This window comes from Mustela nivalis (genome assembly GCF_964662115.1).
Source record: "Mustela nivalis genome assembly, chromosome: 11".
NCBI classification, from domain to species: Eukaryota; Metazoa; Chordata; class Mammalia; order Carnivora; family Mustelidae; genus Mustela; species Mustela nivalis.
This window is the reverse complement of record NC_139030.1, coordinates 44523299-44646407: the sequence shown is the minus strand read 5'-3', so window position 1 is coordinate 44646407 and position 123109 is coordinate 44523299. Positions and strand designations below refer to the sequence as shown.

General features: G+C 36.9%; 2 protein-coding genes, 2 long non-coding RNA genes and 1 pseudogene across 10 annotated transcripts; 2 read left to right on the top strand and 3 right to left on the bottom strand.

Moving 5' to 3' along the window:
- Positions 1-2241: 2241 nt before the first annotated feature.
- On the bottom strand, positions 2242-3051 carry LOC309843792 (small ribosomal subunit protein eS6 pseudogene; annotated as a pseudogene). The gene has a single exon. The product of its transcript is annotated as a small ribosomal subunit protein eS6 pseudogene (transcript).
- Positions 3052-7760: 4709 nt separating this feature from the next.
- Positions 7761-92690, bottom strand: ATF2 (activating transcription factor 2). 6 transcript variants are annotated; one of them, XM_082689530.1, is made up of 15 exons: positions 92508-92690; positions 77341-77483; positions 76293-76391; positions 61636-61710; positions 59475-59544; positions 52795-52891; positions 49702-49820; positions 49434-49562; positions 46130-46308; positions 45078-45192; positions 43007-43093; positions 28805-28954; positions 24606-24812; positions 15123-15228; positions 7761-10312 (listed from the first exon to the last, which is right to left on the bottom strand). In XM_082689530.1, the coding sequence occupies exons 4-15, from the start codon at positions 61665-61667 to the stop codon at positions 10086-10088; spliced, it is 1518 nt and encodes a 505-aa protein (XP_082545656.1). In that variant the 5' UTR covers positions 61668-61710; positions 76293-76391; positions 77341-77483; positions 92508-92690; the 3' UTR covers positions 7761-10085. The 6 variants fall into 6 exon arrangements, with proteins under 6 accessions (XP_082545656.1, XP_082545657.1, XP_082545659.1 ...); XM_082689531.1 differs by having other exon boundaries at positions 77366-77483; positions 92508-92684; XM_082689533.1 differs by lacking the exon at positions 52795-52891 and having other exon boundaries at positions 92508-92684.
- A 230-nt stretch (positions 92691-92920) lies between these two features.
- Positions 92921-103600, top strand: LOC309843798. The gene is made up of 3 exons (XR_014300342.1): positions 92921-93146; positions 98360-98498; positions 102648-103600. It is a non-coding gene; the product is annotated as an uncharacterized lncRNA (long non-coding RNA).
- Positions 103339-106997, bottom strand: ATP5MC3 (ATP synthase membrane subunit c locus 3). The gene is made up of 5 exons (XM_082689565.1): positions 106860-106997; positions 106562-106673; positions 104920-104997; positions 104266-104459; positions 103339-103598 (listed from the first exon to the last, which is right to left on the bottom strand). Exons 2-5 carry the CDS (start codon positions 106598-106600, stop codon positions 103484-103486), a joined length of 426 nt encoding a protein of 141 aa, XP_082545691.1. The 5' UTR covers positions 106601-106673; positions 106860-106997; the 3' UTR covers positions 103339-103483.
- Positions 106998-107122: 125 nt separating this feature from the next.
- Positions 107123-114793, top strand: LOC309843795. Its single transcript, XR_014300339.1, has 3 exons — positions 107123-107546; positions 111914-111963; positions 113806-114793. It is a non-coding gene; the product is annotated as an uncharacterized lncRNA (long non-coding RNA).
- Positions 114794-123109: the final 8316 nt, after the last annotated feature.

Genomic DNA, 123109 nt, shown 5'->3' with positions numbered 1-123109 from the left:
TTAAAAAAAATTTTTTTTTTAATAAAAAAATTTAAAAAATGAGGTAATGCTATCTTCACAATTCAGAGGTTCTAATAAATTAGTATCTATAAAAGTACTAAATATATTGTAGAGCACCACAGAAATGAATTATACTATCTTAGTTCTCTTCTGACCACTCTGCCTTTTCTCTCCCATTATATGGTAATATTCAAGACTTGATCTTCTGCTTGTCTTCCATTACATCTTGTCTTTCAAATAATTCAAGGTAATTAATTCAGTCTCAGGATTTTACTTATTAACTTCTAAATCTGTTGTCAATTCTTTTTTCTTACTAAAACAACAGTACCATCATAGGGTTTTGATGATGCCTGAATGAGATAAATGGAGGTACCCTATTAAACAATATGCTCAATAGCGACTGTTATTACATTTTTTTTTTTAAGATTTATTTATTTATTTATTTGACAGAGAGAAATCACAAGTAGATGGAGAGGCAGGCAGAGAGAGAGAGAGAGAGAGGGAAGCAGGCTCCCTGCTGAGCAGAGAGCCCGATGCGGGCCTCGATCCCAGGACCCTGAGATCATGACCTGAGCCGAAGGCAGCGGCTTAACCCACTGAGCCACCCAGGCGCCCTGTTATTACATTTTTATGTGCTTACTGGATATTTACATTTTTAAAAATTCCAGCATAATATTAGTTTTAGTTGTGCAATATAGTTGTTCAACAATTCTATACTTTCAACCACTGCCCCTCACCTCTTCTCTGGTAACCACCAGTTCTCTATATTTGAGTGTTTTGTTTGTTTGTTTGGTTGGTTCTATTTTCCTTGTTCATTTGTTTTCTCAAATTCCACGAGTGAAATCATATGGTATTTTTTTTTTATTTCAGTTAGCATTATGCCCTCTAGATCCATCCAAGTTGTTGCAAATGGCAAGATTTCATTTTTTTTTTTATGGTAGGGTAATATTCCACGGGGGACCCCCCCCCCCCATATACCACTTCTTTATCGATTCACCTATCAATGGACTTGGTTTGCTTCCATGATTTGGCTATTGTAAATAATGCTGCAATAAACATCTGGGTGCACGTATCTTCTTGAATTCGTGTTTTTGTATTCTTTGGGTAAGTACCCAGCAGTGGAATTACTGGATCATATGGTATTTCTATTTTTAACTTTTTGAGGAAACTCCATACTCTTTTCCACAGTAGCTGCACCAGTTTGCATTCCCACCAAGTACAAAAGGGTTCCTTTTCTTCCACATCCTTGCCAACACTTGTTTTGATTCTTGTGGTTTTGATTTGCATTTCCCTGATGATGAGTGATGCTGAGAGTCTTCTTATATGTCTGTTGGCCATCTGTATGTCTTCTCTGGAGAAATGTCTGTTCATGTCTTCTGCCCATTTTTTTTTTTTAAGATTTTATTTATTTTTTGACAGATTGAGGAGCTCACAAGTAGGCAGAGAAGCAGGCAGAGGGGGAAACAGGCTCCTCGCCAAGCAGCAAGTTCGATGTGGGGCTTGATCCCAGGACTCTGAGATCATGACCTGAGCTGAAGGCAGACGCTCAACCCACTGAGCCACCCAGGGGCCCCATCTTCTGCCCATTTTTAAACTGGATTATTTGCTTTTGGGTATTGTGTAAATTCTTATATATTTTTTATATTGTTCCCTTATCAGATATATCATTTGCAAATACCTTCTCCCATTCTGTAGGTTTTTTATTTTGTTGATAGTTTGCTGTGCAGAAGCTTTCTTATTTTGATGTAGTCCCAATAGCTTACTTTTGCTTTTGATTCCCTTGCCTTAGAAGACGAATCTAGAAAAATGTCGCTATGGCTCATGTCAGAGAAATACTGCCTATGCTCTCTTCCAGGATTTTTATGGTTTAAGGTCACTCATTTAGAGCTTTAATTCATTTTGAGTTTATTTTTGTGTATAAGAAAGTGATCCAGTTTCCTTTTTTTGCATGCTGAGAGTCTTCTTATATGTCTCTCCAATTTTCCAAATATCATTTGAAGAGACTGTCTTCTGCCCCATTGTATATTCTTGCCTTTTTTTGTTATTGATTAGCCATGTAATTGTGGGCTTATTCCTGGGCTCTCTATTCTGTCCTTTTGAGCTATGTCTATTTTTGTACCATTCCATATTGTTTTGATTACTATAGCCTTGTAGTATTTCTTGAAATCTTGGGATTGTGATACTTCCAGTTTTGTTTTTTCAAGATTGTTTTGGCTATTTTGGGTCTTTTTGGGGGGAGGAGGGGGGATTTAATGTGTGATCTTATTTGTCACTCTTAGAAAATCTTATTTTTGAATGGACTCAGACTTAGAGGTAGAAGCTCTCAGAGAGGACAGCCTCTGTCTCTTGGCAATCTGTTCCTGGCGTTTTTCTTTGGCCCCCCTTCATTCTCTTGGCCAAAAGTTTAGCATATCCTGCAGCCTCTTCCTTGTTTTTCTTAGTGTGCTGTTTCTTCAAAGCAATACGCCGATGTTTCTGTTGGAGGACACATGGAGTAACAAGATGCTGTATCTTGGGTGCTTTGGTTCTCGGTTTCTTACCTTCTTTGTTTAAGGGCTTTCTCACAACATACTGGTGGACATCATCTTCTTTAGAGAGATTGAAGAGTTTGTGGATTCTGCTGGCTCTTTTGGGGCCCAGGCGTCAAGGCACAGTAGTATCAGTGAGTCCAGGAATACCCTTCTCCCCTTTCTTTACAATGACCAAGTTGATAACACTGAGATTGGCATCCACGAAGCAACCCCGAACAGATTTGCGCTTTCTCTCTCCCGTCCTCCTTGGTCTGAAGCAGGAATGCCCCTTACTCAGCATCAGGCGGACACGGCCATAGGTCAAGACACCCTGCTTCATGGGAAAGCCTTGTCATTGCCACCACCGATTTGAACCACATAACCCTGCCATTCTTCACCGAGGGTGTCAGCAGCAACGTCTGTGGCCATACCCTTCTCATAAAAGGTACGAAGTTTGCGTTCATCGTCCACTTCAATGAGTTTCTGGCAGCCAGTAGCTGGGAAAGAGATGTTCAGCTTCATCCTGAAGCAGCCTACTGCCTCCGAGGCACCACGAAAGAAAGTTATTTCGGGTCTTTTGTGTTCCATACAAATTTTCGTATTTGTTCTAGTTCCATGAACAATGTTGATGGTATTTTGATAGGGATTGCATTAGATCTATAGATTGTTTTGGGTAGTAGGTTAACAATATTTGTTCTCCCAATCCATAAGCATGGAATATCTTTCCAATTGTTTGTGTCATCTTCAGTTACTCTCACTGATGTTTTATAGTTTCCAGAGTACAGATCTTCCACCTCCTCGGTTAAGTTTATTCCTAGGTACTTTACTCTTTTTGATGCAGTAAGAAATGAAATTGTTTTTTTAATTTCTTTCAGCTACTTCGTTAGTGTATAGAAATGCAACAGATTTCTGTATGTTGATTTTGTATCCTGTGACTTTACTGAATTCACTCATAGCTTCTAGCAGTTTTTTGGTGTAGTCTGGACATTTAATCTCCAAAATACTAAACACCCATTAGCTCCCTTTCCCAACTTACTTATTCTTGTAAGTGACGCCACTAGTCTTTTCAAGCCTGAGAAATGGAGTCTTCTTCCTTTGCTTTTCATCATCTCCCTTTTAGTTGATTAATTCCGTAGGTACTTCTGGCAAAATATTTCCTACACTTATTCCTTTTGCTACTTATTGGCCCTTCTTCCCTTCTTCCCTCATGCCTGAATTACTGCAACTTGGTAGCCGGTTTCCATGTGGGCCAACCTTCCTACTATTGTCTGTTCCTTAAAACACTTTCCTAATGTCCCTTTTCTGAAAGTCAATGGTTTGCTAGGTTTAGTAGCCCCAGTCAACCTTAAGGGCCTTCTATAATCTAGACTACTAGTCATAGCAGGCATACAGATGTCTTTTATGCAAGTTCTCATAGAACAATGTCATTTCAACAATAGCACACTACTTTTGAAGTACTCATAAAGGATCTACAAATAAAACACATTAATGAGGGGCGCCTGGGTGGCTCAGTGGTTTAAGCCTCTGCCTTCGGCTCAGGTTATGATCTCAGGTCCTGGGATCGAGCCCCGCATCGGGCTCTCTGCTCAGCAGGGAGTCTGCTTCCCCCCTCTCAGCCTACTTGTGATCTGTCAAATAAATAAATAAAATCTTAAAAAAAAAACACATTAATGAAAGTGATACTGGAAACTTATCTTCAAAATTGTTATCTAATGTTACTTTGTCACAGATACACTCTAGTCCATAAAAAAGAATTACAGCCAGTTTTAGTTACCTTTACTATCACGGGAAGAACTTTAGAGCTTTGTTTGCAATATAACTTCAGCTATTGACAAGGATGTTTATGCTTTAGCAGACTGACTCATGGTGATGGAAGTCACCTCAGAAACCATTAGTTGAGCTGAATAAATTGAGATGTAAAAGAAGTACTTTCCTAAAAATTTGGCAGTTGGGGAAAGTCAATAATTACCTGATTGATTTCTTAAATGTCCAAATTAATTAATGCTAGGATAGTTATATTACCTTTTATTTTTCACTGATGTTATTTAATTAGACCCTCTGACAATTTTAACAAGCACAATTCCCAAAATGGACAGAAGAACATTAGTTACATATTTAAACTACATGTTTAAATTAAAAAAAAAAATTGGTAGAAAAAAATCAAACAGTAATAATGGATAATGCAAAAGGGTTTACTTTTGAAGGCAAATGTATTGGCAAATTTTACTTCTTCATAAACAATGCATTTTTTCCCAATTCTGAGAAACTTACAATAGACTATTATCTTAAATTCTGCTAGGTAAACCCCATTAAATAATTATTGCTTAATTTTTCTGTCAGGCTATAGAAAACCACATCTCCTCATAATGTGCATGCTTTTAAACAATTAGCAAAAAATAATTTTAAAATGTCCTCTTTTGGGAGAATATTCTTTTTTTGGTGGTGGGGGGGTCTACTTTCACAGAAAATGAAATCTAATATAAGTAAACTAACCTTCATTTGTAAACTTCATAGTAAACTAACCTCATTTTAACTTACAGTTAAAAATGAGATTCAGACTCAAATACTTTCCCAAATAATTGAGGTAATGCATGATAGAGCCACGGCAACTATTTTGTTAAACAAATTCTAGCTTAAGGAATGGTCAAGGAATTCTAGCTCAAGGAATGTAAAACTTAATGCAAAATAAAGAAGCAAGGGAAGGCATTGTGACCATGACCAGGTTGTATCAATGTTTTCCTCTTCTCTGAAAGCCATTGGAAAAATTTTCATGTATACTTGAGGAACAAAGATGGAACTCACTGGCCCACTGTTGAATAACAAAACCCTTTTAGAGTGCCATGACAGATTTGGTAATTTTATAATTAACATCTGATTTGGTGTTTTGGACTGCTACAATAGAATAAAACTATGTATCTTTTTTCTTTTATTGTAGGTTCCAATTCTACAAGGCCTTTGTTATTTCAGAACTAATCCTTTAGTTTTGAAACATTTTCATGATTGTGCTTTTCCTATGGGAGCTCACCATTAATTTAAATGGTAGGAAGCTGGGGCGCCTGGGTGGCTCAGTGGGTTAAAGCCTCTGCCTTCACCTTGGGTCATGGTCCCAGGATCCTGGGACTTAGCCCGGAATCGAGCTCTCTGCTCAGCAGGGAGCCTGCTTCCTCCTCTCTCTCTCTGCCTGCCTCTCTGCCTACCTGTGATCTCAGTCAAATGGATTAATAAAATCTTAAAAAAAAAATGGTAGGAAGCTTTTTCCAGAAAGGTCTTTGTTCTAAATTTTATGTGCATTTTTCTCCGCACATTAGGATATTAACTTTTAAGGATCTATTAAGATCCTAAATTGCCTCAATGAATGACCATGTCTCAGTCTACTGTCTGGAAAAGATCTTTATTTGTTTAAACCATGTGAGAATTAGAGAATAAATCCGTATTTACTAATAGTTTAAAGAAATTATTTTTCATAACTACATCAGACATAAAATGGTGTAACTTTCCTTCGAAAGTAACCATTATCCTATGATCAAGATACTCTAGAAATGGGGCACCTGGGTGGCTCAGTGGGTTAAGCCTCTGCCTTCAGCTCAGGTCATGATCTCAGGGTCATGGGATCGAGTCCCCCTTGGGCTCTCTGCTCAGCAGGGAGCCTGCTTCCTTCTCTCTCTCTGCCTGCCTCTCTGCCTATTTGTGATTTCTGTCAAATAAATAAATAATCTTAAAAAAAAAAAGATACTCTAGAAATGTCAGATTTAAAATGTTTTTCTTCTAGGAATTTTTTTTTCTGTTTGTGCCTGTGTATAAATGAAGGCCTAGAAGTAAATAGGATTCCCTCATAGTTCCACTCTCACAAGTAAATTCTTAAGTGTCAAGCATTAATTGCTAATCAGTCTGAGATGTAGATTTAATAAACTATATTTAACATTAAATACATGCCAGAGACAAGATTATTTTCCTGTCCTCTGAGACAAATCAATGCCAACGTGAATTTGACCTTTTAGTATTTCATCAGATTTTGTTAGAGAACATCACCTTGTCTTCATGAAATCTTTCATCTAAAATCATGTAATTCAGATTAAGTACATTTGTTAGAATGTGTACCTTAATGTAAAAATTGGCCATGTGATTTTCTGTATCTCTTCAGACTGGCTCGAACTGAAAGAGAAGACTGAAATACCACTTTACATGCTCTCCACTTAGCCCTGGCCACTTCTAATACAATATACAATGTATTTAGTATGTTAACCCTTTTTCCCCAACACCTTCCTGCCCACCCTCCTCTTTAGAATGTAGCTCCACAAAGTCAGGGATTTTTGTTTGGGCTACTGGTGGATTCCAAGTGCCCAGAACAATGACCGACACACCTAGTTAAGCAGTCATTCACCAAATAAAACGAAGTTGTACATGTGTTCAGTGATGTAACAACATGGGGGTGGGGGAGAAAATCATCTTGCAGGGCACTTTAAGGACTCTAGCTCTGAGTGCAGTGAGGAGTGGGCGCCAGAATTTGGAGTAGGGAAATGCTAGAAGCGGATTCACATGTGGAAAGGATGACTCCAGCTGTTATACTGAGGATGGGCTACAGGAGGCAGTTACAAGGCAAATGCAGTAACCTGGGTGAGAAAAAATGAGGGCACGGATCAGGACGATAGCAATGAACAGGGTGAGAAGTGGCTGAATTCTCGATTGTTCTGAAGGAAAAGCCAACAGCGTTTCCTAATAGTTTGGAGGTGGGCTGTGAGAAAAGAGGAATCAAAGGTAACAACAGAGTTGTCCTGGCTTAAGCAACTGGAAGGATGGAGGTGTCATCAGTGCCTTATGAAAGACTGCTGGAGAAGCACACTTGCAGGGAAGGTGGGAGATGATGAAGAGCCAGTGCTGGACATGTCACACTGAACTACAGTTGAGACGCAATGTTGGACACGTCATGTTCAAGATGTTTTGTTAGGCAGTCGCCAAGAAATGCCAAAGGCTGGTAGATCTGTGTGTGGCTGTGGTTGGGGGAATGTTCCGGGTTGGGGAAGATTAAAGGTTCACTGTATACAAATGGGGTTTAATGAATGCAGAGAACAAGGCCTGAGCACCCTGCAGTTGAAAAGTCTTTCAGAAGGAATAAATTTTTATCATATAAATAGAAAGACTACCTGGTTCTTTTCAGATAATAAATGTCCTGCAGGAAAAACAAAACAAAACAAAAACCCATATCATTATCAGGTGATCTTACTTTATGAAAGATAGATAAGGACAAGCAAATTATGAACATAATTTAAAGATAGAATTTATTCTCTGATGGTTTACTCATGCAAACTGCACATAAAAGAAAGTAGTACAGTTTGTGTAACATTGCAAATATAAGGACTCAAAATGCTAGGTACAGAAGTAGTGTGACATCCTGAAAGTCAAAATGGAATTTGTGTTTATACAACTAATAATGGTTTTTTATTTGCTGAGTACAGACTGATTTACAATGAAAGTTTTGCTAACCTTGGTAAGTTCATTAACCGTTTACATGACTTCTTACATCTATGTAGTTTTATTTTACAGTTGCAAGAATTCCTGTTACCAAAAAACTTTAACTTGCATAAATAATAAAAGAAAAATATACTGAAGGACTTAGGAGAGTGAAAAAATTGAGGCTTTTCCTAACCCATCCAAACTACAATAAAAAATAGCGTTCTTGCAGAATTCATATTTTGTGCCTTTGAGATCAACTCCTTAGCATAACTATGGCAAAGTCACGATTAGAAATTCATTACTTTAAAATTATAAAATCAGTTAAAAATAAAAAAAAATTTAGAAGTAGGATTATCAACTAAAAATGCTCACTTTTAATAAGCCAAACAATAAAAATCTTATTATCTTCATACCTAAAAGTCCTGAAATGTCATTTGTATGATTTGAATGTTTCCCAGTTTGGAACTTAGGCAGGTGGGATATTTCCTTGAATTATCAAGGATATTTGATATAGGTTTTTTAAATGTCAGTCTCATTAGGAGATGGCACTGAGACGTTTGTAAATAGTGTAGTATAGATGCAGAACAAACTACACAACTTATTATAAATGCATTACAGATATTTACATAATGGAATCCTGCTTGAATGCCAGAAGTTGCTACTGGGTAGGACTCATAACTATTTTACAAAGTTGTCTTACACACATCTACTACTTTATTTTTAACAATTTAGTCTATTTTAAAATATTGTACTGTATTTTGAACATAACTGCAGAATAAAAATAGATAATGGCACATTAGAAAACTCAGTATCCCACAGATGACTGGATAATGAGAAAAGTGTACCTACAATCATCTCATCAGAAACAAACTACATCATGGAATGTTAGTTATCCAAGCCTGCACAGTAATGACATTTTAAATTGCAATCATCTATTGGCCAGCATCACACTGAAGGCATCGTTAAACATTCAAGCAAAGACTGCTGGCATAAACTATTGAAAGAAACATACACACATACATACACATACACACACTCTCTCTCATCCACTCTTGCTTCCCACATTATAATTACATTGTTCTAAAGATAGATACTGATTTTTTTCCCCACGAGAAACGTTATCAAAATTTGCTACTAAAAGATGACAGTGCTTTCACAAGAATAAGTACAACTTAGCTTGCAAGTACAAGACAATGGGGGTAAACAGTCTTAAATTTTCTAAGTAATTTTTAGACTTTTTCTGGCAACCATACCATACTTGATTATGCATAAACTTCTTAGTTTGTAACCTGAAATCTGCAAAAAACCAAAACCAAAACCTAATTTCAAAAAGTTAAGATATTGGATAACCCTGTATCATAGATTATATAATTTCATATTTTTAACAGCCTCAAAACATAGGGTTTAAAATACTGAATTTAAGACTCAAAAAATAGTCATTTTGAAATGATAAAGGATTCCAAAATTCATGTCTACTTAAAATCTTAAAGAAAACACACGATTAATGATCTTGATTTAGTTTCAGAGTGTGCATAAAAGCATCGTATGTCTCTTACCATGTTTCACTCACTTAAAAAGTGTTCTCTAATGTTTTTCCTTTTGCATAATGTGCAAAATAAAAGGCAAAAAGATTAAAAGCAAATCTCTATCTCTCTCTTGCTAGTGCTTTATGACCTTGTTAATATTACAAAGTCAACAGGGACTATGCAGAACTTTGGTATAAATGATAAACAATACTACCATCACAGTTGAGGATTAAGAGGTGGTCAAAAGAAATGGAAGTGGGAAGAGATTCAGTAACACCCCCATTTATTAAAACACCACCAAATTAAAAATGAAATAAACCACAATGAATTATAATACAATTTACACATTGAGCACAGAAAATTAATAAATCTAACAATATTTATAAAAAAAGCAAAATCAGTCTTTTTCCAGAGACTAAAATCTGTTGTTCAGTCTGATCATCAACTGCTGCTACACCAACTTTAGAGCCAAATTTAATTTCAAGTAAAAAAAAAAATTTACAACCACAGATTTCGCATAAATGGAAACTGGTCTTTCCTTGATTTCCCTTTGAAGTCACTAATGAGTATCTAAAACTGCTGCACTGCAGGTTTTTAATCAACTTCCTGAGGGCTGTGACTGGGAGGCAGGAGCCATAACAATCTGCGAAAGCGCAGGCTCTGTACTCTGGTCCGCCATCTGCGTGAGGACTGAGGTGGCCACTGCTTCGGCCTTGGAGGTTGAACTGACTCCATTGGATGTGCTGACAGAACTATGCTGTATAGCTTCCGTATGTGGACTACTTGGCACTGACAGGTCTTCTGAACTATCATCTTTATCAGCGGCTGGGTGGAAAAAACAAAAGTTACTGTTTCTTAAAGACATCTGGAAGAATGTATCAGTCATTTGTCAATATACAGAGTGAAAAGTCAGGCTTTTATAAAGTTGGTTACTGAGCTAAGTTGGTATGACTGGGCCTGAATAAATGAAATACGGCTCTAAGCTCGAAGCAGGCCATTTTACCACAGCAGGTCAGATGAAGGTACAATCAGGCATGGGGAAGCCTCTGTGTGCCTCACAGAAGAGAGTTAAGGTATTTGCTAAACAGTGTTAAGCAATCAGGCAGGAATTTGGGAGAGAGCCTTGTACTTAGAGATATAACCAAACACGAAGTAACACATTTAACAAAACCAGTCTGTTTGCCTACCCACCATTCTTATTAAAAAAAAAAAAAAAAAAAGAAAGAAAGAAAAATTATAACCACACGAATAAACAAAATGAATTCTTACATACAAATTACATTTTCAAATTATTCCCTCTGCACGCTCCAGAACTATATTTATTCTGGCTGACTTTCCATCTACTGCAGCGATGGGTGATTACAACACCTGATTCTAATGATGCATCCACCTGAGAATAAGCAGTATTTAGACTCTAAATGCCACCAGCTGTTATAGCTGCATGAATTAATTGGGGTTCAAATAAAACATTATATAAAACTCTAGACACTGCAATGGAAAAGATATTCAGAAAGGGGCTTTCTAAGTTTTTATGAAAAGCTACCAACTTTTAGGCCTGAACAATGAATCTCCTACACCTTTCTCATTTTAAGAGGATAGATTCTAATAATTTCAGTTAGTGAAAAATTTGATATGCACAACACACAAGCAATTATAGTGTATTTAACTTAGGAGATACAATGATAACGTGAACCAGGAACTGTGATCCTCATCCCAAACTTAAGAGAACACTGCCAGTAACAGTGATGCTTCCTGGAGACTCCTCATTAAAGGTAATCACCATTCTGATGGTTCTTTAACCATTCCCTTGTTTTTTGTTTGAAGCTTTACCAAATAGGTATCTATCTACAATATTACTTAGCTTTGTTTATATTTGAACATCCTGAAAACAGTATCATACTGGATGTATTCTTTTGTACTTTTCACTTGGCATTAAAATAATTTTTTATTTAGTGCTTAAAAATAACAAGAAGGCTTTCCATCAAATCTGACAATGCAAACTGGCCTGCTTGATAATGGCCAGGTGCCTATTCTGAAAGTAAGTTATTAAAAGCCTCTGTCTGGACCCTTAAAACAGGACTTATCCCATCATTTGTGATACAGAAGACAGAAGAGAAGGAACCTGGCCAGCTAGACTTCAGTTCAAATAAAATTCATCATTTTGAGAATCTTCTAAATACAGTACTTTCAGAATTTTGACAAGTTTATCTCAAATCCACGCAATTTTATAAAGCAGATTTTAAAATGCATTAATTAGACAGAATGCCATCTTCTCTATAAATCTGCTAGAAATGCAAAATCACACCTCAAGATAAAAATTTGACCTCCAGATACAATTAAAAAAAAAATCCATAATCCTTTTAAAATTACATAAAGCAGAAAGGACACTTTTCTGGTGAAGCAATAACAAATGTTATAAAATATTTATAATTCAGTTAAAGAGCCAATACAACAGTTATATATGTGTTCAGAAAAACCCAAACTCTGACAATGACACTTTAACTGAAAAGAACACTAAAAAGTTCTCTTTATGTCACCTCTCTTCTTCAACAGGAAAACAAACTGACCTTTCTCTCAAGGTTAAATTCTAGGGATATGCCTTCTTTCAAACCTAAAGAGGCTGATCTGTGATGAACAGTATAAGGAAATATAAATATGCAGTGAAAGGACTCAAAATTAACTAGTAAACTGTAAGGACAAGTGCCTATCTCCAGACTTTCAGAACTAGGTAAAGCAAATCCTTAGGCTGCACAAAGCATCAGGTACTCCCTTTATAAAGGACATAATTATAAATTTTACATATATAAAATATCTTTATAATGTAAAAACCTGTCCAATTCTAGAAGGTGAGAGAAAAATCATTAGTATAATCACAAGCACTAGAAAGAATGAAATCTTACTGCACTCCAAGAGCCATTTTCAGCTCGAAAGCTACAAAACCCCCAGCTGTTTGACAATTCACACTATGAAGTTTTCCACCTATGTTCATATATATTTTCATCAATGAAAATATAAGCTCTCAATTATACTTAGGGCCCAAGAAGCTTTCTTTCCCACTTAGGATTATGGAAACAAGTAAAATACCATTTTAATTATGCCTAGAGATCTAGAAAATATGAATTAATGGTAGTAAGATCCACTCATGTTTTATGCTTCATAGAATCCAAACATTAAAAATGTACTCATATATTCATTCATGTTTTATACCATTTGATTGTTAATGTGACCCCAATTGTCAGGGCTTTCCCATGACTGAGGGATTTCATCCCACAAGGTGGGGACTTAGAACTGAGTCCTTAGAACTTAGAACTCAGTCCTGAGAACTGAGTGGGGAGTCTTAGAACTGAGAAACTCTATGGTGTGCGCATTTATACTGTGTGACCTTTACCTGAAAGATTTTGTAATATTCTTTAGTTTCTGTTAAACTTTAATTTCACAAATGTTTTGAAAGTGTTAACTATTACAATTCACCACCATTAGCAAGAGCTGTGTACTACAACATGAACAGTGTTAGGTATCTAAATTTCCCCACATTTTCTCTGAGATTTAAGTAGTCAATCTAAATACCTTGACTACTAAACAACAGAGAAATCATTTTTTCCCCTAAGACTTCAAGTTTGAAAAGAGAAATTACTTTAAAATTTCTACAAAACTCAGTTACCTCCCAAGAGCTGAAGGGAACTAATTCTATGCTAAAACTAAAGTTTTACTTTGGTCTGATTATCTAGATGACTAGACAGAAAAAAAGGTAGGAATAACTCCAAACATCAAAAATGTCTTATTCATTTCTTACAGTCTATACAACCTAGCATAATGCATATTCCCTAAAAAGTTATTAATCTACGGGTGCCTGGGTGTCAGTGGGTTAAGCCTCTGCCTTTGGCTCAGATCATGGTGTCAGGGTCCTGGAATTGAGCCCCACATTGGGCTCTCTGCTCAGCGGGGAGCCTGCTTCCCCTCTCCCTCCGCCTGCCTCTCTGCCTACTTGTGATCTCTGTCAAATAAATAAATAAATCTTAAAAACAAACAAACAAACAAACCCAAAACTTAACATAGACTTTCAGTTTATTTAAGGGTATGTGTGGCATATAAACTCGTACATCTATAATCTTTATAAAAAACATCTTTATAAGTTATTGCTTAAAATGAAAAACGGCTTGCCTTTACTCAGCATATGATGCCTTGATTATAGAGATAAAACTGTTGAGATTATCTAAGATTAAAAAATAGCAGATGAGATAAATTTTTAATTGGCTGTAACTGAAAAATTCATTTTCCTTCTAATTTTGTAGAATAATTTTTATACTTCTTTTTGAACTATCAAAATTCAAGAGAGCTCTCTTGTTAAGAAAATCATATATGCATAATGCTGAACTCAGTAGCTTCTATAGGAAATTATGTTGTTAAGTCATATGGGAGCCATAATGGTCTCATCCCTGCAGCAATCATTGTTAATACAAACCCCAAACATATTTCTATATGGGTCCAATTTACTCCACAATGTGTTTCACCATTCTGTGAAAATGACTAGATATCAAAGGGCTGAGATTTATTTGCTCAAAACTGACAAAAATCAATGTTCTAAATATATATGGCAGTAGAGAGTTGCTAAATCTACTGAATCTTTTAAATTAAAAAATATTGCCTATTCTGATGAAACTGCTTACAATGACTACAAGTAAAGATGGTGGCCATTAAGTTTTATCGTGAGCACCTGAGGAACTGTTTGCATCCAATACAAAATGTTTCTTTCTTTTGAATTACTGACACTGGCAAATTAAAATGAAGTGGATACATATGGTTGAAACAATCTTCACATTTACAAATATCCTGAAATATCACTAAATCATGAAAGGGAAAGCTGTGGGTTATATATTATGAAGTTGCCTAATGCATCCCCAGCTCTGTTATTTGTTACAAATTTGTGTACGATGGACAAAATTGGCCATTTATTCAAGAGTAACAGCTGGCTCCAATATTGTGCATCTTATCAAAAAAGAAGGACATTACAAGAAGGAAAAAGCACAATTAACCTTTAAAATGCTGAAAAAAGAAGAATCTCATTTTGAGGAAAACATGTAAGAGAAAACTTAAAAGCAGATAATTTAAATAGTGTTCTGTTTTAGCATTTTTATGACTAAAAGACTCAATATAAAGATCTGAAACAATATAAAAATTGCACAGTGCTGATATTTAATAAAGAACAAAAGGACCCAATACTGTAAACAGGTACTCTATATTGTTAAGTGAAGACAGTTAATTTAAAAAAAAATTACTGAATGGAGGGCTGGAAAAGAAGTAGTATTTCTCTGTCATTCTAAGACAAAATGCTAATCTGGGAAGCCAAAATATCATCAATACTTACAGTGTATTTTAAATTATTAACTTGTTTTGTTGGTGTATAATAATCCCTAGGAAAAAAGCTAGAAATAGGAAAATTCAAAAATTCTCAATTCTATAAAGTATATTCCCCATTCCATAATAACCTTGCAGAAGTTCTGATATTTAATATTAAATATTAGAACTGCAGTCTCTTGTTTTTTTTGTTTTCTTTTTTTTTTAATGGCAGCTCGGTTCGCTCTTGCAGTATTTCACTGATGTTGCCTAAGGCTATAGGTAATGGAACATTACTCACTATGATAGCCAGATTTCTTCTGCATGGCGGTTACAGGGCAATCTTTATGAGCCAGAAGAAGCTGTTTCAGCTGTGCCACTTCATTTCTCAGCAGGGTGACTTCACTCTGGAGAAGAAACAACTTATGTACCTTAACAGCATCAGACTAAACATTTCTTACTATTTATAACAAGTGAAAATCAAGAATATCGGTTATCTTTAACAGAGTATCAAGGAATATACAAAATATACTGCTTAAATAGGTTTAATCAGTACACATCAGTTTGCATATTTTAGCATTTGTACAAAGACTGCAACTTGTATAAAAATTTAAACAAGATAATGACATGACTGGAGAACATATTTCGAAGTTTTTATATTATCATTTGCCTTGGGACTGCTTATGTACTACAGGTTACTCATAGAAGGTTATTTTTTACTTATGTTGCATATTCTTTTGATTATTTGAAAAATTAGAAACCCAAGGGAGTCAGAATGAATTTCACTGATTCTGCACTTGAAAATGAAAAATTTATCCTGGAAACTCAATTAGGCAAGTTTCTAGTTTTCCAGAAACTATGAAGAGCTCCACAGAGGAAACCACAATAACCAAAGAATCATGGATACTTAAAATGGAGCAAGGAACTGTGCTGGACATGGAAACAATGAAAACAGATAAAATTATCTAAACAGATTAGCTTCCCCTCAATCTAGATAATTTGTATACATCTAAATTTAAATCTGGCAAATTAATGGTGGATTGTCCTAGTCCTTATTTCTTTTTAATCGATTTTATTTATTCATTTATTTTAGAGAGAAGGAGGGCACAAGTGAGGGTAGGAGCAGAGGAAGGAGAGGGAAGGAATCCCAAGCAGACTCTAAGCTGAGCCTGATGTGGGGCTTGATCCATGATGCCCAAGATCATGACCTGAGATTTGGATGTCTAACTGACTGAGCCACCCAAGCACCCCTGGTGTAGTCCTCATTAAAAAATGAGCACTTCAATGAAATGTGTAAGCCTGATGATTCACAGACCTATACCCCTGGGCCATATAATACATTATGTTAATTAAAATAAATGAGCACTTCAGCCGTTGTTTTGGATGCATTAATCTGGTAAATTCTATATAAAACTTCCAAATTAAGAGGTTCCATTTAATTCCTTTTGGTCACCCTCAGATATTAAAGATGCATAAATTAGTGATAATTACCAATAATCAGGAGTTAGAATAATGTGGATTTAATAAAATGGTAAGGAATTCTTAATTTAGAAACACCGCTAAACTACTTATTTGAACTTATATTAACCTTAAGTATTCAGATTTCATCTATGAACCCCAAATTAAAAAAATAAAAGAAGCATGTGTACTTTCCTAAAAGCTCAGGCACTTGTTTTCCATCCCTTGGTCTCCTAACCAGAAAGAGGAATGTAAAATAATTTAGCAGATTAGACTCATTAGCTTTCCTCAAGTGATCAATGACAGAAACATAAAAATTCAAAGAATAAAAGTTAAGCAAGTCTGTTGGTTAGTTTCTCACACCCCTATAACAACAAACTGCAACAATACATTAAAGTACAGAACAAAAACTGATGCTTACAGTAAAGCTAAACATTAAATAAAGGTTAAATCGTGTTTACAAAATTGCATCTGAGATAAGAATGGGTGTGCAATGATCAAAAATACAAAAGGGGAACTTTTAGAGTTTAGAATTTTGCTTTTAAAAAAATGTTTAAAAAACTCATTTCTATGGAATACTGCAGTCAATGTCAATATACTAATTTTACGGCTCTTTATTAATGACACCAAAAATGAGAAACCAGGTTACGAATAATCTAATACATAATACCCCAAATCTTTCCCTCTCTGCTGTGTCAGCTTGAACTTGAGACTCCTAACAGGTTTCTCCTTTTAACTTCTGTAATATGAAAGAGGGCTGATGTGTATTTTTATTATTTTATTTATTTATTTATTTTTAAGATTTTATTTATTTGGCCGAGACAGAGAGAAAGAGAGAGCACAAGCAGGGGGAGTGGCAGACGGAGAGAGAAGCAGGATCCCTGCTGAGCAAGGAGCCCGATGTGGGACTCCCCCTGCTCCAGGGATCGTGACCTGAGCTAAAGGCAGATGCTTAACGGACTGAGCCACCTAGGTATCCCTGGATATGTATTTTTAGTTCACAACATATAATCTCTTATAATCTGGTGCCTGTGACCCCCCCCCTTTCATATTAGTTTGACCCTATGGGGGAAAAAAAATATTTAACCGTTTTGACCTATACAAATAGAAATTTTGAAAATACACAATGTTGTCTCTACCTACAAAAGCTTTCCTCTCCTTTTTCTTGCCTTGCTAATTTTTTCATTCATCTTTAAGAGTGAAATAAGTACAGTATAAGTTCAGATAGGAAAAGAAGTCCATTTCTATGCTCGCAGACACGTATGCACATACATGTGTACATTTACATAGTATTTACTACGCAGGATTGTTATTTTTGGTTTACTTGTTTGCCACCTCTGTTGGATTGGGAATTTCTCAAGGGTAGGGATTATCTTTGCTTTTTGTATCCCCAGAGTACAGCACACAGCTTACTAAAGACTAAGTACATAGTTACATTTTAGAACTATGAGTAATTCTATGTTCAGGGGGAGGAAAAAAATTTCCAAAGAAAGGTGATATGAAGTTGCTTAAATAATACAAAAATGGTCAGAGGTCCTAATTTCATTATTTATACCAACAACTTCACCAATGTATCCGCACTGTTAATTTTCTCAGACATAAAATGATAATTGGCATATTTTACAGTGTCATCTCAATTACAGAATTTTTTAAAAATCACAAATGCCCTCTCTTCTAAATATCCTACAGAGACATTCAGCATAAACCATATTATGATTTTTTTGGTCAAGGTAAACATTTTTGGTAAGATAAAGCAGATGTGGGAAAAATTGTTATTCTGATCTAAAATAAAATGTAAATTACTTTGGCATTTTCTGTACCACTGCTCCATTGCACCTATAGCTACTCAAAGGTTAATTATATACTATGAACAAAAAAAAATTTTTTTAACAGTTTATATGAATGAAGCAGATTAGACTGATGAAATCATGACAGACCAAATCAGCCAACTGATTAATCTATCACAGCTTTTCATTGATACCTGGCCATAGACTGAGGACCTAGTATTCCATTAATTTATGATCTTTGACTTTCTAGTTCAGCCACTATCCCCAAAATTAAAGAAATAATATTAGACAGTTTCTTCTTTGGAGAGTTTCTCATTGCTAAAGATACGATTTTCTTCATGTTTAGTCTTCACAAAACTCAAAGATTAAGTATCAAGATTCCCATCACACAGTTCCAAGGACCGTCATGGATGTAAAACCTTACAATGGAGAACATAGGTCTGTAACAACAGAAAAAAAAAAATGACAGGTTTCTTAATACTTTGGAAATACCTTGCAAAATGAATGGGAATGACCCTTCTCTTATTTTCCTTCAGAGTTTTCTCATACTTTGTTTTGTGCCTGTCTCCTCTGCTAAACCACAAATTCTGTAAGCATAAGGACAATGTCTTTTTCACTGTTTTATCTCCTACGTCTAATAACATGCCCTGCACACAATAGATGTTTAATGACAGAATGAATAATCAATAACTAGCATTTGCATACTATACACCCTGAACACCCTGTAACAGATTTCACTATACCCTCTCTCTCATTTGATCTTCATAACAGTACTTATTCTTTGAGTATGACAGATAGGGAAGTAAAGGCTCAAGGATTTTTAGTAAGGCCTAGTAAAAAGAAGTACTAGGTCTCAGGCTCAAAATAAAATGCATGAAGTAGTAGTGGCATCACTGTTACCTTCTCCCTCTCTAGAACCTGGTTAAAACTCAGGGGAAAAGAAGAAAGACAGTGATAACAGAGAACACTATTTTTTTTTTTCAGGAATTAAAACAGGTTTAGCATCTTCCAATTGTCACCATTCCTTTATATTTCAAGCGATAAATAAAATACTATTTGGGTGGGTATCAGCAATAAAAGAGTTATTCTTTTTTTTTTTTTTTTTTTTTGGATCCCTTTTAAGTCAATAGAGCAATAACAAAACCTCTTCTGTTATCATTAACTTATCAGTGAAAACTCCTCACATATCCGGCTATGGAAGAATGCTTTTTTTTTTCCCCCAATTTATTGAGCTTCTACTCCACACACATTGTGCAATAACTGTTTTAAAAGCAAAATCCACAATGAAAACTCCCAAGTTTTATACAAAGAGTAACTGTTAAGGAGCTACTATTAATAAAGAATCTGCCTTTGTTCACAAAGGAAACATGCTGAATTTGTAAGCTGAAAACACAATTCAAAAATCAGTGTAACTGAAAAAACCACAAAAAGGTGAAAACTCTTTCAAGATAATAAAATCATATATTAGTTTTTTAAAAGATTTTAAAAATTTATTTATTTTATTTATTTATTTGACAGAGATCACAAGTAGGCAGAGAGGCAGGCGGAGGGAGAGGGGAAGCAGGCTCCCTGCGGAGCAGAGAGCCCGATGTGGGGCTTGATCCCAGGATCATGACCTGAGCTGAAGGCAGAGGCTTTAACCCACTGAGCCACCCAGGCGCCCCAGTCATATTTGTCTTTAAAAACCTAATGATTGATAATCAACAGTATCCAAGTTTTGGTCTAGATTGCCATGTCTCTAATACAATTTGATGAAATTGTCTTTTTAGCAACAATTTTAGAAAGCTAAAATATAGGGACGCCTGGGTGGCTCAGTGGGTTAGGCTGCTGCCTTTGGCTCAGGTCACGATACCAGGGTCCTAGGATCGAGTCCCGCATCGGGCTCCTTGCTCAGCAGAGAGCCTGCCTTCCTCTCCGCCTCTGCCTGCCTCTCTGACTACTTGTGTGCTCTCTCTCTCTTTATGACAAATACATAAATAAATAAAATCTTAAAAAAAAAAAAAAGAAAGCTAAAGTATTATTAAATTCAGTGAGGGGGGGCAAGAGAGTTGAATAATTAATGTTCTTTAAAACCTAATATGTATTTGGTAAAAATATGTACAGTCACACCTCAACACTCATTAAAATGTATTTGTAATATATAAGTAACCATGGGTCATTATTGCCCACTATACTGATCAGCTAAGCCTGTATGTCACGTGAAGAATTATTAAGGAAATGTAGAACTGATGAATGTTTTCACATAAAGTAGAGTTTAATTATTTCTCTCACATTCAATTTTCTTTACGAGTCATTCTGTTCTTCACAGTTAACGGTTTTGTTGTTGGTAGACTGAAATTTTTTCTGCCTGAATCTGTCATAAGCATGTTATTAACTCTTAATATTCTGAAAACCAGAATCTGTCACTTTTTAAAATTGTTTTTGTTTGATAACTAAAAAGCAACAAAAATTAAAAATCACTTATCCACTTGAAACAACAGAGAAAGTCATAATTGAAGGACCTTTCTTACCAAATCATTCATGTTCTCAATAGCCTCTTCACAACTTATTACTGGTACATGTCATTCCTAAAATTCTACTTATAATTTAGGGATTCATTCCTATACCAATTTCCTTATCTACACATTTGTCCATCTAACTATAAACCTTTTATTAATGAAACAGAGTTGTGCTATTTTAGTGTACACTATTTTTTTGAATACTGAGCTGACATTCCCATGAGCTAGAATTAACCATTTTATTTTTTTTAAAGATTTTTTATTTATTTGTCAGAGAGAGAGCAAGCACAAGCAGGGGTAGCGTCAGGCAGAGAAAGAAGCAGATTTGCCACTGAGTAAGGAGCCCGATGCGGAATTCGATCCCTAGACCCTGAGACCATGACCCAAGCATGACCCAAGCCGAAGCAGACACCCAACCAAATAAGCCACTCAGGCGCCCCTAAAATTAACTATTTTAAACTGAACAATTTAGTGGTATTCAGTACGTTTACAGTGTTGTGCAGCCACCTCCCTCAAAATGATTATAAAACACTTCTGTCAGTCCAGATTAAAACTTCTTACCCATTAACCAGTTTCTATTTTCTACCACCCTTCCTCCTGCCCCCATTCCTGGCAACCATCAATCTGCATTTATCTCTACGAATTTCTCTCTTGATATTTTCCTTTTTTTTTTTTCACACAGAAAGAGAGAGAATCTCAAGCAGACACGAAACCCACATGGAAAATGATGTGGGGCTCGATCTCACTCCCCTCAGATCATGATCTGAGCCCAAATCAAGAGTCTGCACTTAACTGAGCCACCCAGGCACCCCCTTCTAGGTATTTTATATAAACAGAGTCATGGGTGGCTTTGTTTCTGGCTTCTTTCACTTAAGGAAAAATGTTCTGAGTTCATCCACATTCTAGCATGTTCATCCACATTCACTCCTTTTTATGGCTAAATAATATTCTATTGTATATACATACCATAATTTATCTATTCATCTACTGATGGACATTTGGGTTGTTTTCAACAACTTTCTTTTTATCCCTAACAATATATTCTAATTTTCCAGGTTAACACATACATATGAATTTCATTTTCTTCTTTCACAAAAGTATTTTAAAGAGCATATCTTAGGGGATGCTGCGTGGGTTCAGTTAAGCATCCGACTCTTGATTTCTGCTCAGGTCATGATCTCAGAGTCCTGGGATTGAGCTCTCCATCAGGATCTGTGCTCACTGTGGAGTCTCCTTGTCTCTTTCCCTCTGCACTACCTCCATGCTCTCTCTCTCAAATAAATAAATAAAATCTTAAAAAAAAAAAAAGATAACATCATTTCATATACTAAAGTTCTGATATGCATTTCTAAAATTAAGAACACTTTATCTTACCATGATTCCATCATCACTTAGTTTTCAATGATTAAAGATACAGATTTTACTTTTCTGTTTGTAATTTGAGGTATTAACTAATGTTATATTCAACTACAGAGCTTAATTTAGGAATTTCTTGAATTTGACTTCTATTTAAAAGTTTCATGTTGGAAATGGTGTGTTGGTAACTTTTACCTAGATGATAAATCCTGCCTTTATTCCTCCAATCAAGAAATGTCTACCAAGATTAAATACAAAAATATATTTTACAATAGTAACATTTAATCGTAGTTTGTATGGTGGAAAAAACAGGAGATGAATGAAACAAAGGTTATATTTATCCTGAATACTGAATTTTTCAAGGTTTTCTGAAATAACAAAGCACTGCTGCTATTAGTAATGATGACCAGGGTTGTAATACAATTACGGAAATAGCAGTTATCTCATGAAAGCTGTTAATATTGCCATGACTTGGGTCAAAGCAGAAAACTGGCCCACCTAAAATTGAAGAATATCCTGTAAATGATACTATGTATTTCTATACCCCTGTACAGTACAGTTTTCAAATATTTTTACTTCTTAAAAAGGACAATAAGCCAAATTACAAAGGAAAATATTGATAAATTTAAGATTCAAAATTTATGTATTTAAAAATACTTGCATTCATTTTAACTCAACTGAATTATGCAAAAAATCCTCAGGGAAATAGAATCAACAGGTACTTATCTCTATTCTATGGGTAAAGCAATTGAGGCTAAGAATGACAACTAAAAAATAGCCAAATCATTCAGAAGAGTAATTGTGTTAAGAACACAAAAGAAAAAAAAAATAGATGCATCTAAATCATTTTGTTAATGTAACATGAGTATCTGAAAATTTATACTAGTAATTCATAATCTAAGAGATACCTGGCAAAGAATAGCCGTTTTTTGAGCATAAATAAAGTAGTACCTATAATCTGTTTCATTTTGTTTAAGAGGGAAAATATCAGAAGTTTTTTTCCTAAGAAGTTATGAAAATAGTTCTTGAATAAGAATTTATCAGATGAGGGGCGCCTGGGTGGCTCAGAGGGTTAAGCCTCTGCCTTCGGCTCAGGTCATGATCTCAGGGTCCTGGGATCGAGTCCCACATCGGGCTCTCTGCTCAGCAGGGAGCCTGCTACCTCCTCTCTCTCTCTCTGCCTGCCTCTCTGCCTGCTTGTGATCTCTGTCAAATAAACAAATAAAATCTTAAAAAAAAAAAATTTATCAGATGATGGTAAGACAATATTTTAAAAAATACCCTAGTGTGTGTGTGTGTGTGTGTGTGTGTGTATCTGTGATGTGATAAATCGTGTTTAAATTTTTTCTAAACGGTTAAAATAAAATGGCTAAAAATAAATTTTTGCAAGACAATTTACTTGTTCTAGAGCTTATGCTTCAAGATCTAAAGCACAATATAGAATTTTAAAAGATGACTGCCTCACATATAAAACAATTTTTATAAAATTTACCTTAGTAAGTGCTATGTCTGATGTTAAAAACTTTTTCCTAAGCATTTAAACAGATGTTTATATTGGTGACATCCTTAAAGATAGATTTAACAAATCAGCAAGTCTCAACATCAATTATGATTATATGGAAAGATTCATTTTTCACTGGGAATGGCTAATTCAGAAGACTGACCAGTAATGACTACAACTATTAACATCCGTTTTCTAGCTGATGCTCATCAACTGGTAGTTTACAAGATTTTCCTGGAGAATATTCACAACATTAAAACAAAACAAAAATGGGGAGCACCTGGGTGGCTCATTAAGTTAAGCCTTTCACTCTTGATTTCAGTCAGGTCATGATCTCAGAGTCCTGAGATCCAGCCCTATCTCACCGTGCTTAGTGGAGAGTCACTCAGGTTCTTGTCTCCTCCCTCTCTTGCTGCTCCTCCCCTAGTTCTCTTTCTCTCCACCCCTCCTTGCTAAAACGAATGAATGAATAAATAAATAAATCTTTAAACAAAACAAAAATAAAAGGAAGAAAGGAAGAAAGAAAAAGCAGAATGAAGGAAATAATCTTAGTGCTCTCTGACACCATTAACAGAAATCTTAGCATAAGACTGAAAAAGGAGTCTTAAAATCTTTTTATCCCATGAGGCTCCTAAGAAACCCATCTGGGGCACAATGGCAGGGAGTATGAAGTGATTTTTTTACTGCCACTGGCCATACTGTATCTGTTCTGTGGAAAATTAGAGCCCTTCAGTTTCCAAAGCTGTCAATCTGACATTTTTTCTAAGCACTACATTCACTCTAAATAAACAAAATTTATAATTCAAAGAACCAAATAACTTAAAAATATTACTGAAGCAACTTCACAGTTGTGATACAAACCAAAAAAACTAGAAAAGTGAAATACCAGTGACAGTTTAAATTTTAAGATTCTTTGAATTTTATATACCACAACTTTACAAAGTTTAAGCCAGATAACTGGCTTAAAAACTTACATTTAACATTTCCTTATTGTGTCAGTGTTGCAAGTTTTGTATTACATCATCTTATTATTCAAATAGGTTTACAGAACTATGCTTTACTGTAGATTCCACAGACACCCAATACTGTGTGTTAAAATGTCTGGATGGCTAACTGGAAAAAACAGGAAGAACTAAGTTCACAATTATTAAAAATAAGACCAAATTTACATTTATGCACCATACCTGCAGTTGACCGTTTAATGAACTCAAGTCTTCTGCTTTCTTCTCTAAAGACTGAACCCAGACTTTCCTTTTTTGTCGGCATCGTGAAGCGGCTGCTCTATTTCGCTCTAGAAATTTCCTCCTTTTTTCATCAGGATCTTCATTAGCTGCTCTTCTTCGACGACCACTCGTATTCTGGGTCTGTGGAGTTGTGTGAGCTGGAGAAGCCTGTAATAAACATAAGTGGAAGCTTTTTATGTTTGTATATAATGAGTGAGAACATGGGTAGTAAAGAGTGGCAGAAGAGGAAGATCTACTAATTTTGTTTTCTAAGTCTCACTGTATATATCAATATTTTGAGATGACATGAAATATCACCCTGTGCTAAAACAAATTCTTTGAAATAAATAAGTACTGCTAAAATATGTTTCTCATTAATTCATTATCACAGTGAATATATTTCAAGTTTGTGTAGCATTTCATTTATACAGAAATAAAATGAAGGGGCTCCTGGGTGGCTCAGTGGGTTAAGCCTCTGCCTTCGGCTCGGGTCATGATCTCAGGGTCCAGGGATCAAGCCCGGCATCGGGCGCTCTGCTCGGCGGGGAGCCTCTTACCCACCTCTCTCTGCCTGCCTCTATGCCTGCTTGTGAACTCTCTCTCTCTGGGAAATAAATAAATAAAATCTTAAAAAAAAAAAAAAAAGAGAGAAAGAAATAAAATGAAGAAGTTGAAAATGCAATACAAATGAACATGTATATATCTTATATTTTTCCAAGTGTACTTTTAACATTATGGTATAATACAGTCCTTTGAAAAATAATAAAGTACTAAAGTAAAAAAATTTAATAATTTACTTAATTCACTATGAAAAACCATTTACTTGCTATTTTTTAAATACAATTTTAAAAATAAAAAACAGTAAAATTTTCTCTTAAAAATTGGTTTCTTTAAAATTGAGTAAAAAGTTGAAGAGTAAAAGTACAGTAGTGCCCCCTTATCAGCAGGGGATATGTTCTAGGACTCCTGTGGATGCCTGAAACCATGGACAGTACTGAACCCAATGTTTTTTCCTATGCATAGATACCTATTACAAAGCTTAATTTATAAATTAAGTATAGTAAGAGATCAACAATAACTAATAATAAAAGTTATGTGAATGACCTGGTCTTTCTCACTTTTAAAATACTGTACTATACTCACACCCTTTTTCTTCTTCTTTTTTTTTTTTTTAAGATTTATTTATTTGTCAGAGAGAGCGAGCGAGAGCGAGCACAGGCAGACACAGTGGAAGGCAGAGTCAGAGGGAGAAGCAGGCTCCCTGCGGAGCAAGGAGCCTGATGTGGGACTCGATCCCAGGACGCTGGGATCATGACCTGAGCCGAAGGCAGCTGCTTAACCAACTGAGCCACCCAGGCGTCCCTCACACCCTTCTTCTTGTGATACGAGATAAAATGCCTATGTCATGATGAGTGCTGTGAAGTGTGTAAGCTTGAGGATTCACAGACTTGTACCCCTGGGGCAAATAATACATTATATGTTAATTTAAAAAAATGCCTATGTTAGGATGTGAAGTGAGGTGAATGATAAAGGCATTACGGCAGTGCTAGGCTACTAATCACCCATCTACTTCTGGACTATGGCTGACCATGAAAAACTGAAACCTTGGGAGCTAAACTGCAGGTAAGAGGGAATTACCACATGTACATATTTTGGTATACTCAGCTTTTCTTCCGTTTTTGAGATTTAGGGTCAGCTTCATGTGTTTATTGATGTTCATTCTCCTGGTTGGCAGAATTCCACAGGAGTCCAGATTTTAATTTTTATTGGTTCCCCTTGCCCCTCAACACATCAGCTTAGTTATTTCAGATCAGCCAAAGATAGTTTCCAGTCACTAGTGATACTGTCTAGCATCTGAGATTATAGAACAAACAGTATGTCCAAGCCTCTCTCAAATCCCAAAATTGTGCCACAGAACACTTGAACTTGGGAGACAGGAGATAAACCCTTGGAAATACTGCAAAGGAAATGGCCTTTGTGACCACAGGCACATGACCCAAGGAAGCCTGAAAACAATCTTTTACCTATAAGTATATTCCAAAATGGTGTGAATAAACAAAACTTCTATCTTCTCCTTATCTACATAATACACAAAAATCTTATATATAAGCTCAATGCAAGTTCTGCAGGCAAATCACCAAACTACTTCTCACTCTACAAACTCCAAAAAACATATGTTATAATTTAATTCCTTTTCCAAATAACTAGGATTAAAAATTCTCAGGGCAATTTAATTTATACTGTATTTTAATTGTAATAAAGATTAAGTATTAAATTAGATCATTTCTTTTACGTACATAATTGTAAGTTAATCTTTTAGAAAAGTATTTCTATGGCTTGCTTTAAGAATGGCAACCTTGTCGGGGCGCCTGGGTGGCTCAGTGGGTTAAGCCGCTGCCTTCGGCTCAGGTCATGATCTCGAGATCCTGGGATCGAGTCCCGCATCGGGCTCTCTGCTCAGCGGGGAGCCTGCTTCCCGCTCTCTCTCTCCCTGCCTGCCTCTCTGCTTACTGTGATCTCGCTCTGTCAAATAAATAAATAAAATCTTAAAAAAAAAAAAGAATGGCAACCTTGAAATATTCTCTTTTCTTCATCCTCTTAACTTATTGATAATAGCAGTTTTTTTTCTTTTACTCATTTGGCTGAATAGAAAAGAACAGGTTTGTTTTTTTTAATTGACAACTCAGTTATTACACAAATACTAATCACAAGTATTATAAGCGAAACTAATACAGTTATGTTTGTATATTTTTACACCTAACAAGAATTTAGAATTTAGGGCCACTTAAAAAACATGTATTCTTCCTCCTCTCCCTCTTTCCATTGATTCATTCATTCCTCATTATTAAAAAGAACACAGGGAGTACCCAGAAAGGAGTGATACAACAGTAAACAGATAAAGTCCCGCCTTCAAGAAGCTCCCATCCAATACAAGGATATAAATAAAAATTAGATCCAGGTGAACTTTAGTTACTATAAATAAATAATATATTCATTTCTTTTAAATAAATTTTAAAGATATAAAAACCACACATAGCTCACAGACCATAGGAAAAAACACCCATGGCCTGGATTTGGGCCCCGAGTCAGATTGCTAATCTCTGAATTATGACATTAAAACATACTTATTTTCCTTCTCTCTTGCTCCAAGTTGTTTAATGGATGACTACCACAACTACATTCCACTTTATTATTTATTTCTTTACATTCCACTTTATTATTTATTTCTTTAAAGATTTTATTTATTTATTTGACAGAGAGACATAGTGAGAGAGGGAACATAAGCAGGAGAGTGGGAGAGGGAGAAGCAGGCTTCCCCGCTGAGCAGGGAACCTGATGTGGGACTCCTGGGATCATGACCTGGGCCAAAGGCAGACACCTAACAACTAAGCCACCCAGGCGTGCCTACATTCCACTTTTTTCTAAGTCTTGTGAAGATAAAATACAATTATCTAAAAAGTTACAATTATGAGGCAACCTAAAACTTGCCATTTACGTGTTTCTTTAATTGCAAAGTTTTGCTTTTTAATGCCAATGCTAGTATTATGTATCTCTAAGTACCTTTTATCTTAAAAGTTCTAGAGTTCTAAAACATTTAGCAAAAATACAGTAATCATTCCATGTAGAAATGCATTACAGACATAACAGACATGGACTATAGACATCAGCTATCTAATATGCAGTCACAAACTGGAAATAAATGAAAAGGACCTCCAGCATAAACAGTTTCCATAAGGTATATATATCCGCTCCTTTGGCAATGTTTCTCGGATTTAAATCCAAGAATCATTTGATTTATGTTAGTAATGTAATAAACACACACACATGCACACATTATTTGCTGAATACAATCAACAAAAAAATGATTTAAAAAGTATCAATGGATATTAATGCCATGTCAGGCCAAGAAACACAGACACCCACAGAAGCATTTACACAGTATCTTGATCAGTAACAACTGCCTATCTTATTTATTTACTTATTTATTTTGGGGTATCAATACTTTTACACTGAACTACCTTTTCCCAAGGTTTCTGGTATATTTTGGAATTATGACCAGAAATAATTTTTTTCAAAGTATATATAATGGTCATTTAAATTATACTGTATTTGTTTCTTAAAGGATGATAAAGTACTAATGATAAAAACAACACACATACCGGAGTTTCTGTAGTGGATGTAGCTGGCTGTTGTAATGACTGTGGTCTTGATTCCTCTGACTGAGTTCTAACCAATCCGCTACCATGACCTTTGACAGTATCACCATTGGTAACTGGAGGATGTTGCTGGGTCAAAGCAGCTTTTAATCTCTGAAATGCAAACACCAATTAAAAGAAAAGTTCGCTGCTTTCCACTCAATTCCAACTCCCAATATTCTTTGGTTAACAACAACAAAATATTTGTTACGGAATGCAAGAATATATTTGGTTTTAAAATTAGTTTTATCATTACAAATAGTAAGATAAACACTTTGAGAAGCTTTCCTGAGTCTGTCTGGCACTACTAGAGGATTTTACACTTTCTTGTTCGCTAACAAATTCCGAGAAAAGAGTGAAAAATAAAAACACTGTTGACTGAAAATATTTAGCTCTGCTTAACTAAAATAAGCACACAAGTTAATTACATACACTTTCACCTATTTTCTCCTACTTCATTCTTATATCTCCATCTTCCCAGGCTCCGTCTACATCTTAAACCTAAACCTCTTCCAAATTTGCACCTAACTGATCTCTGCTTGATAGTCTGATGTCAGTGCCTGTTTGGTCAACAACCTGATGTTGCATTTTTATTAGGCCACTATATTAACTGTCAGACTGAACCTCCTCCTAGAACCTACAGTTAGGTTTGCCTCCATTATGTCTTCCCTGTCTCCAGTAAGATGATTTAGTCTACCCCCTCTACTATGTTCCATTTGCCAGTTAACTGAATTAATTGTTCCTGATCCACTGTCACAGTATGAACAACCTAGTGTTAGGAGGCCCTAAACATTTATGGGCTATCTCTTAATAAAGATGCAATTTGCATAAAGCTTATTATTCTACTAGCAAAAAGGCATTATATGTGAATAACTTATCTCCTCAACCAGACAGTAAGCTCTTTCTTTTTTGGGGTGAGGGGAGGTAAGATTTTGAGTTAGTAAGCTCTTTCAAAACAGAGATCGCCTTATCTTTCTCTGCACCATTTTTTTTTTTTTAAAGATTTTATTTATTTATTTGACAGAGAGAAATCACAAGTAGATGGAGAGGCAGGCAGAGAGAGAGGAAGGGAAGCAGGCTCCCTGCTGAGCAGAGAGCCCCATGCGGGACTCGATCCCAAGACCCTGAGATCACGACCTGAGCCGAAGGAAGTGGCTTAACCCACTGAGCCACCCAGGTGCCCCTCTCTGCACCATTTTTAAGCAACTGATAAACTGATCTGCTACATAACTGAACAACACATGTATTTGTTAACTGACAGAAATTGGATTCTTTGGCAAAAATGGCACAAGTGATATTTGGGGTAGTTTTATTGTTAAAAAATATATAAATATGTAATAATTAGCATAAGATAATCATACTGTAATATCTTAGAAATAAAAGGGACCTGAAAGACCTGGGACTATTATTGCTGATATTGTTCTTAATAAATGAGATGTAGTCCTTAAGCCCAAAATAAAGTTTCATCACAAAATTTGATACAGGTAGGAAAGAGAGAAGAGCTTCTGAAAGAGGCCCCCAGATGACATTAGTACAACTGCTTTCACTTACTTCAACTAAAAACAACTTAGAAAATTGTACAACTATCCCCAAATTTATAATTTCTTTGATTTCATTTATGTATATCTCCTTGCCATCTTTAAGTGATCCAGACCTCTGAAAAACTAAAGCATACATGAAAAGGTCACTAACATTTCCCAAGGCAGTAATTATACCTAGACAAGTATTACTGGACATTTTCTCTCTACTGCTATTCATTGTAGATTCTGGGTATCATTTTAAAAACACGTCTGTCAGTAGTTTAAAAAACAAGTTTATTGGGGTACCTGGGTGGCTCAGTCAGTTAAGTATCTGCTTTCAGCCCAGGTCATGATTCCAGGATCCTGGTACAGAGGACTTGCACTGGGCTCCCTGCTCAGCGGGGAGCCTGCCCTCCCCACCCCATGTTCCCGCTCTCTAATAATAAAATCTTAAAAAAAAAAATTTACTGAGGTGTAAGTTACATATAAGTAAGAAGTCTTTTTTGTGCATAGCTCTAGAATTTTAACAAGTGCATTGTGTTGTCTAACCACCCTACAATCAGGATACAGAACAGTACTACTATTCCCCCGAATTCCCTTACACTTCTTTCCTCTCAGCCCCGCCCCAGCCCCTAGAAACCACTAATCTGTTTTCTGATCCCCAAAGTTTTGCCTTTTCTAAAATGTCATATAAATGGAATTATACAATGTTAACAGCCTTTTGAATTTGGCTTCTTCCTTTTAGCATAATGCACTTGAAATTCATCCTTGTTATCAGTATTTTTTCAATGAGTTTCTACTAGGACAGTGCCCCTACTTTAGAGATTAAGAAACCAGAGATCTTTTGCCCAAGGTCACAGAAATAGCTAAGACGAAGAAAACTGAGACACTTATAACTGATGGGATAATATGGACATGTGTGGATTAAACTAAAGTTAGATAATGGAATAAAGGAGTAGTTGGCTGCAACCAGAACTACTACTTAGGCAAAGTGGTCAAAGAACTCAAAATAGAGTTTGAAAGTGCAGATCATTATAAACAGAACAAAGGAGGAAAATCAGGGGAGGTGGTCAGTCTGCATAATTAAATCTTTTAAAAACAGCATGTTACACATCAAAATACAGTAAACAGCATCCAGTGTATAGTGTTAGGTTACAGGGTTTTCATTTCTGGATATAAAATGTGTATAAATGTAAGTAGCAGTTGAGATGTGAAGCTTGGTAAATTATGTGTTGATAAAACATTTTTAAGTCCTTAGGTAGAAAACATAGAACTGAAGAGCATTTAAAGTTTTATAGTGAAGAGCTTAACTCTTAGAATTAATGAAATACAGTAACTGCACATAGGGGAGTCTGAAGTACATAAACATCACTCTCTTGAATAATCTTTAGTAGGGCAAGTTACTACCTTATAGAGCACTTAAAAAGCAGCATCAGTATTCATTCATTATCCTCTCTTGACTGCCCTAGTGTATACAGTACTCACCCAGTGAGGAAGCTCTAATGTTTGCTCCATGCTGTTACATTGATTACAATGGGTCTGACTTAGAAAGTGTGCCACTGGGTACAAAATTTAAGAAAAAGATTTTCAAGGGTTAATTTACCCTGTTCTGAACTGCACATATATATGTATTTTAAAAAGCAGTAAAAAAATAGACATACACTAAAAAATTTAGAATGGGTTAGGTGAAAAAAAGATGTCACTAAATATGAGGATTCGTGAAAATTTTATAATAAAAGGATATCTACAATCCACCCATATATATTTGTCAAAGACAGTTTAAAGAACAACAAATAGTGTGGTTCAAAAATATCAATGAAAACATATATAAATACCATGGATATTTTTTTCCAGCAGAATATTGGAACTAGAAGATATATTGATGATCAATTAGTCCAATCAGCAGCTTACAGACAGACATACTAAGGTCCAAAGAGTGAATGAAGTTACTTCCCAGAATCAAAGAGTAAGTTAGAAGCAGAGCAAGGATCAGATATTCTGCTAACTCCTAATTCATTGAACACATCTTTGAAGTTTTGCCAAACTAGAGTTTTTGCCTATATGAAGTATTCTAAGTAGATCAGCAGTCAATAAGATACTTCTCTCCATACAGAAATTTAATATAATAAAAAGATTGAGATCCAAAATGTCTGTATTCCCAATATGTACAATAAAGCTTAAGCATAATTTTAAACTACAGACATTATTGGAAAGAAAACTAAAATATCGTTATTACTATATTTCTAAGCAGACTAGTGTTTTAATGTTTGGAATTAACTTTTAGCAACGTAAAATTCAACTACTACATTGAAAACTTTTTTCTTAGATATAAACTATGTCAGAAAATGAATAGTTCATTGTGCTGACCAATACTACTTCCTCATTTTAAGAAGTAATCTGCTAAAAGTAATTTGCTATTCAAACTCTAGGTTATATTTCACACTCCTGAAAACAAATTTTATCACATCTGTCAGAACTTAGTAGGAACAAACTACTCCATCATAGTTCAAAGAAAAAACATAATGTTCTCTAGAAACAATTTATGAAAAAGTCAGATCCATATTTCATATGTGCCACAAAAGCTCATCAGAGTAATAACCCTCCTTCTCCTGGGTGTTATCCTACCATCTGCTGCTCTATTACTTATCTTTATTTTGCAACTAATTAACAGCATAATCTTCTAAATTCAGCAAGTTAATTATCATTATTGTGGTCTTTGCAGCATCATCAGTCCTCATGAAGCCTTGTCTCCCCACCCCCAGAGAACATATGAAAATGAAGTAGGTTGTGAGAGAGTCTGTTTCTTTGGAGTGGGCTCATTAGGTGTTTGCTGATTAGCCTGGCATGCAGAGGCAGGTCAGAAGAATTCTGCTGAACATGAGGTTCCATGCAGGGCCCAACTAAGTTAATGTAGGTTTCTGAACAGTTGCCAAGATGCCCTCTGTCAGCTCTCAGTAGAAACCCCCTGCAGAAAACCTACTGGCTACCCACTGTGTGCAAAGGTATTTCTCAGTTTGTCACACAAGACTTAAAGGAACGACTGTGCAGAATGCTACCAAAATACTTTATTAAATCTTAACAAAACTCCTAGATGGTTAATATTTTCTTATTCAGACAAGTTGCTTTTTGGTTACAAATATTACATAAGAAAGTTGTTACATTACAAGAGTAACACAGATGGAAACTATCTATTGTTTACATGCTTAATGACAAAACTCCTAAACCTAAATTTGGTGAGGTCCATGGCAATTCTTTGGAAGACAGTAAGTAGATGCTAGGAATTTTTCTGTAGTATTAACAAATACTACATAATCTTATATTCATGGATCCTCACCTACACTTCTTTTTCTTACCACATTCTCACTTTTCCAAAGACTTAAAAGTTCTAACCAAAAAAACCTGCTCTGAAGAAATTTCTTTAGCAATAAAAGGACCCATTTCAGTATCTATAGTAGACACAAACAATGCATTTTGCCTACCTATAAGTACTAGACATCTGAAAATCAGGGTCCTATAAAAGCATCCCTGGTTATCTTAGGATTCAAGTAAGTTTCTCTTCAGCTATAGTGTGCTAGTCATTCTTGTATTCTAATGCCATTTCTCCCACATGACTTATTTTTTAATGTATCTTTCACTGTATTTATTTTTAATTCCAGTGTAGTTAATAGACAGTAATATATTCATTTCAGGTATACAATACAGTGATTCAACAATTCCATTTTTGCTCCGTGTTCTTCTAGATAAGTGTACTCTCAATAGCCTTCACCTATTTCACCCTCTGCCCCTTCTCACTGGTAACCATTAGTTTGTTCTTTGTAGTTAAGAATCTGTTTTGGGGTTTGTCCTTTTTCTTTATTCATTTGTTTTGTTTCTTAAATTCCACATATGAGTGAAATCATACAGTGTTTGTCTTTCTCTGACTGTCTTATATTGCTTAGCATTATATCCTCTAGATCTTTCATACTGTTGGAAAAGGTAAGATTTCATTCTTTATATGGCCGAGTAATATTCCATTGTATATACATACCATTTCTTTATCCATTCATCTACTGATGGGTACTTAGGCTGCTTCCATAATTTGGCTCTTGTAACAATAATGCTGCAATAAACAAATGGGTGCATATATCCCTTTCAATTAGGGTTTCTGTATTTTTCGGGGTAAATGCTCAGTAGTGAGACTACTGGATCAAAGGGTAGTACTATTTTTAATTTTTTGAGGAACCTCCATACTGGTTTCTACAGTAGCTGCTCCAGTTTGCATTCCTGCCAACAATGCATGAGGTTGCCCTTTTCCCTACATTCTTGCCAACTTGTTTCTTGAATTTTGGGTTTTAGACCTTCTGACAGGTGTAAGGTGGTATCTCGTTTGGGTTTTGATTTGCATTTCCCTGATGATGAGTGACATTGAGTATCTTTTCATGTGTCTCTTGGTCAGCTGTATGTCTTCTTCAGAGAAATGTCTGTTCACATCTTCTGCCCATTTTTAAGCTGGATTATTGATTATTTGTCTTTTTTTGGTGTTGTGTAGGTTCTTGATATATTTTGGATGCCAAGCCTTTATCAGATTTGTCACTTGCAAATATTTTCTCCCAATCAGTAGGCTTTTTGTTTTGTTGGTTTTCTTTGGTGTGCAGAAGGTTTAATTTTGATGTAGTTCCAATATTTTACTTTTGCTTTTGTTTTCTCTAGCCTCAGGAAACTTTAGAAAGATGTCCTTACAGTTAATATCCTAGAAATCACTGCCTGTGCTCTCTTCTAGGATTTTTATGGCTTCAACTCTCACACTGAGGTCCTTAATCCATTTTGAGATTATTTTTATGTATGATGAAAAAAACTGGTCCAGTTTTGCCAGTATCATTTGTTGAAGAGACATCTCCCCAATACATATTCTTGCCTCCTTTGTTGAAGATTAATTGACCATATAACTGTGGGTTTATTTCTGGGCTCTCCATTCTGTTCCATTGATCTGTTTACCTATTTCTGTGCCAGACCATACCTTCTGATTACTATAGCTTCGTTATATAACTTCAAGTCTGGAATTGCACCACCTTCAGTTTTGTTCTTTTTAAAAACTGCGTTGGCAGAATGCCTGGGTGGCTCAGTTGGACTCCCTGCTCAGTGGGAAGCCTGCTTTTCCCTCTGCCTGTTGCTCCCCCTGCTTGTGTACTCTCTTTCTCTGACAAATAAATACATAGGTATTTTTTTAAATTATATATATTTTAAATTATATATAATTTTTTTAAAAAATTATATATATATAATATATATAATATATGTGTGTGTGTGTATATATATATATACACACACACACACGCACGCTTTGGGGCGCCTGGGTGGCTCAGTTGGTTTTTTGTGAACTGCCTGCAGTTCAGGTCATGATCCTGGAGTCCTGGGATTGAGTCCCATATCAGGCTCGCTGCTCAGCATGGAGTCTGTTTCTCCCCCTGACCCTCTCCCCTCTCATGCTCTCTCTCTCAAGTAAATAAATACAATCTTTAAAGCAAACAAACAAACAAACAAACTGCTTTGGCTATTGGGCTCTTTTGTGACTCCATACAAATTTTAGGATTATTTTGTTGTAGTTCCATGAAAAATGTTGCTGGTATTTTGACAGGGATTGAATTAAATCTGCATATTGCTTTGGGCAGTATAGACATTTTAACTGTAATTATTTTTCCAATCATTGCATGAACATGGAATGTCTTTCTGTTTGTTTGCATCATCTTCAATTTCTTCAGTGCTTTCTAGTTTTCAAAGTACAGGTCTTTCACCACTTTGGCTAAATTTATTCCTTGGTATTTTATTATTTTTGGAGTAATTGTAAATGGGATTGTTTTCCTTCCTCTTTTATTTTTTGGAGAAGTTTGAGAAGAAAAGGTTTTAACTCTTCTTTAAATGTTTGGTAGAACTCATCTGTGAAGCTGTGTGGTCCTGGACTTGTTTGTTGGGAGTTATTTGATTACTGATTCAATTTCATTGCTCGTAATCAGTCTGTTCAAATTTTCTGTTGCTTTCTGATTTGGGGGAAGTTATATTTCTAGGAACTTATCCATTTCTTCTAGGTTGCCCAGTTTGTTGACATAAAATTTTTCATAATGTTCTTACAATCCGTTGTATTTCTGTGGTGTCAGTTGTTATTTCTCTTTTGTTCCTGATTTTGAGTCTCCCCTTTCCCTTTTTGATGAGTCTGGCTAGATTTATTAACTTTGTTGATCTTCTCAAAGAACCAGTTCCTGATTTCATTCATTTTTTTTTTTAAAGATTTTATTTATTTATTTGATAGAGAGAAATCACAAGTAGATGGAGAGGCAGGCAGAGAGAGAGAGGGGGAAGCAGGCTCCCTGCTGAGCAGAGAGCCCGATGCGGGACTCGATCCCAGGACCCTGAGATCATGACCCGAGCCGAAGGCAGCGGCTTAACCCACTGAGCCACCCAGGCGCCCTCATTTTTTTTTTTTAAATAGTCTCTATATCACTTATTTCAGCTCTAATCTTTTTATCTTCCTTTTTTCTGCTGGGTTTGGGTTTTGTTTGTTCTTTGTTTTCTAGCTTCTGTAGGAGTAAGGTTAGGTTATCTGAGATTTTTTTTGCTTCTAAATAGGTCAATATTGCTATAAACTTTCCTCTTAGAACTGCTTTTGCTGCTTCCCAAAGATTTTGGACCACTGCATTTTCATTTGTCTCCATGTACTTTTTTTTTTTTAACTTCCTCTTTGATTTGTTGGTTGACCCATTTGTTGTTTAGAAACACGTTATATTTGTGTTCTTTTCTAATTTTTTCTTGTGGTTGATTCCCAGTTTCATTACATTGTTGGAAAAGACTAATGGTGTAACTCTGATATTTTTGAATTTGAGACATATTTTGTAGCCTAATATATGATCTATTCTGTTCCAGTGCACTTGAAAAGAATGTGTATTCTATTTTATGATGGAATATTTTGAATATGTCTATTAAAACATCTGGTCCAATGTATCATTCAAAGCCAGTTTCCTGATTTTTAGTTTAGATGATCTGTCCATCAATGTAAGTGGGGTGTTAGAGTTCCCTACTATCACTGTATTACTATCAATTAGTTCCTTTATATTTGTTATTAATCATTTTATGTATTCGAGTGCTCCTATGCTGGGTGCATAAATATTTATAATTGTTATGTCTTCTTGTTGAATCATTCCTTTAATGATTATATAACATCCCTATCTCTTGCTATAGTCTTTTTTTTAAAGTCTATTTTGTCTGATATAAGTATTGCTACCCCAGCATTATTTTCACATCCATTTGCATGATAAATGTTTCTGCATCTCCTCCCTTCCAAACTGCATGTCTTTAAGGTCTGAAGTGAGTCTCTTGTAGGCAGCATATAGATTGGTCTTGTTTTTTTAATCCATTCTGTCACCCTATTTCTTTGATTGGAGCATTTTGTCCATTTACATTCAGAATATTAACTGATAGATATGTATTTCCTGGCATTCTGTCATTTGTTTTGTTTTTGTAGATCTTTTGTTTCTTTCTTCCTTTGTTCTCTCACTGTAAGTTGGCTTTCTTTATGATATACTTGGATTTCTTTCTCTCTTTTTTTGCATATCTACTATTGGTTTTTGATTTGTGGTTACCATTAGGTTTGTATATAACATCTTCTGAACCGCATGTCATTTTAGCAGAATCACTACTACACTATTTATGTATGTATGTATGTCATTAAGAGATTATGATGATATTGGTCAAATAAATCCTTAGGAGAGATGAAGAATCAAATAGGGAGGACGTTTAAATATTTTTAAAGAGTTGAAAACAACAACAAAGCAAAATCCAACTCAAGCATGAAAGAAGAAATTGTAAGTTTTACTGGTATGGATAGCAGACTGGCAAACAGAAAAATTATTTAATGTGTAACATGAATCTAAGGGAGATGATCTGGGAATCACTCATTTGGAGAGCATGGATTTGGAGTCCTATCACTGATGGAGAAGAGTCAAGTCCTGTGATCATTTTTCTGGTCATTAAGAAACCTACATACACACACTGGGATATGAGCCCAGTCTCAATTTCTTTAGTTGGGATGATATAATTATTTCCTCATTTGCTAAGCTTTTTTTTTAAGCTCCCTGGAACTTATTAAGGTAAATTAAGGACACTGACATTTTAATTCAGACTTAGAAAAAATATGTAGTTAAATTGTATTTTATGTCCTAGAATTAATTAGAATAACTTGCCACAGAGTAACAGGTTACCATTGAATTTCAATTTAAAATGTTTAAGAGATCAATTTAGTCTATGACTTCAGTTGGAAGAGCAAAGATAGTCTAACCAATCCTATTAATACTAGACTGTTAAGAAACCAAACCCCACTCGAAGTTTAAAGTTATTAAACTTTTTAGGGAAGTTTGTTAGATAATTGAGGGGCCTATAAAGAAAATGGGATATATTAAGTTTAAAATTAAGTTTAGCATGTTTAAGATTAATTATATTTGAAGACCTTTAAAAATAATCATTATATAACTGGATTTGTAAATTGGCCTTGAGAATTCAAGGAAGAATTAAGTTTTTGAATGGTAGCTTTAATAAATCTAGTATTTTTTAAAAAATAGTCCCTGAATAATTGTTTTTGTGCACAAAAGTTATCAAGGGCTCCAAAAACCAAAAATCACTGATATAATTCTAACTGCTGAAAAACATGACTAATGGCCTTAAAAAGGTAAAAAGAATTTTGATGATCACCAGAACTATGTGCAAGAAAAATCTCAAGATTTAAGACCATATCTACTTAATTTCTTAGTAGCTAAGAAATATTCATTAAATAAGTAACAATTGAAAGAAATAACTGTTAAATGAGACTAGGGACAAAATATATGAAGATGAATCAAACTACAAAAACTGAACTATTTTCAGGTTATTTACTAATGTTGGTAGATTGGTTTTGTACTTAGAGCAATATGTAAGTACAGTTGATGATGACATGTAAACACTGAAAATTCTAATAGATAGTCAACATGTTCATTTTATGTTATTAAGACAGGGGAAACAGACTAGTAATATTTGATAAAAATATAAAACCAGGGTGCCTGGCTGGCTCGGCTGGCTAAGCATCGGCCTTAGGCTCAGTCATGATCCCAGCGGAGTCTGGGCTCCCTGCTCAGCAAGGGGCCTGTTTCTCCCTCTCCCTCCTGCTCTCCCTGTGTGAAATATTTAAAAATACATACCCACACAAACACGATGCCAATGGTGAGATGTGAAATAATTTCTGTACCACAACAACAAAAAAACCCAATTAATCAGAACTCCCTCAGCATTCCAGGCAATTGTTATTTTGTTACCAGTTCATGTTACCTGGATAGAATGGCAAAGTCTATTTTCACAAAAGAGTCCAATAAGTATGATGTATTAGAAAATGGAAACACCAGACAATCAATATACCAAAGGTGGTAAGTTCCCAAACCACAATGTCATTAAAATAGAAATCAGTAAGATAAAAAGAAAGCCTCCAGATATTTAGGAAATTATATACTTTTAAATAACCCACAGCTGAAAGAAGAAATCACAAAGGAAATTAGAAGATAAATGATAATGAAAATCTAGCATATCAAAACTCGTGAACAAGAAGAAATTTATAGTTTTAAATGCCTATATGGGAAAGATAAAATGACTTAATAATCTAAGCTTCCACTTTCGCCGAAAAAACACAGGCAAATTAAACCCAATTAACCAGAAGGAAGTAAGTACTGAAGATAAAAGTAGCAATCAATGATAGTACAAATACACCATAAAAAAAATAAAGGCAAGCTACAGACTAAGAGAAAATATTTGTAAGATACATGTAACAAAAATTTTGTATTTATTGTATCTAAAGAATTCCTATAACATAATAATAAGAGACAACCCAATTTAAAAAATCAGCAGAACATACCACAAAAGGCATCTGGCAAAATCAGAAATGCAATTGAAACCATGAGATATTCCTACAAACTCCTAGAAATATCTACAATGAAAATACAGACAACACTAAAGGCTGGCAAAAATGTGGAAACAACCAGAATTCCCATACTCTGCCTGTGAGAATGCATACCTCTGGCAAAAGGTCTGGCAGTGTCTTACAAAGTTAAGTGTATAACTACTTTCTTATTCAGTAATTCTACTCTTCAGTAGACAGACCAACTGAAAGTAAGCATTCATAAAAAGAGTTATATAAAAATGTGCACAGCATCTTTATTCACAAAGCTCAGCGCTGAAAACCATTCAGGTATCCACGAACAAGAGAATGGATAAAGAAACTGGTAATTTGTACAATGGAGTATTACTCAGCAATAAAAAGAGGCAAATTATGATATACTCAACAACATGGATAAATCTCACAGACATATGGTTGGCTGGACTCAAGAATATATATTGATTCCATTTGTATGAAATTCTAGGACCAATTGCTGGTGACAAAGATCAGAAGAGCTGGGAAGGTGTATTGACTGGAGAGGGAAATAAACTTTCTGGGTAGATATTAACATTCAATACCATGAGAACAGTGTGAGTTACATTAATACACTTATATATTCAAGTTAAGATTGGTTCATTTCAATGTATATAAATTTTACATTAAGAAGGGCCTATTAAAAAATAATTGAATTGGGTAGGGAATGGTCTGAGGGATAGATAAAACAAGAATGGCAGTTATATTGCTAATAATTGAAGCTGATGATGGGTACATGGGGGTTCATTATACCATAACTGTTTACTCTGTATATGTTTGAGATTTCCCATAATGAAAAGTTAAAGAAAAAAAGGAAATAGACTAATTTCTGAGTCTTTTTATTTAATTAAAACAGGACAATCTTATTTACTACCCCAATTAAAATAGGCAATCACCTAAATATGGTTATTTTACATTAGCAAAATTCTAATAATAAATTTAATTGGACTGTTAAATTTAAGTGGGGCAATCTATGACTCCCCATGCCTCCAACCAATGATGGTTCTCTATATATAAATTTATTTTTAAAGTTATAGCTTTGATTTTTTTTCTAATATAAAAGCACACAAAACACTTTTATTCTTGTTAATTTCCTGGTGACCTAAAAGGAAAAGTTACTGAAGTATTAAGTTTAATAGTTTCTGCAAATATGGCCTACTCTTCTTACAGCCCAAAGTATTTCTTTAATTCAAAAGGACCAAATCAGATTTGTTAGGAATTTGTTAGTATTTTTAGATGCAGTGTACAACTAATTTTTCACTAGTACAGTATGTTTAAAGTAGTAAGTATAAAAAACATTCCCAATGAAGCTTTTCTGCTATTAACTGAAGAGGATTCATCTTAGTATTTCCAAAGCTTTGAGCTAAACATGTTGTTATGTGAAAAAAATTCCGTCTTGGGTTTTCAAAGAGTTCTCTCCCCACAATCAATAACCAGCTAATTTTTATACTCCTCAACCATTGTTCATTCAGATGGTATATTAAATTTTATTGTTAAAGTCATCACATGCCAATTTTAGATTGATTATTTGCTATAATGGAGAACAGAGGTAAAAAAACTTAAAGCTTTGCAATATATAATAGTTTTTATACAAATTTATATTGGTAATAAAGCGCCTAGGACTGAACTTGAATAACAGCTGTATAATAACTATATATTGATTTTTCTAAGGATGCAGTCTTCAGCTGATGTTAAGAAGCCCTGAAGTGTGTGAGGCTATAGAAGGGAGAATTACATGGATTAAGGAGGAAAAAAAAAAAAGAAAAAAGCAGCAGCCAGTTTTAGGTTTTTTTACTAAGGAATTTGGTAGGTTTATGGAATTTGGGCTAAGAGAAACTCTAGAAATAAAAGTTTAATCTTTTTATTTTACAAATAAGGAAACTGAATCTCCTCAAAGTTAAAGTGGTTTGATTAAGAGTAGTGAATAGCAGAGTTAGGATTAAAATTAAAACACATGTCTCCTGTCTCCTTATCTATAACTCATCCCTTAAACAATACTAATTTCTTTTCTTTTTAAAAAAGATTTTATTTATTCATTTGACAGACAGAAATCACAAGTAGACAGAGAAGCAGGTAGAGAGAGGAGGAGGCAGGCTCCTTGCTGAGAAGATAGTCTGATGTGAGGCTTGATCCTAGTACTCTGGGACTTGAGCCAAAGGCAGAGGCTTTAACCCACTGAGCCACCCAGGCGCCCATCAGCACTAATTTCTTAGTGTCAAAACACAACTCAAAAATGTAGTTTTTCTTTATACATTATGTGTAACAATTGCTAACTTGTATATGATTTCAGAATTCTTATTAACACTGTTAAACTAATTTCTGTCACTGTAAAATCCTCTGTACTGCCTTCAGATGATTACATCTAGTTTCAGCTGTAATATTCCTAGCCACCACCAGGAGGAGATTTTGTTTCAAAAGCTACAGCCAAAAAAAAAAAAAAAAAAAAAAGCTACAGACAAACCAATGACAAGAATTAGAACTTAACTTCCAAATCCATCCATTATTTTAAAGTACCACTAACTAGTCACCAGCTAATGGAAACTTCTCCAAATTTTCTAGTTCTTCTATAGTGTGATACTTTCTAAAATTTTATAAAATGTGATCTATATAGTACATCTGAAGTAGGCTTTAATGGACAAACCAGTCAAAAAGGGCTCAAGAAATGTGCAGAACAAGTAAAATCTTGCTTACCATTTTTGCTTCTGACTGTACTGGTTGAGGGGAGGAAGGACCTGGAATTCCTGGGACACTAGGCACCATGGTGACTGGTCGAACAAGCTATACAAAACATATTAAAAAATAATTGCTAGAGAATATATTCAAAATAATGTGCTATATCTGCACAATGGCTGTAAAAACCTGAGAGTTCAGTACAAGAAAACCTTAAATCCCTATTGATCTTCTGTCCTGATTTATCCTTTAAAACTTGTCAATTTCTGAGACACTTCTCTAATCTTTAATTTTCACAAATTTTAAATGGTTTGTTCTTACATAGGACTCATAATATTCAAAGTAATTGATGCAAAATCTCCCAAAGATCTGTCACACTGCCATTTGGATATGAAAGGAAAAAACATCAAAACTTGTGACAATGAGGCTTACAAATACCATCACCATGAATTTTGCTCTTCTATAAAGTATATATGTAATTTCTAAAATATATAAATCATGGTTAATTGATGTATTAATATACTATATAATGATAAAGAAAGAACCTGGTTACCTTTAATAATTTCTCTAAAAATAATAGTCTGGAACAGACTTCTTCATTTTTTAAAAAAACTAATATTAACATTGAGTAATTAATTATTATATAGCTAAATTATCTCTCCACTTTGAGTTTTTTTCATCACATTTACATTTAACAGAATAATCATATAATCTCAAATACAAGGGCAAGAATGCTTCCCTCTTCAAAAATATCCTAAAAAAGAGGAAGTGGTCACCTAATACCTGAGTCCTTATGAAGACACTCAAGGCATTTTAAACAGCAAAGTTCTGTCTGAAGATGATACATTATTTTATAATTACTTCAACCAATCTAATTTTCAAACCTTAGGTTACTTGGAAGAATGTGTTAATAAGAAAGTAAATATTTCACATTAATTTTAATAATTTGTATGGGGATATAACCTCAAATTCTTGGAAGTTATTAGAGGCAGACTTTTAAAAACAATTTTTAAGAGTGATACAATAAATGATTATATTGTATGAATCAGAAATATCTATGTATAAGGTAAATAAAGAAACTTTTTTTTATTACATGAATGAGTATCAAGGCTTGGGTGAATATTCTAGGAAGACAGACTCAGGAAGTGTTACATTGAAATTACTCAGGTGAAAATAAAAATAACGTGTTTTGGAAAATTATGCTAGATGTTTTAATAAGTGATCCTAATGATAAAAACCTGAACAATGAAGACACGTTTGAAGAGTCTGAATAAAACTGTTTTATGAAAAATAAGGTAAAAAATATTATTTCTAACTTAATCAATAGAATGTGCTTTTAAATATTCACTGAATTATTAAGTATTACAAGTAGATGTTTAACTTGTCTGTGACTTCAACCATAATGTATCATCTTCAGACAGAACTTTGCTGTTTAAAATGCCTTGAGTGTCTTTATAAGGACTCAGGTATTGGATACTTTCAAATTTATATATTTAACATGTTCCTCAAGAAACTTTTCTTTTGGATCTTACATCTTGATTTATCTTTCAAAATGGTCAATTTCTCAGAAACATTTGTATTAGCAAAGTGAAGGACTATCTACTGTTTTAGAGTGTTTAGATTTTCACATGTCTGGGCTAGCAAAGGAATGCTGTAAACCCAACATGACCATAAAAGCTCACAAGAGTGTTCTTATAAACAATTCCTACAATAATCAAAATATGGAGATACTGGACATGTATTCTAGAATAAATACTTTCCTAAAGGGAAAAATTTTGTATTAAATTTGAATTCTACAAATCTAGTCAAATTAAAATGTATTAAGTAAGAACTAAATTTCTTAATATTAATAATACAAGGAAAACAAAATTTTTGGAGGATGGAAAAACATTTTCTAACCAATTATGTATGTCTTTAATAAAGAGGTAAGTAAATTCTACTATAAAAACGAGTAAATACTACTAACCACTAGTAAGTTTTTTGTTGGATTCAGTTTCATAAACCAATCAAGCAGCCCTAGGTGTATTTTGTGATTACAAATGTCAGTTTTGGTATGAAGAAAAGATTTAAAGAGTCTGAATCTCAAACTTACTGGGACTGCAGCTGGAACATGCACATTAGAACTTGTAATTGATGCAGGAATAGCAACAGGCATGGTCTGTCCATTAGGAAGATGCAACAGAAGAGGAAATGGGCCTGGTACAGGACTAAGAAAAACAGGAGAAGGAAAATTAAAGAAAAAAAATCCTTATCAGTCATCTATAAAAATACAAGAGCATTTTTATTTCTATTATCATATCATTTTAAAATACATTTCCTAGCCACTGCAAAGCAAACTGTAAAATTTTATTATTTTAAATTGCATCTTAAATGTATAATGTATAAAGCAGTATGAAAAAAACAATAGGGAAAAAAACAGGAAAAGTTATGGATTTACTTGGGACAATCTCTAATGTTAAATGAGAAATTTTTTTTTTTTTTTTTAATGAGAAAAATTTTTATTAGAAGCTCCTGAGGAGCATCTGACTGGCTCAGTCTGTGGAGCATGCGACACTTGATCATGGGGTTATGAGTATGAGTCCCACACTGGGTGTAGAAATTATTTAAAAGTAAAATCATAAGAAAAAAAAAGCTTGAGAGATATGTTTAAGAACAGACAGAAATGTCACCTGATGGAGTAATTTTTGTATTTTGTGTGAAACAGCAGGAAAATAAGAGACCACCTTAAAATCATTCAATGTTGATTTGTTTTTAAAATTAAATTTTAGTTGGGGTGCCTAGGTGGTTCAGTTGGTTAAGTGTATGACTCTTAGATTTTGATTCAGGTCATGACTTCAGGGCTGTAAGATCAAACCTCATGCTAAACACGAACCCTGCTTAAGATTCTCTCTTCCTCTCCCTCTGCCCCTCCCCCCCCAAATTAAATTTCAGATATTTATTTTCTAATCTACAATATTAGGGAAAAAAAACCCAACCCAGTACTTTTTCAAAGCATGCAGATTCACACAGACACACACAGACACACACACACACACACACACACAACTAAGGCCACATTTGAATAATTAAATGCCTGAAGAAAAATTCTGACAAGAAAAGCTTAATTCATAAATAGTTCAATGACTGGCCCAAATCATCACTTACACGATTGGCCTGTTAGAGGATGGTGCCTGGGTGATTACAGTACTTGAGGTTGGTGAAGGTACTGCTTGCTGAATAATTACACTTGAGTCAGAACTTGTTAGCAGTACATTGGGAACCTGTAATGATGCTGGACGAACAATAGCTGATGTGGGCTGTGCAGTTTGTGCCAATGGTATCTCCTATTTAATAATAAGACAGAGAAAGGGTGGGATTTAAAAATATAAGACAATCCATGTAACTTAGAGTGAACAGAATGTAACATACTTCTAAAAACATCGACAGAATATCCTCCCCCAAAGTAAATTTTGGAAGTGGCTATAAAGTTTCAAATGCAATGTTCAATATTTTAATTTAAAAACATCAGAGTACCCCACCCTCCCCAGTACAACTTGTTTTCCTATCAATCCAGAAATAGGCTGGGCGACTTGGCTCTGATTCCATGAGAACTTCTGTAAAAAGTAAAAATATAATTCAGTCTCAGAGAATTATAGAGCTCAAAATTTAGGAGAGATTACCTAGTCCTACTCCATCATTATACTGTAAAAAGAGGAAACAGGTCCAGAGAGACTGGGTTTATGGTTGATACAAATTCAGTAACAGAAATGGTTAAAAAAGTTTTAACACAGTACAAATGTTTACTAATCTCAGGTAGCTACCATCTCCCACTACTCACTGTCTCTCTGTCAAATAAATAAATAAAACCTTTAAAATAAATAAATGAAAATAAATAAAGCAATCTATAGAAAATCAGAGATGGAAGTAGAAACTCCAGTTAGAAGATAACTGTTAATAATCCACATAAAAGAGGATGATGGTATGGAGTAAAGTGGTGACACTGAAGACTGAAGAAGATAAATTAAGGATAATTCAGGGGGTATTTCTGATAAGATTTGCTGTTGCTTTGATGTGACGAAAAAGAGGGGCACCTGGGTGGCTCAGTGAGTTAAGCATCTGACTTTGGCTTAGGTCATGATCTCAGGGTCCCGACATCAAGCTCCCCATTCAGTGGGGAGTCTGATTGTTCCTCTCCCTCTGCTACCCCCAGTTGTGATCTCTCTCTCTCAAGGAAATAAAATCTTTTAAAAAAGAAAGAGGAAAGGAATTAAGGATTCTTGGCTTGAGCAACTAGATGGGATGGAGAGAAAATTTACTGAGACAGAGAAAGAATCAAGAGCTCTGACTTAGAAATATTAAGATGGTTATTAGACATAGAAAGGGAAATGTCACAATAGGAGTCAGAGATGAATATGGAAATCTAGGAGATACCTTGGTTGATATAAGTTTGAGAACCATCAGCATGTAGTTGTTTTTATAAGTTATGAATGTAGAAGAGACCACCTAAGAAGAAAAGTGAGAAAGAGTAGTGAAGGAGGCCCAAACAGACTATGCCTTGCCCAGGGGGAGGTTAGAGACAGGAATGCAGAAAGAAGAATTATCCTTGAAATATGCTAAAACAACAACGAAGAGGGAAAAACTGTTGAGTGTGAAGGGACTAGAAAGCTCTTTAGAAAAAAAGATACTTCTATCACAGAGTTAACAGCATTTCCTGTAACTGTGATAACACTGAAACAATCTTTATATCCAAAAAGAACAGGATAATTTGATATATTAAGATAATATATCAATTAAAACAATTAAAAAAAATTAAAACTTAGTACTTTGGAAATTTTCTAAGGACATGGGAAAGTGTTCATTAATGCTGAATGTCTAAAGCACAATATAAAAGTAAACTAGGATTGGCCTGCCTGGCTGGTTCACTTTGTAGAGTATATGACTCTTGATCTTGGGGTCATAAGTTCAAGCCCCACATTGGGTATGCCACTTACTTAAAAAAATTTTTTTTATTTTTGTTTTAAATTAAAAAATAGGGGTGCCTGGGTGGCTCAGTTGTTAAGGGTCTGCCTTTGGTTCAGGTCATGATCTTGAGGTTCTAGGATCGAGCCCCACATTGGCTCCCTGCTCAGCAGAGAGTCTGCTTCTCCCTTGCCCTCCACTTGTGCTCTGTCTCTAGCTTTCTCGTTCTCCAAAAAATAAATAAATAAAATCTTTAAAAAAATTAAAAAGTAAACTAGGATCTTTGAGTTTTTCTTTGTATCCATCTATTCTTCTAATGAAAATGCATGTATATATCTATGGAAAAATGTTTCAAAATATTAGTAATTTGTATCACTCAATTATGGGCTAACAGGTGATTTTGCTTTTCTTCCTCATATTTTTTCTGTATTCTTAAAGTTTTTATAATGAGACTCACGTCTATAATTAGGAAATGAGGCAAAAAAACCCACAATAGATCTAAGGTCAAAGCATTTATTCCTAAGTAGATCATTAAATGCTTTTTCTGCCTTACTTCTAGATTCCTTGCCATGACAGAAGTCCGTTAATTCATTTACAGTTTTAAAATATCATCATCTAGAAAAAGACACTGTCACTGCCTCTTCATTGTGCCACACACAGTGCCCCATGAGTTCACTGTAAGTGTTTATGAATAAAAAGTGATCAAGAAATACCCATGGGGCACCTGGGTGACTTAGCTGGTTAAGTGCCCAACTCTTAGATTTCAGCTCAGGTCATGATCCTCAGGGTTTTGAAACTGAGCCTGTTGTCAGGCTCTGCGCTGGGCATGAAGCCTGCTGAAGATTCTCTCTCTCCTTCTCCTTCAGCCCTTCCCCACTCCTCTCCCTCTTCCCATCTCTTTAAAAAAAAAAAAAAAAAAAGAACGAACCACAATAATGATTACTCAACACACACTATAGCCCAGAGGTCCCAAGTTACCAAGGTATTCAAGATCTAGGAATGAGGCCCTAAACCACCTACAAAAGGCTTATACTGAGACAGTATCATCATCTTAGTTGGTAATACCAAAGACCCATTGCTGATAATGAGTAACTATTTGTTTAGCCCTTAAAAAGCCTAAACAACCCTGGTTCAAGCAATTTTTAGTTATAAAGAAAAAGCTGTCACTATATAAAAGTGGTGAAGAATAAAACAGCAAAACCCAAAAACTAAATTCACTTTATAAATTCTTGTAGCCTTAAAAAAATAACTTATCTAAAATAACTGCTGTTCTCCCCTATAATTTTTCTGTGTGTAATAAAACACCAATTATCTATAAAGGTGACATTTTCTTTCCCTGAAGTTTCTATGAGTATTCACAGGCTTTCACATAAAAGACTACTATAACCTGATACTCAATTATGTACAACTTATTATATTAACATTTTAGGTAAATCAAATATTTAACTTTACTTGGGATAGTTTTTATACACCACGTTTGTGTTTCTACCAAAAATATAAAATTTCTAACCTTTTCATCACTGGTAGTAGACTCTGGGTGAGGTAAAGGACTATCCTGGTGAGTTGTTTCTACAACTGAGGGCTCCTCAATTTTGCTTCTTATGATGGGTGTTGCAAGAGGGGATAAATCTAGAGGCATCTAAAATATAAACATTAAAGAAAATGTCAGAAGTTCAAAAGATGCCAATCAGTGTATGTAAAATAAGAAAGCAAGAAGTGTAAGCTAGGACAATTGTTTTGTTAGAAGTACTCTTCTAATTTCATGATTAACAACATACTTTTTTAATGTCGTCTTCAGAGGCTTTCTTGAATTCATTCTCAAATGGACTTGCCAGTTCATTAAATAAACCCACTTCTTCACAGTTTTTCAAAAATCTTGTTGGTGTTGGGGTCTGATCTGAAATAAATGTCAAGAAGCAACCACATAGATTTAAATATCATATAGGACCTTAAAATATAGCTAGTAACTTAACAAATTAGCAGGATTGGTTCAGTCAGCTGTTAATTCTCTTTGGAAAGACCTCTTCCTTTAAAGCAAACAAAATTTGGTTAAGTTTTTATTGCAGTTCAAGATATTTCCTCCAACTTTATGAACCATAAAAGTATGAAAAAAGTCCTTCTCGTTCCTTAGTCCAGACCTTCTCTTTTAGTAGAATGACATAAGTATCTTCTACTCAGAGATCAACTACTATCATTATTTAAGGCAGTAAGAATTTTTTAAAATTTATATTATTAAAAATTATGATTGTTTAAAATACATGCAGTTTGGGGAAAACTAGGGCAAGAGCATGTATATTCATTCACTCTAGCTTGGACCTTCCACTAGTGTTCATAATCTATTAGGAAAGCAAGCTTAAGATAAAACAGAATTTTAGGAGGTAGACCAAAATACTACAAGGAAGAAAAAGAAGGTTAAAGCAAGAGCCCTAAAACAAAAACAAACCAAAACAAAACCTCTTTTATCACTATCCACAGAAGCCAGTTTACTATTTTAATGAATTTTTCAAGCTTTGAACTATGGGCTATATAAGAGTTACTTATTTATGGAATGCTCTACTTTAATTTCTAGGCAATAGAGGAATAGTCAACTTTACTTTCTCACAATGTGAAACATTTTAACTATACTTGAATATGTACTCATGTTATATACATTAACACATGTACTGGTTATGGAATAAATACTAGTTAGGGTCCATGTTGAAAAAAAATAGTATTTTTATATGGATTTTGTCTATTTGTCTTATTATTTTCCAGGCTATTTATTCATACTGATAAAAGCTGGTGGCACAGGGCATCAAGTTACAGGTTTTATCAGGAATCTAGTCTAAGCTAAATAAAAGTATAATGACTCCTAATTTAAGATTTTATATAAAATTAAATTCATATTTGTTAAATATTATATCCCCAGAATTGGCAGTAATTAGTATTATTTCATCTTTGCCCCACATGTATCTAGAATATAACATGCTTACTACATATAAATACATTTAACATTATAATGTCATACATATTAGATATAATGTAAGCCTACCTCAAACACTACTAGTATTATCTAAAATTACTAAAGGCATCATTTTACCTATTCGTCTACAACATACATACCCACTAACCCTAAAAAGACTCCTGAAATTTTATTACAGCAAGGGCTCAGAGTACACATATCAGCTTAAGTCCTTTACAGGTGAATTAGTAAACTGAATAGAAATTTGTCTCCTCTGTTCATAGACAAAGGGCTCGTCTATCTCAACAAAAGGCTCCTAATGGGTGGTAAAGGAAGCGAAAAGTCGTACAAATAAAATATACGCATAAACCATTGTTATCAGTGACTACTAGAATGATTAGGTGTGAGAAAAGAAAAGTCAACACAGGCACAACTGTTTAAACATGCAGTGGCTTATGGATATTGATCATCAAATATATACCACACACATCATGCATTACACTTACACAGTAATGCTAAACTACTAATTTCAACATGTTAGTAAAAAAAAAAAAAAAAGGTCAAGTGCTGTGTTTAAATGTGTTCTATTCTTCTACTGTAATAAAGGTAAATCAATAGGAAATTTCTAGAAACCAATCTCAAAACATTTTTGAGTTGAAAAGTTACAGATACTGGTCTAGTGCAATAAATTTCAGACAAGCAAAGACCTTTCATGCCTAGGAGGGTGAACTGCCTAGACTGTTGCTACTTTGTTTGACTACTTTTTTAGGTTCCAGCTCCTAATATCTGATGTACAATATTCTAAAGAAGTGCCTAACTCACTCTTCTCTGCTTCCTTTTACTTATGGAACTAAAGAAATGCTCAACATGCTCTTTCATTTTTCCTAAATAGCTTTTGAAAAATTACCAACTTTGTTAATTCAAACTTTTTCATTATAAAAATCATGATACTGAAAGTACAGGAAAAACCATCTGCCTCATTATCTCTGCAAAGCCTTGCATATGATAATTCAACCTTTATGTTGGGTAATCATTTCAAAATACTAATAATACTCAGATTTCAGGATTAACTCCAGATAAACAGTATAACCCAAACTTCAAAAAGACAAAAGAATAATTTACGGTTGATTTTTGAATACTTATGTGACTCTGTGGTTATGATACAAAAGGGTCTGAAATTTATATAAATATATTACATTTTATATAAAACTTTGTTTTAAAATATACAAAATGCAGTAGAACTATGCATATTATGTGTGAGTCCATATACATAAATGTGTGTACATATATATTTAAATACCAAAAAAGGTGCAGCTAACACAGCATGAAAGGATAATTAAAACAATGCATGAATTTTCTCTTTTCACATATTGTGAAAGATAATCATCTGCTTATATGATACTGTATCTTCACAGGATCAAAACACACAAAAGAGGCACTGACTGAATTTAGGTCCCTTGAGAGTATTTTTACTAACACAGATGTTTTAGTCCCAAAAGAAGTATAAACAAAATTCTAATGAACAAGTCTGCTAAGTGATCTTTCTCCAATAGGAGGAGCTTGACCATTTCCCACCTTCCCACAGCATTTCAAACCAGGTTGTACAAAGCTAAAAGAAACATTGACTAAACATCACATTAGTTCAATTATCAATTAAATGTAAACTTTGGAGATGCAATAAATGCTCCTAGGGTTCTAATTAATTTCCACAATACATTGAAATCTACATTGGAAAACCACACGGAAAAGTGAAATGAATGGTCAGAAGGAAACATGGAAATGTAATGGGTAAAATACATGTTGCCAACATTTACTGTAAATGAAGTAATTGGAGTATCACCAGACTATATTATTTACAGAGAATACACAAAAATTGTGCACATTCCAGGTGAAATATGTATATAAGCTATTAATAAAAGCATATACTAACCAGCCACAATGACACTGTCATTACGTGCTGGACCAAATTTCAGTGTCATCTCATGTTTATGTTTATGGACAGCCAAATGATCCTCGTTGGTAAAACGCTGTGGCAAAAAGTTTTAAAATATAGTTAAGATTTTAAATTTGATCAAATAAGTAAAATGATAAGGAAATTCATTTCCACAACATGTAAAACCACCATTAACAATGAAATAGTTTGTTAACTATAAAAGAATCTATTGTTAGTATAGATAAACATACAAGACTTCAAATACTCATAGAAAACCCATTACCCAAGAATAAGCAATACTGATGTATATTAAGTCACATAAATCATTTGAGAGCGTTTAAAAATAAAATCTGAGGCAAAGAAACTTAATATAAATTTCATTTGGACACTAAAAATAGACAACTATTGATTTTTTTTGCCATATTATAGTAGAAATATGTATTCTATGGTTCAGTGACTTTTGAAGGAAGTACTGTTTTACACAGACTTCAGATTACTTACCACTTTTAAAACAAGAATTCTTATAAAAATATTACTCTTGACAAATTAAGTAGTAAATCAGGTTCTTTATGTTATGTTAAAAAAGAATGCTTTTTTTATAATCCAGTAAAGAAATAGCAACCAATAACAAAGCAGTTCATTTTTAAATGTCTGATATCAACCTTTATGAAGATGCTCCTTATCAAGCAACAATTATAACTGAAAATAAGGAGCACTTACATTTTGTTATTTCAGAGCAATAATTATAAAATGCCAAATTAAGAAACATAAATTCTCTACCCTACATCCTTATAAATGGGGATGTTAAAATTACATATATTTGAACCTGGTTCCCCTAAACTATCAAATGGGACTCCTAAGGTGCCTGGGTGGCTCAGTTAGTTAAGCATCTGAATCTTGATTTCAGCTCAGGTCATCATTTCAGGGTCGTGAGATTGAGCCCAGTGTCGCTGTCAGGGGGCAGGGGCTCATGCTCAGTGAGGAATCCATATGAGATTCTCTCTCTCCTCTTCCTCTCCCCTACCCCTCTCCCAGTTTGTGTGTGCACTTTAAAATATATAATATTAAAAAAAACACCTAACAGATTCCTTATCTTATGGAAATATTACTCCTGGACAAATGAAGTAAATCAGGTTCTTTAGTTACCAAATTAAAAAAAAAATGCTGCTTATAATCCAACAAAGAAAGAACAACCTATATGATAACAAAGCAGTTTATCTTTTTTTTTTTTTAAGATTTTATTTATTTATTTGACAGAGAGAAATCACAAGTAGATGGAGAGGCAGGCAGAGAGAGAGAGAGGGGGAAGCAGGCTCCCTGCTGAGCAGAGAACCCAATGCGGGACTCGATCCCAGGACCCAAGATCATGACCTGAGCCGAAGGCAGCGGCTCAACCCACTGAGCCACCCAGGTGCCCCACAAAGCAGTTTATCTTAAAATAATCCAGCTCTTTCCCTCCCAAGTACTATCTTCCTTTGTTTTATCATTATAAGAATCCTTCCCCAATTTGTAAGAAGTTGTAGTTGTCTTTTAAAAATAGAGTGTTAAATAACAACTCTTAGAGAATGAACATATGTGTAGAGTTTACAGAATAATGTAGGCATTTCATTATTTTCCATTAGAGTTTTAAATATACATGTATTACATTCTACACTGAAAGTATCTTAAATCAAGATTCACTTTATGCCCAAAGAACCTAATAATGGGGGTGCCTGGGTGGCTCAGTGGGTTAAAGCCTCTGCCTTCGGCTCGGGTCATGATCCCAGGGTCCTGGTATGGAGCCCCGCATGGCATCGGTTTGACCACAAATATCCAAATCAAAGAGCAGTCACATATAGAATTGTACAAAACATGAAAATGGTACTAAGACTGATCCTGAGTGAAAAGGTATAGCTAAAAGGGCCCTAAAAAAAAATTCAGGGTCATATGATATTATTGATGTACATGGATAAAATACACTGAAACTGGAACTTGATAAGAGGAGTTTAACCTTAGCTATCACCTGAAATAACTGATTTACCTCTAACAAGGAACTTAAAAAAAAAATAGTCAAAGGCCATCATGTCCAAAGGCAGTCATGAGGAAAAGAGTCACATATAAATATAAATATATATATATATATATATATATATATATGAATGAAATAAATTTTTCAACAAATGTTTATAAAATAGCTACTACTACATGTTAAGATAAAATTTTTGCAGAATCTATGTGAATTGCTTTCTGAGTTTTTATAGAAAAATTATAATGCTGCTACTAGTAATAATATATTAAATATTTCATAATTTCTTTCTTCCAGGCAATTTACAGCACAACTCCAATGCAAAATACACAGTATTTTGTTAAACAACAAGACTTTGAGCATACAGCTGAATAAACAATGGGAAAGACAGTCTAGTAGGATGGATAACCATCCCTCTTATAAAGTTAAAAAGAAAGGGTAACCTGACAGATAGAAGGGAGCTTAAATTTTATAATGAATTTAAGCTCTGATATCTGAGAAATCTGTTTTTTTTTTTAAAGATTTTATTTATCTATTTGACAGAGAGAGATCACAAGTAGGCATAGAGGCAGGCAGATAGAGAGAGAGGAGGAAGCAGGCTCCCCGCTGAGCAGAGAGCCCGATGCGGGACTCGATCCCAGGACACTGAGATCATGACCTGAGCCGAAGGCAGAGGCTTAACCCACTGAGCCACCCAGGCGCCCTGAGAAATCTGTTTTTAGGGCTTGAACACTCACCAGAACTAACTTCCTAAGAAGTCAGTCATTCTGCATTTAATACATGCATTCACATCCATGATACAAATTTTTTTCCTATTTAACAAAATAGGTACAACTAAGTTGTAAAGCTGTAAGGCCAGCAGCTCATTTTACTGCTTCTTTTACTAGTTTAAAGCAATCTGTTCAACATCAGGAAGCTACACACACACACACAATTTACACACCTTTGGTGAAACTTTGCCTAAATAAAATGAATCTTTAACTCCTTTGTAAAACAGCTTATAATGCATAAACATTCTACCTAAGAAATAATTTTCAAAGAAAGACATCACCAAAAGCAAAGATCCTAATAAAACAGAAGCGTTACAATGTCAAATTAATCTTTCACTAAATTATCTCACTTTGTCTCTTTTATCAAATTCAATGGAACATTACTTTAAAACAATACAACAGAACTCTTTCTGTGAAATACCTAATAGCGACTGAGGCATATAAAAACATTTTTTTTTAAAAGATTTTATTTATTTTATTTGACAGAGATCACAAGTAGGCAGAGAGATAGAGGAGGAAGCTGACTTCCTGCAGAGCAGAGAGCCCGCTGCGGGGCTCAATCCCAGGACCCTGGGATTATGACCTGGGCCAAAGGCAGAGGCTTTAACCCATTGAGGAGGCACCCAGGCACCCTAAAAACACTTTTAATAGCAAGAAAAAAACAGCTAAAATTCTTTGCACTAATTTTATAGGTCTCTCTCCAAAATAACACTAACAAAACATGTTTTTAAAAAAATTTAAAATTTGGAAATTAAAATTTAAAATTTGGAATTTAAATTTAAAATTAGGAAATTTAAATTTAAGTGCATTAAAAGTAAAGTTCAAATTTGGAATAATAGCAATACTTATGACAAAAAAATACTGCCACCAAATTGGTGCTTCTAAAAGCAATTCTTTTTTTTTTTTTTTTTTTAAGATTTTATTATTTGAGAGAGAGAGAGATTACAAGTAAGCAGAGAGGCAGGCAGAGGGAGAGGGGGAAGCAGGCTTCCAGCTGAGCAGAGAGCCTGGTGCAGGACTTGATCCCAGGACCCTGATATTATGACCTGAGCCAAAGGCAGAGGCTTAACCCACTGAGCCACCCAGGTGCCCCTCTAGAATCAATTTTTTTTTGAACTGTCGATTTCCTAGGAAATACTATTCACAAAAAATTCTGGGAAATACAGTTTTTTTAGCTTTCTTAAATTTATAGAAAAAAATGAGTATCTAATATAGCTCCAAAATACATGTCAAATCAGTCTATTTCTCTATATTGCCCACTATTAGCACCTAGACAAACCTACCATTATCTCTCACCTGACAGATCTCAGTCTCTACTCCCTGTATCCACTCTTAGCTCAGTAATGGCTTTTCATTGCTCTGTGAATAAAGCCCAAACACTTTATCACAGTCTACAAAACCCTCTTGGATATGGACTCTTATTCTACCTGACAAAATCTTTTACTCTTATCCTTGTGGGTGACTACACACTCTAGCTACAACAGTCGTCCTTCTAAAAACACCCAAACCCATCCCATCCTTCGAAACTTTGTATTTGCTGTTCCTTCAGTTTAAAAAACTTCCTCCAGAGGTCTGCTCCTACATTTTCGTGTCTTAATTCAAATGTCATCTTATCAGAGGGCATTCCCTGATAAACCTATCTAAGCAGCATTAACCCTGGTTAACCTCCTATCTTTACCCTGGTTCAACATCTTTAGATGTATCATGAAAATTAAGATCATAATGAGATACCACTATACCCTCACAAGTAATGACTAAAATTAAAAGACTATCCAGAAAAATCTCAAGAAGAACTAAATTGGTGGACTTACCTTACCTGACTGGAAGCATTATTGTAAAGCTAGAGTAATCAAGACATTGTGGTACTAGCATAAAAGCTGACAGACTGATGGAGGGAACAGAGTAGAAAGCTCAGAAAGAGACCTGCATTTATACCACATTTTGATTTTCAATAAAGGAGCTGAAGCAAATTAATGGAGAAAGAAAAGTCTTTTCAACAAATGATGCTGGAATATCTGAAAAACCACATGGGAAAAAAAAGTGAGCTTCAAATCCTACTTCATACCAGTATATACATATGCAAGAAGTAATTCAAGTTGGAAACACAGGCCTATATGAAAAAACAAGCTTTCAGAAAGAACAAAGGAGAATGCCTTTGTGACTTAAAGGTAAGCAAAGATTTCTTAGATAAGTCACAGAAAGCAACAGCCATAAAAGAGAAAAAATTAACACATTAGACTTCATTAAAATTAGAAAGACCGGTTGAGCAAAAGCTTTTGTCATGAAAATTCAGATGCAAACAAAAGACTTGGAGAAACTTGACGATGGACTGGTATCCAGGATATATAAGAACTACAAGTTAGCAATTAAAAGACAACCTGACTTTTAAAAACAGCAAAAGATTTGAAAAGATATATCACAAAAAATAATGCAAATGACCAATAAGCACATGAACAAGTGCTCATCTTCTCATCAAAGAAACGCAAATTAAAACCACATGATACATCAGTATACACACAGTGAAAAATGGCTAAAATTAGAAGACAACACCAAATGTAGGCAAAGAAATGGCACAAGACTCTTATACACTCTTGGTGGAAATGTGAAGTGGTGCGTTCATTTTGGAAAACACTTTGGCAATTTCTTCAAAGTAAATATTTAACAAATGATCCCACATTTCATTTCTACACATTTACCCAAGAGAAAAGAAAGCTTGCATTCAGACCAAAGACTTGTACACAAATAATTATACTGCCTTTATTTGTAATAAGTAAAAACTGGAAATAAGTCTAATGTCCACAATTGTGTAATAATGAAATATTACTCCTCAACAAAAAGGAATTAACTATTGCTCACATAACATGGGGAAACTGCAAATTAATTATAAGGAATAAAAGATGCCAGACAAAAAGTACATACTGTATGACTATTTACATAAAATTCTAGCAAACACAAACTAATCAATAGGGACATATGGCAGAGTAGTGTTTTACAAAGGCAGAAGCAGTAACAACTGGGAATGACAAAACTTTTGGGGTGATGGGTATGTTCTCTATCTTAATTATGGTGATGATTTCATGAGCATATATACATTAAAACATGAAACTGACTTTGTGAGTACGTGCAGTTTATTGTACATCAATTATATGTCAATTTAAAACATCAACTAAAGAAAACAAGTAAGAACCAATGAAACACTAATGCTTTTTTATGAATTACGGTTTGTATATTTAAGTACTCAGTAATCTGGCTACACATTATTCTTTCATTTCTTGGTGCCTATGTTATTTTAAAGTTAGAATTATTATAACAGCAATAGATTAATAATTAATGGTCTGTTAAAAACACTGAAATACTACTTTTTGATAGAATATGGAAAGATTATTTTCTGAAAAAGCTTTCATACATGCTCTGAAGATGTGAGACTTAGGTGAAGATGTGAAACTTAGATTAAGAATATTAATGCATTAGTGACACTGTCAGAGGTAAGTATTAGTTAATATTGTTAAGAGTTCAGCAAGTAAAATAATTTTCAAATAAGAATGTATACTTTATTTCCAATTAAGCAATTTACAATTATTTTCAACCAGTAATGGTCAAATGGTAAAGGGTCAAATCATCAACAGTCAAATAGTAAAAGATACTATTAAGCCCTGGATTAATAGTAGGTGAACCACCTTTCCATTTAAGACTTCTAACTTTTTCTTTCCATATTAGATTGTTTTTAAAAACTGTACTATTGAAGAAAAAATTTCTTAACAAAACTTTTCTGGGTAATTTACATTCTAACTCCAGAATTTTACAAAAATTGTAGGAGATTCCCTTTAATGGTAACATAAACTTTCATCAGTGTTTTAGTAAATATGAACATACAAAATGCTTTAAAGTAATTTATATATTACCTGGCCACATCCAGGGGCAGTGCATAGAAAGGGTTTGTCATCACTCATATTCCACAGGTCCTTGTATTGCCTATAATAAACATTAAGAAATGGCTTAGTGTTTTACAGTATAGATTTTTATTTTATTTATTTGTTTTTAAAAATTAATTTATTTGTTTTTTTGAGAGGGCACTCGAGCCTTGCACAAGCAAGGGAAGGGCAGAAAGAGAAGCAGATTCCCCGATGAGCAGGAAGCCAGATGTGGAATTGATCCCAGGACCCTGGGATCATGACCTGAGACAAAAGCAGAAGATTAACCAACTGAGCTACTCAGGCGCCCATACAGTGCATATTTTTAAATAAAGAATAATTTTAAATGTAATATTATATGCTTTTCACTAAGCTTACTTCCTTTTCTATTTTCATGTGAAATAAAATACTTTTACTGATCTTTTAGCCCTAGTTCCCTTCCATCTTTTTATAACGAGTAGGCAAATACATGTAACATGCATTTTACACTATAGAAAAAAAAAGGTTTGGAACTTTGGTCTATCAGGCTAATTCTTTCCTGTTCGACCAGTTTAAGTGAAGAAAAAATGAAATAATTATAGAAAATCACCACTTTAATACCCAATGAAATAATGGATCTAGGCCACATCATGTAACCATTAGGAAAAAAGGTGACAGGAACTTGATAATGAACTCACAGGTCATTCTTAAAATAACATCACTAAGAGTGGGACTATTAGAAATTATGTGCCTCCTGACATGATTCCATAGAGAGCATGAAAGTGTTCTTGGGCAGGGGTGGGGGGTGGTGTGCATGCATATGCGTGTGTGTGTGTGTGTGTGTGTGTGTGTGTGTGTACAGTATGGGGAGTCAAACATGAATTTAATCAAGCATCTCTAGATTTGCCACAGGAAATACAGGGAATACAGGAGAAACCTGTCAACACTATCTGGATGCAGTCAGCCAAATTCTATAGGACAAAGAACTGGTCACTTCAACAAATAAATGTGATGGAGAACGAAAGAGAGGAGGTAGGGGGAAACCGCTATAGATTAAAGAAAATTTAATAAATATGCTAGCAAGGGGTGCTTGTGTGGCTCAGTTGGTTAAAGGGCGACCTTGGGCTCAGGTCATAATTCTAGGGTCCTAGGATTGAGCCTTAACACTGGCTCCCTGCTCAGCAGGGACGTCTGCTCTCCCTCCCCTTTGCCTATTCCTGCCGCTCATGTGCTCACTCTCTCTCAAATAAATAAATAAAATCTTTAAAAAAAAAAGAAATATACTAATCAAATGTAAATCCTTTTTGAATCCTGATTTGGACAAAAATAACTGTAAAAAGAAATTTTTGAGTAAAGATTATTTTCCTATATCTGATTTAGACTTAAAGTTCCCAATTATTTTTTCCAACAACTTGTAGGTTTTAAATTTTGTCTTGTATTTGACTCAATTAGAAATCTGGAAACATTATTCCTTTTTCAACATTAGCTTGTTAACCATTCAAAGCAATGTTTCCCAAAGCATTTTCAACAGGGATGACAATAGCTATTATAGAAAAAACATATGTAACCAACAGATTTGGGAAATGCTGGAGTACTTTTTCTTTCGTAGGAACTTTCAGAGACTTTAATATATTCAAGTGAAATGACTAGAGAAGCACCTAGAATATGGCATTTTAGCCACATCCATTTGCAATTCAAAATGCTTTTTCATAGAACATCCCATGGAACTAGTATTATTTGGAACTCTAGAAATCAAACCCTAAAATATGTTTATGTTTGTCATAGTTAGGCACATCTTGATGTTCTGTTTGATAATTTAAAGACATAATAGTGGGCGCCTGGGTAGATCAGTCGGTTAAGTGTCACCTTTAGGTCATCATCTTGGGGTCCTGGGATAGAGCCCCGCATAGGCCTCCTTGCTCGGCAGGGGGTCTGCTTCTCCCTCTCCCTTTGCCCCTTCCCCTGTTTGTGCTCTCTCAAATGAATAAATAAAACCTTTAAAAAAAAAAAAAAAGACATAATAGGACTAGCTGCTAAACTAATATTCTGGATAAGTGGGGTTCTTTTTAATTATCAGAAGAAATACTGAAATATTTATCAAGAAATGACTATAAAAATTTTTATGATCTAAAATATGAAAAATTGGTAAAAATACCAAATACTGTATACATACCTGGCAGAATTCACATGTAACTTGAATTTCATAAGTTGAACAACTTATCACGTCCTCTTTTTCATGGCAAAGATACTGAAAAAAACAAAACAAAAACAAAGTGGTTTCACTCTGTTAAAAATAGTTTTCTAAACACTGCTTGAAACACAGGAAATAAAAACACCTGAATAATTTTATTCTTTGGACTACTGTCAACCCCAAACCTTGTCACTTAAAAAAAATTTTTTTTTTAATTTATTTGACAGAAAGAGACATACAGCAAGAGAGGAAACACAAGCGGTGGGAGAGGGAAAAGCAGGCTTCCTGACAAACAGGGAGCCCAATGCAGAGCTTGATCCCAGGACTCTGAGATCATGACCTGAGCTGAAGGCAGATGCTTAACCGACTGAGCCACTCAGGTGCCCCCAAATCCTGTCACTCTTTTTTTTTTTTTGTTAAAGATTTTATTTGTTTGTCAGAGAGAGAGGGAGAGAGAGCGAGCAGAGGCAGAGGGAGAAGCAGACTCCCCGCCGAGCAAGGAGTCCAATGTGGGACTAGATCCCAGGACGCTGGGATCATGACCTGAGCCGAAGGCAGCCACTTAGCCAACTGAGCCACCCAGGCGTCCCAAATCCTGTCACTCTTAAGAATCTTTATAAGAGGTAAAGAATACTGCTCCTACAATATGAATATCCATATTAATGCCTTAAACATAGGTATGTATATATCCAACTCCATCACAGAGAGTAAAAGGAGAAAAAACATTTAATTCAGTCCTTAGGGTAGTGGTTGAAAGGCAGCTATTGAAAGAGTAAAACTCCTGACTTTGGAAATCTGATGAGAAAGAGGAGATGTAGCATTTTAAAATATCTATTTGGAAAGTTTTTAACTTCTTAAAATACAGTCTTAGTGATGATCAAGTTCTCAGCCTAATTCATCAAAATTCTATTTGTCCCATAATATAGTTCATCTATGTAAGCATCTCCCTCTTCCACAGTATTATAACTTATTTACTTGATATTAAGGTTTTTACAAAAGACTTGAGAGAAAGAGAGAGAAGGTGCAGAGGGAGACAATATCCAAGCAGACGCCCTCTGAGTGCAGGGGCAACATGGGGCCTGATCTCATGACCAATGAGATCAGGAGCTGAGCCAAAACCAAGTTGGATGCTTAACTGACTTTCACTACCTGTGCATCTCTGGTATTAGTTTAAGAACAAGTACAACATGTTGAAACTATCCAGGTCAGTGGCCCACTTTAAAAACTCTGCTTGGGGGGCCTGGTTGGATCAGCTGGAAGAGCATGTGATTCTTGATCTCAGAGTTACAACTTCTAAACCTACGCTGGGTATGGAGATTGCTGAAAAAATAGTAATAATAAATAATTCTGCAAATACCTCATCTTAACATTCACTGAAACTCCATCCAGTGGTGAAGAGTAACTATATGCTTATTCAAATAAGACACTGATGAATAGAGAAAAAAATTATTTTTCATAATTTTGCTTGTAAATGTGGTTTTCAAGAATGTATTGCTCAGAAAAACTGGACAATTCCTGTGGAAGAACGTATAAATAGCTACAGTTCTGAGTATTTGAGTTATGGGTGATTTGGTATAGCAGATAGAAGAAGGAAGTTTTTTCCTTGGTTTCCAGGCAAAATTCGTATCTGGTAGGGTTCTGTTTCTCCATTCACATCCAAATTTAGCATGCTGTCTGTGAGAAGAGGGAAAAGAACACTAAAATAATCCAAAGGGAATCTATAAAAGTTATATTTCTGTCATTACCTATAGAATGTGAGCTTAATGAGGGCAAGGAATTTATCTTTGGGTTAATTACCTAAAACAGTGCCTACCTCACAGCACCATTTACTCATAAATATTAAGGAATGAATAAATAGCCATATGATATGAACTCAAATAAGTTTAGTCTACCTCAAAAAACTCTTCTAAAACTAATAAAATACAGTTTACATTGCTATGAAAATTCAAAGCAAAATTTAAATTCAGTTAAGTTGAAGAAACATTTAAACACCAAATATATCCTAAGACACAAAGATGAAAAGAGTTTCTGTACTTGAGAGACTTTTAATCTAGCAGAAGAAAAGAGGACTATGAAAATATAGTTTCAATTCCTTTGGTAAGAATAAAAGTTAACACACTATGAGAATACACAGGTAGTGCAGGAACTAAACTGAGAGTTCCAGAAATGCTTTCTAAGGGAATGAGCCCGTGGTACCCTTTTCTCTCTCATCTTTTCTACTCCTCACCATTACAACTGCCCCCTTTCACTACAAAAAAAGTTCCTTACCTACATATCAGCCTATTTCCTAGCCAACCAACAAAAATTCCTATTCCTTATTATTTTCTAAAACCTAGCTGAAGTAGTTATCAATACAACAGTTGAAGGACCCTGAGACATAAATGATGGTGTTTTAGGAGGCCTAAATACTATCTCTTCCTTAAACAGAATCTCAAGCCTCTACAGCTAGGCTTATCTCTTTTTTAAATATAGATTTTATTTATTTGAGAGAGAGTACAAGTCGGGGAGGGCGGAGGGAGGAGAAGCAGACTCCCTGCTGAGCAGGCAGCCTGATGCAGGGCTTGATCCCAGTCTCCTGGGATCATGACCTGAACTAAAGGCAGATGCTTAACCGACTGAACCACCCAGGTGCCTCGAGGATCATCTCCCTTTTACAGCAAAGCTGGAAATATGCTCATAGGGGAAAGGAGGCTTTGTTAAACTCTAAGTTATTGGAGAATTTGATGACTATAGAGAATTGTTAATATACCACACCATTCTCTAGCAAACATCCAAACCTACACTGGTAGGAGAATCACTGTCATAAAGAATACACAACAGGATTCTAGACAAAATTTAAACGTCCTTTTGTTTCTCTAATCTCAGTTTTAACTCTTCTTTTAATAGTCCTTTATCTTTCTAGACCCCATGATACAGTGCCATCAGAGTTACCTCTTTTTTTCTTTCAACCAACAAATATTTGAGTGTATACTTTGAGTCTGGCACTTTGCCAGATGCCAGGGATGTAGTGGTGAGCTAAGATAGGTACCTGCTTTCAAGAAGCTTTCAGGATTGTGAGGGAGTTCACATAAGCTAATCAAACATGCAGTGCAGACTTCTTTCCAGGTTACTACGACAACTGCATGTATAAACATGTACATGGTCCCGCCAAAATGTTTCTCTATTTCATTGCTCTTATGAATTTTACTTTCGAACCCCAAACTTAAGGTATACTTTGAAAGTTGGTATACTTTGAATTTTGTTACAACATAGCCACAGCAATTTCCACTGTTAGGTATCCCACATAAATTATGAGTCTTACATAATTCTAAAAAACCTTTAAGGTAGAAGCCTGGGATTCAGAAGAAGGTCACCGTTATTTGCTAATACGAACTGAACTTTATCTACTGAACTAAGACATAGTAAGGAACTTTAAATTTGCTCCCATAAAAATACAGAAAAGCAAAAAGAAAAAATAAAATTCACCTAAAATATCACCACTTACTGTTCAGCAATCCACAGAGTACATATTCCAGTCTTACTAATGTACAGGGATACACAGCTTTACAAATTGTAAAGGCAGGGTTACAGCCTTCTTTAAAATACAATTACCTAAATTCTGCCACATTATTAAATAGTAATATTATTAAACATTAGATGTAATTTTTAATGGCTATATAGTATTCCATCATATAGGTTATGGCATATTTTCACTAATTCTTTATTAGTGGATTTTTTTTTTGCTTAAACCACTATTATTAGATTTTTATCATCAGCTAATATTCTTGATAATGAATCTATACGCAATACCTATAATAATTTTCACAGGAGGCAGAGCGCCTGGGTGGCTCAGTGGGTTAAGGCTCTCCCTTCAGCTCAGGTCATGACCTCAGGGTCCTGGGATTGAGCCCCGTATCAGGCTCTCTGCTCAGCAGGGAGCCTGCTTCCCCCTCTCTGCCTGCCTTTCTGCCTATTTGTGATCTCCCCCTATTAAATGAATAAAATTTTTTTCTCTTTTATTTTTAGTTATTTATTTGACAGAGAGAGATCACAAGTATGCAGAGCAGCAGGTGGGGGCGGGGGGAAGCAGGCTCCCCACTGAGCAGAGAGCCAGATATGGGGCTTGATCCTAGGACCCTGGGATCATGACCTGAGCTGAAGGCAGAGGCTTTAACCCACTAAGCTGCCCAGATGCCCCTGAATAAATAAAATCTTAAAAAAAAAAAATTCATAAAAGGAATTTCTAGAAATGAAATGAAATTACTAGGTCAAGAGCCCAGCACCTCTGCCATGTTTTCTAGAGCCAGTGTAAATGTCTGCAGCAGTGGCTCAATGGAACAGGTCAAGCTGGAGGCAGGCATGGAGAGGACCAAGGTATCCCAGGTGTCTGCGGAGCTTTAGCAGTACTGCATGCAGAATGCCTGCAAGAATATCCTGCTTGTAGGTGCTCCAGCTAGAAGCAACCCTTTCCAGAAGCCCGATCCCGTGCTTTATTTCTTTTTTAATATTTTATTTATTTGACAGAGATCACAAGTAGGCAGAGAGGCAGGCAGAGAAAGGAGGAAGCAGGCTCCCCGCTGAGCAGAGAGAGCCCAATGTGGGGCTCGACCCCCCAGGACCCTGGAATCATGACTGAGCCAAAGGCAGAGGCGCCCCACCCCATACTTTATTCTAAAGGCTTGTAGGGAAGATGTTTGCTGAGGAATGCATTTAAGTACAAAGTGATGAATGACTACTTTCAAATTTTAAGAAAACACTTTTCTCCAGCCAAATGACTTTTAGATATTTCAGACTTTTCCTGTGGTCTATTCCTATAGCCAAAATTCTACAGAAACCGATGAGTTTCTATTCAGATAAGGAAACTGGGTGGAGGAATAGACCTTAAATAATAATGGCCTGGTTCTTTTGTTGAAGTGCTTTTATATTTAGGACAGACAAAAATGTTACCACCAAATACCAAATCACCAAAATAACAAAATGTTACCACCAAATCTTCCATAAGCAAATTACTAGTGTTTCTCTATCTGAAGCATAATGTTTGTTTTATTTGCTAGATTTTTACATTTTGGGAGGGAAAACACTTTTGTTCATTAAAAAATGGAATATTTTGTATTTTGTTGTTCCAGGTATTTCTATACCACAGAAAAATAATTTTTCTCATGAATTTACAGTTTCTGAATGAAGACAAGCATTTTATTTTTTATTTTTTTAGTTTTTTATTATTAACATATAATGTATTATTTCCTCCAGGGGTACAGATCTATGAATCATCAGGCTTACACATTGCATAGCACTCACCACAACACATACCCTCCCCAGTGTCCACAACCCAAACACCCTATCCCTACGCCCCCCCACCGCCAGCAAGGCTCAGTTTGTTTTGTGAGATTGAGTCTCTTACCGTCTGTCTCCCTCCCGATCCCATCCTGTTTCATTTTTCCCTTCCCTGCTTCCCACAACCTCCCGCAACCCCCCCCCCACCCTCCCTCTCAAATTTCTCATATCAGAGAGATCTTATGATAACTGGAAGACAAGCAACAAGCATTTTAAAACTGAGGGAAGAACAGGCTTTATTGGGGCACCTGGGTGGCTCAGTCAGTTAAGCCTTCAGCTCATGATCCTGGGGGCCTAAGACTGAGTCTCACATCAGGCTCTCTCTTCAGCAGGCAGTCTACTTCTCCCTCTCCCTCTGCTGCTCCCCCACTCCCCGACTTGTGTTCTCACTTACTCCACTCTCTCTTCCTCAAATAATAAAATCTTATAAAAAAATAGGCTTTATTAATCAAATGCTGTCTTGATTTTTCTAAATGAGAAGACTGCTTTATTTTTTTATTTTTCTGTTTTATATTTTAAATTTCATTCTTTGCTCTCCATTCTTTGACTTATAGTCCAGATTATAATTAGATTTTTTTTAAATTTCTTTTCAGTGTAACAGAATTCATTGTTTATGCACCACACCCAGTGCTCCATGCCGTATATGCCCTCCATAATAGCCACCACCTGGCTCCCCCAACCTCCCACCCCCCCGCCTCTTCAAAACCTTAAGATTGTTTTTCAAGAATCCATAGTCTCTCATGGTTCACCTCCCCTTCCAATTTCCCTCAACTCCCTTCTCCTCTCCATCTCCCTATGTCCTCCATGTTATTTGTTATGCTACACAAATAAGTGAAACCATATGATAATTGACTCTCTCTGCTTGACTTATTTCACTCAGCATAATCTCTTCCAGTCCCGTCCATGTTGCTACAAAAGTTGGGTATTCATCCTTTCTGATGGAAGCATAATACTCCATAGTGTTTATGGACCACATCTTCCTTATCCATTCGTCCGTTGAAGGGCATCTTGGTTCTTTCCATAGTTTGGCGACCGTGGCCCTTGCTGCTATAAACATTGGGGTACAGATGGCCCTTCTTTTCACGACATCTGTATCTTTGGGGTAAATACCCAGTAGTACAATTAAGACTGCTTTATTTTTAACACTAAACATGGGAGCTGTTTCTTAACAACTTGTTTGGAAAGATTCATGTCATATTGTGTATTAGAATGCCCAATCCTGTGTACGAAACAGATTTGGTCTTTGTCTTCTTTAAATTTCCCTACTTTATAGCTGTGGTTGTACTTTAAAAAAATAAATATACTACATTATTTCATATCTTTAAAAAAAATGTTTAAATGTGATTTTCAGAACATTGCAAATGATTAAAAATTAAATGTGAAAATACTACGACCTAAATGAACTTTAAAAAAAGTTATTTATTTATTTGAGAGAGAGAGAGAACCCAAAAGTGGGAAGGGCAGAAAAGGGAGGGAGAATCTCAGGCACTCTATGCTGAGCACAGATTCCACCACCCTGTGATCATGACCTGAGCAGAAATTAAGAGTTGGACGCTTAACCAACTGTGCCACCCAGGTACCCCAACCTAAATAAATTCTAATGTCACAACCATTTTACTTTGATGATATGGCTTTAATTTGGTACACTTTTTTTTTTTTAAGATTTTATTTATTTCTTTATTTGACAGAGAGAGAGAGAGAGAGAGAGATCACAAGTAGGCAGAGAGGCAGGCAGAGAGAGAGGAGGAAGCAGGCTCCCCGCTGAGCAGAGAGCCCGATGCAGGGCTCGATCCCAAGACCCCGGGACCATGACCTGAGCTGAAAGCAGAGGCTTTAACCCACTGAGCCACCCAAGCGCCCCTAATTTGGTACACTTTTAAAAGAATATTTTGTGTTTGTAATAATCTTTGATAAGCTTAGAAGTAAAATTTCTACCTAACCTTCACAAATGAGGTACCAAAGGGCAACTTACTCAAGGTTAAAAAAATGGGTCAAGAACATTTTTAATGTTGGGGCGCCTGGGTGGCTCAGTGGGTTAAGCTGCTGCCTTCGGCTCAGGTCATATCTCAGGGTCCCGGGATGGAGTCCCGCATCAGGCTCTCTGCTCAGCAAGGAGCCTGCTTCCCTCCCTCCCTCTCTCTCTCTCTCTGCCTGCCTCTCCATCTACTGTCAAATAAATAAATAAAATCTTTAAAAAAAAAAACAAAACATTTTTAATGTTATATTGTGCCTGCCAGCTGGTATGCCTTGCTATACACTATGTATATCAACTTGCTATTCTATGACTACCAACCATATAGAAACTTTATGTAACTTTATGTAAACCACATCTAAAAGAAAAGTAGCGTTAAAATAAATAAATAAAATAAAATAAATAGGGGCACCTGGGTGGCTCAGTGGGTTAAAGCCTCTGCTTTTGGCTCAGGTCATGATCCCAGGGTCCTGGGATCGAGCCCCACACATCAGGCTCTCTGCCCAGCAGGGAGCCTGCTTCCCTTCCTCTCTCTCTACCTAACTCTCTGCCTACTTGTGATCTCTGTCAAATAAAAATAAAAATAAAAAACCTTAAAATAAATAAATAAATAAATAAATAAAAGTAGTGTAGAAAGACCCTTTAGGACTTTCAGAACCATTCAACAGATCTACTATCAAATAAAATCATACATATGAGATGCCTATAAGAAAATAGTAAAGAAGAACATTTCAAGGAAAAATGAATTGAAGAAAATGGGAGAAATTAACTAGCAAACCATTTCTTATAACTTAAAATACAAAAATCAAGCCTCCATAAAAAGCATATATAAGGACGTCCTAATGAAAAGCAGCTTAGACAGGCTATTGGGAAGCAGACAGTCCAGAGTGTCATAGCTGAGGCAGAGAGAGAAAACTGTCCGTGGATATAGAGTAGCTGGGGAAGTAGGAGGAGGCAACCATATGAGGTGAGTGACAGAAGTGGTATCAGTCCAGCATAGTATACCAGGGCCCAAGATGGAGAACATCTACATAATGAGGAGGAGTGGGCACGGTAGCAACAGGTGATTCATTATACACACACATAGAGATTGACAGAATACACAGATATATCAAGGATGTAATGGGTAAAGGTAAATTCACACTAGAGGTGAAGGTAATTATACAGAATGAATCTTGGTAATCAGATGAAAATTGGAGATATTGGTGTGAATTCCTAACTTTCAAAAGAGATATAAAGGTACAGCAACAGAGATATGAAGGTATAGATGATAATATGTACATATATATCTGCATATATGTTCATATATTTCCCTAGCTGTGTCTACTGAGGGCCTGAGAACATGGATACCCTCAAAGCAATACATCTACAAGGCACCCAGATCTTAATGTCTAAATACCATCCTTTACCGAAAGGAACCTGGGCTCCTTTAAGAATTGTCTGGTTCCAGGGCTAGGGTAGGGCAAATACAGGATGGACCTTGAATATCTTTTGCAAGAAAATAAAGAAGGACTTGGTTATGAATTTGGCTATAACGTAGTCAAATCTGAAACAATTGCAGAATCAAAATAAATAATGACAGTAATGGATTATATCGTGAATAAAATAGGATTCTATTAATCCACACCAATATAAAAGAATAAATTCAACATTCGATAAGACAGAACATTTATATCCTCCAAAATATCTCCTGATAAAATATATTTTAATTACAAAACTCTGGCAAGTATCAACTTACTCAAATGATTCAAGTTAACAAAATCAGAAATAAGGAAAACCAGTATCATGTCCTCCAACAGGATGCTCAGAATCACTTCTATGAAGTAATGTCAAAAACATAAAAAACCGGAATCTAATCATGTAAAATATTACACGACCCCAAATTGAGGTAAACGCTTCAAAATAACTAGTCTTTCATCTTCTAAGGTGCTCAAGTCATCAAACCCATGAAAAGATTGAAGAACTATTTCAGATTAAAAAAGATGAGTGACATGACAACTAACTCCAATGTGAATTCTAGACAGAATTTTTTTGCTATAAAAGGACATTATTGGAACAACTGGCAAAATTTAAATGTGATTTGCAGATTAGATGATAGCAATATATCAATGTTAACTTACTGATTCTCAGGGCTGTATTGTGTAGGAAAATGTCTTATTGTAGAAAATAAAGTATTTGGTATAATGGGACATCTTGCTGGCAACTCACTCTTAAAAGCTCCTGAACTAAAAAATTAAAAATGGAAAAACTTACAGAAGGGGTTTAAAATTATAGTTATTTGCACTATAATAATGTACTATATACCCACTATATAATTAGTGCCATGTAGTGTTTAGGAGTAGTTATGAGAAAAATACTACAAAACATGATTCTCTAACGATTCTCTGCTTGTTTCTGGTTTATAACTTTCATATTATGGGATGTGAAAGAGTAGAAAAATCACTTTTATACTGCAAGGTTAAGAGCAAAGAGAACCACGATGGAACAATTACCATACCTGAATAAAAACTCAGATGATATCAGACAATTATCTGTCGTATTAGTTCCTTTTTTTAAATATGGAATGTGTCAAAGCAAGATGATCCTTTAGGTCATTAATAACAGAATTCAAAATGGCATGGGAATAGTATCATTCAAATGATTCAGCTGATAAAAATACCTGGCTTTTCTTTAATCTCCATCAAAAACAAGAAAGAAAGAAACCAACTTACTTCATAGAAGATAGGGTGGGTAAATGAAGCTTTAAAAATGGGAAGGAGAAGGATGCTTGACTGGCTCGGTCAATGAACATGTGACTCTTGGCCTTAGGGTTGTGAGTCTGAGCCCCATGTCAGGTGGAGATTACTTAAAAACAAAATCTTTAAAAAAATGGTAGGGAGCAAGTCAATTTCTGGTGATTAAGTTCAAAAATTCCTAGCGTCTTTTTTTAATTAAAAAAATATTTTAAATTTTTTTAATTTAAGTGATCTCTACACCCTACATGGGCTCGAATTCACAAGTCCGAGATCAAAAGCTGAATGCTCTTCTGACTGGGCCAGTCAGGCACCCAAAAATCTGTGGATTCTAAAATGTTAATTTTACTGATCCTCTAGTTAGCCGCAGGACTATAAATGTTATAATTTCTTATTGTAAAAGCATTTACTCAAGTTTCAAAGCAGGTTTCTAAAATATGGATAATACTAGATGATAGGTACAATGCATAGCATTCCCTAAAATTTCCAATACAACTACTTTATAAAATGCATTTGGAAAATATCTGCCTATTTTGTACCTTATGCGATATTAAGAATAAGAGATATGGTGTTGCCCTCAAAATCAAATTAGTAAGGACAAACAAGTATAATTCAGTGATATACATATAATAATAAAGATATACACAGGCACTATGTGAACATGGGAGATTAAGATTATGGAGCTGGTCATCTCTCCTCAGCAACACTCTCCTTGGGAGACCCAGATTACCAGTGAAGGGCAATCCTGTAATATCCCAGACCCTAACATACTTGCCTCAGGTGAACCAGGGAAGACACCTAAGCAAAGCCAATCAGATTACCTCTTCAGAAAATTTGTAAAAAGAAAAAAAATCAGCCAAACAGAGGTGGGCAGCAGAGATTCCAAATCATACTCCAGACTGGTAGACATTTACTATCATATTCATACTGTTAGGAAATTAATGAAACCCAGAAGGGGATAGGCACAGAAAAACAGAGATGAGAAACCACGCAGCCAAGAAGGAAAGTAGTTTCTGTAATGCCTGGCTATGCTTTCTGTGACTGAATCATGCAAGTCTTCTGTATTCTGAGTATGAGCCCTTTAAAAAAAAAAAAAAAAAAAAAACCTGAATTCATTTGGCTAAGTTTCTAACCCCTAACTAAGAAAAGTACATGGCCAAATGTGGAGAGAGGGTCTGGGAAGGCTACTACTGAAGAAGTAGTGCCTGAGTACAGTCTCAACGGTAGAGGCATCAGGTAGCGAGGAATGATGTTTTCAGCAGAGAAGACAGCAAAAGTGTAGAATCACAATGAAGCAGAGTACACTGAGGGATCTTTAGGAATTTCTGATGGCTGAAGCATGTGTATATAAGGTTGAAGGGAATAGAGATAAGGCCAGAAAGAGAAGCAAACCCTGGCAAGGAGTTTGGATTCCACCCTCACCACCCCCATCCCACTGCCACTCGGAGGTTATAAATATAGGCCTGTGCCAAAATGTTGAGCTAAGCAAGTTTTTCACATTTTTAAATGGGCGGGGGTGGCAGGAGAATAAGCAACAGAGACCATATGTGACCCCTATAAAGTCTAAAATATCCATTATCTGGCCCTTTAAAGAATAAGTGTGCTTTATTCTGCTGTAAAAAAAATGTAAAGATTTTATGATGATGAACTAGATAATCAAAGGGGAATTTCTGCAAGATCTAACAGAAGTATGGAGGATGGATTAAAGGGCAACACTATGCATAAGAAAGTCAGTACAAACTACTGCTAAATTCAGAAGAGAATGATGACTTGCACACCAGCAGTACCCATCAAAATGAGAGGAAAGGATCAGTTATAAAAAGAAATGTTTAGGATAAGGCCTCAAATCCATAATACTGCCTTCAGACCATTGCATATGGACTGACCCCTGCCTTCTAGCCCAGTCTTATGCTACTCCTTAATCCCTTGGCTCTAGTTTCATACAGACTTTTAATCTGCTCTATCTCAGTCTAGAATGTGCTCATTTCCCACCTACCCATCTTAGTAACTGCTCACCCTCCATCTACTCTCTCTACCCTGAAATTCAGATCACTCATTTACTTAGTCATTTAGTCAATAAATATTTATTGAGTACATGTAGGAAGACAGAAATTGTGCTGCACTTAAGGGTACAATGATACAGACACAGTCCCTGCCCTCATGGAATCTACATTTTTTCAAAAAAGATTTATTTACTTTTGAGGGGGTGGGAACACACACATGTAGGGGGAAGGGCACAGGGAGAGAGGGAGGGAGGAAGAAAAAGTCTCGGGGGGTTGGGGGAAGAGGAAGAAGCAGACTCCCCACTGAGTGCAGAGCCTGACACAGGACTCGATCTCGTAACCCTGAGAGCATGACCTGAGCTGAAATCAAAAGTTGAACACTTGGGGCACCTGGGTGGCTCTGTGGGTTAAAGCCTCTGCCTTCAGCTCAGGTCATGATACTAGGGTCCTGGATCGAGCCCCACATCGGGCTCTTTGCTCAGCGGGGAGCCTGCTTCCTCCTCTCTCTCTGCCTACTTGTGATCTCTGTCAAATAAATAAATAAAATCTTAAAAAAAAAAAAAAGTTGACCACTTAACTGACTGAGCCACCCAGGTGCCCCTGGAATTACATTTTATGGAAATCAATTCTAACCAAATGAGGATTTGAACATTTAAGTTGGTCAAGTAGCTCAAAAATTATTTAACATATATATATTATATATATATCAGTGTGCAAGAAAAAGTTTGCCTTACTTTCCTCCTTAAAGTTTCCTGCTTAAAAATTACCTTTTCAAGGGACACCTGGGTGGCTCAGTGGATTAAAGCCTCTGCCTTCGGCTCAGGTCATGATCCCAGAGTCCTGGGATCAAGCCCCGAATCAGGCTCTCTGCTCAGCAGGGAGCCTGCTTCCTTCTCTCTCTCTGCCTGCTTCTCTGCCTACTTGTGATCTCCTTCTGTCAAATAAATAAATCTTTAAAAAAAAATTACTTTAAAAAAAATTATTTTTCTAATACATTATACATATATATTTATTTTCTAAATTTTGTGCAAATTAGCTGTACATTTACACATGGTTTCTCTTTTGATTTGAACCTTCAGATTCAGATGTAACAGCACAGGCCAATCAATCTGCTTGTATATCTTGATATATCTAACAAAGTCTATCACTAGATTACCATGTTTTTAAAGATTTTGTATGCCAGATCACATTTAATTTACCAAAATTTTCCTTCCATTTTTAGAAGCTAAATCCCCAAACTATAAATGGCTTCCATTTCTAGAAGCTATATCCCCAAACTATAAATGGCTTAGAACGAGAAACTACTGCATTTTATAACTTTAAAATCACCACACTGTGAAGATTTTCAATAAAGGTGTATTTGAGAGGGGCACCTGGGTAGCTCAGTGTGTTAAGCCACAAGTCATGATCTCAGGGTCCTGGGATCGGGTCCCGCATCGGGCTCTCTGCTCAGCGGGGAGCCTGCTTCCCTTCCTCTCCCTCTGCCTGCCTCTCTGCCTACTTGTGATCTCTCTCTATCAAATAAATAAATAAAATCTTTAAAAAAAAAAGGTGTATTTGAGAGCTGTACAACTTCCTATTAATATTTCTGATCAGTGTGAATAATCATGGAACTAAATTTTGTTGATTTAACTCAATACAAAAGCAAATAAATGTTGATATTTCAGTTACCATGTACAGCCTTCAAATGGGCAATACTTTTTATCCAAAATATTTTTGGACTACAGAAAATACTTCAGAGCGTTGGGCTGGCTCAGTAGGTAGAGCACGTGACTCTAGATCTTGGGGTCCTGAGTTTAAGCCCCATATTGGGCACTTAAAAAAAAGAAAGAAAGGATATACTTCAACGAGTAATCCTTTTTTTTTTTTTTTTAAGATTTTATTTATTTATTTGACAGACAGAGATCACAAGTAGGCAGAGAGGCAGGCAGAGAGAGAGAGGAGGAAGCAGGCCCCCTGCTGAGCAGAGAGCCTGATTCAGGGCTTGATCCCAGGACTCTGGGATCATGACCTGAGCCTAAGACAGAGGCTTTAACCCACTGAGCCACCCAGGTGCCCCTCAACGAGTAATTCCTGTTACTATCATGTATAAAATCCTAGAAGAATTGGGACCTTCATATGGGGGGATCCCTTTGCTATAGAGAATTCCCTAGTCAGGTTAAGTTTAGAAGGCTCTGAATTAAAATTAAACAATTTGGGACACCTGGGTAGCTCAGTCAGTTAAGTGTCTGCCTTCAGCTCAGATCACAATTCCAAGCTCCTAGGATCGAGTCCCTCCTCAGGCTCCTCGCTTAGTATGGAGCCTGCTTTTCCCTCTGTCTGCCTTTCTCCCTACTATGCTCCCTAACAAATACATAAAATCTTTCAAAAAAAAATTAAACAATTTAATGTTAAGTCTTTGTGTGCTTTTCTTTGTGGATATGCACTGTACCTCCAAAAGAACATTTCCAAATTTACTAAACCTCCAATTTTTTTTTTTCCTACTAAACACTATCAATATGGTAGGACACTAGCACCCTGAGGATACAATCTGGAAGCACCTGCTGAATTCAGTAATATTTGAGAGACAACTGGAAAATTAAAAAAATTTAAAAAAAATTTTTACATTTTGCATCTTACCTTTCTAACTGGTGGGCCATGAGCTTTATTGACTGCTGCCAGGAATCGCTTAGCTCTAATCAAGTAAGCACTGCTTCTCAAGCGTCCATCTGAGTATCCCTAGGACAAAGGAGAGGCAGAAAAAAGACTGAACACCTTACTCTCTGAGATCTGAGGAAATAGGCTCATGCAGTTGAACTCTGACACAAAAATGTTTAAGTATTTACTTTAAAAATGTATGTCAAGTTTGTCTTTCATGCCATTATTTTCTGATATAAAAATTAAGGTTCCCTCTAAAAGTTTCAACGCTCCAGGAAGATATCTGTGGTCACCTGTAATTCCTAGCAAAATGCTACCTAGAGGTGTAACAGCTTCAAAGATGGAAGTAGAGCAATGGAATCTTGGTGAAAGGAGAAAAATGTAGCTTTTTAATGGGGTGCAGGGGGTAGTCATACATAATAGGTGAAATGGCAGTGCTGAATCTGATCATCAAAATTCTGAGTGGAGATGATAACATTTGTTTTCTTTTCTTCCACTTTTTATTTAGAGATAAAAATTTCTTCTTGTGTCAGGGCTGTAGCATACCATCCAGGGGACCCAGTTCATATGCTTTTCATTTGTTAACAGCTCTATCAGCTATTAACTGATGAAATAGTTATGAGTGACAGAAAACTCAAAACAATGGCTTAAATGATTCAGAAGTTAATTTCTCTCACATAAAAGCACAGGTAATCCCAAATCATGATCATTAGGCTCCTTCTATTTTGTTGTTTTCCCATCCTCAATATGTGGTGTCCCCTTCATGGTTTAAAATAAGTGCTTAAGGTCTAACCATAACATCTGCTGATCAGATAGCAGGAAAGAGAATGAGATGAGCAATAGCCTGCTATTTCCAACAACTCACAGGAAACTTTTATTTACATTCCATACACCAGAATGTAACAGCTATACCAGGCTGAGAAATAAATTCTTAATTTCGTCATGTGCTTAGTTAAAAATTGGAGCATCTATAATAAAGAAAAAGAAGAAAATGAATACCAGTCAACATTTCTGTCATTATACACCTCACCTGAAAATGTAAGATGGTTGGATACCTTGTAGAAATGTCTTAGCAGTCCACTGAAGGGAGCTTTCAAAAGCAGAAAGTCCTGCCAGTGGCCAAGGAGCAAGACCAGTGTTCATAAAGAACTTCTCTAAATATAAAAGGCCAATCTGTAGGTGACAAAGAAAAGAGAGAGAAATCTGAAGACCAGAATAACAATGCAAGAGCAAAGAAACAACCTAAGTAAGTTGTAGTTTGAGAGGATAAATTCACATATGCAGTCCACAAAACTCAGAAACGATTAACACAGGACCATTATGTAAGTAATGGAGTGCCCAAGCGGGTCTGGGTAAAAACCTGGCAGAAAACCAAGTTACCAATTCCATTAGAAAAAGGCAGTCATCCTGGAACAAGATTAAAAGAGAAAGCAGACTCTCCTCTACCATTATTTAAGGACTGAACTCTCATTATTAGGCTGTGTATGAACTTTGGAGATGTCCCTATTGCAGACTATTGAAAAGAAGGAATGCACTTTACCTTGAATAAGGCTGCTGAAACAGTCTTCATGTTTAAAACTCTGATGAGAATACTAGAAGCTGGAAAACTCTCATTTCAAAGCTGGCATCAAAATTCTGTTTTACAGACTGTTCCTTTAAGGGAAAGGGACCTGAAGGGGATATTTAGCTATACAAATGTAAAATAAGGACTATAAATGGAGCAGCAGTTCAAAGGACAAATGTCTCTGTGTAAAGGTTCATATTTTCTAGGCAGAGATAAATTTCTGCAATTGTTTTTCAGGGAAATGTGTATTTTTAAGTAGGGCTTCAGATTTTCCTACAGAGTGTTGTGTTCTTATTTTAGCAGTTGCTCACAAAAGACCAGGAACTAACACCCTAGAAAACAGCAAGATGGACTTCTGGTCTTCACTTCAAGAGAAAGGCAAGAAGATTAAGCTAGCAAGCTATACCTGGCCTGGCCTATACAGCTTATGTTTTATGCATGCAGTGTTAAGATTAATGACTCTGAAACACATTAAACAGTACTTTTTTTTGGTAACTTGAAACACACAGATGTAAAGACCTCTCTTTTACCACTGCAACCCTACCCTAGTTACTGTATATGTTTTTCTTATACAGGTGTATCTTATTTTATTGAGCTTCACTTTACTATGCCTCACAGACAGTTCATTTTTTATAAACAGAAGGTTTTTGGCAGTCTTCACTGCATGGAACAATTCTATTGGTGCCATTTTTTTCCAGCAGCATTTGCTCACTTCATGCCTTTGTGTCTCCTTTTGGTAATTCTTGCACATTTCAAGCTTCTTCACTCTTACTATATTTGTTATGGTGACTTGTGATCAGTGATCTTTGATGTTACTATTACAATTGCTTCAGGGTGCCAGGGACTACATCCACATAAGACAGCAAACTTAACTGGTAAGTGTTCTGTAAATTCTAACTGTTCCACTTACCAGCTCCTCCATCTCTCTCCCTCTCTTTCTGCTTCCCTGTGTTGTCTTGAGACACAACAGTATTGAAAAGTAGACCAATTAATGACCCTACAATGGCCTCTAAATGTTCAAGGGAAAGGAAGAAGGGCACGTCTCTCACATTAAACCAAAAACTGGAAATGATTATGTTTAGTGAGGAAGGCATGTTGAAAGCCGAGACAGGCCAAAATCTAGGCCTCTTGGACCAAACAGGTAGCCAAGCTGTGAATGCAAAGGTAAACTTCTTGATGGAAATCAAAAGTGCTATTTTAGCGAACATGCAAAAGATAAATGAAACAGCCTTACAACTGAAACTTCAAGTGGTCTGAATAGATCAAACTAGCTACAACATTCCTTTGAACTAAAACCTAATCCAGACTAAGGCCCTAACTCTCCTTAATTTTAAGAAGGCTGAGAGAAGGAGGAAGCTGCAGAAGAAAAGTTGGAAGCTGGCAGAGTTGGTTCATGAGGTATAAGTAAAGAAGCCACTTTCAGAACCACCTTCAGAACATAAAAGTGTAAGTAAGATAAGGGGGCACCTGGCTAGCTCTATCAGTAGAGCATGCAACTCTTGATCTTGGGGTCTTGAGCTCGAGTCCCACACTGGGTGTAGAGATTACTTAAAAAAATTTTTTTTTTAAAAGTAGAAGGTGGGGGGACGCCTGGGTGGCTTAGTTGGTTGGACGACTGCCTTCGGCTCAGGTCATGATCCCGGAGTCCCCAGATCGAGTCCCACATTGGGCTCCCAGCTTTACGGGGAGTCCGCTTCTCACTCTGACCTTTTCCTCACTCATGCTCTCTCTCACTGTCTCTCTCTCAAATAAGTAAATAAAATCTTAAAAAAAAAAAATTTAAAAAAAAGTAGAAGGTGGGGATGCCTGGGTGACTCAGTAGGTTAAAGCCTCTGCCTTCGGCTCAGGTTGTGAGCCCCACATCAGGTTCTCTGCTCAGCTGGGAGGCTGCTTCCCCCTCTCTCTCTGCCTGCCTCTCCGTCTACCTGCCTGTCTCTCCGTCTACTTGTGATCTCTGCCAAATAAATAAAATCTTAATAAATAAATAAATAAAAAGTAGAAGGTGGGGATGCCTGGGTAGCTCAGCTGGTTAAAGTGTCTGCCTTGGCTCAGGTCCTGATCCCAGGGTCCTGGGATAGAGTCCTGCATCAGGCTCCTTGCTCAGCAGAGAGTCTGTTTCTCCCTCTGCCTGCTGCTCCTGCTGCTTGTTTTCTCCCTCCCTCTCTCTCTCTCTCTCTCTGAAAAATAAATAAAATCTTTAAAAAGTAGAAGTTGAAGGAGCAAGTGCTAATACAGAAACTGCAGGGGCGCCTGGGTGGCTCAGTCAGTTAAGCAGCTGCCTTTGGCTCGGGTCATGATCCCAGGGTCCTGGGATCAAACCTCACATCAGGCTCCCTGCTCAGCAGGGAGTCTGCTTCTCCCTCTCCCTGCCGCTCTACCTACCTGTGCTCTTTATCTCTCTGTTGAATAAATAATAATTTTTAAAAATCTTTAAAAAAAATACAGAAACTGCAACAAGTTATATAGAATATCTAGCTAAGATCATTAGTGAAGGGGACTACACTAAACAAAAGATTTTTAATGTAGATGAAACAGCCTTAGATTGGAAGAAAATGCCATCCAGGGCTTTTATAGCTAGAAAAAAGTTCATGTCTGGTTTCAAAGCTTCAAAGAACAGGCTCTCTTGTTGGGGGCTAATACAGCTGGTAACTTTAAGTTGCAGCCAATGCTCCTGATCATTCTGAAAATCTTAGGGCCCTTAACAATTACACTCAATCTACTCTGCCTGTGCTCTATAAATGGAACAAATTCTGGATGACAGCACATCTTTTCAACATAGTTTACTGAATATTTTAAGCCCTCTGTTGAGAACTGCTGCTCCGAAAAAAAGATTCCTTTCAAAATGTTACTGTTCCTTGACAATGCACCTGACACGCAAAACACTTAAGAGATGTGTAACAAGATTAGTATTTTCTTGCCTGCTAAACATATCTGTTCTGCTGCACATGAATCAAGGAGTAATTCTTTCGAGTCTTATTTAAGAAATACATTTTTTATAAAAATGTAGCTACTAGAGATAGTGATTCTTCTGATGGATCTAGACAAAGAAAATTGAAAACCTTCTAGAAAAGACCGACCATTCTAGATTCCATTAACAGCATTTGTGATTCATGGGAAGTGGTCAAAATATCAACATTAACAGAGGAGTTTGGAAGAAGCGGACTCCAACTCTCACGATGATTTTGAGGGGTTCAAGACTTCAGGGAAGGAATTAACTACACATGTGGTGGAAACAGCAAGAGAACTAGAAGTGAGCCTAAAGATGTGACTGAACTGTTTTACTCTCATGATAAAACTTGAACAAATGAGGAGCTGCTCTTTATGCATGAGCAAAGAAAGTAATTTTCTTGAGATGGAATCTACTCCTGGTAAAGACGTTATGAAGATTATTGAAATGATGACAAAGAATTTGGAGTATTACATAAAATTAGTTGAAAAAGCAGTGACTGGGTTTGAGAGGACTAACTCCAACTTTGATAGTTCCTCCGTGGGTAAACTTCATTGATGTTTTACTTAAAGAAATGGCCATAGGGGCGCCTGGGTGGTTCAGTGGGTTAAAGCCTCTGCCTTCCGCTCGGGTCATGATCTCAGGGTCCTGGGATCGAGCCCCGCATCGGGCTCTCTGCTCAGCAGGGAGCCTGCCTCCCCGCCTCTCTCTGCCTGCCTCTCTGCCTACTTGTGATTTCTGTATGTCAAATAAATAAATAAAACCTTAAAAAAAAAAAAAAAAAAAAGAAATGGCCATAGCCACCCCACCTTCAGCAACCACCACCCCTCATCAGTGAACAGCCACCGTAGGCAAAACCCTACACCAGCTAAAAGATTACAACTGGCTGAAAGCTCAGATGATCGTTGGCTTTTCTTTTAGCAAAAAAGTATTTTTAAATTAAGCCATGTAAATTTAAAAAAAATAATACTAGCACACACTTAATAGACTACAGCATAGTGAAAACAAAAATTTTATATGCACTAGGAAACCAAAAAATCTGACTTGCTTTACTGTGGTCGTCTGGAACCTAACCCACCATATCTCGGGTATGCCTATATTTGGATATAATTAACCTATGGTTAAGGGGAATGGGCTCTGCTGAAGGAGGCAAACACTGCTAATGGTAAATATTCTGGGAAGCAGATATTGTGTCAAAAAACAAGGTTCAAAAAGTAGATATTCATGTGAGAAAGGAACGAAGTCTCTCTTGACATGGACTCAGAAGACTCTCTGGGCTTCTGGCCTTGTGGGAGGACAGGATCTATGCAGGAAGAGGATAGTCTTTTCAAGGTAGTATTCAAACAGGTTTATGTAATACTGAAGGTACACTAATGCATTCCAAGGGACACCTGAGAAGGATAAATTGTAAGAAAATTTCCTATCTGTATTTCCCTATGTTTTCTTTCCTAAAAATAATCTACTTTTCCTAAATCCTCATCCTTCCACAGTTCAAAAGAAACTCCCACTCCCATCCATACCAAATTTCATTACCATGCATTGCCCCAGGTTGTAAAACCTCCACAGAAAAATCCCCACAGGGGATTATTTAAAAAGTGTCTTAAAGCCTACCTTAATTCAGGCACCATTAAACCTCAGGTTTGTGTCTTTGCCTGTCTTATATTTCTGCTAAAGCACTGTTCTTAAGAATGGCATTTTGCCCTGTGTTTAGGAATGTTCTGAATTCATATATATTGTTTAGCATGATGACAGGAAAATAAAAACTTTTCATTTAATGACTGCTTCTTCCATTCTCAAAATATTGTTCAAAAATCACTGTCCCAAGAGAGCTCCATGAAAAGAAATCAATAAACTTAAAATCTAAGTTCAATTTATTACATTTATTGCAGAGAGGTATGAAAAGGTACCAATACTTTAAAACATTAAAATCCACTGCATTCAAATAAAATTATGCTGAGAAGTGGAAGTTAAATAGATGGTCAATAAGAGGAATCATGAAAATTTCCAACTTTTAAAGATTAATTCTAGTGTTTTTTAAAAACTTTTTTAAAACTTTGTTGTTTTTTTTAATTAGCAATAATCGCGCCTCGGATAAACCTCATTGGCTACAATACTGCCACTGCGCAAAGCTTAAAACTTTGTTGTTTTTTTAAATGTTTTTTCAAATCGCTACTGACATTAGGTACTTACAAAAAATAGTGTATCTAGAAAAGCCAGAAATTGTGCTTTCTTTCAACTTTTTAAACCTAAGATGAAAACTTCTAAGATTTAACTTAGAAATGTGCAAGGGCACAAAGTTTATCAAATTTCTTTTCAGGAGCACATGAATCTAATAGGTAGAATGATCCCACAAAGTAGTCCACACCCAAATCCCAGGAAACGATGAATAGTTATATTACATTACAAAATGGACTCTGAAGACACAAAAAGATAACAACTCCTAAAACAGGAAGATTATTCTGGGTTATTCAGGTGGCCCAATCCAGGAGCCCTTAAGAACAGAAAACTTTCTGTCTGAATTCTGAGAGATTTAGTAGTAGCATAAGTCACAAAAACTTGTCTTGCCATCATCACTGGAGGGGACAGGACTGAAAGCCTTTCAGCTTTTTTTTTTTTTTAAGATTCTATTTATTTGACAGAAAGATGGGGAGCACCAGTAGGCAGAGCAGCAGGCAGAGGGAGAAGCAGGCTCCCCACTGAGCAGGGAGCCTGATGAGGGACTCGGTCCCAGGAGCCTGGGATCAGTACCTGAGCCACCTGAGCCCAATACTGATGCTTAACCCACTGAGCAACCCAGGACTCCCAGCTTTTCAGCTTCTAAGAGCAAATATCAACTCTGGTTTTCAGTCCACAAGGAAGGAGTCTGCATTTAGCCAAGAATCTGAATGAACCTGGAAGTGGATTTTCCCTCCAGACACTCTAGCATGAATACAGCTCAGCCAACTAATTAATTTTGGATTTGTAAGACCCTAAGCAGAAGACCCAGCTGAGCCCACCTGGACTTCTGACCTACAAAAACTGTGAGATAAATCTGTGTTGTTTTAAGATGCAAAATATGTGGTAATTTGTGATGCAGGAAGAGGAAATTAAAAGAGTGAGTAAAAATGTTAATAAGTAAGGCACCCAGGAGGGTAGGCTTGTGTCACAAGGCTTCAGGGGCAGCAATAACTTATATACACACATAACTCTGCGTTTTAATTTTCTTCCTCTATCTTGGTCAAGAGCCACAAAATGCAAAAAGCGATCCTAGAGCAATCCTGGGTCCTGGGAACATCACTATGGTCATAATAACAAAACTTGGAATCTAAGAGTTTGAAAACCTGTTAACTATGAACTAGTAGGACTTTACTCCCTTTCAAGGTTAAGGTAACTCTGACTTTCTATATTAGAAAAATTTTAAATGGTATGAGTTCACTATGATCCTCAACATTAAGAAATAATACACCACTTTCAGTGTTGTCGAAAAGAATAAAGGGTGGGGCAACTGGGTGGCGAAGTCGTTAAGTGTCTGCCTTCAGGTCAGGTCATGATCCCAGCATCCTAGGACTGAGCCCCACATAAGGCTACCCGCTCAGCAGGTACCCCCTGCTTGTTGTGTTCCCTTCTCTCACTGTGTCTGTCTCTGTCAAATAAATATCTTAAAAAAAAAAAAAAAGATAATATATGCAAAATACATAGTATAGGGCATGATGCTTACATGGTATCTATTAAGTTTATTACACATTCTGTATTTTACTTTGACATTAAATGTACATTTTCCTAATGCTTAATCAATCCTAATTACTACCTTCTTTAAAGCCCCAAACTGAGAACTACATGTTTAGTTTCACTTTTGAACAAAAGGCTTTAAGTCTTTAACCCATGAATTTGATGTTATCCCATAAGGTTATTTGATATATAACATTTAGTTCTATGTAAGGAAATCAAACACCTCAGAAGTGTGAAAAACAGAAGCCCAGCTTTAATGAGAAAAGCAGCTTTTAATTTTGCCCCACTTGCAGCAGACATGACAGATGTTCTTCACACATATCCCTAATTCCCAAGAGTATATAAGCGTTTTGACGAAATTCCTCAAAGTTGATGGCACACATAAGGAACACCTCAGACTTTTCCCAATATTGTATTCATGAAAGTATAAATATGTCAATATTGAGACCAACCCAATATATCAAAATATCCGTTAATAAAAATATCACTCTTTAAGTTAAACTTCATTTTTAAAGTGAGTCTTAATTATTCCCAGACCTCTAATCCCTAGGTGATATAAGGTAAGCAAGTTCTAGTCTTATAGCCTAAAATCACAACAAAACATTAGAAATACACACGTACAAGGGCACATGGGTGGCTCAGTTGGTTAGGTGTCTGATTCTTGGTTTCGGCTCAGGTCATGATTTCATGGGTAGTGGGATCCGCACTGTGTCGGATACCGCGCTCAGCAGGGAGGTCTGCTTGAGGATTCTCTCTTCCCCACCCCCTCTGCCCTCCCCTACCAAACATACTCTCTCTCCCTCTCTAAAAATAAATAAATCTAGGGATACCTGAATGGCTCAGTTGGTTAAGTCTGCATTAAGCTCAGGTCACAATCCCAGGAGGGTTCTGGGATGGAGTCCTGCATCAGGGTCCTTGCTCAGCAGTGAACCTGCTTCTCCCTCTGCCTATCACTCCCCCTGCTTGTGCACATGCTCCCTCTCTCTCTGACAAATAAAACCTTAAAAGAAGGAAATAATCTAAAAAAATCCCCACACAAATAAAAAGACCTTACAGATTAATGGTTATGAATATGAACAGTGCTGATCCAAGTTTTTACTAACATCCTTTTAGATTTGATAATCACATCTGTTATACAAAATACTGCCCACAGTATTATTTTTCTAAAGGTATATGTAAAAAAAAATGTACTTACCTATTATTATTTTTATTATAATTATATTCTTGTATCTTTATTATTGTATGCTTACTAAAAACTTTTGTAAAGGTAAAAAAAAAATAGAAATTCACAGCTCACCAAAAATTACAGTTAAGTCCTAGTTATCACTACTATTAAGAGGATATTAAGTGCTTGCTTCAGCAGCACATATACTAAAAAAGTGTATTGATACTAATTTCTCATTATGAAGAGAGCACAAATAAGATAGGGTATAGATTATGTATAATTCCTACTTCAACACCAGTAAACTCGTCTCTCACTCTTCCTCTCAAAGAATATCAAAATTAAGTGAGATATTACTAAAGGAATAACCCTCAATCTAACATCGTGTCGATGATTAAAACCTTCCTTACAAATGATAAAAAGACACAAGTTACTCTCAACACTGTGATTGAGAACAGTTACATTAGTTGAATAATCAGTAAAGAATTAAAAAAAAAGCATTAGAAGAAGACATATAGATGGCCAACAGACATGTGAAAAGATGCTCATCATCACTTACTAGGCAAATGCTAATCAAAACTACAACAAGGTACCACCTCACACCCATTTTAGAAGGGCTAAAATCAACAACACAAGAAATAACGGGTGTTGACAAGAATGTGGAGAAAAAGAACACCTGTGCACTGCTCGTGGGAATGCAAACTGGTACAGCCACTGTGGAAACCAGTATGCAGTTTCCTCAAAAAGCTAACAGAACTACATTATGATCCAGCAATTGCACTACTGGGTATTTACCTAAAGAATACAAGAACACTAATTCAAAGAGATGCCTGCATCCTTATGTTTATAGTGGCATTATTTAAAGCGGAAGCATCCCAAGTGTCCACTGACAAATAAATGGATAAAGATTATGTGATACACACACACACACACAACACAGGAATATTACTCAGCCATAAAAAACAATGAAATCCTGGGACGCCTGGGTGGCTCAGTTGGTTAAGCAGCTGCCTTGGCTCAGGTCATGATCCCAGCATCCTGGGATCGAGTCCTACATCGGGCTCCTTGCCCCGCAGGGAGCCTGCCTCTCCCTCTGACTCTGCCTGCCACTCTGCCTGTGCTCTCTCTCTCTCTGACAAATAAATAAATAAAATCTTTAAAAAAAAAAAAAAAAACAATGAAATCCTGCCATTTGCAATGACATGGATGGAACTACAGAGTATTATGCTAAGTGAAAGAAGTCAGAGAAAGATGAATACCATATGATTTACCTGTGTGTGGAATTTAAGAAACAAAACAAGAGGGGGAAAATGAGAGAGACAAACCAAGAAACAGACTCTTAATTACAGAAAAATGACAGTTACCAGAGAACAGGCGAGGAGTAGAGGGGATAGACTAAACAGGTGATGGGGATTAAGGAATGCACTTGTAGTGATGAGTGCAGGGTTATAGATGGAAGTTCTGAATAGTGTATATTGTGCACCTGAAACTAATACTAGGTTAACTAACTAGAATTAAAATAAAAACTTAGATTAAAAAAAAAGAACAAACATTAGAAATGTATTTTATTTAATCATCTCTTCCACTACGAAGAGGGAGGAATGAAAGGTTTCACTGAAATGTTTCTAGTGGAATAGATAAAAAATAGATTTTATGGAAATCATACTGTCACAATGTTATCTCAAAATACGATCATGCTATACTACAGAAGTTTAATATAAGTTTAATATAAGAAAAGTCTGACTTGGGGACAAAGGGAACAAAAAATAGGAGACACTCTCTCACATGCATTTATGAAAATTCTAACAGTAAGTTGCACCACAAAATATAAGTTCCTACAGAAAACTCAACTTTATGGCCAAAGCTACTAAAGAGATGATTAATGTCCTACCTTCAAGCTACATCACATATACCTGGTGGGGCTTTGGTAGATGATTATTATTTCTCAATGTACTTTAACAATAATTACCACACCATATACTAAGTATTCATTAGTTAACTGAATACTAAGTATTCATTAACACTGCTTTAAGCATTTATATACACTAATTCTTTTTTTTTTAAGATTTTTATTTATTTATTTGACAGATAGAGGTCACAAGTAGGCAGAGAGGCAGGCAGAGAGAGAAGGGGAAGCAGGCTCCCTGCTGAGCAGAGAGCCCGATGCGGACCCTGGAATCATGACCTGAGCCAAAGGCAGAGGCTTTAACCCACTAAGCCACCCAGGCGCCCCAATATATACACTAATTCTTTGAACAAAGCTATGAATTAAGTATTACCTTTAAAATTAAAGAAATTGAAGCACAGAGATGATGATACAGATATTAAGATGATACAGATAATAAGTGGCAGACCCATGACAGTCTGGCTCCTAATAAGTACCCTAAAACATTGATTATATGCATACTATGCACCAGAAGACAACACTTAAGGAAACAACTCAATCAGGCTATAACATACACATTCTTTATTTCAAGGATTACCTATTTGGAAATAAATGCCATTATGAATTTCAATAACTCATAAACCTATAGATTAAAACGTAGCTCTTATATCAAAGTAAACTAGCATAAAACACCCAACATGTAAACCATGTAAAACTACATCAAATTTAAGGATTACTGTTACTACACTGTCAAGTTCATTATGTCAAGTAATCTATATGAGAAATACTGAAATGAAGAAAATATAAAATATACATTATCTGTCCCAGCACACAGATCACTGGTAAGCAAGTAACTTGAGACTGATATGGTCTACTAAACAAAACTGCTAAATAATGCAACTCATTCCCACTAATAATTCTTAATTATGCAATCCTACTTTATTAATCAGCACAATTCCGAAGTTGGTAAAATTATGATAAAGTTGGTGTACTCAGATTCTCCTGACAGTGTAGACTTGCTCTATCAACTCTTTGGAGAGGAAAAAATCTGGCAGTATAGAAACATTTATATCCTTTGATCTGGAGCGCCTGCGCGGCTCAGTCAGTTAGGGTCATTATCCTGGAGTCCTGGGATCAAGCCCCTCGTTCTGTCTCAAATAAATAAATAAAATCTTTAAGAAAAAAAAAATTTTTTTAAATATATATCCTTTGACCTAGTTATTTCACTTGAGATTAGTATCCTACAGAAACAATTCAAAGTAAGTAAAAAGACGCATAGGGATGCTCAATTCAATGCTAAAAGAGAAACTGAAAACAATCATTTTTCCATTGGGCATTTAAAATAGAGAAAATTTTAATGGTCAACTGGTAAACTATCATGTAACCATTACATATCACGAAGGTTAGGCAATATGGGGAAATGCTAAAGCTCTAAAAACATAATGTTAACTAATGATAAAATTTTGTCAAAGCTATAATATATATACAGAAATTAGAAGGCAACAAAAATAACAGAAAGTTATTTATCAGTAGGGCAAACTTGTGGATGATTTCTAGTAACACTATTTTAAGCATTCAAATAAAAAGAAACACACTAGTCCCCCCTGCCCAAAAATTAGAAAAAAACAAAGCTATAAAATTGGAACAACTATGAAGCTGGAATGACAAAAGTTTAGGTTCAGGTAAGCAAACTAAAGAACATTTAGGGAATTTGTAAATTAAGGTAGTAGTATAGATAAAAATATACACTACTAGCCAAAGAACCAAAATACACTTGGTATTTTGCCAACTGGCTTTTTGCCAATTGTAATCATTCCCACCCTGTTTTCCCTACTTATCTTGTTGAGAATCTCTGTAGTAATAAGCTACTACTACTGTTGGGGGTGTTTCTATTCCTTGGGTATTAAGACAGAAAAAAAATGAGAATCACTATCTTTGTTAAGATAGACAATGCAGACATGGGTGAATAGCCTTGCCCCAAAAGCACTCTATTTACATTCCTTCTTGTTACAAAAAAAGTTTCTTAACACTCTACTACCACTGCCAAAATGCCAAGAAGGGAAAAAAATAAAAGCATCACTTAAACATACTTAAAAATGTAAATGAATATACATTTCAAGATTGTTAAATGAAAATAGTATATAGAATATACAGGTATCTATAATTATATAATACATGACAAGTTTATAGTAATATATGTAAAATAATCCCAATTATTGTTGGCCAGAGAGTTCCACAAACTTCTTTAAATTTTTATGCAATTATATTTCACTCTTTCCTTTTAATCTTGAGCTCAAGAAACAGGAAAAACGTAAAATGTTTTGTGGGTTTTTCCCTGGACACAAATAGTGAATACTAACATTAATACCTCTTCATTAAGAATTTCATTAAGAAAACATGCAGTATTTTAGGTAAGACCCTTAGTCTCAAGGAACAGATGGGAGTTAAAGGATAAACACAGAAATACTAAGTTAAATTACTGACTATAACAATGCAGATTTATTATTTTCTTATAGTACATTTTAATTACTGTGAGTAGTCTAGCAAGTACTAATGTATTTATTTTTTATAAAGATCAGTTTACTATCCAATTCTTGTTATTCAATGTTTTTTTTTTTAAGATTTAATTTATTTATTTAACAGATAGAGATCACAAGTAGGCAGAGAGGCAGGCAGAGAGAGAGAGGAGGAAGCAGGCTCCCTGCTGAGCAGAGAGCCTGATTCAGGGCTTGATCCCAGGACCCTGGGATCATGACCCAAGCTGAAAGCAGAAGCTTTAACCCACTGAGCCACCCAGATGCCCCTATTCAATGGGCTTTTGAAAAGAGATTTTTTTATCTGCTCAAGATGACACTGATACGATCTACACATTTGATCTAACATGATCTAAGAATTTACCAGCAGAGAACATCTAAATCACTAAAACTCAACTTTTTCAAAACACAAATATTTAGGTAGGAAAAATGCAGATTACTTCTTGAGACTTAATGCTAGTTATTGCAGACATCTGATGTATAGCATACATCTTTAAAAATGATATCGGAAGCTTTCAAATCCTGAATACCAAGAAAAAGCATTCCTCCAAATTATCTGTTACAGAACTAACACAGTAACCTTAATATTTACAGTTAATTTAGTTTAAATATATGAAACAAATACTCCAAGTAAAGTAAATACAGGAATTTCTGTATTACATATTTAACAGATTATGGTAAAGTACCCAAAGATGAAATAAGGTTATTTTTTAAAAATTTCCAGGAAATGCAATCAGATCTACAGAAGGCATGTGAACCTTAAACACAGAGTTCCTGAAAGCTCATTCTCAACAAATACAAACACCTATATTCTAAATTGCCATATATTTCAAATAATTAAAAATTTAACAGCAGTAATCCTCTCAAAACAAGATAAAACAGGTTTTAGGAAAGCAGCATACGAACCACCATAAATTTTTAAGATTCTTATAAATTACAAAGACTAGGATTTTTGTTATTCAATTATGATGACCAAAGATTCAAGAACATCCTTAACTCTTCTTTATCTGCAGAAGGGTATCTGTTTTTTAAAACACACTTTATAAAGATGTTCCTGCAGTTCTGAAAAGTGACAACTGGATTCCTCAAGTCAGTGTAACAAATTTAATTAAAAGATGTAACTGCTACTCTATTTGTCTTTCAGGTCACTTAACTCTGCAGGGCTTTTAAACAAGCTTATCACCTTCATAGTTTTGGTACAATAGACCAAGGTTACATGGCTATTTAAAAATTACACATAGTAAGGCAGTGGTTTCTTCACAAAGGACCAAAAGTGCACTCAGAGGAATAGTTTTTGTTTTGGTTTCCAAGTATGCACATTGTTGTTAGTCTCCATAATTTAAAATGCCTAAGAAATTATAACTTTCATATAATATAGGTATCAGTCAATAAGGTGAAGGTCCACGAGGTGTAATCCCTTTTATTCCATTATAGTCACAGGAGTTTTGCTCTTGGCTTCAACCAGTTTTAAACTCCCCATTGAGCAAAGGCAATTTTACACTACCTAAGGACACAAAAATAGTCCCCAGCTCCTCCGCCTTCTCCCTCTTCCTGCGAGCTAACACAGAAAATACACACAACACACACATACACACTATCTCTCGGCCCTAGTCCCCAGGGCATCAATAAAAAGCATAGGTTATTTCCCTACAGACGCTCTGCAGTCCATTCAGGGAGGTTAAAAAAAAAAAAATGGGGGAAAATACCAGAATCAATCTGCACCCACACCTCAGCCCCGCCCCACCGGGAAAAAAGTGGGGGGTGGCGGGAGTGTGAGGGGGCAGAAAGGACAGAAAAGGCCAAGACTTTCAGCTCACAGGTTCTCCACACCATTTGTTCCATCATGTTCCATCACAGGCAGAGACCCTGACCCTATTTTCTGCTGCGCCTCCCGATCCTCCTCCCGTCCACCATCACCTATACAGTCCCCAACCACTGAGTCTTGGGTGGGGAGACCAGAGCCGGCCCTCTTCCTGCTAATCCAAGGACTGAAGGGGGTCTCCCAGCGCCCTTCCCGGATCCGAGGTGGGGCCCAGAGACCTCTGAACTAACCAGAGAAGGGGAAGATAAATCGGGGGGAGGGGTCTAAGAGGAGCCGTTATTCCTTTTTCCTCTTCGTTAGGAAAGCGCGCGATCGGGGAGGGGCCGGAACAACGAATGCCAGTTACCTAACGGTCCCGCCCGGCCCGTCGGGCTCCCGAAGCCGACGCCGCGCGAGCCGCTGAGGTGGCAGTACAGCCTCAGTCGCCCCGAGGGCTAGGCACTGAGGCAGGAGCGCCCGAGGTGATGGGAAGCTGGGGGTGGGGACTACGGTGAGCGACGTCGCCATGTTAGTGCCTTCTTTCTCTATATCCCTACAGTCTCCAGTCCTACGGCTTCCTCCCCAACACTACTCACCTTTCCAGGACACTAGTTCACGCTTCTCTCGGTCGCCAAGGAAGCCCGAGCTCAGTCGTGTTTACAAACTACCCCGGGAGGAAAGGGCTGAACCGCACTTTAAAGGCCACGGGCTCCCACAGGCTTCCGTCCTCTCTCGCGAGATCGGACTGACAACCCCCCCACCCCCTTCTCCCCGCCCCACTCCCGGCATCCCCCCTTTCTTCTCGCGCCCCTCCCCTCCACACACACGCCCCTTCTTGCCTTCTTTCCGACCGAGCTCCTCCGGGTCAGGTGATTCCGTCAGCCTTAACGGGGAGGGGGCGGTACTTCAGAAGGGCGGGGAAGGAGGGGGCGGGAACCAAAGAACACTAAGTAGCTGACGATTGGACAAAGGGCCCGGAGGGCGGGAAATAGTTCTGGAAGGGGGCGGGACCGCAGAGCCAGGAGAGAGGCGTCGCCTTAACCCCTGCGGAAGCCTGTGATTGGCAGGGCCTGGAGACTGGCGGGGGTGCGGGACGCTGTAACAGGTGGATGTTGGGGTTGCGGGAAGCGTTTGACGCGGTGTTAAGTAAAGTGAACTCTGGAAAAGCTTGCGAGTAGCGGGAGGAGGAGCGCAATGAGTCTTCCGACCTTGTTGCTGTCACTTCCTGGACCAGGGTAGGAAAGAGAACGCGCGCCTAAACCCACTTTACTGGTACTCTGAACCCTGAGATCGGGGGTTTTCGTTAAGCTGAGGTTTGGAAGAGGTGGAATTTGCAGCAAAGTACCCACAAGGCCTCTACGCGCTTAAAGCAGGAAAGCAAGAATAGTCAACTTTGAAAGGAAAAGGAAAAGCCTTTCGTTTGGATGACATTCGTTCGAATTTAACTAAGCTATAACTGAAACTGCTTCTTTCGTCTCCTGAACGCCTTGTACAGTGTAGGATATTAGCATATAATTATGTTCTAAGTAACTTACCGAAAGAAATGCAGTGCCCTCCACTATGTAACCGTAAGTTAAAACAGTGCGAGTTGTTTATAAAAGAAAATCTTCCATAATAAGGTGTTTTCTATTTTATCAATTTTCTTTTACTTAGTAGTTACAGATTTTAAATATATTAACTTTAATAGAGACAATTTCAAACTTTTAAAGTATCAGCAACTCCTTATTAACATTTACAAAGGACCAAAGGACACCAAATTAGAATATGGAATAGAGATGGCTCTCTTCCCATACTACTACTCTACTGCTCACTAGATTGCTAAAATGACAAATGTCTGTCAAGCTTTGAAAGTAGTTGTTTAAAAAAGGATAGAAGGAAGGAGGAAGACTATTTGATTAACACGAGGGACAAGAGAGACCATATATACTCTTCTGCAATAGACACAGATATACTCCTGAAAACACAGAAGAATAGTGCTGAAAATATTTTTTACTTATTTTTAAAAGATTTTATTTATTTATTTGACAGAGATCATAAGTAGGCAGAGAGGCAGGCAGAGAGAGAGAGAGAGAAGAGGAAGCAGGCTCCCCGCCAAGCAGAAAGACTCGAGCCCAGGACCCTGAGATCATGACCTGAGCCAAAGGCAGAGGCTTAACCCACTGAGCCACCCAGGTGCCCTGAAAAATACTTCTTTTTAAAGTTGCCCTATGATTCTCTGTATAACTTCAGTATTTCAGTGTTAAGTGTGGGGGATATTGATTGTTCAGTAAATATGCACAATGAAAAGCATGATCAGGGGCTCCTGCAAAAATTTAACTTTTTTTTTTAAAGCCAGTTATTTACATGCATTGTTTTTTTCACCTATTATGTAACTATAAATTGTGAATAAAGTTTGTGTATTAATATAAAATGCACTCTCAAACATCCAAATCAAAGTGAAACTGAAATTATTGGAAGACTGTGGGGTGTTGTATTTGAAAATTAATAAATGTGCAGTTCAATAATGGTATCTGGCATAAAAGTGAAATTCTGATGGCACTGAACCTTTTAGCAGGTTTATGGCCTGTGTACATATATGTGAGCCAACTCACACTTTTAAAACTAATTTCATTATTCAAGAGACCAGAAAGAAACCAGAATATTAACATTGTTTACTTCTCAAGTTAAAATGAAAGTTCTATCCCTATCTATTATCAGTGACATTGTAGCAGTGTTTGTGTCATGTAGCACTAATTATCAGTTAAACCTCAGCAGCTCAGATTATTGATACTGAATAGGATGATGGACAAGATGTGCAACTGACAATCACAAGTTTTTAGGACAAGTATGTATTCACTAAAGAATCTCTCCAACTTTCAAAATGTCTAATGTGAGAAAAAGAACTATAAATGTTATGGCATTGCAAAAGAAATTTGCATCAATTAGATTTTGCTCGAAGCAATTATTTTCCACTCACTTATATAAAAAATTAGAAATTCTTTTCTCCAGTTTTGATTCATTTTCTTTTTTTTTAAAGATTTTATTTATTTACTTGACAGAGAGAGATCACAAGTAGGCAGAGAGGCACGCAGAAAGAGAGGAGGAAGCAGGCTCCCTGCTGAGCAGAGAGCCCGATGCGGGACTCAATCCCAGGACCCTGAGATCATGACCTGAGCCGAAGGCAGCGGCTTAACCCACTGAGCCACCCAGGTGCCCTTGATTCATCTTCAATTGGCAGTAGGTTTGGTTTTAAATTTCTCCTCAACCTACTTCTCTAGTCTTTTGTCAAGTAGTTAAATATCTACATAACACACTAGAGTAACATGTTATTTTAAGGAAATTCTTTCAAGAGTCCGCATAGAAGAGAGAAGAATTATAGTAATATAAATAGTACTCTGTTGTGAGATTGCAGTTTTAACTACTTTTCTTTTTTAAAAAGTAAACTTAAAATAAGAAAAAATAAAGGAGATCACAGAGGAAAAACAGGTGGAAAGGATGCAAATTTGTTCCATACCATGTTGGCAACCTAGTAGTTAGAAAGTGTTACTTTATATATTTGTAATTCCACAACAGTTCCTTTACTGTAACTTTTCTACGGATGGAGAAAACATTCAGCTTAGACAAATGAATGCAGTTAATTATTTTCAGTTCTGATCTCATGAACTTGCCTCAGTATCCATATCTTCTTAAAACACTTTGCTCTTCAATTTTTTTCTCTTTGTCACGCCTCAATATCCCTAACAGCTCTAAAAGTCTCTATAGTCTTCTCTTTTGCAAATGCAGGAAATTTGTTCTGGACCCCCTTTTTGCCTATCTTATCACCCCAAACATTCATCTACTCCCACTTACTCCTAAGAAAATTAGTGAGGTCTGGTGAACCTCCTCTAAGAACCCGGCATGACTTCTGAATAAAATTGGTATCCCTTAGATACAAGAGGCTATTTGAAGAAAACTATTTCTATCACAGAAATGCCCATTATTACATACTGCAAGAAGCAATGGAGGCCTCTAATTGCTCTTGAAGACTTCCAAATGCCACAGAGCGTGGTATTTCTACCTTGTTCAAAAGAGTTATTATGTGGTTGTTAATCCATTAATCTGCTATGGTTCTTAAGAATTCAACTAAAACCCTGCTCAAGTATGTAGTATTTAAATATACTAAAATATAAATACACAGATATGTATATATGACAATTAGAGTGAAAAGGAAGATTTAATTTGTAAGTTTCTGTTTGTAGCTAAACAAAACACAGGATATCCAGGATATCCTTTATGTCTGCCTTGGACTCACAGAAAGCCTCTGCATTTTCACAGGTGTCCTAAAGATGCAGCCCAGTGCAGAATGATGAGATGAGGACAGCATGACCCCAGACATTTTAGTTGATTTTTTTGTAGCTTCTACCTCATGGCAGATCTTTTTTCTTTCCCTCTGGCAAGCCAGGGTTTTCTTGAACATCCCTGAAATGGCCTACGTTATAGTTAACCTTCTAAAATCTGTCTCTCGCTATGGGAATTTTCATTCAGAACATTTCAAGTACAAGGAGGGTCCTTGTCCACTTTCCACCACCAGTCTTTGGGTCTCAAAAGAGTCTGTAATTAATTGTGTGTGGCATTGTGGGGGGAAAATTAGAGGGCTGCATTTATCTTCAAATCATACTTTAGTTTATGCCAGCCTCAGTGAGACCAGTCCAAATAAAGAATGGAATTTAAGACTCTACTTTCTTTCCATCTTTTGTATCAGTGCCTCCTCCTTCCACTTTCTCATCCCACTCGCTTAAAAGAGGGCTTATCATCATTACTCTTAGCTTTCCACACACTATTAAGTTACCAATGCAGGTAGATAGAACCACTTCTAGGGTAAAGAATTTTGTCTGGCATTCCAGTGTTTACCCTTTATGACTCCCCATAACTGTCAACCTGAGGCCCACGTAATAGCAAAGCTATGAATTCCTTAAGCCAGAAACCAAGAAAGTCCTGGTCATATGGACCTTCCCAGGCCACAGAATAATACCTTGCTCTTTCCAGTTACATTCTCACCTTGGAGATAGCCTCTTGGGTTAAATGTCAACCTAATACTCTGTTTCTATAGTTTACTATTAATAGAGTATCAGTATTTGATATGAACATGCCAGGCACTGTTCCTGGCCCTGCAGCTACAACTATCAAAAAGACACAATCCCTTAAGGAGACTTTCATGGGAGAGGAGGTGAGTCACAACACATTTATAAACAATATATTTTAAACAGTAGTAAGTACTGTGGAGAAAAAGTGGGAATGTGATAACACACAGTATTCTAAGCTTACTCCCTTGCTACAATTTTAGGGGTCTTGAGAGCTAAAGATGTTTTAAATATCTCTAGAGAGGTAGATAAATATTTTGAGCTGTGCTTTAGATAGAATTAGATAGATTATTCCCCCAGGAATAATACCAAGCTGTCCAGCATTTGAGAGACTCAACCGAACTATATAACCATTTGAGAAAGCAAACCCTGGGACTCTCCTGTAAGATGAGCAGATCCTGAATCTCTATGGCTGGGAAATGCTAACTAAATGCTTTTTGTTGAAAAATAGCCACTGCCAGCAACCATGGGTCCTCCTAGGAGTCTCTGCCAAGATCAGTTGTAGGATGATAGTCATGCTAATAGGTAGAACAATCAAAAGCCCTTGGATTTATGAGTCTCCATTGATCTTAAGTCATTCTTCTCTTCAATATTTAAGCTCCCTTGGAAAAGAAACTCTAAGTTACTAAACATCTAATAGGAGATAGATTACTTGCATCATTCAGGAGAAGGAAACGCAGATTCTAACAAGGAATGTGGGCCAATTTTTAGAGATTATAAACAGATAGCTAAAAAGATGTGACCTAGAGATAGAAGGTTACCCTCAATTTACAAAACTGTTTCTATAAAGCTGTAAGTGAAATGTCATACTGGAGCCTAATCTCTCACTGACAGATTATACCAGTGGTTCTAATTTTTGATTTTGGGAACCCGCACTCCATAACAACATGTTAACATAAATAACATTTTAAAAAATAACTATATATTCCAACACAAAAATAGAAAGGCATTGTATTCACTTTTGTAAATAACTACATCACACTTAATAGTAGCTGCATTTTTCTATCTCCGTATTCGATCTGCTGCATCATATTGTTTTGGTTGAAGTTCTGACGACAATCTAGCCTCACATGGCTATGTCAGTGGAAAAAGGAAGAACTTGTGAACCCCCTGAAAGTTTCTAAGGGCCCTCAGAATTTTCAGACCACACTTTGAGAATCACTGGATTAGCAGTACATTCCAAAAGGGGGGGGGAAAACCTGCCCAATTAATGAGTTGATAGCTTTTTGAAAGATAAGGAGTCTAGTCAAGGCATGTGGAGAATTGTTGTATTCTAGTACAGTGTTCTGAAAGCTTAATGTGTATACAAATCACTTGGAATTCTTGTTAAGATTCAGATTCTGATTCAGAAGGTGTGGTGTGAAGCTCTAGAACCTCTATCTCTGAGAAGGTCCGGAGTGATGCCAACACTGCTGATCCCTGGACCTCACTTTGAGTAGCAATGCTGTAGTATATTTTAATATACACATCACCAGAAAGAATGCACAGGTGAGCTTGTGTAGTAGAAGAGGGTAGGATTTGGGTGGGTGGAGGGAAAAGCAGAGTATATATAAACTCATGCTACCCACCTTCAAAAGATTTATAAAAGGGGCGCCTGGGTGGCTCAGTGGGTTAAGCCGCTGCCTTCGGCTCAGGTCATGATCTCAGGGTCCTGGGATCGAGTCCCGCATCGGGCTCTCTGCTCAGCGGGGAGCCTGCTTCCCTCTCTCTCTCTCTCTGCCTGCCTCTCCATCTACTTGTGATTTCTCTCTGTCAAATAGATAAATAAAATCTTTAAAAAAAAGAAAAAAAATCTATAAAAATTGTGATACCACTTACAAATCCTATACTATCATAAGTTTTGACTACTACTTATTAACTATCTGTACATCAAAGCAAGGCATAATGTTTTTGGCAGAGACAAAGTCCAACTGCCATGTTTGTTGAGGCAGAGGATGATAGTATTAGATCTGAAAAAGAATTTTTTTGGTCCTAATAATGTAAAGAATTTGGCAAGTAATTGATGGACTATGTATTTAGATCTAAAGTCCATAATATTTTCAATAGAGTAATACTGTGAAATTACCAAATTAGTATATGCTTAGCATGTAGAGACTTCAACAACTCATAACTTCAGGTAAAGAAATCATGTACTTAGAAGGCTTTGCAGAGGATAGTCCTGATGTTTTCTCCTTTCAAACAACTTAACACCCAAACCAAACCACTTGGCTAAAATTATCATCAAATAATGAGTATTTATTTTTTGGTTCTCAAAGGATATTTCCCATTTATCTATAATCCTTCTTTAAACTTAACTTTAGTAACATTCATTTCTACCTAACTTCAGCTGCTCAGCAAATTTTTATCATTCCTTGGAAGTACCTTACCTCTTAGAGCTTGAACTCTCAAGTTCTTTACAGTTCTCGTCTATTTACTGGCTCTTACTGAAATGGATCTGAACCATACTGTGCTCCCTGGGCCCTTGATTGTTCTATTTTCATAAAATACACATAACAACATCTACCATCTTAAGCATTTTAAGTATATATTTCAGTGATATTAAATACATCTATAATGAGGAGTGCCTGGTTGGCTCAGTTGGAAGAGCATGCAAACCTTGATCACAGTGTTGTGAGTTTGAGCTTCACGTTGGGTATAGAGATTACTTAAAAATAAAAACTTAATGTATTCATAATGTTTTGCAACCATCATTACCATCCATGTCTATTTTGTAAAACTGAAACTCCATGCCTGTTAAACTAGACGCCTGCATTGTTCCCACCCCAGCCCCTAGCAATAACAATTCTTTTTTGACTCTATGATTTTGATTACTCTAACTACCTAAGTGAATTAAACAGCAGTTTGTCTTTTCGTGACAGGTTTGTTTCACTTAGCATTAATGTCCTCAGGGTTCATCCAATTGTAGCATCTATCAGAACTTCTTTCCTTTTTAAGGCTAAACAACATTCCATTGCATGTATATACCACATTTTGCTTATACCATTTATCCATCGATGGACACTTAAGTTGCTTCCAGAGTTTAGTTATAATAGTGAATAATGCAAGTATTTCTTCAAAACCTTGCTTTCAGTTCTTTGGGGGAATACACCCATAAGTAAAATTGTTGGATCATATGGCACTTCTATTTTTAACTTTTTGAGGAACCACTATTCTATTTTCCATAGTGGCTATACCATTTTACATTCCTACCAGCAGCGCAGAAGTGTTCCAATTCCCCCATATCCTTGCCAACATTTTTGTTTTGTTGTTTTTATAGTTGTCATACCATGGTGTGAAGTGGTGGTATCTCATTTTAGCTTTGATTTGCATTTCCCTAATGATTAGTAATGGTGAGCATCTTTTCATCTCAGTCAGCCATTTGAGTACCTTCAGAGAAAGGTCTATTAAGTCCTTTTTTTTTTAAATAAGATTTTTATTTATTTATTTGACAGACAGAGATCACACGTGGGCAGAGAGGCAGGCAGAGAGAGAGGAAGGGAAGCAGGCTCCCCGCTGAGCGGAGTCTGACGTGGGGCTCGATCCCAGGACCCTGAGATGACCTGAGCCGTGAGGCTTAACCCACTGAGCCACCCAGGTGCCCGTCTATTAAGTCCTTTGACCATTTTTAAATGTGTTGTGTTTTTGCTGTTGAATTTTAGGACATCTCTCCATATTGTGGATATTAATCCCTTATCTGATAGAGGATTTGCAAATATTTTCTCCCATTTTGTGTCTTGTCTTTTTGAGCATGTCTTTTTTTTTTTTTTTTAAAGATTTTATTTATTTCACAGAGAGAGAGATCACAAGTAGGCAGAGAGGCAGGCAGAGAGAGAGAGAGAGGAGGAAGCAGTCTCCCCGCTGAGCAGAGAGCCCGATGCGGGGCTCGATCCCAGGACCCCGGGATCATGACCCGAGCTGAAGGCAGAGGCTTTAACCCCCTGAGCCACCCAGGCGTCCCGAGCATGTCTTTTATTGCACAAAATGTTTAAACTTTCATGATACTCAGTTTATCTAATTTTTTTCTTTTGTTGCCTGTATCTTTGGTGTCTTATCTGAGAAATCATTGCCAAACCTGGTGTCCTGAAGTTTTTGCAGTTTTCTTCTAAGACCTTTGTAATTTTTGGTCTTATGTTTAAGTCTTTGATCTACTTTGAGTTAATTTCTGTCTATGTTGTTAGGTAAGGTTCCAACTTCATTCTTTTGCATGTGACTATCCAGTTTTCCAGGCACCATTTGTTGAAATGGCTATCATTACCCCATTGGATGGTCTTGACACTCCTGTCAAAAATTATTGGACTATAAATGCAAGGATTTCTGGGCTTTCTATTCCATTAGTCTATTCTGTCTTTATACCATTAACACTGTTTTGATTACTGCAGCTTGGTAGTAATTTTGGAATAAGTTCATGCATACATCATTTTTTAAACTTTCTCCACCTCCTTAGTTCTTTGATCATCTTTAATATGGTTTAGTCTTTGTCTAGATCTGCCATCGGGTCTTTTGCTCCAAGATTTTTTTTTTTTCCCTTTGAATGGGCCATACTTTCCTGTTTTTTGAATACCTTTTTTTGTTCTTGTTGTTGCAAACTGGACATCTGAATAATGTGGTATCTCTGGCAATCAGATTATTCTCCTTCCCTAGGATTTATTGTTGCTATTTTATTAGTATTACTTTTGATTGTTGTATACGGTCTCTGTGCCAAGGATTAGCTTGATGTGTAAACAATGTTTTGTCTGTTTTTTTCTAAGCCTGTGCGTTTTCTTGGGCATGAGTGGTTACTTTCTGATTTTCCCTGTATATACAGTTGTTTTTGAATGTCCTAGCCTAAAGACCCAGCTGCTTAACCAATTGAGCCACCCAGGGACCCCTGAATTGGCTATACTGTTAAAGCCAAAAATTGCCAAAGCATTGCTCATCACTAGTATCTTGGGATGCTAGTTGGTTCAACAGCAGTCTAACACTACATAAGTATGTTAGATGTAAAATTTACATCCATAGGCTTTGATGTTTGGATCTTGGGAAACAGTTGGGGAAGGACAGGGTATGTGCATCACACAAGTGCCACTTCCTTTCCTGGGAATTTTATGTGCTTTAGTAATTTAGTCCTCATGATGACCCTGCATAATTGGGAAGAAAAGATGGACAGAAAAATAGGCTTAAGATGGGTTAATTCCCCAAATCAGATAATCATTAAGTGGCATGGGATCCAGATTCCAGATTCAGACCTTCCTTGATTCCAAAGTCCTGGGATCAAGCCCCGCATCGGGGTCCCTGCTCAGCAGAGCCTACTTCTTGCTCTCCCTCTGCCTACCACTCTGCTTACTTGTGCTGTCAAACAAATAAAATCTTTTTTTTTTTTTTAAAGATTTTATTTATTATTTGACAGAGAGAAATCACAAGTAGATGGAGAGGCAGGCAGAGAGAGAGAGAGAGGGAAGCAGGCTCCCTGCTGAGCAGAGAGCCTGATGCGGGACTCGATCCCAGGACCCTGATATCATGACCTGAGCCGAAGGCAGCGGCTTAACCCACTGAGCCACTCAGGCGCCCCACAAATAAAATCTTTAAAAAAAAAAAAAAAGCCAATTAAGCTTACTTTTTGATATTTGGTTTTCATTACCTTTTTAAATTTTTTGAAAGTATTTTTATTTATTTTGACAGAGAGCCATAGAGCATAAAGGAGGGGAATGGCAGAGAGAGAGGGAGAAGCAGGCTCTCAGGTGAGTGGGAAGCCCAATACAGAGTTCAATCCCAGGTCTCTGGGATCATAACCTGAGCAGAATGCAGACACTCAACCAACTGAGCCACCCAAGTGCCCCACCTTTAAAATTTTTCCACTTGATACTTGGTTCCTAGAGAGAGTCTCATTGAAGCAAGAAACCAGCTCCTAATGAGATTTTCTTCTTAGAAATTCTACTTTGTTATGGACACTTATTTGCTTAACATGAGACTTACTTAAAGCAAAAACCACCCCCAACCCTAGTCTAACAAGGCTTCAATTCCTAAAAAGCCAACATGATTGATTTTTAGATCCAGCTGTGTAAGACCAGCCAAGTTAGTCTTGGAAGGTAATTCTGCTCCCAGGCATTGTAATTCCTGTTACTACCTTAGCTTAATTAATTGTATCTCATAGAAGCTGAAAACACTCACATATTTCTCCTTTATACAAGTAACTGAAAGCCCTACAAATTACAATGTGCAGAATACCATATAAAAGAATTCTCATAAAATTGACTCGTTTTCATCAAGGTGCAACTGCTTAGTTTCCCCTGACTTGCATAGCATCTACTTGAATGCATATTCTTCTTTGTGATTATTGAAATTTAGGTTCAGTACAAATCACGGCAAAAACTAAAGTTTTCATCTTTAATGAAATGACCTTGGAAATAATGTACATTTCCATGACACCAGTACTACAGTTTTCGGAGTCACAGTAAGATACACAGAATTATATCCGTAATTAATATGAATGCCAACATTTCAAGCAGTAATTTCTGTTACATGGCAAACAAAATCAAGAAAGCAACCATCAAACAAAAGAGACCCATAGCTTCAGACAAGGCAAATCCCAGGATAGCATATGAGAACAGCTGCTGCTTCAGCGAAGGGTTTCTAAAAGAGACAAAACACATATAATTGTTACTTTGAAATATTTTCTGAATTCCAGTATGTCTGGTAAACTCAAAGAATCAAACTGGCAAGTCCTAGAAAAGTATTTCCCTAGATCTCTTTTGCCCCTGCCTTTGTTCAATATTCTTTCTTCTCAATCCCAATCATTTACAGAAAAAGAAGGAAGTGATCTCTATGTTACTATAAATGGTTTGTCTTCATCCATTTTGAGGGGTTCAGACATACTTGCTATTCCCATGAAAGTATATTCTATATGTCTTAAGATCTGATAGTTTAGAAACAAGATCTTAAATAAAATGGAAATTGATACTTTTATTATATAAAAGAGACTGTGCTATTAACTGTAGTTCCAATATAGCTTAACAATAAGAGTGCAGACTCTGAAGTCAGAATGAAAATTTATTTCTGACATTAGCTACTTGGGCAATCAGTGTATTTCTGCAATACTCATCCTTCGTAAGTAAGCTGGAGTATCTCCAAGCAGTACTATGAGGGTTAAGTAAGATCATGCATGCAAAGCCCTCAAAATATAAGGCAAAAACAGAGTTGGCACTTAATACAAAGTACCTATTACTATTTCACTATTTTTCTAAGTTTCCAACTATGTAAAGCATGCTCTTAAAGTAGCTCATTTGGTGATAGAAATTACCTGGCATAACCAATGATAAGGCTGCCAAAGACTGTTCCAATACCAGCACCAGAACCAGCCACTCCCACTGTTGCAGCACCTGCACCAATAAATTTGGCAGCAGTATCAATGTCTCTGCTTATTGCACTGGTCTGAAACTCCCTCTGGATTAGTTGAGACACACCATTAGGGGCTCCATTAAATACCGTAGAGCCCTAAAGAAAAGGAAATAAAAAGCAAGCGTTAAATCAGTAATCACAGTTAGCTATTTTCATTACTACACTGTCAAATGATAACTACTTCTTCGTGATTTTTTGAATGGGAGATTGTGTGTGGCACAGTGGAAAATCAAGAGCTTAGAGTAATTCCAATGTTGTGGAATAGGGATAACAGTATACTTGAATATGCTTTTTAATAGGGTAGGCTTTTCAGTAACTGGCTAGTATAATCTTAAATACAGGTAACTCAAGGCACACACTTACATACTATTTATTTCTTAGCCAACTCAGCCAAGTTTCTTTCATTGGCTTATCCTCAGCACTATTTTTTGGATACAAGGGTGGAAAAAGACTGCCCTCAAACCATTCGCTAATGAGGTTTTTTTAACCCCCCTTTAATTAAAACCATAAGACTTACTTGGTGGGGTTACTTAATTTCTATTATTACTGCTATTACCTCTCCAGTCCTAGCCTCTGGTCGAGATAACACTGATGCAGAAATTGGTCTGTATGCAACTCTGGATCCAGCTCGGATCTATTAAGGAAAAAAAATTCCAAATATTAAGAGTAGGTTAAGACTTCAATGACCCTTCTTGTACCTTAAGTTTTAAAAAAGCCATCACAAAAATTTATCAGAAAGCATATGACTGTTCTGTGTTGTCTCTTATCTTGTTGTTTGGTTATTTTTAATCCATGAAGGAATTTTATTTTAAAGTTGCTAACTGAAGTATGAAGTGTGCTACATAATCTATTTGTAATAATCTGAATAAAACTTCTATATGCTTGAAAAAAAAGCACTTTTTTTTTTTAAAGATTTTATTTATTTATTTGACAGAGAGAAATCACAAGTAGGCAGAGAGGCAGGCAGAGAGAGAGAGGAGGAAGCAGGCTCCCTGCTGAGCAGAGAGCCCTATGCGGGACTCGATCCCAGGACCCTGAGATCATGACCTGAGCCGAAGGCAGCGGCTTAACCACTGAGCCACCCAGGCGCCCAAAGCACTTGTTTTTAAAATTTCAATTACTGTAGTGCCATGATTTAGATTTAAAAAAAAAAAAAAAAAAAAAACCAGGGCGCCTGGGTGGCTCAGTGGGTTAAAGCCTCTGCCTTCAGCTCAGGTCATGATCTCAGGGTCCTGGGATCGAGTCCCACATCGGGCTCTCTGCTCAGCAGGTAGCCTGCTTCCTTCTCTCTCTGCCTACTTGTAAAATAAATAAAATATTAAAAAAAAAAAACAGCAATAAACATCCCACATTCTTTGCTAAGTTGAAGTGTACCAACAAGTTAATGAAGGGTTACTATATAACGCTTGTCATTTAAATTAGCCCATAAGTTAAATATGAGGCCCACAACTTCTAAAATATTCCTGTATGTCCATTAATTATAAAATAAAAACAGCAGTTTAAACAATTCTGTATCAGTGTCAGGATAACCGGTGAAATATTCGACCCTACGGACATATTGCAGTCCAGCGTCTCTGCCCTTGGAGTGTCCACTACACTAAGGTCATAGAAAAACCCTTCAGAACCAAGACCTGATTCTTTAAGACAAATCCCCCACATCCTGACTTCACCTAAAGCTTCCGAAATGGTTATGGAAATAACAGCCAGAGGCTGGATGAAAGACTTTCCACGACTCCACCACCTTCCTCTGCCCACACAGGGTGAGGCAAAGTCCCTCCTTTTGCAGCAGCGAGTTTGACCTACAGATAGGCACGGGAGAACGCTGCGGCGGCGAACTAGGCCTCAGAGGCCCCCCACATCCTTAAGAGCACCCCAACCTTCGCGCCGACCCCAACCCCACAGCACGCGCGGAGGTGGGGAAGGGGGCCGCTCCGGCACTAGCAGCAAGGAGGGTTTGACCTACAGCGAGTGGGGCCTGACAACTAGGCCTCGGCTGCTCTCCACGGCACTCGTGGACAGGAGGGGCCGAGTGAGGTGCCCCAGGATTAGTAGAAATGGGAGAAGAGGACACAGAGGGTGGGGGATGAGCGGTCCCCACAGGTTGGTGTGCCCCGCCCAGAGGTGCCCCATTCAACAACGTGGACACTCCAGGCCCAGAGGTCCGCCCTCAGCGTCCCGGCCTAGCCTGGGCTACGCACCAGAGCAGGGGTGCAGGCGAGCTTGGCGCAGGTGAACATCTTACACTCTTCGGGGCGGCGCGGCTGGAAGACCTGGATGACGGCCGACGTGGGCTCCTCTCCCGCTTCCCTTCTGCGGAGGTAAAGAGGCTTAAGGTCAAGTGCCCTCCCGGGCCTATCCCTCCCACCCAGGTCCCTCGGGCTCCCGTGCACGCCGTCGGCCTGGGCCCTCGTCCAACTAGGCGCCAGAAGAATGAATGGGTCCTGGCGGGACGCCGCTCCTCCCCGGCCAGGCCCGGCTCTCGCGCCGTCCGCTTACCTTCCCGGGAGGTGGCGGCGGCAACGACGGCGGCAGAGGTCGAAGGAGTGGCGCTGGGCGCGCAGGCGCGTTCCGCCTCTTATTTGCGCGGCGGCACCCGGATGGAGAAGGCGGGGAAAAGGGGCCGTAGGGAAGACGCTCAAGGTCACTTTGTAACAACTTTATTGGCAACTAGTTGGGAAGGACAACGACAGCCACACCGAGGTGGGCGGGCGGGCAGCGGCTGGTAAGGGCGATGCAAGAAGAAGAAATTATCTCTGGCAGAGAGCGCGGAACAGATTGCTTCTCTCTTGATCTGAACTGGTCAGAAGATAGTGCGACTTTTTCTTCCAGTCGATATCTTGTGAGATTTGGCCTTTTAATCCGTTGTTACTGTCTCCTTCCTAGAGGGACTCCCCTTCCTGTTCATTCTCCTCCTCCGTGAAATAGAACTGTGTGTGCGCGTGGGGGAGGAGTTCATGCACTGCTTGACAGAAGAAATGAGGGTCCCCAGCAAAGGGAACACATTTCTTTAATGGAATCTGGAAAAGTATTCACTCTGGAAAAGTATTCCAGAAGTATGGCTAATCCTTCGACTGGCAGAGGACCTGATCTGAAGTACAGGGACAAGGGAAAGAGCACCTGAAGAGATCAAAGAGTTTTGTGACTTTGGGCACAAAGTTGCGTCTTGGTAATGAAGTGAGGAAGGTAATTTTTTTTCCAGCTCTACACTTGTAAAGATTAAAGGATGTAATGTAATTCATGGGACTAAAGAAAGTCTGAGTATTTTAAAAACCGACCCAACTTTTATTTATTCTATTTTATTTTATTATTTTTTAAAGATTTTATTTATTTATTTGACAGAGAGAGATCACAGCAGACAGAGAGGCAGGCAGAGAGAGAGAGAGAGGGAAGCAGGCTCCCCGCTGAGCAGAGAGCTGGATGCAGGACTCCATCCCAGGACCCTGAGACCATGACCTGAGCCGAAAGCAGCGGCTTAACCCACTGAGCCACCCAGGCGCTCCCCGGGTCAACTTTTAACACCTGCTTTTGGTAACTTTGGACAAATCATTTTCTTTGATGGATATAGAAATATCTCAGAAAAAGTTAAGTCTTACTTAACTTTTGGTAGATCCTCAAACTCTGTAAATTTTACTTAGTAGTTCATGGTAGTGAAAGTGACACAAGTCAACATAAAAGATTAAACATGGAGTATGCCCAGTTGATGGGATGGGGGGTGGTACTGAAATCTCACCCACTTAGCCTAGAGTCTTGGCATGGGATAACGTCCACCTAGAAGATCGCCCTTTTTCTAGTTAGCACAAGGTGTGTGGTATCATCTAGGGGCAACCCTAGGGAGAAGGCCTCAGAATTGAAACATGAAGAATGAATAAGAATCTGTCAGGGATCCGGGGCACCTGGGTGGCTCAGTTGGTTAAGCAATGGCTTTCAGTTCAGGTTGATCCTGGAGCCCTAGGATTGAGTTTTGCATCAGGCTCCCTGTTCAGTAGGAAGTCTGCTTCTCTCTCTGACCCTCCCCAACTCTTGCGTGAACGCACTCGCTCTCTCTCTCTCTCTCATTCTCTCTCTTGCAAATAAATCTTAAAAAAACAAAAATGAATTTGTCATTGATCCAACTTCAAATGCAAATAGTTCAAAATCACGTGAAGCTAGTCAGTTTAGGCTCAATCTTTAGCCCACAAAATAGAGACAATTCATTTGAATTCACACGTGCAGTTCAAAGAGAGCTTATTTATTTTCTCAAGTACTCAGTTCTTACCTGAAGTATGTAGTATCCTGTGATGTGTAAAGTAGAAACAGTGCTCTTCATTCATCATGTTCTCCAGAGAACCAGAACCAGTAGGAAATTAATTATTGAGTTATCTATTTATTTATTATGAAGAATTAGTGCATGTGGTTATGGAAGCTCAGAAGTCCTATGATCTGCTGTCTCCAAGCTGGAGACCCAGGAAAGCCAGTGGATTAATTCAATTTGATTCTGAAGGGCTGAGAACCAGGGAGACCAATAGTGTAATTTGCAGTCTGAATGAGATGGGATGTCCCAGCTCAATAGTGAGATGGGGAGAAAAGGGGCAAATTCATTCTTCCTTTGCTTTTTGTTCTATTCAGACTCTCACTGGTTTGGACGATGCCCACCCACATTGCGGGGGGGGGGGACAGTCTACTTTAACCAGCCTGCTGATTCAAAGGCTAATCTCATCCAGAAAACCTTCGCAGACACACCCAGAGATAATATTTAATTTAGGCACCCCATGGCCATCAAGTTGACCCAAAATTAATCATCACATATCCTTTACTTTAATAATAGATCTTTATAAAGGAATAGCTATCGTAAATGGAATTGTGTATAGAGTTTTTTTTTTAAGATTTTATTTATTTATTTGACAGAGAGAAATCACAAGTAGATGGAGAGGCAGGCAGAGAGAGAGAGAGGGAAGCAGGCTCCCTGCTGAGCAGAGAGCCCGATGCAGGACTCGATCCCAGGACCCTGAGATCATGACCTGAGCTGAAGGCAGCAGCTTAACCCACTCAACCACCCAGGCGCCCGTGTACAGAGATGGTTTAAGGGAAGTTCTGTCTCTTCAGCCATAAATCAGTAGCAGTAACTGTTGGAGAGTTAGAGGAGGCAGGAGAGAAGCTGGGATCCCTAACGGGATCACTTCCAGGGTGCACATGGGCTCGGTGCCTATGACAGGGAGAGGTTCAGTCTAAGTCTAGGCTCTGACTGTCAATATGTCAATAAGCAGATGAACTGGCCTAGGAGAGGAGACAATATATCCTTGGTGGGTTCAACCAGTTAGAGTTTAAATATTTATGAAGAATATTAGGTGTTCAAAGAATAGATAGTGCTACCTGTGTTTGTGTGTGTGTCTAAGAAAGTGGGTCTTGCATGATACCAGCCCATGTTGACAGAGGATGAATATTTGCACTGAGAAAGTTTGAAGAAAAATGGTGCCTTCTGAGAGGAGTAAAGTGAGACTGTAAAGATGCATGGGGGACTTCTTTTGAAGTATTCAAGTCTCTCTGTATTTTTTTCTTAAATAGTGGAGACGATCGTCTTTTGTTTTTTGTTTTTCCAAGATTTTATTTATTAGTTTATTTGAGAGCAAGAAAGAAAGAGAGAGTGGATGTGCACACATGCCAGCAGGAGGGTGAGTGAGGGGAAGGGCAGAAGGAGAGGGGCAAGCAGACTCTGCACTGAGCTGGGAGCCTACTGGGGGGATGGATCTCACCACCCTGAGATCACAAATTGAGCTGAGATCAGAACCTGAGCCAAAAATCAAGAGTTGGGTGCTCAACCAACTCAGCCACCCAGGCACCCTAGAGATGATCGTATTAAGTAATGAATCACAGTTTGGTACTATGTGAATGCCTGAGTGAAGACAGCATGGGAAAGAAAGGAATGGGGTGGTAAAGAGAAGTATAGAAAATCCTTTCCCAATGTAAGTGCGATAATCCCTCCTTTACTTTGTGCCCCTTTGCAATGTGACTTTGCCACTCATCAAACAACGGAGTCTGTTTTCCTTCTCCTTAAATCTGGGCTAATCTTATGACTTGCTTTGACCCAGAGAGTGACACTGTGTGACTCCTGGATTAGAAAGAGGTCTCATAGCTTTCATTTTCTCCTTGGAAGCCAACCATCCATCAAGAAAACATGGGTTAGACTACTGAGTGATAAGAAATTTTCTTGACAGAAAAAAAGCCTCATAAAAGAGAGCTGAGGTGCCCCAGACATGTGACAGAGGCTATGTTGGGTTCTCTAGCCTTTTTTTTTTTTTTAAAGATTTTATTTATTTATTTGACAGACAGAGACCACAAGTAGGCAGAGAGGCAGGCAGAGAGAGAGGAGGAAGCAGGCTCCCTGCTGAGCAGAGAGCCTGATGTGGGGCTCGATCCCAGGACCCTGGGATCATGACCTGAGCCGAAGGCAGTGGCTTAACCCACTGAGGCATAACCCAAGCGCCCCGGGTTCTTCCCAGCCAAAACCACATGGAAGAGAAACGAGCCTTGCCTAAATTCCTGATCCACAGATCAAGAGCAGTGAAAAGGTTATGCTTAGAAGCTATGAAGTTTTAGGGTGGTTTGTTACATCGCAAGAGATAACTGAAACAGAAGATACTGTTTTCAAAATATGCACTCCTTTGAAATCCATGTGGGGGCAGCAGCATCTTCTTTCTTTTCTTTTCTTTTCTTTTCTTTTCTTTTCTTTTCTTTTCTTTTCTTTTCTTTTCTTTTCAGTAATCTCTACACCCAACAGGGGCTTGAACCCAGGACCCTGAGATTAAGAACTGCATACTATACCCACTATGCCAGCCAGGTGTCCCTTTTTAAAGAAAAAAAAAAAAAAAAAAAAAAAAAGATTTTTTTTTTTTTTTTTTTTTTTTTAAGTAATCAGGAGGCAGCAGCATCTTAATGTGGGCAATTTGAGTTCAGAATTCCAGGCATAACTCAGAGCAAATCAGATAGAAGCGCATGTCTGGTACACTGACTCCCCTTTCCTTGAAATTCTGGGGTGAAGTAGGGTTGTTATTGTTAAAACTATGTAAGGTAAAAACAAAACAAAACAAAACTATGTAAGGTAGTCCTCACCTGGACACATGGAAAGATGCTTAAATTATCTGCTTTTGGAAGTTTTCATTTTTTAAAAAAAGATTATATTTGTTTATTTGACAGAGAAGGACAGACAGTGAGAAAGGGAATACAAGCAGGGGGAGTGGAAAAGGAAGAAGCAGGCTTCTCACTGAGCAGGGAGCCTGACATGGGGTTCAATCCCAGTACCCTGGGATCATGACCTGAGCTGAAGGCAGACATTCAATGACTGAGCCACTCAGGTACCCAGAAAGTTTTCATTTCGATAGTCTGTAAAGTTTTCACCAGCCTTCTCACATTAGTGTGATTTAAAAAATATATATATATATTATTTGTGGAAATGAAAACCAGAAATGTAAGTTAAAAATATTCTGGACTTTGTTATAAAACTGTTTTGCTTTTCTTATGAAAATTTTTGTTTCATATTATGGGCCTTAATTTGTTACCAATTTATCTTTTTTTAGGAAAATGAACGTCTAAATCTATGCTAATGATATAGGATCATTCTATCAAGGTGAGCTCCAAATAAATACTGTGTCCCCTCTTTGACATAGTGAGTATACAGGAAAATGTAAGAGTTTACATTATAATTGGGGTATATGAAAAATTGAACTGATATATAAAAAATTGGAGAAAAACACAAATTAGTAACAATTTTAGAACTATATTTTATGGTGTGTGGTAACGGAAACACCTTCAGAAAAGAGACTGGCTTGTTTATTTTTATTTATTTAAAAGATTTTTATTTATTTATTTGATACACAGATAGAGATATCACAGGTAGGTAGAGCAACAGGCAGAGAGAGAGAGGGGGGAAGCAGGCTTCCCGCTGAGCAGAGAGCCCATATGTGGGGCTCAATTCCAGGACCCTGAGATCATGACTTGAACTGAAGGCAGAGGCTTAACCCACTGAGCCACGCAGATGCCCTGAGACTGGCTTGTTTAAAAAGTGCCTCATTGAGACAGACTTGAGCTCAGATGAGAGAGATGGGCTGATTCATTTAGAAAACGTTTCTTGCGGGGCGCCTGGGTGGTTCAGTTGGTTGAGCATCTGCCTTTGCCTCAGGTCATAATCCCAGGCTCCTGGGATTGAGCCCCACATGGAGGAGCCTGCTTCTCCCTCACCCTCTCCCTCTATACCCCCCTCAACCCTCTGCACTCATGCTCTATCGCTCTCTCTCCTTCTCAAATAAATAAATAACTTCTTTTAATTAAAAAAAGGAAGAAAGCATTTCTTGGTATCCTTTATATAAAACCTAATACTGTCTTTTTAGGATACTAATCACTTTCTAGTGCAGAAATTTTTGGCCTTAATCTTCATTTTTGACTCCTTTACAAACTATTTAGCTATTATTCATGCCATCTAGTATAGTGGAATAAAATAAATGAATAATAGGGGCACCTGGGTGGCTCAGTGGGTTAAACCTCTGCCTTCGGCTTGGGTCATGATCCCAGGGTCCTGGGATGTAGCCCCACATTGGGCTCGCTGCTCAGTAGGGAGCCTGCTTCTCCCTCTCTGTCTGCCTACTTCTGCCTACTTGTGATTTCTTTCTCTCTCAAATAAATAAATAAAGAATCTTTTAAAAAATGAATAATAAATAAATAACTCCAAAGATTTAGTAAGGAATTAAAAGTACATGTATCATTTTATGGCCTTTCAGAGGTCCAGATGGTCTAGGCTAAAATTTATATTGAAGAGTTACCTGAAAACACTATACTAATATAACAAATATTATTCCATCCTTTTTTCCTGGTAAGATATGCTAGTTATTGAGGAAGAAAACAATTTTATGCACAGTTAATAATTAATATAGAAAGACTAGTTTGTATAAATATGGAAAATGGAAGAAAATGAGAAAGTATATGGATATGAGATCAGGTCTATCTTTTGCCCCTTATCCATCAGGCAAAGCATAGGGAATATAGTCAATAATATCTTAATAACATATGGTGACATACACTTATCATGGTGAGTCCTGAGGAATGTATGGACTTGTTGAATCACTATGTTGTACCTCTGAAACTAATATAACATTGTCAACCATACTTCAATAATAGATAAAAAAGTAAATAAGTTACCCATTTTTCACTTAATTTCACTTAATTTGTATATGGCTGGTTACCTATCCAACATAACTTCTCCCTATTTTTCCTCAGTTATAGAACTCTGTTCAGAGTTAAAAAATACTGAACTTCCCAGGTTTCCTTATAGTTAAGAATGGTCAGTGACATGTGAGTTAAAGTTACTTGGTATTGGCTCTAAGAATGCATACAAAGGATATAGATTCAACCGTCTTATTTCTTTTTTTCTTCCCCCCCACCTTTCCCCCTCCCCCTGCTTGGAATATGGATCCAGTGTCTGGAGGTGAAGCCACAATCTCGCAACCACTGAGTACAGAAACTGAACGTTAAGGATGGAGAAGTTGGAAGTGAAAAGGAGATTGAGTTCTTAACTTTTTTTTTTTTTAAGTAGCTAGAGCTGCTATTATCTATTTATGGACTTCATGTTATACAAGAAAAAAACTTCTATTTGCTGAAGCCACTGAGGTCAACCTTCTTTTATATGCAGCTGAACACAACATAAACTGAGGGTCTACATCTTTGACCTTTTTGATCTTTGGTCTGTGATTACAGCAGAAATAGCCCTCTTCCCACAGAATTTATGTTAATTTAGATCTTTTTTCCATGTTCCATGGGATCAACAAGGAGATAGAACCATTTTAACAATTTGAACAAAGAAAATGTAAAGATTGTTAACCAATAAAAGGTATCTATTAAGAAGAATAAAGTGGTTTCTAAGAGGTGCAGAAGTAGCAACTGTCGGAAGAGCTACTACCCTTGGCTAAGGATGAGTGAACAGAAAGGAAGACCTTAGAAATTTAAAGAAGAGGGCATGGCTGTCACAGGACTGTATAGTCCCCCTGTGTTGAAGGAACTTGCTAGAGGCACCAGCCACAAGTGAACCGGGAAGACTGCTGAGGTCCACAAAACCAGGCTCCTCTTGGGAACCAATCCATGGGCTCCACACAGGATGAAAGAAAAGTCATTTCCTCCAACTCTGGTCTCACAGGGTCTTTCCATCGCCCTCTTCTGGCAAAGCCTAACATTTTGCCAGTTGTCAAAACAGAAATGTTTGCAGAGTCTAGCTCTAGAAATAACAAAGCAGAAGAATGGATTTATAGCTGAGAAGTCATAAGTTAATAAATGGCACAGATGGTAAGATTCTCAGGGGTTAGGTCTAATTCACATTTAGGTCTTCTACAGCACCTAACAGAGTGTTAAACATAGTAGTCACTCAATACATTTTTACTCAATAATATATAAGGGGCTCAGTATATACAAAATAATTTGCAATGTTTTTTTGTTCTCTTCTTTTGGCTAAGATATATTCTCTTTGGCTCTTTGGGCAAATTAGAATGACCTCTAGAATGCCTTTTTCTTTCTTTCTTTTTTTTTTTTTTTAAAGATTTTATTATTTATTTATTTATTTGACAGACAGAAATCACAAGTAGGCAGAGAGGCAGGCAGAGAGAGAGGAGAAAGCAGGCTCCCTGCTGAGCAGAGAGCCTGATGCGGGGCTGGATCCCAAGACCCTGAGATCATGACCTGAGCTGAAGGCAGAGGCTTTAACCCACTGAGCCACCCAGGCACCCCTAGAATGCCTTTTTCTTTCGAGTATTGCACAATTCAAACTAAGAGAAAATTAGGAACATTTTTTGGTTTGTGACTTGAGTTTGTTCAAACACATTTGTGTGATTATGAAGGATCCTGGGTTTATACCCTCATGTGCTTAACGAATTCATTGAAAAACCAAAACATTAGAGCCCTCTTTTGATCCTTTCTCTGAGACAACGTAATTTTGCAGGAAAGGTTCATCAACTGGAGCAGCCTCAAGTTGGAGCTGTGAGGGAGGCAATGTCTGCAGTTCTCCTTTCACTTCTTTTTTCAAGGCCTTTGGTCCATCCTGAGCCACTTTCTCTTTCTGTAGGTACCTGGTATCTTCATGGTGACTACTGACCCTGCATGTTTCCCCATGGTGCACCTACTGAAGCCATCTCTCTCCTAGCAGAGTCCAGCTTCTGAACTCTTACCCATGTAAGATATTCATCTCTTAGAGTTGCTTCTGCAGCATATCTCTATAACGGCACTATAATAACAGAAGATTAACATGGTCCCTGTGCAAGGACAACACACAGACTCAGACATTCAGTAGTTTTATACTATGCTACCATTTACCTCCGAAGGTGGGTGGGGGTGGTGGATGTTAACGTATCTAAGAAATGGAAGGAGGGGCACCTGGGTGGTTCAGTTGGTTAAGAGTCTGCCTGTAGCTCAGGTCATGATTCCAGGGTCTTGGGATCGAGTCCCACATCGGGCTCCTTTCTCAGCGGGGAACCTGCTTCTCCCACTGTCTGCCCCTCCCCCTGCTTGAGCTCTCTCTCTCTCAAGTAAATAAATAAATAAAATCTTAAAAAAAAAAAAGAAAAAAAAATGGTGGGGCACCTGAGTGTCTCAGTGGGTTAAGCCTCTGCTTTCAGCTCAGGTCATGATCTCAGGGTCCTGGAATCGAGCCCTGTGTTGGGCTTTCTGTTCAGCAGTGGAGCCTGCTTCCCCCCTCTCTCTCTCTGCCTGCCTTTCTGCGTACTTGTGATCTCTGTCAAATAAATAAATAAAATCTTAAAAAAAAAAAAGAAATGGAAGGAATTACAAATGTATTTCCTGTATTTAAAAACTAGAGGGTTCATAGATTGTTACCCATGGGAAAAGAAACAGGCTAGAGGGAATAAAAATAAAAGCTAGACTTCTTTGAGTATACTTCACTTTTGGAAAGATGCAAACCATTTATGAAAGCAATTAAAAAAAATTTTTTTTTTAAAAATCCCTAAAAAGGGAAAGTAAATGAAACAAATGAATTTAACTGCATCTACTGGTATCATAACTACACTGGGTAGATTCAGAGACTTTCTATAGGTGGATAAAAAGATAGCTCCTTCATCACCCTGCTTCATGTGCACTGGTCTCTTTGCTGTTCCTCCAACATGCCAACCATATTCCACCTCACTGCACATTTGTTCCTTCAGCTTTGACCACCTTTCTGCTGGGTAGTCATTTGGGTTACAACTGCACTTCGTTTAAATCTTTGCTCAAGTATCTTCTTAAGAGAGGCCTTCCTGGGGTGCCTGGGTGGCTCAGTGGGGTTAAGCCTCTGCCTTCGGCTCAGGTCATGATCCCAGGGTTCTGGGATAGAGCCCCGCATCAGGCTCTCTGCTCAGCAGGGAGCCTGCTTCCCCCCCTCTCTGCCTGCCTCTCTGCCTACTTGTGATCTCTGTCTGTCAAATAAATAAAATCTTAAAAAAACAAAAAATACCTGAAAGTGACATAATGCCTTACAATCACATACAATAAACGCCATCCAAGATATAAATAAGGTATACATACATGTACACACACACAGTGCTTTAAAGCAAGGATAGCTTGGGGCATCTGGGCACCTCAGTTGGTTAAGCGCCCAACTGGTGATTTTGGCTCTGGTCATGATCTCATGGGTTGGGATATTGAGCCCTGGCTCAGCAGAAAGTCTGCTTGAGATTCTCTCCCTCTACTCCTCCCCCCACTCACACTTGTACTCTCTCTCTAAAATATATAAATAAATTCTTTTTAAAAATAAAAAATAAAACATGGATAGCTTTCCACAGACAGATTAAAGTTCAAGTATAATTTTAAAAAGCATTGTGTAAGGCTACATCCAAGCCCATCACTGAGAACTGAAATTCAGCATTTAATAATGCTTCCTTGGGGCACCTGGCTGGCTCAGTCAGTAGAACACACAACTCTTGATCTTGGGACTGTAGGTTCAAGTTCCGTTAAGTGTAGAGAACTTAAAAATAAAATCTTTTAAAAATAGTAATTATGTTGGGACACCTGTGTGGCTCCGTTGGTTCAGCATCCTCCTTTGGTTCAGGTCATGATCCCACGGTACTGGGATCCAGTACCACATCGGGCTCCTTGCTTGGCAAGGAACCTGCTTCTGCCTCTGCCTGCTGCTTCCCCTGCTGGTGTGATCTCTCTCTCTAACAAATGAATAAATAAAATCTTTTAAAAATATTAATAATAATGCTTCCCTTCAGCTTAATTAATTCAAGTACCACAGAGGGGATAATGTATAAATTTTATCAATGATTGTGAATTATTAAAACTTTCCTAATGTACTGGTTTTAAAATATTAAAGTAATTCACACTAATGGTAACCTATCAAATAATACAGTGGTATGTGACTAAAAAGTTAACAGTCTCTCCCTTCTCCATCCACTCTGCTCAAAATTTACTGAGTGCCTATTAATGGGCCAAGCATATTCTAGACTCTGTGTGTGCAGCAATAAACAAAACAAAGTCCTTGCCACCATGAACTTACAGTCTAATGAGAGAGTCTAATTATTTACCAAACAAATAATGGCAGGTAGCTAAAAGTGTTAGGGAGATATAAAAAGATATGTAAGGGGGCGCCTGGGTGGCTCAGTGGGTTAAGCCGCTGCCTTCGGCTCAGGTCATGATCTCAGGGTCCTGGGATCGAGGCCCGCATCGGGCTCTCTGCTCAGCAGGGAGCCTGCTTCCCTCTCTCTCTGCCTGCCTCTCCGTCTACTTGTGATTTCTGTCTGTCAAATAAATAAATAAAATCTTAAAAAAAAAAAAAAAGATATGTAAGGGATTCAGGAAGGCCTCTTTTTGCAAAAAAGATTTTATTTTTATTTATTTTACATGGAAGTGTATGAATATAGTTTAAAATCTTCTTTAATAAAAACTTGTATCTTCTTTTTTAACAAATAGTGCTAAGGGGGTGCCTGGGTGGCTCAGTGGGTTAAGCCGCTGCCTTCGGCTCAGGTCATGATCTCAGGGTCCTGGGATCGAGTCCCGCATCGGGCTCTCTGCTCGGCAGGGAGCCTGCTTCCTCCTCTCTCTCTCTCTGCCTGCCTCTCTGCCTACTTGTAACCTCTCTCTGTCAAATAAATAAATAAACCTTTAAAAAAAAAAAAAAAAAAAAAACAAATAGTGCTAGGAAAATTGAATAACTACATGCAAAATAGTTGGACTCTTTACCTTATATCATATATAAAAATTAAAAAATAAAAAAATATTTTTCCATAGTCATTTTCTTCATTTTCGCTCCTATTTTTAAAGACAATCAATTATAATTATAAGTCCTTCAAGAAGTTAAATCCATCTATATTCAACAGACCTGGATATTCAGCTTATGGGTGAGAGATAGGAAGTTTCACAACACTAACAAAATGGGAGGACTCTTGCTTATCAAACTTTTCTGCTATTCTAGACCTAGTGAGGTTTTTAAGGGCCATATTCCCAGTCTTAGTGCCATGTGATATATATATAGTGTCTTACATGGTAGAAGTACACCATGCTAAGTAATACTTTATTTTCTTTTTACTTTTGAATTATCATGACTCTGTGGAGCATGGTAAGACCCACTTCAGAGTTCTGTCCTCCAAAACAGAAAATAATTAATTTGTGTTAGAGGTAGTTTGTTACAGCAACCATAGGAAACTAATATAGTCGGATTCTTGTCTGATTCCAGGCACAGGTTATCAATTCTGGAGAGATAAATCAAAGATGGGGTGGGGACTTAATTTTGGAATTCAGGCAGCTGAACTGCCTGGGATTGTATGGGAAGGGTCATTCATTATAGATCTTAGTTTAGAACAAGGCCAGGGAGATGAGCATAAGGGGTGTGCTCTGACAGATGATGGCATGATCTCTGAGAGCACAGAAGGTATACCAGCTAGCTGGCTAGGTCATAGGACCAGGCCCATCCTAAGCACCCAAAATTTGGGAGGATAAGAAAAGAGCCAGGTACCCAAGAAATGGACAGAAGTGTATCAGATGAAAGACTGGTATCTCTAGGCAGGCAAGGAAGTTGGTACATAATGTTGCTGAGATGCTGTGGAGCATAAAGTAACAGAACACTTTAGAAACCACACTGACTTTTAGAAGAGCCAGGCATTTCTCTCTTGATTGGCTTCCACGTTGCTCTTAGGGTATATAAAACCCCGTAGGAAGAGGGCAGCTAGAAGAGAGTCATCAATGATAGGGTGTTGGCCAGAACGGGAAAAGAGGGAGGGCCAGGAAATGTGAGGAGGCAGTGTCAGTCCAATTGTATGTTAGTTTCACTGATAGCTTCCTAGAGGGAAAAAGTCACAAACTTCTGTATTTACACCTCTTGACCATTCAGGGGTCTTGTCCAGGAACTTCATGAGCAGCAAGTCTACGTGTAGTCCTCTCTTTCCTTCCCCCACTGTCTTGCTAGTATGAGTCTACTCTTATCTAGTCTGCTTGTCTTCATCTCTTCTTCAGATTCATGTGTCATTCATTCAAAAAACATTTTATTCATTCATTAAACACAATTGTGAGACTGTTTTCCAAAGATATTTCTTTGGTGAAAACCCTAGAATAAAATACTAATTAATGTAAAATTAAAAACCTGTCTCCCACCCCCACCTCCCCATTCCCCAGTCTTCTTGCCAGTCGGCTACTAAAACCCTTTGGTCTGGCTCAAATTGTCTACTTCCCAGCCTTCAAAAACCATCACATAAAATCCTCTTTGTACCTCTGGTTGCTTTGCTCTGGCAAAGCTCACAGAGACCTCTGAAGTCTTCATTTACATTCTATGTATATCAGCAAAATATATGCTATCCAAATACAGCTGGAGCCTAAAAACAAAATAAATCAGGGTGAGAGGTTGTGGGGTAGGTGGAAAGTTAAGATTAAGACCAAGCCTTCTTAACTGTGTCTATATGCTATTGCTACTGCCAGATTATCCAGACAAAACAGCATTACCCTCGAGGTATGCTAATTCCTTCCCATGATGCAATTCTGCTTCTGTGTTCTTTTATTTAATTTGGACCTTTAGCTTGCCAGAATATCAACCCTTGGCCTACTCATCCCATGCTTCAACATCCAATCAACTTTCTCTTAAAGACACACAGGAAAAATACCATACTAGAACTACATTTTAAAAGTTATATAAGTAATATATGAATATAGGCTTATAAATAATCTAAATAATATCAAATTATATAGAGCAAAAACTGTAGCTTTTGTATATTGTCCTCCCCCAATTATTTTCTTTCCCAGAAGGAATCATAACAAACAATATAGTATAGGGGCGCCTGGCTGGCTCAGCTGGTAGAACATGTGATTCTTGATCTGAGAGTCATGAGTTTGAGCCCCACATTGGGTGTGGAGCCTACTTCCAAAAAAAAAAGAGTATAGTGTATGTCTTGCCAGATCTTTCACTACATTTTTTACATGGAAGTGTATGAATATAGTTTAAAATCTTCTTTAATAAAAACTTGTATCTTCTTTCTTTTTTTTTTTAACTTTTTAATTTTTTTATAAACATGTATTTTTATCCCCAGGGGTACAGGTCTGTGAATCGCCAGGTTTACACACTTCACAGCACTCACCAAAGCACATACCCTTCCCAATGTCCATAACCCCAACCCCCCTTCTCCCAACCTCCCTTCCCCCAGCAACCCTCAGTTTGTTTTGTAAAATTAAGAGTCACTTATGGTTTGTCTCCCTCCCAATCCCATCTTGTTTCATTGATTCTTCTTCTACCCACTTAAGCCCCCATGTTGCATCACCACTTCCTCATATCAGGGAGATTATATGATAGTTGTCTTTCTCTGCTTGACTTATTTCGCTAAGCATGATACACTCTAGTTCCATCCATGTTGTCGCAAATGGCAAGATTTCATTTCTTTTGATGGCTGCATAGTATTCCATTGTGTATATATACCACATCTTCTTTATCCATTCATCTGTTGATGGACATCTAGGTTCTTTCCATAGTTTGGCTATTGTGGACATTGCTGCTATAAACATTCGGGTGCACGTGCCCCTTTGGATCACTACGTTTGTATCTTTAGGGTAAATACCCAGTAGTGCAATTGCTGGGTCATAGGGCAGTTCTATTTTAAACATTTTGAGGAACCTCCATGCTGTTTTCCAGAGTGGTTGCACCAGCTTGCATTCCCACCAACAGTGTAGGAGGGTTCCCCTTTTTCCGCATCCTCACCAGCATCTGTCATTTCCTGACTTGTTGATTTTAGCCATTCTGACTGGTGTGAGGTGATATCTCATTGTGGTTTTGATTTGTTCTTAACAAATAGTGCTAGGAAAATTGAATAACTATATGCAAAATAGTTGGGACTCTTAACCTTATATCATATATAAAAATTAACTCAAAGTGGATTGAAGACCTAAATATAAAATCTAAAACTATAAAACTTTTAGGAGAAAACATAAGGGTAAATCTTTATGACACTGGGTTTGGCAATGATTTCTTGGATATGACACCAAAAGCACAGGCAATAAAAGAAAAAATAGATAAATTTGACTTGATCAAAATTAAAAATTTTGTGCGTTAAAGGACAATGTCAAGAGAGTGAAAAGATACTCCACAGAATGGAAGAAAATATTTACAAATCACACATTTGGTAAGGAATTAATATCCACAATATATAAAGAACTCTTACAACTATACAATGAAAAACCCGAACAACCCAATTAAAAAATAGACAAAGAAATTGACATTTCTTCAAACAAGATATAAAAATGGTCAATAAGCACATGAAAAGACACGCAACATCACCAGTCATGAGGGAAATGCAAACAAATGAGATACTATTTTATACCCATTAGAACAGCTATTATTTTAAAAAGGGAAAATAACAACTGTTGGTGAAGATGTAGAAAAACCAGACTTCTAGCGCATTGTTGGTAGGAAAGTCACCTGGTGTAGCTACTATTGAAGACAGTGTAATGGATCCTCAAAAAGTTAAACATAGAATTACTGTATGATCAGCAATTCCACTTCTAGGTATATGCTCAAAAGAATTGAAAGAAGGTACTTAGGCAGACACCTGTACACTAGTGTTCACAGCAGACACTTGTACAGACACAGGCAGAGACTTGTACACTAGTGTTCACAGAAGCATTACTGACCATAGCCAAAGGAGGAAACAATGCAAATGTCCACCAATAAATGAATGGTTAAGCAAAATGCAGTATATACACGCAATGGAATATTTTTCAGCCTTAAGACCGAATGGAATTCTGATACATGCTATAACATGGATGAATCTTGGAAACATGCTAAGTGAAATAATGCAAAAGGATAAATATTATATGATTCTACTTATATGCTTATTTTTTTTTTTAACATTTTATCTGTTTAAGAGAGAGAGCAAGAGTGAGAGAGATCACAGAGGGAGAGGGAGAAGCAGACCCTCTGATGAGTGAGAGCCTGACTCAGGGCTCAATCCCAGGACCCTGGGATCATGACCTGCACTGAAGGCAGATGTTTAGCCAACTGAGCCACCCAGGCAACCATATACTGTATTTAGTATAGGCAAATGTATAGAAACAGAAAATAGAATAGAGACTACCAGAAGCTGAGGGGAGGGGAAATGGGGAATTATCATTTAATGGGTACAGAGTTTCTGTTTGGGATGCTGAAAAAGTTCTGGAAATGGATAGTGATGATGGCTGCACATGTGAATCTACTTACAGCTACTTAAAAATGATTAAAATAGGAGCACAGGGGTGGCTCAGTCGGTTAAGGGTCTGCCTTTGGCACAGGTCAT

What these genes read in the sequence shown, in the direction of transcription:
- ATF2 (XM_082689530.1), bottom strand. Translation starts at nt 61,667, where the DNA reads ATGAAATTCAAGTTACATGTGAATTCTGCCAG. An exon ending in CTACTACCAGTGATGAAAAG is followed by an intron (nt 46,309 to 49,433) that starts GTTAGAAATTTT and finishes ATTATTAAATAG; the next exon opens with GAGATACCATTGGCACAAAC. An exon ending in GAAGAAATCTGGCTATCATA is followed by an intron (nt 10,313 to 15,122) that starts GTGAGTAATGTT and finishes TTTTCCACCCAG; the next exon opens with CCGCTGATAAAGATGATAGT.
- ATP5MC3 (XM_082689565.1), bottom strand. Translation starts at nt 106,600, where the DNA reads ATGTTCACCTGCGCCAAGCTCGCCTGCACCCCTGCTCTG. An exon ending in TCGCCTGCACCCCTGCTCTG is followed by an intron (nt 104,998 to 106,561) that starts GTGCGTAGCCCA and finishes TTTCCTTAATAG; the next exon opens with ATCCGAGCTGGATCCAGAGT. An exon ending in CAGAGGCTAGGACTGGAGAG is followed by an intron (nt 104,460 to 104,919) that starts GTAATAGCAGTA and finishes CCTTTTCTTTAG; the next exon opens with GGCTCTACGGTATTTAATGG.